Source organism: Leguminivora glycinivorella, chromosome 25, assembly GCF_023078275.1.
Source record: "Leguminivora glycinivorella isolate SPB_JAAS2020 chromosome 25, LegGlyc_1.1, whole genome shotgun sequence".
NCBI lineage: Eukaryota > Metazoa > Arthropoda > Insecta > Lepidoptera > Tortricidae > Leguminivora > Leguminivora glycinivorella.
Window position 1 is genome coordinate 8,913,068 of NC_062995.1, and position 123,898 is coordinate 9,036,965.

General features: G+C 39.2%; 2 protein-coding genes and 1 long non-coding RNA gene across 3 annotated transcripts; 2 read left to right on the top strand and 1 right to left on the bottom strand.

The window, feature by feature from the left end:
* Positions 1-908: 908 nt before the first annotated feature.
* LOC125239530 (S-phase kinase-associated protein 2) lies at positions 909-32,257 on the bottom strand. The gene is made up of 14 exons (XM_048147144.1): positions 32,115-32,257; positions 31,892-31,961; positions 30,726-30,806; positions 29,946-30,110; positions 27,876-27,882; positions 27,089-27,283; positions 24,909-25,047; positions 22,391-22,520; positions 21,172-21,346; positions 20,076-20,166; positions 19,563-19,687; positions 13,747-13,906; positions 2,352-2,471; positions 909-1,199 (listed from the first exon to the last, which is right to left on the bottom strand). Exons 1-14 carry the CDS (start codon positions 32,180-32,182, stop codon positions 1,133-1,135), a joined length of 1,593 nt encoding a protein of 530 aa, XP_048003101.1. The 5' UTR covers positions 32,183-32,257; the 3' UTR covers positions 909-1,132.
* On the top strand, positions 6,028-10,386 carry LOC125239407. The gene is made up of 2 exons (XR_007178526.1): positions 6,028-6,373; positions 9,607-10,386. It is a non-coding gene; the product is annotated as an uncharacterized LOC125239407 (long non-coding RNA).
* Positions 32,258-34,880: 2,623 nt separating the features above from the next.
* Positions 34,881-120,660, top strand: LOC125239406 (BCL2/adenovirus E1B 19 kDa protein-interacting protein 3). Its single transcript, XM_048146977.1, has 7 exons — positions 34,881-35,070; positions 97,130-97,262; positions 114,983-115,064; positions 116,022-116,080; positions 117,765-117,867; positions 118,621-118,733; positions 120,513-120,660. Exons 1-7 carry the CDS (start codon positions 35,031-35,033, stop codon positions 120,565-120,567), a joined length of 585 nt encoding a protein of 194 aa, XP_048002934.1. The 5' UTR covers positions 34,881-35,030; the 3' UTR covers positions 120,568-120,660.
* Positions 120,661-123,898: the final 3,238 nt, after the last annotated feature.

Genomic DNA, 123,898 nt, shown 5'->3' on the forward strand with positions numbered 1-123,898 from the left:
ATAAGCGATATTGCCACGAAATTCTAACGAATTGATTACCGTTAAAATATCTGACAAGTAGTGGCGTTCTTAAGAAAAAGGACCACATTTTGGCTTGAGCTTAAAAATCAGTGTTGAAATAACACTACGAGCAAATTTCGTCCTTATATTGTGCGGTACCTTTTATTAAGAACGTCACATTTTTCACATCACAATTGATTAATGACAGATTTTACCAACAATAACAATTTACTTCAGTTTAAGGATTACGATACAAGTGCGAAAAGAAATTGGCAACAGGAGACGATAATAAAACGTCTGAAAAGTTGAATCGACTCGAGTTGCGAATTGCCAATTCGGACGTGTATATCATACAGTACATATGGCCCTTTATTTTCAACATAGGTATCTGACCTTCCAACCAGAAGGGTAAACTAGGCTTTTATTTGCATTTCTTTAACAATTTTGAAAAATAATAATTTAAAGATATAACTATCCGTCTTTGATAGTAGATGTAGTACAAGACGAGATCCATGGAAGTAACATTTAAAAAAAAGATATGTGAATATATTATCGAATACGATATGTGTAGTTTCCGTAAATGCGACAAAAATACTTATATTATTTCATGAATGGAAGAACTTGAACCTCCTAAGGCTTAGAAAACAGTGAATTTAAAAAAAATATTCAGAAAAAAATAACCTAGCTACATTTATCCCATAGCAAAGAGGATCGAGTATTAAAGAGAGTTACTGTCAAAGTAAAATGTGTAATCACAGTGCATAGACTGCAATCTCTCGACACAGGCTTAAAAATTTTGAACCTCAGTTTTGACAATTTGGCCCATATTCTTAGCTTGATATGTTTTAAAATGTCAAATATTAATATTAGCACCATCTAGCCGAGCGTACCCCAAAGGTGTATCGCCATCTAGCTCACCGTACCTTTTTCTGTATGGTTTTGGGGTACGTTTTTTTCTTAGACTTTATCTGTCTCTACGAAGTTATATAGGTCTTTGTCCCATCGTAAAAGGAGTTAATTATGACCTCAAAATTCACTATGCAAAGATTGGCTAGTACTTACAAAATGATTCCGTATGTAGGACTGTGGGCCCTAGGAGGTTAGTAAAAGATATATTATGTTAATATGTAAGTCAGTCTCTAGTCCGCAGTCCCCATATGGATGTTCTTCTGGCACCAACGGTCGGCCGCGCTATCGCACTGTGGACAAAAACAGTATAACATAAGAAACTGTACTGCTGTAGGAGGTAGGGCATAGCGAATGATATTCCGCTTTGTGTGGTAGGGCACAGCACAGCGGATATCGTCTCGCTCAAATCTAGAGCAGAGCCCAACTGGGGAAGTACCTCCGCCTTACAGAAGACCGCAGACGACGGGAGGACTTACGGAACTAATTTGTTCCGTCTATTGTCCTTTGAGTCGTCGGCAACCCAAACCCTCCTTTGAACTTGTACACTCCTTTTTGCTGTGTACTTAATACTTAACACAGCAAAGGGGAGTGTACAAGTTTCTAATGGGGTGGCAACGCGCATATGACACTTTTTGAGTTGCAGGCGTCCATAGGTTACGGTAACCTCTTTCCATCAGGCGGACCGTATGTTTGTTTGCCACCGACGTAGTATAAAAAAACTGCAGCGGTTTTTAAGGATGCTTTCAAGAAAAACGTCAAAATAATGTAAAATTGATAGTTTTAGTCGGTGAAAACCTAGACTTTCCGTTATCTAATAGATATATTTAATTCAAGTTTCAATTAGAGCATCTTATCGTCTTGATTTTTATCCGACTAGTATTCAACTAAGCATTATTAGCCATTCCACACGCGGACATCGCATATGAACCTTTAAAAAGACTCGCGACGTAAAGTAACAATAGCAAATGTGAACGTGCGCTCCGTGAGAACGCGCGCCACCCCTGAGTAGGCCGCGAACTCGCGGCCGCCGTGTACTTGTAGCGCGGCGATAGAATCGCGGAGTGAGCCGCCCCTGCTAATAGTGACTTTCGTATTATTATCAGAATTTTGTATTTTGTAGCGGTAAGTACGTGCAACTTTCGTTCCGGAGGTCGCAGGTTCGAACCCCGGATCGCACCAATGAGTTTTTCGAAATTTATGTGCGAAATGTCACTTGATATTTGCCAGTCGCTTTCGGCGAAGGAAAACATCGTGAGGAAACCGGACTAATTCCAATAAGGTATAATTTACCCTTCGGGTTGGAAGTTCAGATGGCAGTCGCTTTGTAAACCTAGCGCCCACGCCAATCTTGGGATTAGTTGTCAAATCGGACCCCAGGCTCCCATGAGCCGTGGCAAATGCCGGGATAACGCAAGGAGGAGGATTATGTATTTCGTAGTTACCTGAACATGAACTGGTTGACTTGTATGGCGGGTAAGGCAGCCCGAAGCGCGGTGAGCGAGGCTGTCTGGAGCATCCCCCACACTTCTAGATACTGTAGCGACGGCATACTACTCAGCTTGCTGTAACAAACATACTTAATTGTAAAATTTACGTAAACATGTGACGCTAAACGCGTCAGGTTATGTACTCGAATAGCCGCCTTTACACGGACGCTCTATCAATCGCGTGTGAAAGAATGCGCAAGTAAAGCCGGCGAGAGGGAAAGGGAAAGAACGCGCGATTGCGTCTGCCAGTGCGGGCGCAGTGTTAGTCCAGGAAGTTTGCAATCGTTTTGATTATTATGACCCTAATTTAATTGACGTTTAAAGTAACATTTGCACCGCAAGGCTGTCAGAATCTTTATTAAACTTATTATTATTTGTGCCGTTTGTATATCCGAGGTCTTTATAGAGAGAGTACGTCGTAGACGTCGCATCGGACCGATAGATGGCGCCATCGTTCGTTGTAAGTCGCTCCGGCGTCACACCGCCGCGATGTTGGTAGTCCCGTTTTCCCCACCTGCAACCTAAGGCCCCCCCCCGCGCTCCGACCCGCCACCAGCCACCCTCTTTGTTTCGTCGAACGCCGAAGTGACCGGTTGTCGCGTATTCCGTTCGAACATTTTTACAGCATGGTGTCTCGAAATTAATCTTTTAGTTTCTATTTCCTCGTTACTTCTGGTCAAACCAGAGTTATTCGTGTTTTTATTTAAAAAGTGGCTTATAACATTTCGGAATTATGAAATTTTTCAATTTCATCCGTCAATTTTTTCTTCCCTTTTAATTTACGCTCGTTCGTCTTGAATAATGAGATATATTATGCCTCGCTAGCGATCATTATTCGTCTTTCGGGGTTCTCACGATAGAAATGAACGAGCGGTGCTTTATGATTCTACCCACTTTTTTGTAAGAAAGTTCCATGCTGCAAAAATCGTTACCGTTAATCAGTTTTCTTTTTTAAACTATTCGCATTTCCGAGACTAAAGTAGGAAGTGTTATCCGCGTATTAAAAGTTTCGCGCGAGAATATAAGCGGTAACGTAGGTAAGTTGCTCCGCCGGGGACCACGTGCTCCGGGGACCACGTGCTTCGCGACCGCGGGCTGCGCGACCTGCGGGCTGCGGCGGCGGCGGCGGAGGGCGCGGGGAAGGAATACCGCGCTCCAAGGAGGTTTGAATTTCTCCGACAAATGGGTGAGCAGCTTCATATTATTTTAGAAAGAACATGTTCGGTTTCCGATTCGGTGCGTAGGACACGTGTCGATGCCGAAACTTACTGGTAGCGCTGCGATAGCGCCACTGACGGCAGTGTTGTCCGCAACGTCGGCGCCGCCGAAGTTGCGTAGAAGTTGCTTCCTCGTTAACGACCTCTGCGGTGCCGCCGAACAACATTGTGGCCGCCGCATAGGCGTCGCGTGTGACGCTGTAAGTATGTCTGCTGCTGCCCCGACGCGAGCGCCGCGCCGTTAGTGATCAGTCGTCAATACACAGGCTACCAGCGCGGCCACCTACGCCGCGAGCCTGCTGAAGCTGTCCACCAATATCGCTGGCCGCCACGCTTATGCTGGCGCCTCGATGGTGATGCAGAGCGTTCGTCTGCCGTGACAACGCCGCGATCCCGCTGAAGCTGTCCACCAGTATCGCTGGCCGCCACGCTTATGCCGGCGCCTCGATGGTGATGCAGCGCGCTCATCTGCCGTGACAACGCCGCGATCCTGCTGAAGCTGTCCACCAGTATCGCTGTCCACCAGTATCGCTGGCCGCCACGCTTATGCTGGCGCCTCGATGGTGATGCAGCGCGCTCATCTGCCGTGACAACGCCGCGATCCTGCTGAAGCTGTCCACCAGTATCGCTGTCCACCAGTATCGCTGGCCGCCACGCTTATGCTGGCGCCTCGATGGTGATGCAGCGCGCTCATCTGCCGTGACAACGCCGCGATCCTGCTGAAGCTGTCCACCAGTATCGCTGGCCGCCACGCTTATGCTGGCGCCTCGATGGTGATGCAGCGCGCTCATCTGCCGTGACAACGCCGCGATCCCGCTGAAGCTGTCCACCAGTATCGCTGGCCGCCACGCTTATGCTGGCGCCTCGATGGTGATGCAGCGCGCTCATCTGCCGTGACAACGCCGCGATCCTGCTGAAGCTGTCCACCAGTATTGCTGGCCGCCACGCTTATGCTGGCGCCTCGATGGTGATGTAGAGCGTTCATCTGCCGTGACAACGCCGCGACCCTGCCGAAGCTGTCCACCAGTATTGCTGGCCGCCACGCTTATGCTGGCGCCTCAGTGGTGATGCGGAGCGTAATACTGTTAACCGCTGCACAGGCGTCGCAATCCTTCTGCTGCGTCTGCCGTGACAACGCCGCAAGCTACTTGAAGTTTTCCACCGGTGTCGTCGGCCGCCACGCTGATGCTGGCGCCTTGATGTCGCCTCGATCGCACGAGGTAAGATTGCAGACGCGGCGACCTTCATCGCGCCACCGAGCGCAATACTGCGGCTGCCGCGAAGGCATCGCTAATTTTCCTGCCGCGTTTGCCGTGACGACGCCGCGAACTCTGTTGATGCTGTTCACCGATGTAGCTGACTGCCACGCTGGCGCCGGTGCCTCCCGCGCTGACGGCGGCGACCTCGAGAGGGCCACCGAGCACGATACTGCGTGACGCGACAGGGGCATCGAAGACGCCTTTCGAGCTGACGACGGCCGTCTCAATCTCACCGCCGAACGTAACACCGTCTGCTGCAGTGACAAGCTGGTAAGATTGCTGATGTGCTCCTTTGGTGTCGCTGGCCGCCACGCCGACGTCGGCGGCTGCCGTCGCGCCTGATGTCTCGCTCACCGCGAACACTGTCTTCCGCTACAATGGTGCCACGACCACGACTATCCAGGCTCCGTCTGCTACGGTATCGTTGCAGACTCTGTTGCTGACCAGGCTGATACTACCCTCCAATGTGACGCCGGGCGCCGCTATCAGCTGACATCCCGTACACTATGGTATCCACTCTTCTCTTTCCAGTTCCCGTGAAATACTTTGACAGTATTTACACTCTATTTTGACCAAGGACTCCTCCGTCGCCGAAGTGAGAACAGATAAATTCTAAAGATGCTACGTCCTAACGTGGCTTGGCCACCCATAGTCGAACGAGGTAAGACGTCAATAACCGGACGAGGAGCCGCACTGCTGCGAGGGTGTCCTGACGATGTTCGCGAGCTATCTAATCGGAGAGGCGCCTCGCGAGACGACCCTGTGGTTCCTGTACATCGCTCATTGTGTAGGTCAAACACATCGTAAAGGTTTGCGGAATTAAAAAAAAAAATCTCTCAGAATGTCCAGATCTGAATTCGAGCCAGCGTCCTGCATCCTGAGCGTGCGTCTGTTTACCGGGCGGACACCAAAACCGATCGGTAATCTGGCCGCGGGGTTCCAAGTACACGAAGATTTCCCGGAGGCTTGTGGCGCCCCCTGTCGATTCGAGAGATGAACTTGTTCGCCGAGCCTCTAATAAACAAATTGGGAAAAATAAACCCGCTTCGCCTTAGTGAACTTGAGATTCCAGCTCAAAGCGAAAGGGGCCAGGAACTCAGGAGGACTTCAGTAGTTATCATCTGGCTCGACTATAATGAATTATATTTCCTAGCTTCATTCTTAGCGATTTGTTTACATGTTGTAGCTGGGCTCCACGTCACAGCCTTGCACGGATATTTAAAGTAGGGAGGTTTAAAAATCCCCTACTGGCAACACTCCTCAGTTCCCCGATCCATACCGTGTATCCCGATATTCATTCTGTGCTTCCGTGCTCATAGCCTTCGCACGTCACACGATTTTATTTTAAAAACTGTTAGCTGGTTGTTATCAACCATGTCGAAACGAAAAATGTGTGAAGAAAATGACGACATCAGGAGGAAGATTAAATTACTGGAATTACAATTACTACGAAATTCCAAGCGACAAAGAATCATGATTCATTCTGATCACGAAAATGAAGGTGAGTTTGTCAATAACCTACCCTCAAAAAATATTTTTTTCTTTTTATATGTTATGATACCCTCATAATGGTGATATTTTATTTTTTATATTATACATATCGTATAAAGTAATTTGTAATGATGTTAAGTGTGTAAGTAGCTCGTAAGCTACACAAGCCTGTACATATTGAAATTGCTAGTGTTCACTCGTGATGCGAGACGCCAACTGGGCCATCTCTTTCACGCAAAAATGTCCAATTATGATGCGAGACGCCAACAGGGCTATCTCTGTCATATATTTTAAATGATTAATCCCTACTTTGTATGTGTGATGCGAGACGCCATCAGGGCTATCTCTTTCACAAAATACATACAGAACTGATGTCGCATAACGCGTATTAAGACAGACTAATTGTTTTAGGATCAGATAGCGATGTGTCAGAAAACCTCGATCGAGGTGATTTATGTGCCTTCGCATCCCCGCCGCGCGTCGCGCGGGGCCCGGCGCCCGCGCCCGCGCCCGTGCCCACTCCCGCGCCTCGACCGCCATCGACTCCCGCGCCACCGCCGCCACCCGCGCCCGCGCCCGCGCCGCCAACTGTCACTAATGCGCCTTCGACTTCTGATCCTGTGAACACACAAGACTCTACAGATCTCGATGATGAGATTCTAGAAGTGTTAGGCGACGCACCGAAATCAGAAATAAAAATGGGGAAACCGACACATAAAGATTTAGCATCGAGATGGCAAGAGATTCTAGATAAAGGGTTAGTCAAAGAGACTAAAGATAAATTAACTGAATCCTATCTTATTCCTGAAAACTGTGATTTATTAGTTGCGCCATTGCTGAATCCGGAAGTGAGAACGGCGTTAGCGGAAAATCTGGTAAAACGAGACAACGCCATTATGATGAAACAAAATCAGATCGCCATAGCGATTGCCGCTCTTAATCAAGCGGCCGAGTTAATAATTGCTAAAGAACAACACACCAAGATCTTGAAACCGATTAGCGACGCTTGCAGGCTCCTGTGTGATAGCCACTGTTCGGATACTAAGACGAGGCGCGGATTCGTCATTTCAGCGATTAACCCTGATATGAAAGATGTACTTAGCGAAACCAAGCGCAACAAGTTTTTGTTTGGAGATAATGTATCCGAGAAATTAAAATCTGCAAAAACAATAAAACAGTCCGGAGCCGACCTGAAACAAGCAAAAAATTTTCGTTCCAACAAATTTCACATAAATAACTTCGTGAAAACGGATCGTTACAATGGCAATAATCGTTTAAACTGGAAGACGACGCCTCGGAAAATAAGGCCGAAAGCCGACTACTCGTACAGCGGGAGGAGTCGCCAGTCGCAGCGCAGCGAGCCACGCCACGGCCACGGCTCTCAACGACGGGGGACCGCGGAGCGCCCGGCCTGGAGGAGCAGGAGACGATAGACGCAGAGGTAGCGTACGCCGGCCGGCTTCGATATTACTTGTCACAGTGGGAGCAAATCACGGACGATCAGACAGTTTTATCATGGTTACAAGGATATAAAATTCCATTCACTTGTACACCTTTTCGTCCTGATGCTCCAAGTGTTTATCCGAAATCAGATACTGAGCATACTGAATATTCTAAAGCAATAGGGTCATTGTTAAAAATGCAGGCTATCTCAGAATGTGATCACGTAGATAACGAATTTTTATCAAGCATATTTCTTGTTCCAAAACCAAATGGCGACAAAAGGTTTATTTTAAATTTAAAATGTTTAAATAAATTTATAAAACCTCAACATTTTAAAATGGAGGATTATAGGACAGCGTCAAAACTAATAACCAAAAATTGTTTTATGGCATCTATTGATTTGAAAGACGCATATTTTTTAATCCCTGTACATGAACATCACCAACGGTTTCTTCGGTTTAAATATAACAATAAGTTATATAAATTTAATGTACTTCCTTTTGGTTTATGTACTGCGCCATATGTTTTCACTAAACTGCTTAAACCTGTTATAGAAAACTTGAGATCGAATGGTTACATGTCAGTTATCTATCTAGACGATATACTTTGCTTTGGTAGAACTTACTTAGAATGTCAGGAGAATGTAACTTTTACTAAAAATATGCTTGAAAATCTCGGGTTCATAATTAATGTTGAGAAAAGCTGTTTGGCACCAAAACAGCAATGCAAATTCTTAGGATTTATATTTGATTCAGTGAACATGACACTTAGTCTCCCAGAGAATAAGAAAGCTAAAATACTAGAACAATCAATTAAGTTTAAATCACTTACAAAATGCAAGTTACGCGACTTTGCCGCGTTTATCGGACTCCTGACATCCGCCTGCCCAGCCGTCCAATATGGATGGCTGTACACTAAACAATTTGAAAGACATAAATATCTTTGCCTTTTAGAAAATTCAAATTACAATCAAGTAATCTCGTTGCCTAGTAAATTTAAAGATGATTTTAATTGGTGGATTGACAATGTAGGGTCCAACAATCCCTTTAGATTTAACAAATTTAAATTGGAGATCTTTTCAGACGCTTCTTTAAGCGGATTTGGAGCATTTTGTAATAGTCAGGAAGTTTACGGTTTTTGGAAAGATAATGAAAAAGACATGCATATTAATAGCCTAGAATTAATAGCTGCCTTTTTAGGTTTAAAGACATTTGCAAAACACGTGTCAAATTGTGAATTGTTACTAAGGATTGATAATGTTACTGCCATTTCTTGTATTAATCGCATGGGCAGTATTCAATACCCACATTTAAATAGCATATGTCGCGACATCTGGCAATGGTGTGAAGACAGAAAAATAATATTATTTGCGTCTTATATAAATACTCATGAAAATATAGAGGCAGACCATCTTTCGCGCAAAAAATTTACTGATACAGAATGGGAGTTATGTGATGATGCTTTTCAAGTGATTGTAAATACCTACGGCTATCCTACAATAGATTTGTTCGCTAGCCGAAGCAACGCTAAGTGCCGCCGGTATGTGTCGTGGAAGAACGACCCAGACGCCTGGGCAGTAGACGCATTTACAATCACGTGGAATAATACCTTCTTCTACGCATTTCCACCTTTTTCCATCATATTAAAAACCTTACAGAAAATTATATTAGATAAAGCCGTAGGAATTTTGGTTGTGCCATATTGGCCTACTCAGCCCTGGTTTCCAATTTTGAGAAAAATTGCCACGTCGAGTTTCATACATTTTGAACCAAATCCTAACTTGTTAAAATCTCCTTTCAGATTGTCCCACAACTTGAACAAGACGCTTACATTGGTTGCCGTGAAATTGTCCGGAAATCGTTATCACAGAAATTATTGAACGATACGTCCATAGAAATTATAATGTCATCCCTTTCAGAAAATACTTACAAGCAATATGACAGTTGTTTAAAGAGTTGGTTAATTTACTCTAATAATCATTGTATATATTATTTGAAGCCGTCTGTTACCGATGTTATAAATTTTTTAGCATTTATTTATGAAAATGGTGCTCAATATGGTACAATAAATTCGCATAAGTCTGCGATTTCTTTGTTGTTAGGTCCGGCATATCTAGAAGACGAGCGAATTAAAAGATTCATGAAAGGTGTATTTCGTCTAAGACCGACTGCCCCTAAATATGATTTAACTTGGGACCCTGGTATTGTTCTTCGTTATTTATCAAATAAAGGGCCGAATGATTCACTTGATTTAGAAAATTTATCAAAAAAGTTGTCAACATTATTGGCACTTGTAACCGCACATAGAGTGCAAACTTTGACCTTGATTAAATTAAATAATGTTAGTATTATAGATAATACAGAGGTCTTAATTAGGATACCAGATCTAATAAAAACATCCCGCTTAAATTCAACACAACCATTTTTTGATCAAAATCCAAATATATGTCCAGCGAGATGTTTGATTTCTTACATTAACAAAACCAGGTCTCTGCGGTCAGGTGATCATGACAATTTATTCATTAGTTACAGAAGACCTCACTCGAAATTATCATCCCAGCGACTAAGCCATTGGATTAAGGACACACTAAAACAAGAGTGGTTTAGATACCACCATATTCGGTGCACACAGCACCCGGCACGCGGCTACATCCAGAGCCAACTCGCTCGGCATAAGTAGCTTAGATGTGATTCGAAAAACGGCGGGTTGGACTCCGTCCTCCTCCGTGTTTGCTAAATTCTATAATAGGGAAATTGCAGTCGACCACAAAAAATCAATTTGCTCAATCAGTTCTGTCTTGTACTTCACATACTAATTAAAATTGTTTAATAATGCTAAATATAAATAAGATACCTAGTTTATTTTTTCGTTTCGAATTAAAATGTTGAAATATTTTTTCTTTTTTGTATTAATATTATTTCTCTCAACATCTACAACATGTAAACAAATCGCTAAGAATGAAGCTAGGAAATATAATTAATGATCAAACGAACTTACCTGTACGTGAAGTTCGATCATAATTATATGAGTAGCTTCATTCGACGCGATTATTAATAACCCTCCCAATAAATTCCCACCCCATACAAAAAAAAAAAAAAAAAAAAAGCTTTTAACGAATATGAATATCGGGATACACGGTATGGATCGGGGAACTGAGGAGTGTTGCCAGTAGGGGATTTTTAAACCTCCCTACTTTAAATATCCGTGCAAGGCTGTGACGTGGAGCCCAGCTACAACATGTAAACAAATCGCGTCGAATGAAGCTACTCATATAATTATGATCGAACTTCACGTACAGGTAAGTTCGTTTGATCATTAATTAATAGTGCTTGATTCGATCGTAGAACCTGATTTCATCAATTTCACAACTTTCGTAGTCTACAGAGGAAGGTTGCACCGCTGCAGTTTCCAGCATTACCTCGTACAGCTGCCGATAGCTGTAGGCCAATCGCTCCTGTTTTGCTTGCATCTGCAGCCCGATAAGACCTTCAATAATCGTAACATTGTACGAAGTAAAGCTCTTCCGATGGAAAATAATCTTCTACAGGCGGTGGCGCTGGCGACTGAAGTGACATGCAGCCGGATTAAGGTTCGCATAGCACTATATGCTATGCACAGTTCGGTTGTATGTTATGTTATGCTGTACGATGGCAGGACTACATCTCTTCTGTTACGAGTAACTACGACAGTAACTGCTGACTCCAACAGACTGTCGTACGAGGTCAGTATGCACCCCCTGGGAGCCAAGTAAGTGACCTTCGGTGACCTCGCCTTCTTCTGCTTCGCCCGTCATCGTACCTCTTCGTCTGCGAGAGCCCTGCATTACGCCGTACAACGGTACGTATTAAGCCTCCGCCACACATAAAGCGCATTCCGCTTCGCTAACGCTACGCTATCAGCGCGCTGAATGCGCGCGCATTCCGCTCGCGTCCCGCGCGCGTTGCGCTCGCAATCCGCGCTCGTTAGTTCCCGCTAGCGCCCACTGGGCGCAACGCCAGCGTTTGTGCGGTGCACCGCCATTATTGCGCTCCGCCTACGCTCTCAAAGCGCGCATGTGTGGCGGTGTTTTAATTCATCCCTTGACCTGCTACCACGACGTGTTCAGCAACCACCAGCGATGCGACACGGACGTCACCTCTCAGTCTACGCTGTCGACCTTCATTGCACGAAGTAGAAATCCGTCGCATCGGGTTTTGGATTAGGTAATGGATTACCCTAAGAGTCAATGACTGACTTGAAGAAATCGACTGATACCTCCGTCCAGTGTAGTAGCAATCGACAGCGCTCGTACTTTTCATCTTCTAGGCTAGTTTTACCGAGCGATCAGTATCCTCAATTGCCCTCACTAAAAAGAGTTCAGAGTTCAGGAGTCTCGCTTGCAACCGCGCTCGCTTGACGCGAAATAGTCTGATCGAAAATACCAGTATTGTAACAGATAGCCCTTGGGCGCGTGAGTGATGACCTTTTTCTGTGTTTGATATGGACATAAGACGTTGGACTTTAAATAGTCATATCAAAGCTAATATTGATTTTGATAATTTTTACGAAGGGTTGACAAAAGCAGTATCAATTACGTTACCCTGCTACAGTACAGATAGTTACACTACTTTTACAGTTAATTTACACACTTTGTGTCTGAAATTGGGTTTATAACCTGATAAAATAACGTCTCTGTTAATAATAATAGTGTATCTAAAGTTTTTGTATCTTGTTCAAGTCAACCTCGCCTACATCTTTTTTTTTTGTTTTGATCTGCGATGATGCTGCGATGTATAATAATGTCATTTCTCAAACTATTCGCTGACTAAAGCGTCATCACGAAAATCTCTTTAGGCGTTTCTGGCACCGAGATATTCGCGGATCGAAGGCGATTTCGACTGATACATCTGTCAAATCGGTTCAACAACTGATTCACTTATTCTTCTATGCTATGCCAATAGGGGGCTACCAAAGGCTTGCGCGCCAGCTGACTCGCCACCAGGAGATAATAAACAGGTCTCTATAAAGACCTCGGATATACAAACGGCACAAATAATATAAAAATTTTACCTTCCAATAAAATTGTTATTATTTTGCCTGGTATATCCGAGGTCTGAGTGATGCCTTCCTGGTAGGCTTAATATACCGTCGGCACTTCTCCTCAACAATGAGGGTGGCTGGTGGCGGGACGGGGCGCGAGGAGCCTTATGTTGCAGGTGGGGAAAACGGGACTACCAACATCGCGGCGGTGTGACGCCGGAGCGACTTACAACGAACGATGGCGCCATCTATCGGTCCGATGCGACGTCTACGACGTACTCTCTCTATAAAGACCTCGGATATACCAGGCAAAATAATAATAATTTTATTGGAAGGTAAAATTTTTTTATATTTATTACAACTAGGAAACAAATCAAATTATGTTATTGAATATTTTTTGACTCAAATTTCTTTTTTCAAGTAGTCACACTACTATATATTAATTATAAATTGAAATAGATATCATACACGAAAGAAAAAGCGACCAGGCCCACTGGTGGCCGAGCCGGGAATCGAACCCGGACGCCGGGCGTGTGGTCTAGTGGTAAAGCCGTTAGCCGCGTAAGCTGAAGACCCGGGTTCGATTCCCGGCTCAGCCACCAGTGGGCCTTGTCGTTTTTTCTTTCGCGTATGATATATATTTCAATTTATGGTTTAAGGTAGGTATGTAATGCGGAGGGATGAAAGCGATGGTATAAAACGAGTAGTAAATATGAAGGTGGATGGATACAATGGTAGTGGAAGACCTAAGAAAAGATGGATGGAATGTGTGAACAACGATATGAGAGTGAAAGGTGTTAGTATGGAAATGTCGGCTGATAGAGAGGAATGGAGGAAGATGATCTGCTGCGCCGACCCCAAATAATGGGAAAAGGGCAAGAGAATGATGATGATGATGATGTTTAAGGTAGGTATACTAACGTGAGCACGTGTGGAGGCAGCAGATAGCACCGGCTCAGCGCGAGGTGTTCTAACCGGGGCAGGGAAGCCACTGAGGTCACCGCTTTGGCTCCCAGGCGGGAGCAGTCTGATAAGTCCAGTTCTAGCAGACGGGAACCTCGAGAGCACAGGGTCGCTACCACTGAAAAAATATGAATAATACGTATTTTTAAATTAAAGGAAAAATGGAAAAATTCACACCTGTTAAGATCTATTACGGGTAGGTGTTTGTTATAACGCCACCCTAAGGCTTTTGAGAATTGAGGGAAGGCATGGATAAATTCGCACACATCCAGCAGGGCTCGCTGGCGCAGTTGGAAGCGCGATGGCCCCGGCAAGGCCAGAGGTCGCAGGTTCGAGTCCTGCCGAAGGTGTGATTTTTAATTTTTTCCTTTAATTTAAAAATATGTAATATCGCTCGCAGACGTTTCTGCATTACAAAAAACAAATTTATAAATAATTCGCTTCGACTCGATTAAATACAGAAGTTTCATACAATGTTGCAGGCCTTATGGCCCAGCCACGACATTGGTCTAAGCGCGACAGCGGTGAGCGGCAGACATACGTGTGAATGAAAAGTCCCATCGCTGTGTCTCGCTCTAATATAAGTAAATTACTTGGAATTGTGTTGCCCGTGTAAGGCACTGGTCCCACGGCGAGCTAGCAAACTATGAGCTATCGGCTATTTGTGCGACAAAAGATAGTCGCTCCCGTGTAAATAAAAGTGACAGATGTATTATAGCTGAGCTATTGACTATTTTATAGTTCTTCGCTCAGCTATAATACATCTCTTTCTTTTGTTTACACGGCAACGACTATCTTTTGTCGCATAAATAGCCGATAGCTCATCGCTTTACTAGCTAGTGGTGGGACCAGTGCCTATGAGGGCGGATCCACTTTTTCTTGCCTGTTATTGCCATGGTTACGCTGGTTTTACGCATAACTTATGCTACTGAAATTATGCAAGCATGCATGTAGTCCATGTTTGTAGGTGGCAAATTAAGGAAAGGGCTTGTTAACACCAGAAAAATGCATGTTTTTTTTTTAATTAAATAGGCCGCAAGCGAGCAGACGAGCCGCCTGATGGAAAGCAGTCATCGCCGCCCATGGACATAAGCATCAGGGGAGTCACTTATGCGTTGCCGACCTTTAAGAACCCTAAATACCTGCTTCTCCCCTAAATGCCTGTTTGCATAGTTTGAGTAGCATAATTTTGCATGAAAAAGTTGACTCACCCATGTTGACTTGATGTATTTGGGAGAAAGGGACAAAACTATTTTTCAAACTAATCAGTTCAGGGTTTCACTTTATCTGTCTATATGGAATTATATAAATAAATAAATAAATATTGGGGGACACCTTACACAGATCAACTTAGCCCCAAACTAAGCAAAGCTTGTACTATGGGTGCTAAGCGACGACATACATACTTAAATAGATAAATACATACTTACTTATATACATAGAAAACATCCATGACTCAGGAACAAATATCTGTGCTGTGCTCATCATACAAATGAACGCCCTTACCGGGATTCGAACCCAAGACCGCGGCTCAGCAGGCAGGGTCACTACCGACTGAGCCAGACCGGTCGTCAAATGCTCCTAATGCTAATATGTCTTTGCTAACACTTACTCGCCCAGATTGAGCCGCTGCAGTTTCTGCGGCAATTTAAATACGAGCACCGTCAGCGCCGCTTCGCTCAGATTGCACCAAGATATAGATGTAGTGCGAACAGATTTGCCTTCGTATTGTTACGGAAACGTACGAACGTGTCATGTCATTTCAGTCCGTCTCAGTATAAGATAATAAATAAATAAATAAATATTATAGGACATTCTTACACAGATTGACTGAGGCCCACGGTAAGATCAAGAAGGCTTGTGTTGCGACACAGAGAACCTCCTATAGAGTAGCAATCTTGTATATTTTGTTCGCGATACGAGTCACCAGTGTTTGGGGTGCGAGGAGCGGGCGGGGAATGTGTTAAGCGCGCTGTGATTGGCCGTTTCAAGGACGGCGGGCAGTCGCGCCAGATGAAAAGGGACAGAAGTATGACTGTCCCTGTACTGACGCGTAAGTGGCCAATGTAAGTTGACCTATGCCGGCTCTGAATAAATTATAAATATGACTTATTTGTGGAATGTAATGCCGTCTGTTTTTAAATTTGAGCTTCTTGTTACCTTTCCACACCATTTCACACTACAGGTGGACATCTTTAAGGCATCAAAATACCCTTTTCCAATTTTTTAGTGCGAAAAACACGCGCTGCTTTCGGGTCTGTTACTTGGTCGATACTGATCGGGCACGGCGAGCGCCCGCGCTTATATCAGTGCAAATACTAGGAAGGCTGGCGACCGCGAGTCGTCTTGTAATGGATGTCTATAGGGGTTGGTCTGTGTGTTGCGATTACTCAGACAACGATATATATAATATATAAATACTTATGTTCGAAATTCTACCTACCTAACCATATATATTTAAAAGATATGTTTCCCCTCCCCTCGCGCCTCGCTCCGCCCGCGCGGCCCTCTAATTAGTTGTTGACGCCTGACAGACTGTTATAAGACATGTGCGAAAACGGTTGTGCTCCCTTGGTGAATTGTGGACCCCAGCCAATCCTGCCTGCAGTTCCTGACTCCCGGAGAGAAGGTTAGTGCATGTCTTTGACCACCTGACAGATTTTGGTATTTCTATTTTGCCCCCTTTTGTCCGTTCATAAACAACTTGTATATAGAAAACATCCATGACTCAGGAACAAATATCTATGCTCATCACACAAATAAATGCCCTTACCGGGATTCGAACCCGGGACCGCGGCTTAGCAGGCAGGGTCACTACCGACTGCGCCAGACCGGTCGTTACAAGATGTACTGACATTGACTGAACTAGCATGACAAATACGAACGTTTCCGAAAAAACACGAAGGAAACCCTTTTCGCACTGCATGTGAATGTGCGTATGTGATGTGTATGTGTTTATGCTCTCGAGCTGTGTTGAAACCAACCTGAGTTTGGTTCACATGGGGGCAAGAACCATACCGTTCTACTCTAGAGGTGGTCAGAGGGTGCTACGAGTCCTTGTATAGATTACTCATATGAGGTAATATCGAACTCAGCAACTGTGACCTGGGTGGCCGAGAGAACCAGGCACCTGCCGCGATTGCACGCTGGTTCGATTCCAGCCTCAGGCAGATTGGTAACTTTTTCTTTCATATGTGTAATTTATTTCGGTTTTAATGTAATATATATCCATAATAGGGTCATTCCAGCGAAACCGACACCACAGGCATAAAAATTAAATAGCTTAATTTACATTTAAATCTACATCTAGAGAATAGAACATTATGCCTAATTTTATGAATCAATGAGTTTTTCCTTTTTATGACATTTTTTTGCATTTTATATGGGGCCGTCCATAAATTACGTCATCGATTTTTTCAGATTTTAGACCCCCCCCCCCCCCCCCCTATAATCATCCTATCGTCATATCTTAATGACCCCCCCCCCCTTCTCCCAAAATTGACGTCATTACCAGTTTGACAAAATAAAACATTGCAGATTTGAGAAAAATAGGGTATTATATGATTAAAACACTTGGTTATAGAATCATCTTTTATTATTTTTACTTTGGCAATAATCATTGATATAATATAACTACTTATTTTTTACTTTTCTTTGGATAACTCCCACGGAGTTTTCACCCATTCTTTTAAATTCTGGATCACGGGTAATATCTCCGTATCCTCCCGATATTCGTTTTGGCTCGATTCATCCACGTCTTCAACCCACTCAACGTCAAGTGCCTGTCCCGTTACGCCGTCATGCAACTGTTGAAGGACTTCTGTTCCTCGCCGTCCCAATACTCCAAATACTTGCAAAATATCACAAGAACATTATCTTTCCTTAGTATGAGACATGTATTTAAGTATAAGTATAGTATTTATGTACTTTTATTAATTATGTAATGTTGTAGTTATTATTTAAGTATTGTGTTTATTATCAATACATAGTATAAAACAAAGTCGCTTTCGCTGTCTGTCCCTATGTATGCTTAGATCTTTAAAACTACGCAACGGATTTTGATGCGGTTTTTTTAAATAGATAGACTGATTCTTAAAGAAGGTTTATATGTATAATACATTTAAGTACCACGGGCGAAGCCGGGGCGGGCAGCTAGTATTATATGTAATATTATTGTTAGAGTATTTTATCTGTAGTTATTACTGTATTTGTGTACATCTATGTTGCATTACTTATGTATGTTTATTATGAGTTATTTTAGTATTGTATGCGCCTTAGCCGCCTCTCACATTTGCAGTCTCACTTACTAGGTGTGCTGGAAGAAATTTCTTTTTAGAAATAATCTTTTTGTACGTGAAAAATAAACTATAAATAAATAAATAAGAATGACGTCAATTTCGAAACACCCCCCCCCCCCATCTATCATTTACCGTCATCCGCAGACCAACCCCCCCCCCTAATTTAGAATGACGTAATTTATGGACGGCCCCTATGTGTCCAAACGTACCCCTAGCACCAGTTGTCTAAGGTGGCATATATATACCCTAAGTTGGCAGCGCTATTTCGCGCTTTTAATAAACATTATGGAGAAAGTGATATGTGTAAAAGAAAATATATTTAAAGCTGTTTAAACCAGTGGCAAGTAAATTTAAATTAAGTTTCATGGTTAGGATTTATTGGGCGTCTACACAATGCGTAACTCACGTCCCGCCCGTCACAATAAAACAAAGTTTTTTCTTGTTTACCCTAAAAGTATCTAAACTCTTGATGTCTTACTTTGTGAAAGTAACAATTAGGTTGAGGTTGGTTATTTTAGCTAAAAACGCGTTGCTTTTGTGAATAAAAGTATACTTTTAACGCTTTTCAAAGTAGGTCCCACCCGTCACAGTGACGGGTGAGCAAAATGGGTTATCTGATAAAACTTGAGTTAATGAGTATAAAATCCTTCTTTTAAGTTTAGTTAAACCTAACTGGGTTATATTAAAGCAAATTATATGTCTAATATTGCTTAATTCGGTTGTGGTATTACTTTTTAGAACACAATGAATGCAATGAGGCCTATGAGTCAGGAAGAAGTCTTTTTCATTAAAACTGGTAAAATTTTTGACATTATTTCTGACCCACTGATAAAAGTATGTGGTAATAGACTGTTTGACAAGGTTTGACAATTTTCTGAACCTTTAAAAATTCAAGTTGAAAAAATATTTTTTTTGGTTTAATGCTCTAAGAAAACTACTGAAATTATTACTTGTAACATTAAATAATTAATAAAAGAGTAAAGATTTAAAGTAAATACAAACGAACTGTCTTCATATTTTTCATATATTTGTATACTCAAATGTTACTCGTCCCACCCGTCACAAAGCGCTGTCCCACCCGTCACAAGCATTGAGAAGCAAAATTATTTTTGTTTTACGAGTTATTTGCGTAAATTATACTAATACCTAATCTATATAATATCAGGAATTAAATAAAAAATGGTTGTTTAACAAAAGTTTCGTAGTTTCTTACCAATTGCGAATTGTGTAAGTCAAGTCGGAGAGGAGAGGCACTTTGAAGTCCCACCCGTCACACTTCTTATACCATCAATTTCTCATAATAATAATGACATTTTCATATTTTTTTTGATGGTATAGTACGCATTGATTATTCAAGTAATTGATAATGTCATATTTAATACGCTAATTGTTGCCGTTTGGCAGAAATAAAGCAAAATGTAGGCAAAAAAGAGTATAAATATCCCACCCGTCACAATGGAATGACCCAATACTTACTCTCGTCAGTCATAATCCTGGCTCCGCCCAGATTGAGCCGCTGCAATTTCTGTGGCAATTTTGATACAAGCACCGTCAGCGCCGCTTCGCTTAGGTTGCACCAAGATATGTTCAGTGATTGTAAACTGAAAAAAAAAAAAAACAATATTGTATGTACCACAGAACTAGATAAGTAAGGGAAAAGTTGTAACTTAATACATCAGTAAATGCGAGTTATTTGTATAGGCATAATTAAGTGACATCTAGCGACAATCACGCGTCAAATAGCTAAATTATCAGTACTGCTTGAATTTCCTCCCGCGAACGTTCCAGATGTGGAATGTGCTCCCTGCCGAGGTATTCCAGATGAACTACAGTATGGGGTTCTTCAAAGGAGTGTACAAGTTTCTAATGGGTCGGCAACGCGCATGTGACACCCTTGAGTTCATAGGCAACGCTGACCGCTTTCCAAAACTTCCACATAAATAAAAAAATCGAGTTATAAAATAACACCCTGTATAGTTGAATACTCACCTAACACAGCCTTCTAGTATCGCAGTCACTCCTTCGGCCGTGACTCCTTGCGCCATCGTCAAATTCAACGTTTCTAAATTACTACATTTACCTGAAAATAATTGATAAATAGCATATATTAAATATTTTTTTTCTACTTGTCGTCTGTAATCTGTCAATTAGGACACCACAGACTAAACTATAAGTGCTAACTTTGTCAGTGTTGGATAATCTATGGCAGTTCCAACTTAACTATAATATCTCATTATAGTTGACTTTAGTTAACTGTAATAATTTCAAAAATAGAACTTCATACAATTTCTATACTAATTTGCGATACTTGGCTAATTTTTCTGCATCTGAAACACATTTTGTTATATGTCGCGTTATCGGCCAATCACAGACGACTATTACAAACAATTGGTTGCTAGGTAATTCGATGTTGATACAACGGTGAACGACGCTATTGACATTAATTTTAACTTGAATGATGATATTTCCGTCCATTGATGATGAAGATATGACTCGTAGAAAAAGTATTGTATACAATAGTGATATAATTAAGCTTTTCACTCTCGTACCGTACTATTAGGCCACTCAGCAAGCTTCGTGGCCTAAACATGGTACTCGACTGAAAAGCTGTGTATTATATCACGATTGTATAAAATACTATTAAACAATCATTTGCAACAATCCCGTGGTAAAGGCTAGTACATTATTCATTTTATAGTACTTGTATTTGATAGTAAAATATTGTAAAGAATGGGTAGTAAATAAAACGTAAAGAAGTCGGTTAATAAATCTGATGAATTATGGTTTTTTTTTTTTTATAGGACATTCTTACACAGATTGACTGAGCCCCACGGTAAGCTCAAGAAAGCTTGTGTTGTGGGTACTCAGACAACGATATATATAATATACAAATACTTATATACATAGAAAACATCCATGACTAAGGAACAAATATCTGTGCTCGTCACACAAATAAATGCCCTTACCGGGATTCGAACCCGGAACCGCGGCGTAGCAGGCAGGGTCACTACCGACTGCGCCAGACCGGTCGTCAAAGGTCGTCGAGGTTCAGATTCTTTTAGCACATGTATCTAATAATACGTACCAATAAGTTCACACGTGCTGTCCTGCACCCTAATACTCTCCAGGCTGAGTTTCTTGACCCCTCCACATCGTTCTAGAAGGCAGTCCAGTGTGCGAGGGTCTATGGTACTCATGCTGAGATCTAAGTACTGCACTCGAGACTGCTCTGGTGGTGAGGTTGGGTGCCATTCTGCGACCTAAAAAAAAAAAGGTTAATTTAATAGGCTAGTTTCCAATACTTAAAATAAAATATTTATTTTATGCAGTGTACGAAATAAAGCACCACATAATTAGAAGAAAAATATGGACAGTAGTTATGTTTAAACATAATTCCTATTTAATAAGTCAAACAGAAAGATATAAAGTAAATGAATTGACCGTGACGTCACTCCTCAGTAATTCAGTACACAGCAAAAAGGAGTGTACAAGTTCCAAGGAGGGTTCGGGTTACCGACGACCTCAAAGGACAATAGACAGAACAAATTAGTTCCGTAGGTCCTGTCGTCATCAGCACACCGCACCCTCGTTGAGCTCTGGCAGCCTTACTCACCGGCAGGAACACAACACTATGAGTAGATTTAACTGATTTGAAAACTGACATAAAAAAAATAGAACTTATAACTAAGAGCTACTTAGAGCAATGAAGTTTTGCTTTAAATAATAAGCGTAGTGACTGTTTTCAGTACAAATCCCTTAGCGATAAGGCCGCCAGTTGTTTACCTCTGTAATAATAGTTATTTGTTATACAAGGGGGCAAAGTTGTATTTTAACGCAGAGTGTGGATTTGAAAAACGAGCAAGTGAAAGGATTCTATAGTTGAACCACGAGCGAAGCGAGTGGTTCGAGAATAGAATCCTGAACTTGCGAGTTTTTTAACACACGAGAAGTAAAATACATTTGCACCCGAGTGTAACACAAAACTTTTCCCCTCACTATAGCGAGGAAACAACAACGCAAAAAATATGTTTATCACTGCTTCCAGTAGTTCCACAGGTGGTAAATCATCTTTATTACTAGATTCACCTACTTTTATCAATTTTAAAGCAGTTAATTTGACTTTATTCAAGGTCAAATTACTTTACCCACTAGTGGATAAAATGCGCTTTTACCCGCTGGTATTAAAGGACAAAACACGTGTTTCCGAGCTAGTGAGGGGATTAATTTATTGTAATATGTGTGTTCCTATGTACATTTCTGAGGTTGTGCAATAAAGTGGATTTGTATTGTATTGTATCCCTTACCTCTGAACTGGCGAGCCGAACAATAACAGGTAGTCGTCCTAATATCCTTTCTAAGGCGTTTTTGTTAAGCGTTTTGTTGCCTAAGTCCAGTCTTTGCCATAGCGTCTCGTCGCACGCCACTCGGTGCCATCTATAGAAAAAATATGTAAAATATTACTATACTAGCTTTTACCCGCGGCTTCGCCCGCGTAATAAAAGTATTCATTAAGATTTTCATTTGGATCCTTAAGTTTCTCTGTAGGTATATTTATCTGCGATTATTTCGATTGCACATAATACTTTTGCTTGCAATGATTGTAGAAATATTACACATCGACCACAGCGTAGGTAATTCTATATACGTTGGGGAAACCTTTATAAACATCCCACATAGCCCGTATTTCGACACTATGATCGGTGGGTAAAAAGTACTTTTTTCTATTATCCCTTAAAAAATTTTACACTTTGCTTAAACTTATCGCAAACGTAATCTTCAAGCAAGCAAACAACGATCGTCTTAGAGCACATTGATTGTAAGAGACCGCCGACCGATTATCCGTATCCCTCTAACGATACCCATATTATCCGTATCTGTATCCGTATCGTTATCGCTATCCCTATCCCTATCCGTTATCAAGATGATCAATGATTTCTTATCAAGTGCTAAAATATAAATTTTCATGGTTTTATCTTTTAACATTAAGAAATCCCATACAAACTTTCAACCTCTTTTTCAACCCCTTCATCCCTTTTTTTCGAAATAAAAAGTAGCCTATGTTCTGTCTCAGGGTCTAAAGATTGTCTGTTCCAAATTTCATCAAAATCGGTTGCGTGGTTTAAGCGGGAAAGCGTAACAGACAGACAGACAGACAGACAGAGTTACTTTCGCATTTATAATATTAGTATGCGCTATCGCTATCGCTATCCCTATCTCTATCCCTATCCCTATCCCAATCCCTATCCCTATCCCTATCCGTTATCAAGATGTTCAATGATTTCTTATCAAGTGCTAAAATATAAATTTTCATGGTTTTATCTTTTACAATTAAGAAATCCCATACAAACTTTCAACCTCTTTTTCAACCCCTTCATCCCTTTTTTTCGAAATAAAAAGTAGCCTATGTTCTGTCTCAGGGTCTAAAGATTGTCTGTTCCAAATTTCATCAAAATCGGTAGCGTGGTTTAAGCGGGAAAGCGTAACAGACAGACAGACAGACAGACAGACAGAGTTACTTTCGCATTTATAATATTAGTATGGATTAGTCATAGTCTTTAGAATTGTTTCTTCAGCGTAGGAAAAGTAAATGTAATATGTAAATGATAATGTTTGGACTGACTCCACGAGACAGGCCTAGCCTAGTGTGGTGGTCGAAGGTCATGAAATGAAAGTATGAAAAAGTATTTATTGACTCCACCACAAAGTATACATGTACAATATTTTTCTTATAATTAATGGATAAGTAGTTATAATAAGTGCAAAAAACTTGTGCGGTGGAGACTGGTGCCCAAACTAGGTTGAACCTGTGTGTCAGGTCACCAGGTCCATAATCCTCTGATGTGTATAGCAACGCAGATTACAGTGCAGTCACTTTTATTATACATATATTATTGATAATATGGAGTTTAAATGAGGTAGGTAAATAACATTTTTAAGAGTAAAACTATATAACTTAACTATTTATCTAATCTAATGCCAGTATAAATGTGTGTGTGTGTCAGTGTGTGTTTTCAGTGCCAGCTTAGTCTAAGGTAAGTAGCCAGTTTGTGATACATCTTTTAACCCTTAAATGCATATTGTTGCCATTTGGCTACAATGCATGTATTTTTTAATAAACTAGCCAAAATATAAGCTGGACTTTTTTATTTATTTTTCTTAGATCTGTAGGATCATCATCCAGTTTTTTCACACTTTTCCGCCATTTTTTCTTAAATGGTTGAAAATAATGTTTTTATTTAAGAAAAAATGGCGGAAAAGTGTGAAAAAACTGGATGATGGTGATTTTTAGTACATGATTCAGGCAGATTTTTTCAGAGTTAGTAACTATTTTATGTTTAATCATTTTATCATAGGGGTTTCTCAAATAGTGTATTTTTTTTAGTAGTAGTAAAAGTTTTCTTATAAATTTTACTAGTAATTATATATTTATATAAATAAGATTTAGCCTATTTTACTTCTAACACTGATTTAGTATTAAAATCGATGTTAAATATTTTTTTATTATTTTTCCTAGAGTCAGAAAACCATTGTCTATCACATTATTAATTTCTAGTTAAAAGAAAAAAATCATGCATTTAAGGGTTAAAGAGTACTATCATACAGTATGGCTACTCCCGCTCCCAGCTGAAAGTGCTCACCCCCTCTCGATTACCTCAGTCACAAAGACCTGTCATATCTCACTCATACAAGCATGGTACGCGTTCACCTACACGAGCTTAGTCTGTGAGCTAGGAACGCGCCTCTTTCATATATTTGATTGCCAGTGTCGAGGTGTGCTCGGGGCGTATGATTATTGCAAACTCGAGTATTATACGACCTCACCTTTTGCAGACCAGCATGCAGTGAGCCAGGGTCCGCTTGGGTAGCCACTTGAACACGCTCAGCATCATCTCGTCTGATAACACTGAGAAGGAGTCCACACCGGTCTGGTAGTTGGCCAGTTGAAGCTCCGCTATGGGTGCTGTAAACAAATAAGACTTTAAAAATAATTGATCTAGAGAATCCTTCATTTAAATCAAGGATTATTTATCTAGTTTCCTGTACTTAAAATATTTTATGCAGTGCACGAAATAAAGCACCACATAATTAGAAGAAAAATATGGACAGTAGTTATGTTTAAACATTATTTTCTATTTAAAGAGTCAAAGAGTAAATGAATTGACCGTGACGTCACGCCTCAGTATTTCATAGTAATTCCATATTAGCAAATCGTTTTGACAGTTCTTAAAAATAAGCTGATTTGACTAGTAGGAAACTAGCCTATTATCTTGAGACCTCAGAAGTACGACATAGCTTGTGGGCATAGCCCAAATTTTCTTGCGACTCTAGGATTAAAAAAAAAATGTACCAGTTTTCTAATGGGTTGGCAACCATGTGACACTCCTTGAGTTGCAGGCGTCCATAGCTTACGGTGACCGCTTTCCATCAAGCGGACCGTATGCTTGTTTGTTAACGACGTAATATACAACATGATAGCCGTCTTCTGGTTGAAAATGAAAAATGAATGAAAATGAAATATTTATTTTTCAAGTAGGCATATTACAATGCGCATATGAACGTCAAATAAAGCTTCGACCGCCATCTTAGCGGTCTCGTGTCGTGAATAATTTCTTTTTCTTTTGCTCATTAATGTTGTTTAAAGTGTAATATCGATAGCTCATTCAAAAAAAATAAAAAAAAATCAAAATAATTTATTCAGCAAATAGGCCACAGGGGCACTTTTACACGTCACATGTTACATTGGTATTTAAAAAATATTTAAAATTGAGTTGAAATTACAATTGATACTATTATATACTAATTGTAAGTTCTAACTAAAGTTAACTCTATACAATTAATTAGAGATGTAGAAGGTCTCTAAAGGTCTCAATTACAACCAAGAACTACACTAAATTTTAATATAAAAAGTACAAATACAAAAAAAAAAGTCTAAAATTACTTTAGAGGTGCAAATGACTCTAAATGTCACAACTAAAAATAAAATTTATATCTAATTCTCCTTAGATATGTATATGGTCTCCATGAGTCAAAATCATATATTTAAAATATTCACTAAAAGAAAGGAAACAAACGACAACCGAACAAAGTATCCTAATTTAATAAAAATTTGAATTAAAGTTACTAAGTTATAACAGCCCCAGTAAGCTTAAACAGACCGGTCTTCACAGACGGCACCCGTTCACGAGTATGACGCGTATCTCAGCCATCGCCTCCCTCAACCTTTATTCGGGAAGGTGGCGACCCGATCAACGACGCCACCGCAGCAAAGACTTTTAAGTGTGCATGACATGTTCAAGCTGCCAGGCTAAATTAAATATTCAAATAATAAAACATAGCTGTAAGACACTATATTCTGTGCTCGTATGTTACAAAGGAAGGAAATATAGATTTATACAATAAAATTAAAGTAAGATAAACATTAAACACATAATCTTGGAGATGTATAAGGTCTCGCAAGTGTCCACAACTAAACTTAAATAAAAACAATATAATCAGACGAGAATATGTTCTCATACGTCAATTGAACACTAGTATGCTTAATTACACAATGCAGAGAAAATGAAAAAAAAAAATATATACGACTTCATTCATCTATTGACAAGCAACCACCTTAAAGGCATCCCTATCATCTATAAAATCCTTCACAGTGTAGTACGCCTTACATAACAACAAACGCTTAATGCGTGCCTTAAATTTGTCAAATGGCAAATCCACAATATCGGTTGGTACTTTGTTATGCAGTAAACTAATGTTGTAGTGAGAAACTGATGAAGAATTAATCTCGAAACGCGTTTAGCCTCTTTTTTGTCGTCAACGGCCGGTAGTCCACGTGCTCTTGTAAAATCTAGCTATCAATTTACAAGTGCTAACTCACCGTATACTGTCGTACTTACCGTACCAAAATCACTAATTAGTATTAGCTCATATCACCTTGACACTGGCGAAATAGTCCCAATAATGAACTGAAGCCATTTAATTTTAAGAAACTAACTAATGCTTACAATGACAGTTGTCCTTCTGCATATCCTTATCCTGTCCATCCTTGGTGTCAGTATAGATGGACAATGGTGACTGCCCCGGAGACGCAGGCAGGTATCGAGGAGCAACTGCCACCGACTGACCCATCGGAGTCTCTTCTTCAATTACATAGTCGTGGAGCAATGTTGATTCTAGGTCCGTTGGGTGTAGTGGTTTTACTGCAATGATAAAAAAGTAGCCCCTATAATTAAAATAAAAAAATATTATAAGACATTCTCACACAGATTGACTGAGTCCCACGGTAAGCCCAAAAGGAATGCTTGTGTTGTGGGTACTCAGACAACGATATATAGAATACTAGCTTTTGCTCGTGGCTTCGCTCGCGTTAGAAAGAGACAACAAGTAGCCTATGTCACTCTCCATCCTTTCAACTATCTCCGATTAAAAAATCACGTCAATTCGTCGCTCCGTTTTGCCGTGAAAGACGGACAAACAAACAGACACACACACTTTCCAATTTATAATATTAGTATGGATAATATCTCAAATGGTAGTATATAACTAGTTTTTCAAATATTCGCAAGGGCATCTTTTGTAAAAAATTAGGCACATAAACTGTACAATTGTCAAATTTAATTTGTATTTAATTAGATATTAGTTTATACTAATATTATAATGGGAAAGTATGTGTGTTTGTTTGTCCGTCTTTCACGGCAAGACGGAGCGACGAATTGACGTGATTTTTTAAAATGGAGATAGGTGAAGGGATGGAGAGTGACTTAGGCTACTTTTTGTCTCTTTATAACCAACCACTTCCCTAAAATGGGGGGGAGGACGTTAGTATAGATCATTCGGTAATTTTCGAACTTAACGAAAGCGAAGCCGCGGGCGAAATCCAGTAATTGTACCTATAAAGGTGTCAGCAATAGTGTCGCTTAACTTCAAACTTGGCAAGCTTCAAAATCCATTCCGCTTTAAGGTTGAATATGTCAAAAATGTAATATGATCTGAAAAATAATCAACCTTATAGCAGAATGGACTTACCCAAGTGTGAAGTTAAGCGACACAATTAATTAAGTTCATTATTCAGCAAATATGAACTTATAACAATCGAAAACATTGAATTTAGTCAATTTAAAGTAGTACACAGACTCATCAAAAATAATGGTAGTCGACAAAAGAAAGTAGGTTGGTGTTTCAACATCATCATCATTATTGGTGATATTTTATGTTATGAAAATATTATTTGGGCTTCTCTTGGGTTCCATAAGTAGTTCTCGAGATATTTAGTAATGTGACAGACGGACAGGCGCCATAAGGGTTCCTTTTGTACCTTTTTGGTACGGAACTCTAAAAACACCTGACCATTTGTAGAGGTTAATATATAACATAACTGTTCTAAATTTGAAATTGATAGCATAAAATAGATCTCGAGATATTTAGCGATGTGACAGAAAGAAAGATATTCAGACAGAGTCACACCATAACTACAATACAATAAGGGTTCCTTTTGTACCTTTTTGTTACGGAACCCTAAAGAGGTTTCAGAAATAGGATTCCATGTGATGAGGTTAAGATTTTTACAAGGGGTCACCGCCCGTGTGTAGTAGATGTTGACAGTGGGATATGGGTTCAATTGTGTTGTAGGCTACCAACTTGTCACTGTGTCACTGCAATCCATACTAATATTATAAATGGGAAAGTGTGTTTGTTTGTCCGTCTTTCACGGCAAAACGGAGCGATGAATTGACGAGATTTTTTAAGTGGAGATAGTTAAAGGGATGGAGAGTGACATAGGCTACTTTTTGTCTCCTTCTAACCCCCCCACTTTCCTAAAATGGGGGGGGGGGGAGTTAGTATGGAGAATTCCGCAATATTCGAATTTAACGCGAGCGAAGCCGCGGGCAAAAGCTAGTATCATTATAGTTTTCTGACGCCTTAATTGCTATGAGTGACATTACTCTTTATTTGAGAGTACAGTCACAGTATAATAAAGAGTACTATCGTACCACAGACCAACCCCTATAGACATCCATTACAAGACGACTCGCGGTCGCCAGCCTTCCTAGTATTTGCACTGATATAAGCGCGGGCGCTCGCCGTGCCCGATCCGATCAGTAGCGACCAAGTAACAGACCCGAAAGCAGCGCGTGTTTTTCGCAGTAAAAAAATTGAAAAAGGGTATTTTGATGTCTTAAAGATGTCCACCTGTAGTGTGAAATGGTGTGGAAAGGTAACAAGAAGCTCAAATTTAAAAACAGACGTCATTACATTCCACATAAAAGTCATATTTATAATTTATTCAGAGCCGGCAAAGGTCAACTTACATTGGCCACTTACGCGTCAGTAGAGGGACAGTCCCTTTCATCTGGCGCGACTGCCCGCCGTCCTTGAAACGGCCAATCACAGCGCGCTTAACACATTCCCCGCCCGCTCCTCGCACCCCTGGCACTGGTGACTCGTATCGCGAACAAAATATACAAGAATGCTACTCTATAGGAGGTTCTCTGTGTATCGTACAGTATGGCCACTCCCGCTCCCCGCTGAAAGTGCCGCCCACCCGCTCTGTCACCTCACAGTTACCGCCTATCAACAACGCGAACAGTCGACCTGTCATATGTCACTCATACAAGCGTAGTACGCGTTCACCTACACGAGCTTAGAATGTGTGCTAGGAACGCGCTTTTTTCATATATTTGATCGCCAGTGTCCAGGGGTGTGTTTATGTACTGTCAACCAATTGTTACCCTAGGCCAATGTAGAACTATGTTATAGTGACGTTATAAATCAGATTGTAAGAAATCTCTTACTGCTTGTCATTTTGACATGGTTGTAGTGGCCTAGGGTTCCAATTGGTTGACTGTATGTGTGTATACATACATTTGTCGCAGCCCTCGGGCTCTTGGCTTTAGAAGGCCCCGGACTGGGGCTGCAGATCTTGCCTCGGGGGCTCCGGGGACTGAACTTGGAGCGCGGTGAAGTGATGCTGTTCACATTTGGGTTCACGTTCTCTATGTCATGTTTCCGTTTGAGATTTGGTTTGTGCTGCAAGAAAATAAGTTAATTAGAATTTTTGGTGTTCCTAAACATCTGTCAAGTACAATTTGGATGTCTTTCCAACAATCTTGTGATTGTTGGAAAGATATCAAAAATAACCTTTTCAGTACAGATGGTGTTTTTTATATGCTCTAGTAGCGAGAAGTGGTTCATTATAAGTCAGGTCAAAACTTCGGATGGCCATCTGTACTGAAAAACGTCGTACGATACACGTGCGAAAAGGAAATTCGAAACTCGTGTCGATTTAAATCGTAATGTACTATTTAATTTCAGTACAGATGGTGTTTTTTATACGCACTAGAGCGAGAAGTGGTTCATTATAAGTCAGGTCAAAACTCAGAGTGGCCATCTGTGGCCACTCGTATCGAACTTCCTTTTTTACGCACTTGTATCGTAATGTACTATTGTGTAGCATGAAGTCCCTATGATGGGTCTCAGTTCGGGAGCTACGATGCCACAGACAGACAGACAGACACGTCAAACTTATAAACACTGTCGTTTCTGCGTCGGGGGTTAAAAATTTGCATTGTTAGTGCAGTGTAATCACTTTAAGTTGGTTCCTCAATCACGGCTATGCTAACAAATATCAATATCTTTACTCACTGGACTGCCAACTGGTTCTACCTCACAAGTCTGCTCATTTTCATCTGAATCCAGAAAACTTACTCCCATCTCTTGCAACACCTGTAGAATAAAAAAAAACTTACAATAGAGAACTTGACTGCACTTAAAATAAAATATTTTATACCATTCACGAAATAAAGCATGGGATAAATTATAAGAAAGACAGGGACAGTAGTTATTTTTAACTCCAATTTATATTTTATAAATCAGTTGACCGTGACGTCACTCAATTCGATTTCATATTAAATCCACTCTTAAAAAGAATCTGATTTGACTCTACCTCTTCCCTGTCTCACGTATGGATGCCAAACTTGGGCCCTAACGGACAAGGAAAGGCGAGCTCTCCAAGTTTGCCAAAATAGCATAGAAAGAAGCATGTTGCATATAAAACTTAAAGATAGAATAAAGTTGGATACCATTAGAAAAAGAACAAAGATAACTGACGTAAATCAGACAATGAAGCAACTAAAATGGAAATGGTCTGGCCACATGCTCCGAGATAAAAGAGAAAAATGGTCTAAGGACATAACATCATGGTACCCAAGGGATGGCAAAAGGAAGGATGGCGGACAAAAAATGAGATGGGAAAATGAATTCAGAAAGGTAGCTGGAGCCTTGTGGAGAAGACAAGCTCTAGACAGAGAAACATGGAGAAATATGGGAGAGGCCTATGCCAAAGGCAACCAGACTAAACGTCTGCGGAGAAAGGCTAGCAGTAAGCAGTAAGTAAATTTGGAATTATTTCAGTACATTCATAAAACCAGGAAGACGTTAAACAAGTCTTGAATAAATCATGATGTGAGGTTCATACGATATATGATGTAGGTAATTTATAAACTTAGACATGTAGCATGAATGTGATATTTCGGGAAAACGATTTTTTGCCACATGTACCCATAATTGTATGCATCATTCTGCATCTGGGCGTTATATTAGATGTCAAAATGCATTTAGACATTTTGAATGTTTTGTTATATATTACATACTAAATTTTACAGTTGACGTGTTATTAATAAAGATAGAATCTTCCAGAAACGTGTAATTTAGAATAGTAGGCGAAAAAAATGCCTAGGTCTGAAATTGAGGCTAGAAAAAATAGCGGGAAGTAACCGGTACTTGTCAAAATTAGAGCGTTAGATACTTACCTCCTGATCAGTTTTCCTGTCCGTCAAGCTCCAACTTTTACGAGCCGGGCTTTCAATATGCAAACGTTTCCTAAAAATGCACAATTAGTAAGTAAATTTTTGATTAATAAGCTAAAATAATCCATGACACGTTTCGCGCCTTTTGACTTTTAGCGCCGAAAAATCAGCTGTCACAGGTACAGGTGGAATTTTAAAGGGTTTATGAGAGGAACAGCGGGCTTACCGAGGACTATCCACTTCGTCCAAGCTACTGGATAAAGGATGCACATCGTCGAATTTGTTAACGCTCATTACGTTATGAAAATTAGAATATTTCACGCAAAATAAGCGGTCAACGATCTCACATCACATCACAGTCACACAGTGAAAAATAGACATAGACAAGTGAAATGGAAATGGTTCAGTTAATAATGTTGCCATGTAAAAACGGAGGAAAATATTAAAAAAGCAAATTGTATTTGTTTGTAACCATAGATTTAGAATTATTAAACTAGATTGTTTAGTTAGGTCAAAAAGTGTGTCCACATGAGAGATAATTGTTTGGGCTGGTGTCCCTCTCGCACTCAGTGTTGCCAGACGGAATCTGAAGTATACAGTAGAAAAATGAATAAAAAACCAGTAGATCGGGAGAAAAAGCAGTAGATTACAAATATTGATACCAAGTGCAGAAGAATAAAAGAAAAATTATGCTGTTACACGAAACCGGTCCTAGAACACTTAAAAAACTTCTCGCGATTTCAAATTCATGAAGATTGGCGTTTCTAGGTTTTGGAAAAAACAAGTAAGTACAAAGGTCATTTTTGACAAACTTTATTTTCTTCTTACCCATCATCAAATGTTTGTATAAAAAAAAACCGACACGAAAAGTCACAGTCAAGAAAAACTTACTTATCCCATATAATTTTTACAAAGAGATAAGGTGCATTAAGGCAATTTAATTCCCAAAGTCGACTAATTTCAAAAGTCACACAAATATCACCATTATTTCCATCAAGATTCCCCTTTCGGAATTACCAGAGAATTTCTGTCATTCGGAATTACCCTAATGTACCTTACACTATTTCGCCATAGGTCGCCATAGCTCTCTGATATAGCTCAAACGGTTTGGGCAGCGTTTTCGATTAAGGCTCTCAGCCAGCGGGATTTTGTCCGACTTGTTTACCAAATATCGTCATATTTCAAACAAGGTCTCAACAAATTATATGCCTTAACCTTCCCCAAGAATCACTAATTTACTGGTGAAAACCGCATGAAAATCCGTTCAGTCGTTTTTGAGTTTATCGCGAACACACAGACAGACGCGAAGGGGGACTTTGTTTTATAAGGTGTAGGATGCATTCAATTGATTCCATTCCTATTCAGTATCGATGGGGTAGCTGCACAAATAAGAACTTTTTCTCAAACTTGCAATGAAATGTTGTCGGCAACTACTACGTATCCGGTGAGCTGAGTGAAAATGATATGTAAAGGAATTTCACACCAAAGCCTGTAATGCACCCTTCATTTGTTTCTAAACATCAAAATTCAAAATGCTTACACTACACCATGACATTTATTATCAGAAAAAAATATTATAGTACCTACTAATGCACCTGAATGTCACCGTTTAATAGGTTACCTCAAACATAGTTAAAACATTTTTTGGTGCGGAATTAGAAAAGTTTTCTTTCTTTGCCCAATTTTATCAAAACTATCAAGATATTTTTTTTTTCATTTCACTGCATGTTTGAGAAAAGCACTATACATGCCTCGCCGTGAAAAGGGCTTACAGGCTTCGTATCACTATCCTACTCAGCTGGATATACCTAAACAGCATGTAAGCCCTTCTTTCCCGGCATCTGACGTAATGTACTATTATTTGACATGAACACATATAAAACCAGTTAGAATAGAAACATCAGACTTCTTGCGCCCCCCTATATCGCTATTGCTAATACCAAGCTACTGCTACACCACGAACAATCACAGATATAAAGTCAGTCTAGCGATAGCTGTCACTAGAAAAAAGCAGCAACTTCAAAAAATTAAGGGATTAATGTTTTGGCCCATAGAAAATTTTAATTTATCGCCTTGACAAAGTTGTTGGTCCGTCTATAGTAAAAATTTGAAGCCAATCCAATCGTTTATACTGAAAAATATCGATTTGGGAAAAAGCAGGTAGATTTCTTGAAAATTTTCAAAAAAAGCAGTAGATCAGTAGATTTTTTCAAAATCAGGTAGATCTACTGCTAAATCAGTAGATCTGGCAACACTGCTCGCACTTACTGACAATGTCAACATTATTCAGTGACGTCATCACTGTCATAAATTGGGGATACCAGTCAATTTCTCAAAGTTACTACTAAATCTACTAACACCCAATTGAAAGTATGTTTTAATTATACAAATCTTTGATTTACTGGCATCAAAATAATTACATTATAATTATTTTCAAATTTTTTGAAATATATCGAAACCCTAGTTTGAATATAACATTAAAATAAAATAAGAAATTATAAAGTCAGGTAATATACAGATAAAAATTCTGATACGATCGACTTTCTGCTTCAGTAATAAGGTTTAATTTCGTATGGCAAAAAATGTGATTGAGCTGTCCCCTGTAAAGGTCTTTGTTTGTAACAGATATAGTCATACAAAAATGCTTTTTAAATTGTATCTTTGTCCTATAAAAAAATAATTATTCATGGTATTTACTTTCAAGATAAATAAAAATCCGGATCCAAAAATTAATGTACGAAATTCATAAGACTTCAGAAACCATATTTTATTAAAAGCTCATAGAATAGAACTAGAAAAATATACTGTTAAGATTTATTTACTGTGAAGAAATTTAAATTACAAATATTTTTTTAAAATAATAATTTTTATTTTTTGCGCTGGTAGCATTGATTGTTGTTTACAATATGTTGACCAATCGCAGCGTGCCGCCGTCACCAAAAGTACTCCTATTGGTCCAATTTCCCGCACCATATTTTGGTTTTGCATCTCCATCCTGTCAAAACAGAAAACAAAGGCGCACGATCACGTACGCCTGGCTTGTTGTATTTAATACGCAAAAAGTTCGCGAAACATTGATTTAAAGTGAAGGTCTATATTTATATACGAATTTTCAAGTGCTGTGCTCACGTTTATCGTTGAAATGGCGACGCGGAAACTGAATACCATCGAAGATTTGAGCGGTAAGTACACCGTAAATAAACAATGATGCTCCGAACTGTGACGGAATTTATTCTATTTGCACTTAGATTTCCGACATCTGTGCGGTTCGTTAGCTCGTTATGCGCCTGATTAATTGCGATTTCGCGCCTGTTTGACTAATTACGCAGTTAATTTAGTACAATTTTGCAACAGCTGTCTTTGTTTACTTGAGCGATGAGAGCGCTCAAATATGGCGTCATTACTCATTAGGGTCATTACAATGCTTTTGCGTCATGCAATTTATGTTAGAGATTGCGTATGTGATTAAGTTTACTTCTAATATAAACCGTCTATGTAATAATTGCGTATATATCATTGTACTGAGTAGGAAGTGTGGTCTTCCTAATTTGGTAGTGTATTATTCTGTAGTAAATGCCTCTTGGTGAATGCTGATTTCCTGGTACCTGTACCTATTGATCGGTAGACATTTTGTTTACAATTTTTGTTTGTAAACAAAGATTCTGCTTACCTGTCTCCTAAGAAACATTAGCAATCACATTACAGAGATAAAAATATAAAATTCTCTGAAAATTATAACTATGGGAAATATTTCCAATAGTAAATAATCAATCAGTTGGGTGATGCTTTTTCCCATTCACCAGCATTATCACTTTAAACTGGATACACAGTTTTCAGCTTTGATCAATAATAACTACAATAAGTTTATTCATCAAAATAAACTTTATGGGTTTACTTTATAGTCTTTAAACTAACTTTTGCCTGTTTTGACAATGAAATTTTATTATCTTTCACCTGCCTATCTTCATAACAAATTAAATAAAAATGAAGGCTCTTTCCTCTTGCCTTGGGGCAGCACAAAAGTAAACTAATAAAAATTACATGGCAACATTGCATGTACAAAGCTAAAAAGGAACTACACATCTTCCAATTTCACAACATCAATCTACAGTTGCAACCAATTTAGCCAATTTGTTACCAATTTGAGTCCGTAGACCCGTCTATATTTGGAACAGAGCGTTTACTCAATCTAGAGTGCTATTCTTGAATGATTGCCGGATCTCATTTGACTGGGGTCATACTAATGTAAGCCATATTCATTTCTTTGACCTTTTGAGGTCCACTGGCTCCCTGAGAAGGCGGTTTAATAATTTAAATGATACCTGATAAATAATAATAATAGGGATGATGACTACATAAAAAAATGGCATTCTGTTTTGTCCATCAGTTAGATCGTCCAAAAATACTGAACACATATTTTTCGCTTTTTCTAATTAATGAAAAAATACAAAGACATAGAGCATCAAAGTTCCGGAGTGGGGGCTTGTGACGTCACTTCTAATTAAAAATTGTACCTAGGCCCTAGGCGTGACGTCACGCGAAACACTGTACCGTCATTTTAGTTAATAATAATATAAAATGTAAGGAAAGAAAAGACATTGTAAAATTGTCAATAGAACGAATAATGGAAGTGTCATGTGTAGAACTAGAAAACTTTATAATAATATGTGTATATAGACCGCCATCGGCAAATTACTGTCTGTTTGAGGTAGGATTGGATAATGTATTGAATATTGCTACGAAAGACCAAAAGCGTCTCATCGTATGTGGAGATTTTAATATCAATTTACTCGAGGACTCAATGCAAACTACTAGGTTTTTAAATCTCTTTCAGTCTTATAACTTAAAAAACTTATTTCTTGAACCAACTAGGATTGGGGAAACTAGTGCTACCTGCTTGGATAATATTTTTTGTAATTGTCCTAGTTTAGATAAGAATGTATTTAATTGCTTTAGTTCAGATCATTTTGGCCTAGCCGCCACTTTTCAAGGTCATTGTAAGAATATACCACAGACTACAACATACAGGCCAATGACTGAAAATCGAATAAATGAATTTCAAGCTGGCATCAAATTACAGTTATCTCTGTCTTCTTTTCGTCCCAATGACCCTAATTCGTTTTATAATGAATTATTTGATATCATTAATTCGCAGTTCAATTCGACATTTAAAACGCAAACTATTTCGAATAACAGAAATCAGAAATTTAGTGTTTGGGCGACACCCGGAATCTACAAGAGCAGGGACCGTCTTTATGAATTGTATAGCATGAAAGAACACGATAAATCTGAGGTATTTGTAGATTATGTTAAAAATTATTCCAAAATATTTAAGAAAGTTTGTATTGCCGCCAAATCACAGCATATTAGTACAAAGGTCAAGGCATCTGAAAATAAAATAAAGACTGTCTGGAACATTATAAAACAGGAAAGTTCTAGTCAAAAGCCTAGTGATTGTCAATTTGAGTTGAACTGTCAAGACAAGTTAGTTAACTCTGACATGGAGGTGGCTGCCGTATTCCAGGAATATTTTTCGAATATGGCTTATAAAACTACTAAGGAGATAAAATCATCTGCAATGCAAGCTGACCTTTTACTCCGTTCCTCTTTGGAGAAATGTGAAAGTAATTTTGAATTTAGCTATGTAACTCCAAGAATTATATACAAAACATTTAAGTCTCTTAACAATAAAAATACAGAAGATTTATGGGGCATGTCAGTGAAAGCTGTAGGCTATATTATCGAAATAATCTCACCATACTTATGCGTTATTTTCAACTCATGTGTTGACAGTGGTATATTTCCTGACCTTATGAAATACAGTAAGGTTTTACCTTTATTTAAGTCTGGAGACAAAACTAACATGGAAAATTTTCGTCCAATATCTATTTTGCGGTGCTTAGTAAGATTTTTGAAAAAATCATGTTACATCAATTACAAACTCATTTCACTAGACACAAAATTCTTCATAATCGTCAATTTGGATTCACAAAAGGTCGTTCTACCACTGATGCTGCCTCTACGCTCATCAAGCATATTTATAACATATGGGAAGAGTCTTGCGATGCGGTAGGAATTTTTTGTGATTTGTCAAAAGCTTTTGACTGTGTTGATCACTCGACTTTAAAACTGAAACTTAAACATTATGGATTATCTGACGCCGCTATTAACTTAGTCTCAAGCTATCTCAGTGAAAGAACACAAACAGTTGTGATTAATAAAACTCAATCGGAGTCTTCTACTATTAGGTTAGGTGTGCCGCAGGGTTCTATATTGGGTCCATTTCTATTTTTAGTCTATATAAATGACCTACCAAGCATAATACAAAATCTTTGCGAAATTGTGTTATTCGCAGATGACACATCATTAATTTTTAAAGTTAGTCGGAATTCTGAAGATTATACAGATATAAATAATACCATGAAGATAGTCTCAAACTGGTTTACAAGTAACAATTTACTGTTAAATTCCAATAAGACTAAATGTATTAAATTCACATTACCTAATGTAAAACCGAGTAGTGGTAACATATATATAAATGATGAATGTATACAAATGGTTGAAAAAACTCTTTTCCTAGGTGTGACCATAGATAAAAACTTGCAGTGGGGTCCACATATTACTTCTCTAGCAAAGCGTTTGAGTTCGGCAGCTTATGCAGTGAGAAGGATTAGACAACTCACAAATGTTGAAACAGCCCGAATGGTATACTACAGCTACTTTCACAGCATAATGTCATACGCAATCTTAGTCTGGGGTAAAGCTGCCGACATACAAACCATTTTTGTATTGCAAAAAAGAGCAGTGCGGTATATATATGAACTGCCAACGCGTTCTTCATTAAGAGAACGTTTTAGAGATATAAATATTCTAACAATGGCATCACAATACATCTATGACTGCATATTATATGCTCTAAAAAATATAGAAACGTTTAAAAAATGTAACAGTGCTAGAAATAATCACAAAATAGTTATAATTAGGTCCCGTGTAAAGCGATTAAAGAAATCTTTTCTAGGACAATGTGTAGCATTTTACAATAAATTACCAAGGGAAGCATTGGACTTACCAATACATTCACTTAAGAAATATGTAAAGTCCGGTCTGTTACGTAAAGCATACTACACTGTTCAAGAATATATCAATGACAAAAATGCATGGCCTTCTATAACTAAAACTTAATGAATGAATAATGAATGATAATATTTATAATATGTTAGAAGCAAATTTCATAGGTTTGTTGTTAAGTTATATTGTTTCTGTAAATTTGTTATTTATTTTTTAATTTATTTTAATGTAATTTTGACGATTCGAAAGAGGTTGTAAAATCCTACTTGAATAAACGATATTTTATCTTTTATCTTTATCTGTCGTCATTTTTCGTTTACAAGAAAAAATACGTGTCTAAATTTTTTTGATAATCTAACTGACGGACTAATTAGTTTTTTTTAGTCGTCTCGCGTATTTAGCCAAGAAGATTTTTTGTTGGATTTTACAATTCACTGATAGTACAATTTTATACTTACTTTGACCTCAGATTAACTACTTAGTAAGGTTAAAACCAACCTTCAAATCAAGAGTGAACAGGCATCTTCTGGGCGAGCTCACTCCATCGTAGGCCACGGCTTTGCCTTTGGCTAGTCTGTGGTCAAGAGTGAGCCCATTTATAATTTAAAAAAAAATGGTAACAGGTTTGCAATTTATTCATTGCCTCTGTAATGTACTGTAAATAATACAGAAGTTGCAACCTGACCACAACAGGTATATCAGGTTCTATTGCTACATACCCTTGATTCAAGGTCTAATATACACCGTGTTTTTTTTGTTTTCCGTTAAATTCGACACATAGCTAGGTTCTATCAGGAACCACCCTGTATATCACTTTTAAATTCGCCAAAAAATTTTTTTCATTGTTTTCACACATAATAAATGAATTAATTAGTGTGAGAGACCCATAAGAATAATATTCAAGTTAGTGTCAAGGGATTGACGGCACATGTCAAAACAAATAACATTAGGAAGTGGTAAAGGCTGTCACACACGTGTTCAGTAATTATTTTTATTTTTTGAATAACTCAATAACCGTAAAAGTTAAGACGCCAGTTTCTTAGAGAAATTAATTGTATTTGATCTGAAGCACCTTCCCTTAAAGTTAATGGAATTCAATAAAAACAGGGTGTGTATATGTACATGGTGAAATAAAAAGGAGTGTTCAAACTTTGCATAGTGACCTTTGAGGTCATAATGAACTAGATTTATTATGAGCATACATCGGGGTTTTGGGAGCGGGAATGAATTCGTGTATTTGTAACTCTGTTTATAGTCATTTGAATTACTGAAATATATATTTAACTATGTAACTGGCTCCAAATGTACCTAGAAATGTTAAAGTAATGTTTATCTTTTTCACCATTTTTGGGCTAGTGTAAATCATTCCCGCTCCCAAAACCCCGATGTATGATTATGAGATCAATGCTGAAATCTCGAGTTCGTACATACAGACCACGTAGACGATAATAGCGAGATAACCTGGACTCATTTTTGAGTGGTTGGCCAGACATAGCACTTAACAGAGACAAATGGAAAAAGAGGGGGGAGGCCTTTCCTCAGCAGTGGGACACAGCAGGCCCCTAATAAATAAATATAAAAATATACCTATACATACATTATAAGTTATGATAACAAAAAGGTTCCTCCTTTTATTGGTTATACCTACATATTTTATTTTAATATTTTCTGCTTTGTATTATTTTGTTGATGACCAAAATAAAATAAAGTCTCTTCAAGCTGTACACTTCAAAGTCCCACAAAAAAATTGAGATATACTCTGTCAAACAAGTCTGCCAGTAAATAAGAACAAAGAAAACTATATGCATCCTTTTCTTTAGAGTGCTAGAGAAAAGGATACCTATAGTTTTCTTTGTTCTTATTTACTGACAGACTTGTTTGACAGAGTATAATATGTGACCTCACAGAGGAGACTACATAATGTATGAACGGCGGTCATTGAACGCTTTTTTGCCCAAACTGAAACAAATATTTAATGCTAATAAGTATAATAATGCTAATGATCGGACATAAGCCTCAGGTAAACGGCAAGCCTCATTCAGGCCTACATGCCTATAACTCCGTATACACCGTGTTTTTTACTTTTCCGTTAAATTCGACATGTAACGCTCATCATCAGGAACCACCCTGTATATCACTTTTAGTTAAATTCGCAAAAATCATTTTTTCATCATTTTCATACATAATAAAATAAATTACTTTATTAGTGTGAGAGACCCTTAAGAATATCATGGTCCAAGAGCTGGCAGGATTTTGGAGTAGGTCCTTGAGGCAACCTGGAAAGGTGCTCAGATGCTTCTCTGATCATAGCCAACATCAGGTCTGCAAGTCTGGCAGCTGGGGAGCGGGGCTTTATCGAGCTATGAATTTTTAAAGATTTAATTTTTTGAGGCCCAAAAAAGGTGTTTGAGGCAACCTGGAATTATTAAAAAGTGAAAATAGAGTTCCTCAGAAGTCGCATAGTATTTATGCCAGATCATTTGGCCGGGTCCTTCACCGTGCCAGAACGGTACAAAGTGGTAAAAAAAAAATTCCAAAAAAGGTTCTTGAGGCAGTCTGTCATTTTTACCAGTGAAAGATGAGGGTCTAAATAGCCATGGAAAAATAATGCCATGACATGAGGTGGGGTCCGTACCCTGCCATTCGATCTTGAAAGTCAATTTTTTAGTTTTTCGTAAATAACTCGTAAACGGTGGCCCACAGCAAAAAAATATGTTAAACAGAAAATATCTACATAAAATTTCCTACAAGAAAGGTTATGTACGTTTTTTCGATAGGATCAATATATAAATGGATAATTTAGTAAGAAAGTTTTTTTTAATCGATTACATGCTCCGTTTTTCATCAATACCTCGTAAACGGTGGCCCACAGCAAAAAATTATGTTAAACAGAAAATATCTACATAAAATTTCCTATAAGAAGGTTATATAACTTTTTTCGCTAGGATCAATTTTTTAGTTGGAAAGTATTTTTAAATAGATATTTGGGCCTTTTTTTGTTGATAACTCAAAAACGGTGGCTCACAGCCAAAAATAATGTTAGACAGAATTAATCTACATAATATTTCCTACAAGAAAGGTTCTATACGTTTTTTCGCTAGAATCAATATTTTAGTTGAAAAGTATTTTTAAATACATTTCATGGGCAGTTTTTTGTTAATACCTCGAAATCGGTGGCCCACAGCCAAAAATAATGTTATACAGAATTAATCTACATAATATTTCCCACAAGAAACGTTCTATAACATTTTTTGGCTAGAATCAATATTTTAGTTGGAAAGTATTTTTAAATAGATTTCATGGGCCGTTTTTTGTAAATACCTCGTAAAAGGTGGCCTACAGCTAAATAAAATGTTCACGAGAAAAAAATCTACATAAGATTTCCTACAAGAAAGGTTCTAAGTATACGTTTTTTCGCTAGAATCAATATTTTAGTTGGAAAGTATTTTAAAATGGGCCGCTTTTTGTTGATAACTCAAAAACGGTGGCTCACAGCAAAAAATAACGATATACATAATTAATCGTCATAATATTTCCTACAAGAAAGGTTCTATAAGATTTTTCGCTAGGATCAATATTTTAGTTGGAAAATATTTTTAAATAGATTTCGTTAGCCGTTTTTTGTAAATACCTCGTAAACGGTGGCCCACAGCTAAATAAAATGTTCACGAGAATAAAATCTACATAAAATTTCCTTTAAGAAAGGTTCTATACGTTTTTTCGCTAGGATCAATATTTTAGTTGGAAAGTACATATTTTGAAATAGATTACATGGGCCGCTTTTTGTTAATAACATCAAAAACGGTGCCCCATTACCAGAAATAATATTAAACAGAAATAATCTATATAATATTTGCTACAAGAAACGTTATGTAAGATTTTTCGTTAGGATCAATATTTTAGTAGGACAGTATTTTAAATAGATTACACGAGCCGTTTTTTGCAAATTACTCGAAAACGGTGGTCCACAGCTAAATCAATCTTCAACGGGAATAACAAACGTAAAATTTGCTACAATAAAAGTTTTGTACGTTTTTTCGCTAGGATCAATAATATTTAAACAGATTTATTTATTTACACAAAGAAAATTACACAGTATGACAGTATACAAAACTAAAGCACCGTGAATTTTAAATAAACATTACAACAAGTAACACAAAATTAAATATTAAATAAACAGCAAAATCAAAACATGACGCTCGTATAGCCCGGTCTACTGCCACGAACCATATCTGTTTTTTTGATTACATGTTGGAAAAGATGGACTCGCACCACCAAGTAGATGCGATATACTTCGATTTCAAAAAGGCATTCGACTTGGTCGACAATGACGTACTACTGCAGAAATTTGCAGCACTCGGTTTCACCCCAAAGCTCTTGTCGTTTTTTGCTAATTACTTGAAAGATCGTAGCCAATACGTGCAAATGTCGAACTTCCGGTCTAGAGAATATTATACGCGTTCGGGAGTTAGCCAGGGCAGCAACTTGGGTCCGACACAGTTTCTTATTATGGTAAACGACCTTTGCAGTAGTATTGTTGGGGCGCATTTTCTCCTCTTTGCTGACGATCTCAAGTTAATGTTGCCAATAGATAGTTCCTTGGACTGCGACTTTCTCCAGCAGATGGTGGATACAGTGTCACGGTGGAGTAATAAGAACAAGCTGGAGCTTAACGCTAAGAAATGTAAAGCCATCACATTTACTAGGTCAAAAAACCCGATCACAGCGAGCTACCATCTTTCTGGCGTTCCGCTGGAGCACGTTTCCGCCATCCAAGATCTTGGTATTGGGTTGGATACTAAGCTCAACATGCACGATCACATCATAAGCATTTGCAAGAAGGCTAACAAGACGTTAGATTTTATCATGAGAACAGCCGCACAATTCAGTGACGTGAAAATTGCCTTACTATTGTATAATGCGTATGTCAGAAGCAAATTAGAGTATAATGCGATATAAACGCGTATAAACGCCCATCTGCTCGCAAGAATATCAACATTAGGTGCCACGTCTAAAAACTCATTCACTATTTGCAGTGCACGAACTAGCGGTTACTTGCGGCAAAACACGGTTCGAGCGGCCGGCACCGCCAGTAGGGGGTGCCTACATTCACGAAAAGCATATTTCGTCACAGAGAGAACAAATAGACGGACCAGCTGGGATACTAAAACCGGGCAATCTGACTCCCCTTCAAAATACCACATGCAACAGACATCAGCACGACATTACGCCTAACTTCTAACGAGAAGAAACCCAACGTCCCCAAAAGGAATTTTGTTGGGTACAAGAATCGGTAATACCCGTACATTTTTTATAAAAGAAACGCAAAAATGTTTTTTGGACCTTTTCGAGCAGCAGGATGTAGGGCGCTTCATGGGGATTCCAAACGGCTGAGGCTGTCTCAAGCTTACTTCTCACCAGGGTAGTATAAAGAAGCTTTATGTCCCTGGGATTGTCAAATTCTTTGGCGTTGCGGACAACAAACCCAAGCCTGCGGTAACAGTCTGCAGCAAGCATTGTCATGTGCTCATGAAAGTTAAGGTGGGAATCTAAAACATAACCGCACAGTTGTCAACATTGAACTGAAGTTTCAGAAGTTTGTTTACAAGACTCAATTCATAAACCCGATCAATATCACTTTGTAAAGATTGTAAGTCAGAATCTTCCTGGACCCTGTAAATTAGTTTCAGGTCGTCAGCATAGAGTAGGCATTGCGCATGCTTAGGCACCAAGGCAAGACCATTGACCATAACACCAAAGAGCAGAGGACCCAGAATAGAGCCCTGACTGACCCCGGAACGGGTGGGGTAGGCACTCGACACAAAGCATCTGTGCTGCACATATTGCCGTCTATCACGTAGATAACTAGCAAAAAGGCAAAGCAGTTTAGGCGAGAAACCAATGCTGCATAATTTGCTTAAGAGTACGTCGTTATCTACGCGATCAAAGGCTTTTTTTAAATCAAAGTACAGCACGTCCACCTGCATCCCTCTATCTAAGTAGCGCGAAACGGAATCAACCAAGGTTAAGAGGCCTTATTCCTAAAGAAGAGCGTTTTTTGCAAAATGTAACATTTTTCATTCAAAACTATAATGAAACTATCCTTAAGTGATTATTAAAAAACTGATAATGTTTCTAAAAGAACATATCTTAAGCTAGTTAATCATAATATAATATTTTAAAATATGTTTTTTTATACTTAAAACAAATCAGTTTTTTCGGTAGACGTTTTCAAATTTCGTAGTGGGATCACTCGTTTAGAATCGTGATTGTGCTGTTAAATATGTTATTTGGGGTAATAAATGATCACAAATCACAATCCTATTTGTTATATCCAGCACGGGAAGCATGGTCGCGCGATAGACGAAAAAATATCAGGCCGTCCGGATATCGCACTTACAAATAGTGCGATGGACGTCCTGCTATTTTATCGTCTATCGCGCGACCATGCTCCCCGTGCTGTACGAGGTAATCATAGTTTGACATTTTAAGATTTATTTGAAATGGTGGATAAATAACCTTCCGTATCTTCCCCATTTTTTCGATAAAAAGTGGTTTACATTATGTATTTTTCCTGCGATTCCTGCATTTATTGTAACTCATAAATAATATTATCCTAAACTAGAACTTCTTGTTGACATATCAGAAAAAAATTATACATATAGGACATACCTTTCTGTCGACAGACATTTTTTTAAAGCACCTAAAATTCGAATAAAATACACTGTTGATACGGGCCCGCTCAGTCTGCGCCGAGCGCTCGTAGACAACGGACTTGCGTTCGATCGTCCGGCGCTCCTTGCTTTCGTAAGTAGCTAGATAGTTCCGAGAAATGCTGTATACTGCGACTTAACAAATCTTGATCCCGTGGGTGGCAAACAGGCATACGGTCTTATATATAGCTGCAACCCCACTGATTTCTAACCTCTCCCTATATCTGGAGAACGGCTAAACCGATTTCGACGGTCGAAGTGTCTTTGTATAGAGGGAGCGGGGAGACGTGTGGGAAAAATATGGAATTTGGTCTGCGACTCTTGGGTCAAAAAATGTTGGACGGCCTGGCTAAACGGGGGAGATATTGGGGGGGGGGGGTGCTCGACCAAATGTCATAGAAGACCCTGGGTAGTTTTTGAAGCCGCCATTTTTTTTTCAAAATGGCCGACTTTTTTTTTGTCGATTTTTCAAGTTTATCCTAGAGTGCTCAGATTTTGGTCATAGAATCTCTCTAGGGTCTAGAATAAAATGATATAATTTTTTTTTGAAAAATGCTACAAATGTGAAAAAAATTTCCACTTTTTTTGTATGGCAACTTTTAAACCGTAAGAGATAGCCGGGGGGTGCTCGATCAAATGTCATACAGGAGCCCGAGTAGAAAAAAGTTGCATCAAAAAAATTCAAAATGGCCGACTTTTTTTTCAAGTTGGTCCGAGCGCGCTGAAATTTTGCATGCGGAGAGGTATGGGCCCCTAGAATACAAATGTCAAAAAATTTTTATCGAAAATCCAAGATGGCCGCCGTTATGGCAAAATAAATTTTTCTAGTATTTTCGCGAGCCCGAAGGGCGAGATTCAGGGTGGGAGGCCGAAGGCCGACCCGCGGAGGGCCGCAGGAACGGAGCTCACCTTTAGGCTCCCACCCGGGCCAAATCCAAGTAATTTCACTGCGGGCATAAAGTGCTCCCATACAATTTCCTTACAAAAGTGTCTTAAACAAGCGTAACCGGCGGGCCGAAGGCCCGACGGTGGAGCTTCGGAGCCGAGCGAAGGCCGAAGGCCGAGCTCCGCGTAGGGCCTAAGGCCCGGAGCGTCCCTGATCGACTCGCCGGCGGTCCGGGAAGTTGGAAAAATACTTTCCAACTAAAATATTGATCCTAGCGAAAAATATTATAGAATCTTTCTTGTAGGAAATATTATGAAGATTAATTCTGTGAAACATTAGTTTTGGCTGTAAGCCACCGATTTCGAGTTATTAACAAAAAACGGCCCATGAAATCTATTCAAAAATACTTTCCAACTAAAATATTGATCCTAGTGAAAAATCTTATAGAACCTTTCTTGTAGAAAATATTATGTAGATTAATTCTGTCTAACATTATTTTTGCCTGTGAGCCACCGTTTTTGAGTTATCAACAAAAAACGGCTCAAATATTTATTTAAAAATACTTTCCAACTAAAAAATTGATCCTAGCGAAAAAAGTTATATAACCTTTCTTATAGGAAATTTTATGTAGATATTTTCTGTTTAACATAATTTTTTGCTGTGGGCCACCGTTTACGAGGTATTGACGAAAAACGGAGCATGTAATCGATTAAAAAAATCTTTCTTACTAAATTATCCGTTTATATATTGATCCTATCGAAAAAACGTACATAACCTTTCTTGTAGGAAATTTTATGTAGATATTTTCTGTTTAACATATTTTTTTGCTGTGGGCCACCGTTTACGAGTTATTTACGAAAAACTAAAAAAATGACTTTCAAGATCGAATGGCAGGGTACGGACCCCACCTCATGTCATGGCATTATTTTTCCATGGCTATTTAGACCCTCATCTTTCACTGGTAAAAATGACAGACTGCCTCAAGAACCTTTTTTGGAATTTTTTTTTTTACCACTTTGTACCGTTCTGGCACGGTGAAGGACCCGGCCAAATGATCTGGCATAAATACTATGCGACTTCTGAGGAACTCTATTTTCACTTTTTAATAATTCCAGGTTGCCTCAAACACCTTTTTTGGGCCTCAAAAAATTAAATCTTTAAAAATTCATAGCTCGATAAAGCCCCGCTCCCCAGCTGCCAGACTTGCAGACCTGATGTTGGCTATGATCAGAGAAGCATCTGAGCACCTTTCCAGGTTGCCTCAAGGACCTACTCCAAAATCCTGCCAGCTCTCCGTCTATCATTCAAGTTAGTGTCAAGTGATTGACGGCACATGTCAAAACAAATAACATTAGGAATTAGTAAAGGTTGTCACACACGTGTTCAGTAATTATCTTTATTTTTTTAATAACTCGATAACCGTAAGAGTTAAGAGGGCTTTCGTGTTAAAAATAGTGAAATCGCAGCCGAGCGCTCGATCATACCGTGTGTGGTATCAAATTAAAGGGCTTTGCGAGTAGTTTATAAATATATATCACATTATAGGACTTTTTCTACTTGGTCTAACAAAATATGAGAAAATGTCCAAAAGTGGTAATAATTGTACCGGTGAAGGCTCGTTTTCAAAAAATTGGCAAAAATCAATAATAGCAATTTATAATCACTAAGGCATAACAGCAATTTAAGTAAACGTTGCAGATTAATTTAGTATAAAACTTACTTCGATGTGATGTAGATTTTCAAAGAAATTGTCACTTAATTTTAGGTAATTTCTGAAAAAATTGAATTCGCCTTAGGCTAGTTTACTCTTTTTCAAAAACTTAAAATAAAAATCTAGTCTGAAATGATTGTGGTACAGGATATACAAATTATAAATTTACCCGTTTTAATATTCAAAATTGTCCAAATTTTACAAATAAGATCGACTGATTCAGCTCTATACGTGCGTTTTTCTAAACGTCCATTAGAGAAAAATTCATTTTTAATTTAGTGAGTTAGTTTTCAAAAATCCAGTCTTATAAAAATCAAGATAATAAGATGCTCTAACTGGAACTTGAATTAAATAAATCTATTGGATAACGGAAAGTGTAGTATTTCACCGACTAAAACTATCAATTTTACATTATTTTGACGTTTTTTTTTAAAGCAGCCTTAAGACGCTAGTTTCTTAAAGAAATTAATGGTATTTGATCTGAAGAACCTTCCCTTAAAGTTAACGGAATTCAATAAAAGCAGGTTGTATGATAAGAAAAATTTGCACCACACGGCACTGATCTAATATAGATACAGGTCCTAGTACATAAAACAAAGTTCAAAATTTCCATACTTCAGGACCTTCAGGTCTACCAAGGTTAACACAAGCAGGTCATGTTAATCAATTGCACGCATTCGTCTAAACAATATAATGAGACTACGATGTCATTCGTCGTTATTCCCAATTAATATGTCGTTGGCTTAAGTACTTAAGTACTTAAATCGATTTAATTGACTTGATAAGATAAAATTAAATACGCCTTATTTTTTTATTATTTTCTATTTTTAACCCCCGACGAAAAAACGACGGGGTGTTATAAGTTTGACGTGTCTGTCTGTCTGTCTGTCCGTCTGTCTGTCTGTCTGTCTGTCTGTCTGTCTGTTTGTCTGTCTGTGTGTGTCTGCCTGTGGCATCGTAGCTCCTGAATGGATGAACCGATTTCGATTTAGTTTTTTTTATTTGAAAGCTGTGTTAGTCGGGAGTGTTCTTAGCGTTCTCATGTTTCATGAAAATCGGTCCACAAAGTCGCGGTCGGGGGTTTTTTCAAAATTTTAATTTTGTGGTTAGGTTAGTTAGCTTGGAACATTCAGGGAGTCGGTTTTTAAAAGCTTACCCATCTGTCATAAATAACCACGATACAAAATTCAAATTTTGAAAAAAAAATCCCGACATAGTGGACCGTTCGACTAAGACAGCCTTAAAAGAAACGAACGCTAAATTTATTATTTATTATTTATTTATTAACTTAAGTGTATATAGCTTATACAAGTACAGTGTCCCACAAAACAGTTTCCACGGTTTGACTGTGGGATCGTGCAGTCTCTACTCTCTTATAAAACAATCTATATCATTAAATACTTATGATAAACTATTTTTATACACAGTTTATGAGGTAACTACGCAGCTTTTTTACCAAATTTAACTTTGTTGGCTTCCTGTCTGGTGTCAGTGGGCAGGCTGTTGAGTATGTAGGGAAGGCGTTTGTGAAGACATCTATCGCCGTAGTAGTTAGTGACCCTGGGCACAACAAACTTGCCCGCAGACACCGACCTGGTTCCACAAATCGGTTTATCCGTTTGACGATTCCATAGACAGACACATACACAGACAGACAGCCACGTCAAAGTTATAACATGATAATATCCCGTCGTTTTTGCGTCGGGGGTTAAAAATGCCAAGGGTAAATGTATGGATTGGTGTTTTTCTGACATGGGCTGTTTGTACGTTTCGTATAAATAGCCATACTTTTGACTTGACTTTTTGGAAAGAAAATGACAGACTGTTTTCATACTATCGAGCGATTTCTCATTTACACAAGTGGCAGTATGAACGTCTGTAAAGCCCCTTTTAGTTTAATTTTAAATTGCCAAATACTTTGTTGCGTTGTTTGTGGAAATTAAAAAAGATGACTTTGCCGGCCTACGCCTGCGAGAAATATGAAATTCCATTATCAACCTCTTGCTTGTCTTAGCGGCACCTGAAACGTCATACTTCGCGGTCAATTGTAAGGCACGTAACATCAACATTGCATACCATGTTTGAGAAAAAGTATTTCCTAGTTAAGTAAGCCACACTATCGGTTAATCCTGGCTTTTGAAACGCGTAGCCTCGCTGATAAGCTATCAGTCAACGATAAGTATTAGTTCGTTACACTATACCTATAGGTAAAGAGCTACGTAACATTTTAGAAAATGAGGGCGCCACTTTCTACGCGAGTTACATTTTTGACGTAAAATGGCAATAACTTTATATGGAAAAATTTTAGTTTAATTTCATTTTATTTGGCTTCTAAACGGGATACATTTTCACCGAAATATGTGGTCGGCAACTATTGGTATCTTTCTCTAACACGTGAGTAAGAGAGGGATACCAACAGACGCGTACTTATGTTGATTTGTGTAGTAAAGAATACTAAATAAAAAATACTAAATAAAGCGGACCTAACACACTGCCTTGAACCACTCCTGTGCAGTTGTCTTTTTTCCTAGGCTATGAAGTCCCCAAGTACAAACTTATGTACATTCCTAAGTCTATTTTGAACTTTTATTGTGTTAAGGGTTGTAAATTCAATACCAAAACACCTTTAAAATCAAAAGTATTTCATCTGTGACTCGGAAAGCTAAAACGATATTTAAGATTACAATATTTTTGTCATTTAACCTATTTCTTTCTACCCACTGTTTTCGGCCATGATAACTTTGAAGTTATGCTACGTATAATCATCATAGTCAGTGTATGTTCAGATATTTTTGACCACATCCGGTGCTCCAATAGCATCGACAGTACATTAAACGCATGATCCACCCACGGAGGACCAGAGATCGTTGCCCTATTTATAAATAGACATAATTGCGCAAGGTATTCGTATGGCAGTCATCCGTGGGGACTCGCTCTGATTTACTTGATATATTGATATTGCTTTGATAGGAAATAAATTGTTTTATAGCCTGTTGCATACGATCCTAATGATAAGTGGCCAACGGCAGTGGGCTTAGAAACCTGCACTCATTAAAGAAAGTTAACGCAATTAAAAAGTTGTCTAAGGGACTGAGAATCCGTCAGAAGTAAAAAGTGACAGAACCCATGATTAAGATGAATTTACAGTGTCAGGCCATTATCGGCCGGTAGACTGAGGGGCTGTTGGCCGCCGTGATTGTAAAGGGACTAAGAGTTTTGAATGATTCACGGTTATTTTCATTAGACTAAAATTCATCGGGATATAGACCGTGATTACCTGTTTGATTTTTGACGAGCTCCCGATGTTTCGATGCAGTTGTATGCGTGATCACGGAAAATCTACATCCGTGATCATGATGCATGCCACTGCGTCGAAATATAAGGTTTAAGGTTTAAAGACATTTATTCCCATTTAAGATATACATCACTTCCATGAGAACATTGTTGTTACATAAATACATCATGCATTTAACTAGGTTATTGTCACCGTAATTGTTAAGTAGGTAGGTAGTAGTAGACAACACATACCTGCATTAAGACAAGAAAAAAATACTTATGATAAACAATAATTTTCAATAACATGCGTCTAATTAGCAATTTTTTGACATTTAGAATTTGTTCTAGAAGTTTCGGAAGCATGAAATATCGGGAGCTCGACAAAAATCAAAAAGGTAATCAATCCCGGTCAATATAACTCTGTAAAGGGACTGACTATTAGTTCATCTGGGCACCTTTTAATTCTTGTTTTCTTAGCGCATATTCTTTCCTTTATCAACATCAACAACGTTTTCGTGTATGGCTGTTTTCCAAAACAACACACAACAACTGTTACCACTTTTAGTCCTAAATCAAAATGCAAGATTTCTGAAACATAGTTTAAAGAAAAGCAACATAATGGTATTCTTTCTAGGTACCATTCGCTCTGCAACAAATTATTGCAAACGCATACAATTTTAATCGCAAATAGCACTGTTAATGCCATTATGTTTACAATAACACAAGTGTGTACGAATGTTGACTATTTTAGAACTGCATTGATGTTAAAATTAGGTATATATTCCCATATGTTTGCATTTTTATAAGCTGTTTTGGTTCTCGCGTGAATTTTGCTCTCGAAAGCGTATCAGTGTGTTTTAAATTAGCATACTTATCAATGTTGCTGGTATTTAACACGTATAGTTGTGTAGGCGTTTACTCTAAATATACATCCCACCAAAAACATTCTGTAAAAAACTAGCCAAGTCTCGATGGAGCTGCTTGTTTATCTCCAAAGAGTAATGAAATCTAAGGTTCCTTACTGCGATTTCTTTATTATTATAGTTAATGTTGTGTGACTTGACTTGGCTGTTGAAGGCTAGCGTTTCTGGCAACTGATTGGTGTGTCATGGAGCACCTGGATTTGTACCCTTGTGTACCCTTCAATGGCCAACGGTCTTATCCAAAGGTTCTCAAATAGGGGCGAAATGGTTCCAGTAAAGGATGGTATGGCAGTGTTTGTTCGCGCTCTCTTTGTACCGATATCTTGTTCTTAAACCTAGTTCAAAGACAAAATCTACCGGGAGTTGAAGTTTATCTTCTAAATATGAAATAAATTATTCTAAATTAAAATGTTTTCGCTTATGACGCTACACTTGCACGTTTTTGGCAACTGTCCACTTCATTTCACCATCGATTCTAATAAGGCTATTGATATCACCTGTGGCGTCAATCGACTTTCCGTATTCATAGTTATTTTTAACGTTCTACACAAATTATACACCCTGTTTTTATTGAATTCCGTTAACTTTAAGGGAAGGTTCTTTAGATCAAATACAATTAGTATCTCTAAGAAACTAGCGTCTCAACTCTTACGGTTATCGAGTTATTAAAAAAATAAGGATAATTACTGAACACGTGTGTGGCAGCCTTTACCAATTCCTAATGATATTTGTTTTGACATGTGCCGTCAATCACTTGACACTAACTTGAATGTTATTCTTAATGTTCTCTCACACTAATAAATTCCTTTATTATGTATAAAAACCGGTCAAGTGCGAGTCGGACTCGCTCACCGAGGGTTCCGTACAAACTTTCAATAGTTGAATCATCAAAATGTTATTCATAGAACTCTACAGATTTGACTAAATCCCTCAAGACTCAATTTCCCACATAACAAGTAATATTTTAATATACAATTTTATTGTTAGACAACGTCCAAATAAAATCAAGACTATTCGACTTCAATAGTTTACGACTTACGACATGTCGCAAGGACGCTCCTGAACCAACCTCATTATATCAGGAAAAACGCGATGTAGGAAATGAGCGTTCAACGTACAGCGACATCTATCGGCAAATTAAGTAAACTAATGCGCGCGAGCTAGTATGGAAGATGATTTTTATAGAATAATTGTTTATTGCGTAAACCGATTTTAACCATTTTGCCTCTATTTGAAAGCAGGTAATTTCATTGTTATTTTGTTAAAAAATACAGGTACAATAAACACCTGCAAGGGTGTTGAAATAGAAAATGTAAATCTGAAAGGTTTTTTATAAATAAAAAAAAAAGTTTTCAAGATACGTGTACGATTTTATTTTTCCTGTAATGTTCATTATAATAGCCATGTTTGGTGAAAATTTCATAAATTTATGTTGGTAAACTTCGGAGATAAGGGGGGGAACGGTATTTTTTTTTTACATTTTCCTTCAAAAAACATTTTTTTTCCACAACCAAAAAATTATAAAAAATAGTTTTGATATGTACAGTTTGAGCTCTTTCTAACGATACCCCACTTGACCTAGTTACTTGAAATTTTCAGTTTGACCCCCTTTCATTTTGGCCATTTTCTATCATTTATATTAATTAATTTAAAAAAAAATTCTTTCAACTTGTAGAGGTTCACAATGTTTATAACTATTCCAAATTTCATATCGATAGCATAAGTAGTTCTCGAGATATTTAACAATGTGACAGACGGACAGACAGACGGACAGAGTCGCACCATAAGGGTTCCTGTTGTACCTTTTTGGTACGGAACCCTAAAAATGATGAATTTTTTTTGCGAATTTAACTAAAAGTGACATACAGGGTGGTTCCTGATAATCCTGATAATGAACCTAACGACGTGTCGAATTTTACGGAAAACAAAAAAACACGACGTATGTTTTGTATATTTATAAAATCTGGCTCTGCGTCCTACTCATACGCCTCTTCTCGTAGATTTATATGTTTTACGTCCTACGTCCCTATTGTAATTTGTTCACCTAATATAAGTTGAATAGCGCTAAAGCGCATGTCTTACGAAGGCCAAACAACCACCTGTCCAAGCAAGGGTTGACTTGGAATATTCCCGGATCAAGGGGGAGAGGTCGCCCGCGAACTACCTGGAGGCGCACGGTGGAAAAGGAGGCTGGCTCAGTGGGCCTCGGCTGGGCGCACCTGGAGCAGGCCGGGTCGGACCGGGAACAGTGGAAATCCTTCCTAAGAGCCCTATGCCCCTGATGAGGGACATCATCTTTTACATTACATTTTTAGGGTTCCGTAGTCAACTAGGAACCCTTATAATTTCGCCATGTCTGTCTGTCCGTCCGCGGATAATCTCAGTAACCGTTAGCACTATTTAGATTCTATAGAAAGCTGAAATTTGGTACCAATATGTACATCAATCACGCCAACAAAGTGCAAAAATAAAAAATGGAAAAAATGTTTTATTAGGGTACCCCCCCTACATGTAAAGTGGGGACTGATATTTTTTTTCATTCCAACCCCAACGTGTGATATATTATTGGATAGGCATTTAAAAATGAATAAGGGTTTAAAACTAAAATCGTTTTTTGATAATATTAATATTTTCGGAAATAATCGCTCCTAAAGGAAAAAAAAGTGTGTCCCCCCCCTCTAACTTTTGAACCATATGTTTTATAAATATGAAAAAAATCACAAAAGTAGAACTTTACAAAGACTTTCTAGGAAAATTGTTTTGAACTTGATAGGTTTAGTAGTTTTTGAGAAAAATACGGAAAACTACGGAACCCTACACTGAGCGTGGCCCGACACGCTCTTGGCCGGTTTTATTCTATCATTTTCTGTTTATGCTTAACTACAACCTGTCAATAAAGATAGGCGTCTCCCACAGCCAAACAATATCTATCAGAAGTCTTGAAGGTCAAGCTGCTACTGCATCGTAAACAAAGATGGCGGCGAGCATTGAACTTCAAATACAACTTTACGCTTACAGTCCAACTTGGCTCTGTACCCCGAATATTTACTCGCAAAATTCAAACTTCGCAATTTAGCCACCGGTAGAGTTAACTTTGTATTTAACTTGAAAATATAAAATTATATTTGCGGTTAATCTTTGTGCTGCGGCTAAGGATTTGAAAGGAAAAGTGTGTTGGCCGTCGGTAAATATAAGTTTGTATTGATAAGCGCGGGAAACGACGTTCGATTTTCGAATTTATTTAAACGGCGCTGCATGATAGGATGCATTTATTGCAGGTTAGAAATTTAGTACCTATTTTACTAAGTAGGCACGCCTTTTTTGTCGATTTTTATCTACACAGTAATAAAAATAACAATATTATAAAGATTGAATTCCAAATATGTACTTACCTGATTAAAATGCAAGGTTACCAAAGGCTGCTAAAGGCTTGTGCATATTTGTACGTTTTTGAGCCTTTAGGTACTAATCAAGACGAGATTTTGTAGGAGCCTACAAGATCAAGTGGGACTGACTGAGCCTTTATTACTACATTTTCTAAATTTATGGCAGCTTTTGGCTGTGAATGATATAATTTTTGATACGATACAATACTACAAGCACTTATTTGTTTGAAGCGATCAGAGCAATCTTATTGAGATTTGAACTCTCGTTGGAAAGATTTTCGTAGGTGTGGCGTCTAGACTTTTGGCCGCTACTGAAGGTTATCTCAATATCTGTATAAAGAAGTATATCTACATTTCATTGAAGCCACATAAAGAAAGAGATAGCCACATATATATTATTTCACATTCGGTACCAGGCGGTCGATCGATCGGCCAGGACTCCAAGGTCAAAAACCTAGACGTCTCGTGTAAGGTCAGTGACCTTGCGTGTTTTGAAAATTCGCCCCCAGCTTCTGCGTCTGATGGTCGCCTAGTACTTCAGACAGAATGGTGCCTGCGAAATTGGCACTAAAAGCTGAGATCTAGACTTCAAGTTAGGTTTAGGAAAGCTAGATCTTTTTTTTATAGGTTTTTGTTGATAAAAATGTTTAAGAAATTGAGGAATATCAATTTTGCAATGTTTGTTTGTTAGAATGCCTAAATGTAGACTTGAATAATATTTTTTTTAAAGGACTCCGGTTCCCGACCCTTCTACTTAGAAATTCTAACTTAGAATTGACATTGCTTTGTTAAGTTCTTATTGCTTACAACCTACTATCATACTATGTATAATGATTATTTGTGATATGCTAATAGCTTGTTTTATGACAATCGGCCTGGCCTAGCGGGTAGTGACCTAGTGACCTACCTGATGTCCCTGGGTTCGAATCCCGGTAAGGGAATTAGTCATTGTGTTATAATATAATTATAAGCACAAATATTTTTAAGTACCTGAGTCATTGGCGTTTTCCATTTATGTAAGTAGGTACTAGCTTTTGCTCGCTGCTTCGCTCGCGATAAAAGTCGAAAATTGCTCCATTCAAACTTCCACCCCCACCCTATCCCCCATTTTAGGGAAGTGGGGTGTTAGAAAGAGACAAAAAGTCCTTCAACTATCTCCACTTAAAAAATCACGTCAATTCGTCGCTCTGTTTTGTCGTGAAAGACGGACAAACAGACACACACTTTCCCATTTATAACGTTAGTATGGACTTATATCAATATCAATAATATCAACAAAAATCTTAAGTATTACATTTAGTATTGCCTTCGGTTACCGCGATAGTTACTCATGAAATAAAACTATGGAAACGGATTATCTTATCTTAAATCTGCGGGGGCCCTTACGGATACACTTCGACCCATCGGGATCTTTTGTGCAATTACCCCCTACGATCCTAAGATCCTTCAGCTATTCAGGAGCTTCTCGACCATCTCCACGTATCGGATGATGAGGCTCATGGGTAGCTCTCTGAAGTCCTTCGGTGCCAGGTAGCCTGCTCCAAAGTTCTTCATTCTTTGTCTGGCGAGGGCGTGACATTCACACATTAAATGTCTGACGGTCTCTTCCTCTTCGCCACACATGCGACAATCAGTGTTGTCGGCGTGTCCCATCTTGGCCAAAATTCCTTTGACCCCGTAATGGCCTGTGAACACCCCCGTTATAATTTGGAGTTGTCTTTTGCCTAGCTTCCCTAGCTTTTTGCTCCATCCAGAGTCTACCCTCTGCATAAAGAGCTTTGAATGCTTCAGACCAACCAGGGCATCCCACTCTTTTTGGTGACTAGCCTTTGTTTGGTCTTTCATAGCCATTCTGATGGTTCCTTGTGAAAGGCCCACATAAGGTTCCGGACCTATGAAGTTGTCTTCAGATCCGGCCTTGGCAAGTTCATCAGCGTTTTCATTGCCAATGAAGCCTTCGTGCCCCGGTATCCATACCAGTTGCACCTTGTTTTGCCTTCCAAGCTTGTTAAGAGCTTGGATGCCGTTTAATACCAGTCTAGAGGTAACTCTGGGCGATGTGAAGGCTTTGAGTGCCGCTTGACTGTCGCTGAGTATATAGATAGTCTTACCTTGGATTTGTCTAACTATATTCTCATGTACACAGGCAATTATTGCATATGTCTCGGCTTGGAAGACCGTGGCATAATTGCCCATGCTGATACTACCACTGTAGTCATTTGCATAAATGCCTGCGCCCGTACCAGATGCCATCTTGGACCCGTCTGTATACCAGATGATGGTGTTGTCATCAGGGGTGGGTGTCTCCAGCCCCTCCTTCCATTCGGCTCTAGTATGGACTTTGGTTTTGAAGTTTTTGTGGAAGATGAATTTCGGTTGCATTTTGTCGCAGCCCATACTCATCAGCCTTCCCATAGAATTGTTGTATTCCATGCTTGTGTGTTTAGTCTTCGGCATGCTATCGCTCCAGAGGCCTGTTAAAGCCAGCCGGTGTAGCGATTTCAGTGCCTCAGACTGTATCACTAGATGTAGCGGCGGGAGATCCAATAGTACCTCCAATGCTGCTGTTGGCGTCGTTCTGAACGCACCCGTTATAGCCATGCATGCTGTCCTTTGTACCTTCATGAGGACATCCTTGCATGTGCTCAGTAATGTCCTTGGCCACCAGGCCAGGCTTCCGTACAGGATTATAGGTCTCACCATCATGGTGTAGATCCACCTTAGTACCTTTGGGTTTAAACCCCATGTTTTGCCGTAAGCTGACCTACACATTCCAAACACTCTAAGTGCCTTGGCTGTGGTCAGTTCGACGTGTCTTTTCCAGTTCAGTTCTTTGTCTAGTGTTACCCCTAGATATTTCACTTCATTGGAAAGTTCAAGTACCCTTCCATAGAGCCTTAGTTGCTCCATGCCAGTAAGGGCCCTTTTCCTGGTAAACGGTACTACCACTGTTTTGCCTGGATTGATGGAGAGTTGTTGGTGGTTACACCACCTCTCCACTTGCCTCAGTGCTGTATTCATGATTTCTGACACCGTTCCCGGGAATTTCCCGTTTATGAGTATCACTAAATCATCTGCATAACCCACTGTACATACTGGGCCCTTATTTAGTTCTTCCAAAAGTGAGTTCACTACCAGGCTCCATAGAGTCGGAGAGAGAACCCCACCTTGTGGACAACCTTTTGTTGCTGTGGCTAGTAATTCTTCCCCCATGAGGGAGGACTTAATTAGCCGGCTGTTCAACATATTACCTATCCAGCGGCAGATGGTAGGTTCTATGCCATGTTTGAGTGCAGCATTATTGATTGCACCATATGTGGTGCGATCAAAGGCACCTTCGACATCCAGAAATGCAGCAAGACATAGTTCTTTGTTTTCTATGGCCTGCTCCGCTCTAGTTGTCACCAGGTGTAGTGCTGTCTCCGTGGACTTGCCCGGCTGGTATGCACATTGCAAGCGGTGTAGTGGATGTCTCTTGAGCGGACCATCCCTGATGTGTCTGTCCACCAGTTTCTCCAAAGTTTTAAGGAGAAATGATGATAGACTTATGGGCCTATATGATTTGGCTTCTGTGTAATCCTCTTTGCCTGGTTTGGGCAAGTATGTTACCTTTACTAACCTCCATGCACGTGGTACATGTCCGAAGGCAATACACGCTTTGTACAGTCTACTCAAGTGGGGTATAAGTACGTTAGCGCCTTCTCGTAGTAGTATGGGGTAGATTCCATCTGGCCCCGGGGCTTTATATGGCTGAAATGTCGATAATGCCCATTGTATTTTGTTGTGGTCTACTACCTTTTTCGACGTGTCCCAATTATGCCTGGTCGTGCGAGTGCACTGTTCCGTAACACTAATTGGTTCATCGTCTGGTACACTCTGATTTATTATCGAGCCTGGAAAGTGTGTGGCACACATCACCTTGAGGGTCTCTAGCCCCGTTTCAGTCATTCCACCATCACTCCTTCTAATAGAGGTGAGTGGGACTGACTTCGTTGTGGCTAGTGCCTTCGTGAGTCTCATGCCTTCCGGAATGGAACCGATTTGATCGCAGTGGTTTTTCCACGCTTTCCTTTTCGCTTTTCTCACTGCCTTGCTATACTCTGTGAGTTTTCGCGCGTAGAGCTCAAAATCATTACTTCTTTTGGCATCGTTAAAGACAGCCCTAGTTTCTTTCCTGAGTTTTGCTATCTCCGGATTCCACCAGGGTACCTTCTTCGCCAGGATTTTCTTTTCCGGGCAGTTATTTGTCCAAGCCGTATGGACGGCTTGCCCTATTTTGTCAGCTTCAAGTTCTATGTCAATAATAGAGTTTAGCTTACCATTGGGGTTTCCCAGGTCCGCCTTAAGGTCATCCTTGAACGATAACCAGTTGGTATTCCTGGGATTCCGTTTTAGTATAACTTCTACTTTGATCTTAGTGGTATACCTAAAGCATATATATCTATGGTCCGATAAAGAAATCTCCCCAGAGACATGCCATGAACTAACTTTATTACTTGCGTTGTTGGACGCTAGCGTTATATCAATGACCTCACCTCGCCTAGCATTGACGAATGTCGGCTCATTGCCTTTATTCAAGAGTTGTAGTGAAGAGCTTACCAGGAATTCCAGTACCTTCTCTCCTCTTCTGTTGACATCCGAGCTTCCCCAGATGACGTGGTGTGCATTCGCATCGCAGCCGATGATCAGGTCAGTGTTCGCCCGGCTGCCGTAGTCGACGAGATCCCGCAGTTGTGTGGTGATGGGATCCGCCGCCTCGTAAGGAAGGTAGGCTGATGAGATGACTAGTGCCTTACCCCCCCCTTTATTCTGGATCTTGACCGTGGTCAGATCCCTGGAACAGAAAGCATTTAGAAGCATAGCATCAATGCCGGTTTTAACATAAATACATGTCCTCATATTACTTTCGGAGCAGATATACAGTATCGTCCCGCCAGTACCATTTAAGCCTCTTATCTCTCCCTTGTAAATATATGGTTCCTGAATAAGGGCAATGTCGAACTTGTCGCTTTTTAGCTGCCTGGCCAGAAGGGCAGTGGCGGCCTTATTGTGTTGTAAATTTATTTGTACACACCTTAGCCCCTCCATTACGGCGGTTAGTGTTTGGTGGTGCTGAGATCAGCGGCCACCTCCTGGACCGTGTTGTCGCAGGACATGGGCGAAGTGGTGCCCTCCAGGTAGAGTTCTTCCAGACCGCGCAGGTCCTCCGAGCCCGCCATCGACGAGATCGGTGACGACTCTCGGGCCCAGCGCAGCCCAGCGAGACTCTCCCCGACTAGCACCACTTCCCCCGCCTCCGACCGGTCCCCAGCCACCTCCGCAGGAGCGCCAGGCGGCGCGTCCCGCTCCGGGGCCTCCCCGTCGCCGCCCCCGCGGCGCCCGCAGCCTTGTCGGCCGCCGAGTCCCCCTCCCCCCGTCCGTACCGGGCTCCACCCCAGCCTCTTCATGCTCACGCTCCTTCCCCGTCTCCAGGAGCTTGAAGTGGCTGGTGTCGAGCCCCGAGTGCAGAACGTAGCCGGCCTCCCTGATGACGTCAGCTGACACCTGGTCCATCAGGACGATGCGCCTGGTGTTCAGCTCCGACATCACGGTGTCGACCACCTTCCACTCGTCGGTGCGGAGTTTGGGGTTGCGCCTCTGCATCACCCGCAGAGCCAGCGCCACGTCCTGACTGCCATCAATCGCCGTACGCCAGGCCATCTTGACCGGTTTCGGCAGATCTTTGGCAGCCACGACTTTCAGGCGCCGCCCGCCGATCTCTCCTCTTCCGATCACCGAGCGGAGCCATCCCACTGCGTCGCTTCCTCCGCAGGTGATGTGAAGCGCACCCCCCGTGACAGCACCTAACGTGATGTCAGGCATAGGATCGGCCGCCTCGTCTAACGCCACGAGCAGGACGCTCACTATGGCCGACCTATGCTCCAACAACACCTTCTCCTCTGGAAAGGTCACTGGGACGATGGCCATCTTCTCGCTCGCCGCTACCTCAGCGAACGTCCCCCCCACCCTTGTTCGCTTGTGGTCGCCAGCGAGCAGAGAAGAGTCGCCACTGGCCCCCAGTGACCTCTTATTTGCCTGCCTCCCCGCCCCACTAGTGGAGGGTCCGGCCCCCTCTTGCGCGTCTCGGTTCGCCCGCGCCTTCGCACGCCTCTTCTGCCTCCTGGTTGGGGCTACTCCTCCACCCGACTGCGCATCCACACCCTGGGGTGCAGTAGCGTCGTCAATGGCGCCCGGAGCCGCCCCACCAGAATTTGGAAGCGGCACGTCCCTCCCGCAGTTGGCCGTTGCTCCGCGGCCCATCCCCCAGCACCAGCGCTAGTCGGCTCCCCGAGGGGTGCTTGCTTTGCGCCCCCACTCTTCAACCCTAAGGGAAGAGACGGGTTGGTGCTGTTGGGATGGCCAGCTCCGCCGTGGCCCCTACGCTTGGCCCCCGTCCTAGCGGACGTCCACGTGTTGCCGCTGCCAACGCTCGTGGATCTGTCACAGACAGCCCCACTAATCGCTGGTGCAGCAACCTTTGCGCTATGCGCCTTCGCCTCATCCCGTACGGGTACGGCGTCCCCTCCCCCGTCGTTACAGGTACTTTTGTATCCATAAAAAGACAATGAAAAATTTCAGCAAACTGGTTCCCCACCCACCACGGAGCCACACATTTGGAATGCATTGAAGCATTAGGGCTACCAAGTCTGCTATAGTAATCCAGGATGCGTTGTCTGTGAATCCGCACGGTGCCAAAACCCTGGTCAGCTCCTCAGCCGACGCAGTGAATCGTGCTCCGCCGATTACAGACCCCTACACCCCAGAGAACTAACCTTGTGGCCATCTGACTGGACACGGCAGCCGATTGATCCTAGCTGGCTAGACTAAGACCGCCCGTGTGAGATGAATATGGAGCCAAAGGAGCTTCGCCTAACAGGGATAACGACCGCAGACCCCTGCTTCGCCTAGACTCCCAGGATCTCCTTCTCCACCCGTACGGGTCCCCGCGCACGGCACAAACACGCGGGTGGCATTCTACCGCCTCCCATCCTTCTTTGTGGATGGGAAGCCCGCTGCGACATGCCACGTCATCGCCTACGGCTGATTATACGGGATACGGATCGTTGTTTGCCATCACCATCCCACCCCTACAGACTCGTCCTCATAAAGAAGTCAAGCCTACAGCGGCGTCATCATGATGGCAAACATTGCGACCCATCTGAGGGATATGGATAGGTTGGGATTACACTAAGGGTGTTTTACAATGGTTCACTCACTTGGCCCAGTTGGAGGTGCAGTCATCCGGATGACAACACCTACTTCCGGTCCTTGTGTCTGCTCCCTTGCAAAACTTGCCCTACGAAGGTTCAACTGGTTGTTTCCGTTCTTACCTGTTTCTACGGTAGAACCAGGCAGTTAACAGGCGGTAACCTCGGGAAGGAGCACAACCAGTTTTGCCTCGGGGATCTCTGCAACCTGTGCTACTCCCGAGACCATTCACCATGCCAGCTACCGGACAGGTATCTGACATAGAGACAGACCCACCGCAAGGAGCGACCGGTCGCAAATTATCACTTGCACATGGACCCGCCTCCGCCCATGGAAACGGATTAAATCGCGTATAATGAATTTACAATTCATCCCGATTCACCCGATTTGATATTTGCCAGTCGCTTTTCGGTGAAGGAAAACATTGTGAGGAAACCGGACTAATTCCAATAAGGCCTAGTTACCCGTCGGGTTGGAAGGTCAGATGGCAGACGATGGCAGTCGCTTTCGTAAAAACTAGTGCCTACGCCAAATCTTGAGATTAGTTGTCAAAGCGGACCCCAGGCTCCCATGAGCTGTGGCAAATGCCGGGATAACGCAAGGAGGATGATGTATGTCCCGATTAGGGTATGCAAACCGGTTAACCGGTTAACCGAAAAACCGGTTAACCGAGACTTTTTGGCCTCGGTTAAAAACCGGTTTTCAAAGTCTCTAACCGGTTAATAACCGAAACTATATTTATTTCCCAAAATGACCAAATTAGGCATAAAAAAGGGTCAAAAGTATGTAATTCTTCAATGTTTTGTAACAATAAAGATTTATTTATTACTTTTCATTGACAACATTACGCACCTGCACTGAATTTCTTAAAGAAGTCATATAAAATCATGATTTTATAATCTAATTAAACGTGAAGATTAAACAATAGTCCCGAGTCCACTCAAATATACATTTTATACAGTAGAGTCCGGTTAGTATTACGACTCCGCATATACCTAACGTCCAACCGCTTACAATAACCGAATAACGGAAGCACAGGTATTTGTTTGGTTTTCATATGTGATATTATGAATGTACATCCGTTTATTACGACTCCGGTTTTAACGACCAACCGCTTTTTACGACGTAATTTTACACAAAATCCGTTCGTCAAGTCCGGTTACAACGACGAGCGACAACGTTTTACTAGTAAATTGAGAAAACAAAGCTATTTCTGCCCCAAGCACGGTCCCCTGTCTTGCCTACAATGTGACTTTTAGGAGCATTGGTTTTAATAATTTTAACAATTGGTTCGCCTCGGGTCTAATCTTATGAGCTAAATAGAACCAGGGGCGGCTCACTCCGCGATTCTATCGCCGCGCTACATGTACGTGCAGGCGGCCGCGAGTTCGCGGCCTAATCAGGGGTGGCGCGCGTTCTCACGAAACACACGTTCGCACTTTCTAATGGTACTTTACGTCGCGAGTTTTTTTATGGTTCATATGCGTTGTCCGCATGTGGAATGGCTAATAATGCTTAGTTAAATAGATACATGAATAAAATAAATACCGTTATAGGACATTTTTAAACAGATCTACTATTGATTAAGTCCCCCGAAAAGATTCAATAAGGCTTGTCATGTTAGAACTTAAACAAAAATATCTGTGGGTCTAGTGAAAAAGGGTATAACTCAAATTGACTCGGTGAAAAAGATCACAAGTCCCACCTCGGACACCACACTAGACCCACAGATATATAAATACTATATATATACCTAGAAAGTACCCAAAAATTGAATATAATAGTATAACATTTTATTTGAGTATTAATTAGTTTTAATCCATAGCCTCCATAGGCAACCCTATCGCCGGACGCCGCGCACGTGCGGCTCGTTTCTTTGTTAGAATTTTGTAGGCATTTAAAAAGGCGGCATGTCGTGAACATCAAAGCAGTGGGCCTTCTGTACTTGTACTATTATATATTCTGTGATAGAACCCACTTTTTATTTTTCGATTGCGTATAAACTAGTTTTACTTAATAAAAAAATCGATTGTCATATTAATTACGTAAATCGAGGTTCAAGGAATGGGACTATTTATTATTACGACATACGACAGTAATTTGCCGGTGATGAGCAAGCACGCATACTAAAAAATGACATATCTTTAAACCGAAATGAAATTCGTTTTGTACGACGTCCAGTTAGTACGACGTAATATCAGCGGTCCCTTGGGCGTCGTTATACCCGGACTCTACTGCATATTTCAAATTATATTTTTAAAATAAAGGGAAAATGTAAATCTTGGTTTTCTTACGTTAATTCCTTGTACTACTAGTGTCTCTGGGAGCTGTAGACCTCCGCGACATGCTTAGAAAACGCGCAACTGACAAATATTTAGTTCATAACGTGATTATCACAGTAAAGTCACGACAGTTTTAAGCGCCATATACGCTATGGGGACTCAAGTCCTTTATGGCAACTTCTGCATTTTACAAAATTTCCAAAAACTGGATAAAAAATATCTTCATCGTGCAAGTAATACCTGCTACGATATCATAAACAACAGAATTCTTGAAGGTAATGGTAATATTATTGCGTAGTACGGTAATTTACTAAAAATCCGCAAAACCGGTTAAAAACCGGTTAACCGGTTTTGAAGATATAGGTTCGGTTATTAACCGGTTTTTAAAGTTAACCGGTTTTTGCAAACCCTAGTCCCGATGTCTGACGTATGTTGTATGTGGGTAGCTTTTGCACATAGTAATTTTTCCTGTCACCCGTTGACCACGAACGCTGTAAAGTGTTCGAAACGTCGGGATGAATTGCAAATTCATTATACGCGATTTAATCCGTTTCCATAGTTTTATTTATATATTACATTAGTACAAATGTAAAGAAGCAGTTCTTCATTGAAAGTGTCTTATTATTATTAGTAAATAAACATTTCGTAGCTCAAAAATAAGCGATGCATCATTGCGAAAATATAAACAAGTACGCGAACTTCTCGATAACATGTTTTGCACAATGACGTGTTGTTTTTATCCGAGTTGAGACGCAAAATCGGGGAAGCTACTTATCTTAAATATGTCAATGACATTGACATTTAGGCTTGGGTTTTCCAGATCTAGATTTATTATTTGTTAATATAACCGTGTTAAGTTTGTTTGACCCTGCTCTAAAAGTATTTCTGTGCAATTCCCGAAAAGTTTGTACATTTGGATCACGTCTCAGATTTTGATAAAAATTGGTAGGCTGATAGAGTCCGTGATGCTGAGGAAGATCCACTAGGTTTCCCAAGATGTCCTATGTAGTTTGTATGAAACTTTTTTGTTACCAGATTTCTATACATTTTCGGTAACAAAAACCGGCCAAGAGCGTGTCGGGCCACGCTCAGTGTAGGGTTCCGTAGTTTTCCGTATTTTTCTCAAAAACTACTGAACCTATCAAGTTCAAAACAATTTTCCTAGAAAGTCTTTATAAAGTTCTACTTTTGTGATTTTTTCATATTTTTTAAACATATGGTTCAAAAGTTAGAGGGGGGGGGGGCGCACATTTTTTTCCTTTAGGAGCGATTATTTCCGAAAATATTAATATTATCAAAAAACGATCTTAGTAAACCCTTATTCATTTTTAAATACCTATCCAACAATATATCACACGTTGGGGTTGGAATGAAAAAAAAATATCAGCCCCCACTTTACATGTAGGGGGGGTACCCTAATAAAACATTTTTTCAATTTTTTATTTTTGCACTTTGTTGGCGTGATTGATATACATATTGGTACCAAATTTCAACTTTCTAGTGCTAACGGTTACTGAGATTATCCGGACGGACGGACGGACGGACAGACAGACATGGCGAAACTATAAGGGTTCCTAGTTGACTACGGAACCCTAAAAAAGAAAGTTTCATACAATCAACCTAGGACATTTTGGGAAACCTAGTGGATCTTGCACAGCATCATGAACTTTGATCCAAATATACAAACTTATCGGGAATTGATGTTGAACAGTTTGTTCCTTCGAACAGTTCAAGTAACGACGTACTTATGTAACTCCATATAGATAAACAGATAAAGTCTCAAATAAAAAGAAACGTGCCTGGGAACCTTAATAATATAAGTAGTAGTAGATATATCAATACTAATATTATAAATGGGAAAGTTTGTTTGTCCGTCTTTCACGGCAAAACGGAGCGATGAATTGACGTGATTTTTAAATGGAGATAGTTGAAGAGATGGAGAGTTACATAAGTTACTTTTTGTCTCTTTCTAACCCCCCCCCCCCACTTCCCTAGAATGGGGGGTGGAAGTTTGTAAAATCGCCGTCAATAGAAATTGTCAACAATGTAAACAAACCATTCTATAAAATATCAATATTCTAGCACAATTTTATTATTTCTAAGGTTGAGGATCATAATGTGATATGAATTGATTCAATAACACATGGATTTAGCCAGTATCTGATGAGTTAGAATGGAAATTAAAGACATTTGGACTACAAGGTTTGTTTACATTGTTCACAAATTCTATTGACGGTAACTTTATGGAGCATTCGGAGCATTCCCGCAATTATCGAGCGAAGCCGCGGGCAAAAGCTAGTTCTCTATATACGGTCCTCTTTAGTAGAACGTGTACAGGCTCAATATTTATTTATTATATTATAAAGAATATATGAAATCGAGTATTGAACCAGATCAACTTGGGTTGAATAAACAATGTCATGTGGGCCGAACTGTGGGTGTGTCAAGGTCGACGTGTCTTGCGATGCTGCGTGTTCTGTAGGCATTTCATTCATGGCGGTTTTTTTGTAAATAACCGTAGTTTTTTTAGAATAGGGTATATGTGTACTAGATTGAACCTATTTTTTTTTTCTTTCCACAATCCACATGCCTTTTTTTCGATTAGATTTCAAATGTCTGTAAACAAAATTTCTGTAATAGTTACAAATAACACCTATGTATTGTAAATTGTAATGTATCTGATTATGCAAATAAATGAAAGTGATACTGAACTGAATAGTGTTTGGGGGTCGCTATGATTTGACGATTTTCAGTTTTCGTGTAAGTTGCATTTTGGTGGACAATAGTATAAAATGGTTATTGATTACGTATTTTGAGGCTTATTTTTTGTGACTAGCAAAGAAGGTTGAACCTGTTGCCTTAAATATTGAACAATAAGCTGCATTGAGCCAATTTTCGTGCATTTGGATGTAAACACAATGTGCCTTGGCACAAACAGAGACCGCAGTACAAACTCCTAAATGAGTCTTGTTTGGTAGAACGGTCATATAAGCTGATTCTATACATACACACACACATACACACAATCACGCCTGTATCCCATAAAGGGGTAGGCAGAGCACATGAAACTACTAAAGCTTCAGTGCCACTCTTGGCAAATAAGGGGTTGAAAGAAAACGAAACTGATTCTATAATTAGAAAATTTTTGACCACTTCATATTCATATTCGTTTATTCCATTGTAAATCATGTTCATTTGTACAGTTTGGTCTTATATTTGATCAGGTAGGTACAGTCGACTACAAAGAGATGTATACACTTTTTCACCTTATTGCATTGTAATAAGGTGAAAAAATGTATACATCTCTTTGTAGTCGACTGTACATGATTACCCTGCTAGGATGTACAATATTGGATTTTAAAGTTAATCTTCACATTAATAAATATGGACAATTCATACATAAAATATACACATCTAAAAATAAAAATAAATATTAATAAATGTCAATCATACCGCATTAAAATTTTACAGTAAAAATACCAATAATAATCTTACTAATCATAAATTAAATTAATTTGTATTTCCCAAGACGATTATAAGCCTGTTAGTTATTCGCCACTGTTAGGTACTTTTACTATGATGATGACGATGAGGATGATAGTTATGCTCCAACGAATTGATTATCTATGAGCACATTTACTACAAGCAAACTCTATCGTACAATACAAATAGATAAAAAAAAACTCAATTGATAACAATCTTTAAATACACGTAACTTTCTACGCAGTAGTTTCTACGTATCGGGAGAACATTCTAAATAAACTTCGTCATAGTAGGCGTGTCAAGGACTCACGAATCACGATGTGCCGATCGGCCCAATTAGCATTAATGGGTTTATTGAGATAGAATTTTACTCGCCACGGGAATTCAAGTCCAAAAAATCTACTACGATGTTGACACTGCAAGAAAATGTTTGTAGAATAGTATAATACTTTTTTATAAAAGCACAAAGTTTTCCCAGAATGGCTAGATTGAAATAATATTATTCCTAGTTTGATTTTGACGATAAATAGGTGTTAACTTGTTAGAAATAATATTATCCATATTAAGAAATTGGTTTCAGTGATGAAATATATTACAAAATGATGTTTATAGAAATTATCTGTTTATCCGGATATTTTCAGTTGGATTATTCGAATACTTTGACGACCGGTCTGGCTCAGTCGGTAGTGACCCTGCCTGCTAAGCTGCGGTCCTGGGTTCGAATCCCGGTAAGGGCATTTATTTGTGTGATGAACACAGATATTTGTTCCTGAGTCATGGATGTTTTCTATATATGTATTTATCTATTTAAATATGTATATCGTCGCTTAGCACTCATAGTACAAGCTTTGCTTAGTTTGGGGCTAAGTTGATCTCTGTAAGGTGTCCCCAATATTCATTTATTAATTTTCCCCTCACTAGCTCGGAAACACGTGTTTTGTCCTTTAATACCAGCGGGTAAAAACGCATTTTATCGACTAGTGGGTAAAGTAATTTGACCTTGAATATAGTCAAATTAACTGCTTTAAAATTGATAAAAGCAGATGAATCTAATAATAAAGATAATTTACCACCTGTGAACTACTGGAAGCAGTGATAAACGCATTTTTTGCGTTATAGTTTCCTCGCTGTAGTGAGGAGAAAAGTTTTGTGTTACACTCGGGTGCAAATGTATTTTACTTCTCGTGTGTTAAAAAACTCGCAAGTTCAGGATTCTATTCTCGAACCACTCGCTTCGCTCGTGGTTCAACTAAAGAATCCTTTCACTTGCTCGTTTTTCAATTCCACACTCGGCGTTAAAATACAACTTGTTGACTAACTCAGCTTTCAAACAAAGCTTGGCTTCCAAGCTTCGAAATCGGTTCATCCGTTCGGGAGCTACGATGCCACAGACAGACACATACACAGACAGACACATACACAGCCAGACAGACAGACACACACAGACAGACACGTCAAACTTATAACACACCGTCGTTTTTGCGTTGATGTTTATATAAATTATCCGTTTATCCGGATATTTTCAGTTGGATTATTCGAATATTTTGAAAATATTGGCGGATACTCGCTCACTTTTGATCCTCACCGTTTTCTTATAGTCACAGACTTATTTCTATTAGTTTAAACCACTCGCTCGAAGTAAATTGGGTACCAACCAACCATAATTGACAGGTCACCCCATTCAAAGAATACAAGCCCGCATGGCAGGAAACTTCTGATCAATCCATCATCTGTCGAGTTAAACCGCATACAAACTGTAATACGAAGCTGCAAGTAGCTATATCAATATTAATATTATAAATGGGAAAGTGTGTGTGTCTGATTGTTTGTCCGTCTTTCACGGCAAAACGGAGCGACGAATTGACGTGATTTTTTAAGTAGAGATAGTTGAAGGGATGGAGAGTGACATAGGCTACTTTTTGTCTCTTTCTAACGGGACCGAAGCCGCGGACAAAAGCTAGTTATGTAATATGTACAGTCAGCAGCAGAAGACGCTAAAACGGCTATTTATTAATAGTATTTTATGCAACTGGTGGTTAAAAGAGGTCAAAAAAGGCGAGTGGCGTGGGTAACAATTTGAGGCGAAGCCGAAAATTGTTAATAAAGACGCCACGAGCATTTTTTGACTCAGTTAAACACCGTTGCATACAATACTTTTTCTACGACCAAGCACTTACTTTGAAAGAAAATTATAAATTCAACAAATACCTACTTTCAGTCATCTTAGTTATCTAGTCATCTAGTGGACCACCTACCATTTCGAATATGCAGTTTGAGTGCAAACATGAAAATAAAACTGTCTATGGTATGGTTCTTTGAAGCCTGGCCACTAAGACGAATCGAGCCGAGTTGAATCGAGTTCTCATACATTTGAATGCGATTCGACGCGTCGCCAATGATCGCAGCAGAAAACGAACGAGTCTCGACTCTGCGAATGCCAGGCTTTATCTGACATTCTAAGGTTGGCAACAATGTACCTATTTCATACAATATTTTAATTTTCTACGATGAAGTGATTGGTTTGTTAAGTTGGTAGTAATGTATTTACTGAACTTTAACAGCTATATCGTGCTACTGCTACTAAATGTTTTCAGGGTATAGACTAAATAGACTTGTCCTGACATCTTTTATGTAGGGTTTTAAAGTTCTATGCATGACCTTGTAAGTCACGAATAACAGTACGGGAGTAGAAAAAAATGATTTTGACGCGACATTTTAAGAGAAGCGTGCCAAAGTAATTTTGAACACCTCGCCCCCTTAGCGATATCTGCTGCTGACTGTATAATCTGTACATAATTACATATGGTTTTTTTTTTAATTTATTGAAAACAAAGATTACAGTTATACAGTTTCTAGTTTTTTCGCCAAACCATAAATTAAATATAACAAGATCATTCCATCCCATGGCATCCCATACATTAAAATGCGACCGCCTACGAACGCGCTTACACTCCACCACACATAGATGGCGCCACAAAAAAATGCCTTGTTGCCACCGATTATTTGTAGATTGGCATTAAGTGTCAATTCCGAGCCGTAAATCTATGTCAAAAGTGACACTTAACGCCATCTACAAGTATAATCGAAAGCTACAAGACATTTTTTTGTGGCGCCATCTATGTGTGGTGGAGTGTAAGCGCGGTATTAGGCGGTCGCATTTTAATGTATGGGATGGTATGATCTTGTTATATTTAATTTATGGCCAAACTTACGTTTAACGGCGAAATGAAGCACTCATTTTCAAAGTTAGTACCTTAAATTATATTAAAAGACTTATTCTAGTGTTAATAGATAATAATATCTTATCAATTATTAATTTTAATGTGGCAGTCATTATTTTCATCATGCGTAAAAGATACTATTATTATTTCTAATGAACACAAGTTAAATTATAATCTATTGAAAATATTTCAACTTGTGCTGTCTTAAAGTAGTCACACTACTATGTATATAAATTAAAACCGAAATAAATTACACATATGAAAGAAAAAGTGACCAAGTCCTCTGGTGCCTGAGGCTGGAATCGAACCAGCGTACTTTCCAATCGCGGGAAATGCCTCTTTATCCGCTCGGCCACCCAGGTCACAGCTGTCGAGGTCGAAATTATCTCTCATATCTTATCTTATACTTTTAAACGAGCAATTCTTGTATATTTATTTATTTATTTATATATATATTTATTTACACTGACGATCTCGGAAACCGCTCTAACGATTTCGCAGAAATTTGTTATGTGGGGGTTTTTGGGGGTGAAAAATCGGTCTAACTTATCCTTAGGTCCCGGAAAACGCGAATTTTCGAGTTTTCATGCGTTTTTCTTCGCGCGCCATCTCGTGTGCAGTAGTTGTACTGTTAAGACAGAATTCTTTCGGTTGATGTAAGTACTATTTATTGCAAACACTAGATGGCGACACAGGTCAAGGCTAAAACGAATAGAAAAATACACTATTTGAGTTTTTGTGGCGAAATGCGCGCCATCTCGTGTGGAGTAGTTGTATTGTTAAGGCTGAGAATTCTTTCGCTCGATGTAGGTACTATTCATTTTTGAACTAGATGGCGACACATGCCAAGGATACGAAACAGAACCGAGCGAAGCTCGGTTGCCCAGATATTGAGTAATCTATACAAGGACTCGTAGCGCCCTCTGTCCATCCCTAGGACAGAACGGTATGGTTCTTGCCCCCCGTGTGAACCAAACTCAGGTTGGTTTCGACACAGCTCGAGAGATGACCATGATGCTCGATTCCATCCTCAGGCACCAGAGGACTTGGTCACTTTTTCTTTCATATGTGTAATTTATTTCGGTTTTAATACTATAATTATATTGCAAAGTATGAAAAAATAGACAGAGCATATACTGGATGAGTCCAGCTTCTGTCGAGATAGCTGTTAAACTGATAATGCTCATGACCTTGCCGATAAGAATTGTAATTACCTACTAATTACTATTTAGATTATACGATTAAACAAAGAGGTATTCATTTGGCTATACCTAATCTTTGTTTGCTAATTTACAAATGGGATCAGCAGGGTTAGCACATGATTGCCGCGAGATAGACTACTAAGCGTAGATAGGGACAGACAGACAGTTTGTACTCGTAGCGAGTTTGTTTTATACTGTTAACCTTTCTCTTTAATCGCTTTAAAAAAAACGCATAAAAATTAGTTGCGAACAGTCGACCTGTGTGCGTAGCCGAATGCACACACGCTCACGATAATGTCTGTTTCTCTTGCGTATTAGCACAAAATACATATTAGTACAAGTAGTATTGGCGCGACAGAGCCAGACTACATTTCTGCGGCGTTTCGGTGACTTTTCGTGACGCAGAAATGCCATTTTGCTACGGGGCCTGTCATATCTCACTCATACAAGCATGGTACGCGTTCATCTACACGAGCTCAGACTGTGTGTGTAGGAACGCGTCTCTTTCATATATTTGATAGCCATTGTCTGAGCTGAGTGTGCTATTTGAGCTATTTCTATTTAGTACGGAAAAATCTTTAACGTTAAAATAATGTTGGAGATGAATGTTGAGGGATGAAGCGGGAGTGGTAATCCCAACAAAACGATGGATGGATAGTGTGAAAGAGGATATGAGGAAGAAAGAGGTGACCGATGAAATCACGAAAGACAGAAAAGAATGGAAAAAGAAGACAAGTTGAACCGAGCCCGCATAAGGCCTGATTTAGACGGCGTGCGAACTCGCATGCGATTTTAGTTACATTGCGGGCTGTTGAGGTCACAGATGTCATAATATATACCATAGATCAAGCAAACGTATCTACTTAGCGTGTCAAATGAACTCAGTGAAATCCACTGAGTTGTCCGTCTTTAATCGCAGCTTGCAGCCTTCGGGCGTCAAGTTTAGTAAGTTGAAGTCAATCAAAACATAAAAAATGCCTCGTTACGTGATATTCAATTGCAACAACACAAAAATTATGAACAATCAAGAGCCTGAGACATATTTAAAATTACAGGCAAGAAACAACTTCAGTACAAAATTTGACACGCTCGGCCCCTATACAAATATATGAATTTGTTTCTTCTATCTAAATTAAGTTCTGTGGTTGAGGTAACTTACAATTTTGCACAGCCATCAAATACCGCAATGTAATAAAACTCGTATGCGAGTTCTCGTACCGTCTAAATGGGCACTAACGTGGGATAAGGGTAGGAAGAAGATTTAGCAATGTGACGGAGAGTGTCAGAAGGTGTCCTCAACACAATTTACTATGTCATACCAAGGGTGCCGTGTCAAAAACATTAATATTGGGGACACCTTACACAGATCAACCTAGCCCGAAACTAAGCAAAGCTTGTACTATGGGTGCTAGGCGACGATATACTTATATAGATAAATACATACTTATATGTATACATAGAAAACATCCATGACTCAGGAACAAATATTTGTGCTCATCACACGAATAAATGCCCTTACCGGGATTCGAACCCGGGACTGCAGCTTAGCAGGCAGGGTCACTACGCGCTAGGCCAGACCGGTCGTCAAATTTGAAATTATTTTAAAGAAAATAAGACTATTAGGCATTGACGTTAGACTAATTTTCTCTCATTAATCTCTGTCATGCATATGTGACCGATAATCGAGAACATTTAAATGTCAGTGCGTTCCATGCCTCACAAGTTCCTTGCCCTTTATGCACGGGATGCTTGCCAAATTCAGCGTCACTCGAATGTTCTGAACAACTGGACGAAGTCAGTGCAAACTTGTGGCGTCTTCTTAGGGTTGCAAAAAAACGGTTTTTTTTCTGCCTTGAAAAAAAAACATGAAAAAAAATAGTTTTTTTTCTGGAGTATGTTTTTTTTCTAAAGTACGAAATCTCAAAATTTGAAAGTAGTTAATACTTTTATACGGTTTTTAAGACTTAACGTTAACTATTAAACGAATTTAATCAAATAACTTTAATTTCTAGTCTTATAAAAGTAACATTTACGAAATCTGTAGTTGGTAGTTATCACTTTTTGTTACTGTTGGCAACACCACTGCCTCTCCACGCTACACGCAGCATCGGGGATTCCCCAATAAACGTTTGTATACTGAACGTTAATTGAATTAAAATTTACGTTATTGTTATTGAAACACGTTACAACTCACGAAAAACCGTTATTGTCGTATTATTTGTTCATCTGAAAAAAAACCATATTTAGAAAAAAACCAAGGTGCTCGGTTTTTTTCATGTTTTTTTTTCACAATTCTGAAAAAAAAACATTTGGTTTTTTTTCTATTTACAACCCTACGTCTTCTATGACCAAGCGTCCAAAACACAACTTTAAATGCATCCTCACTTTCTCAACACGTGGCAAATCAAGTAGTATCATAGGAGGTAGGGCATAGCGAATGATATTTCGCTTCGTGTCGTAGGGCACAGCACAGCGGATATCATCTCGCTCGAATCTAGAGCAGAGCCCAACTGGGGAAGTGCCTCCGCCTTACAGAAGGCCGCAGCCAAATAGCACTAGACCCTACTAATAGTGTTGTGTTCCTGCCGGTGGCTGGTGGTAAGGCTGCCAGAGCTCAACGAGGGTGCGGTGTGCTGGTGACGGAAGGATCTACGGAACTAATTGTTCCGTCTATTGTCCTTTGTGTCGTCGGCATCCCGAACCCCCATTAGATCTTGTGCACTCCTTTTTGCTATGTACTTAACACAAGCGAAGCCGCGGGAAAAAGCTAGTTTAGTCTAATTATCGTACTTTAATAACAACTCATCACCTGTAAGACCTTCACTCTGCAGACTGCAACGGGTCACACTGAAAGTTTTTACAATTTTTTAGGGTTCCGTAGTCAACTAGGAACCCTTATAGTTTCGCCATGTCTGTCTGTCCGTCCGTCCGTCCGTCCGTCCGTCCGTCCGTCCGTCCGCGGATAATCTCAGTAACCGTTAGCACTAGAAAGCTGAAATTTGGTACCAATATGTATATCAATCACGTCAACAAAGTGCAAAAATAAAAAATGGAAAAAAATGTTTTATTAGGGTACCCCCCCTACATGTAAAGTGGGGGCTGATATTTTTTTTCATTCCAACCCCAACGTGTGATATATTGTTGGATAGGTATTTAAAAATGAATAAGGGTTTACTAAAATCGTTTTTTGATAATATTTATATTTTCGGAAATAATCGCTCCTAAAAGAAAAAAAAGTGCGTCCCCCCCCTCTAACTTTTGAACCATATGTTTAAAAAATATGAAAAAAATCACAAAAGTAGAACTTTCCAGGAAAATTGTTTTGAACTTGATAGGTTCAGTAGTTTTTGAGAAAAATACGGAAAACTACGGAACCCTACACTGAGCGTGGCCCGACACGCTCTTGGCCGGTTTTATTTGTTTATTGTTTTGCCGCTGGCTAGATGCACTTGATTGTATGTGTACCAATGTCCTTATATTTTTAAACTTGACTGCACTCAAGGTCGGCTGACTCACCCAACCATCTTACACATCTTCCCTCTCTTTCGCACACCTTCCCTCTCTCTCGCACACTGCGCACGCGCAGTCAGTCACGCATCCTCGACCTTCAACTCTCCAACGGTCTTTTGTTGATTCTTTAACAGTTTCGCCTTCGAAATATTCAAATTAGGAAGCTGTGTTCTTTATTTGGTTTAGGATAACGGTTAAACCGGAGTGGGGCTTATGTTATAAAAAGGGGAGGGTGGGAAAGTTGTTTCTAGGGGAGACTTGATGGCCTACATTTTAAAGTAAATTTAAAATACATTCAAACCACTAAGGGGCGGTTGCATTAAACCGTCTGTCGGCGTTAAAGCGTTCGTAAAATGTTATTGTATGATAGGAAGTTCCATAGACGTCGGCTGCGTGACGAAGATGTGTCTGTCAAATGTGGTTGATGCAACTGGCCCTAAGCCTACCATATTGTCAAAAGCACCACATTATGACATGTAAAGTATTCTTTATTTACATGAACATATTTACATAATTATATGGGTGATTCTAAGTTAAGAGGTAATACGTTGTATGGAGAGACGGCGCGAACTTTTTTGTTGTTTTTTACCTATTTGTTTATTTGTATTAGTTAAAACTGCCAATTTGAAGTGTTTACAAAGAGGACCAGTCAATTTATTTGTTTTATCGTGTTTTATCAGCGACCAGGGGAAATACTCAGTCCAGGGGAGATACTGTTGCACAGGGGAGGATACTTTGTGACCAGGGAAGAGACAGTTGTATGAAAAATTTAGTTTTATTTTTTAAGAATTAACTATATTTATTGTTTTTATTATAATTATTGATTATTTATACTCAGACTTTACATTTCATAACATTCTTACAGCAAGAAAAGTGATAATTCCTTAATGAGTTGTCTTATTTTTCACTTCTCCATATTATCCATTAAAACAAAAATAATTTTAATGTACAATCAATAGGCAACAAGTAAACAAAAACCTATCCTATTAATATCAGTATTAAACCTTTTTATTAAACAGCTTCACGAAAATTTCATATGAAGTTGAATGTGAATGTGTCCTCTTTTTTCTTAATAGTTGCGTTTTTCTGGAAAGAAAACCTTCTATCGTAAAGCTAAAATAAAAATAGGCACAACGCTAAACAAAGGTTAAGAGAAAACGGAAATAAAAATAATCAAAACTAGTACAAAAGTATCTCCCCTGGCTTTTTTGATAAGCCAGGGGAGATACATTTTCGATGAAAATCAAAAATAGCTGTAAAAGTGTTTCTCGTACGCAATTCATAAATAAACGTAACAATATATTCGACATTTACAGTGGATATTGTTATATATATTAGTATTTAAACAAATGATTGTGAAATAAAAGTGACCAGAGGAAAGACTGCATTCACTCAACATTTCTGTACCCAGCGAGTGCCGTGGCCGAAATAATCAACAAAACGGATGCATAGTTGCCTTACGCGCCTCTTGACGGTAACTTCACATAACACCCTCTGTATTAGAGGACAGAACCTCCACAGATTAACAAATTAAACCGACTTTTGAACGAAAATTAAAAAGCCAGGGGACGAGACACGAAACACGTAGGACAAAGTTTGGAGTTCATAATTGTTGTTAAATACAGTAATATAAGAAATTCCACTCATAAAATACTTTTCCTTAGTTATTTGTGTTTGTAAAATTAAGGCTATTAAAATAATAAGTGAATTTTAACAAAGTCATAATTACTTGTTGACAAATAAATTCGGTTGGGGGACAGGCCAGGGGAGAGACATTTTTCCTACATTAGAGCTGATTGTGACTAATTTACATGAATTTCTGTAATAATTTTGAGTGCCCAGGTAGAAAACATTTAGTTTTATAAAATAAATATGTTATTATGAAGTATTATCTTGAAAAAATATTTTTTTTTGTCAGTGCCGTCGAAAGTACCTCTTAACTTAGAATCACCCATATAAGAAACTAAGACTAAACTTAAAAGCTAGCTAATGTCTAAAATAGGCCCTTGAGGCATTGAACCAAGGATACTGGCGACATTTCCTCGCTGTATCGCAATGCTGATACGTTGAGCGAGGAAGTCGCCAGCTCTTCGGTCACCAGTTACCTCAACCAGACGCTTCGCGATTTCTGTGAACAACTTGTTCGCGCTGGGGCCCCATGGACCTAGAGTTTCTACACCAAAGGGTACAAAAAGGTATTCTTTGCCAAGACTTTTGTATGACATTTTTTTTTTTTTTTTTTTTTTATATTGGGGGACATCTTTACACAGATCAACTTAGCCCCAAACTAAGCAAAGCTTGTACTATGGGTGCTAAGCGACGATATACATACTTAAATAGATAAATACATACTTATATACATAGAAAACATCCATGACTCAGGAACAAATATCTGTGCTCATCACACAAATAAATGCCCTTACCGGGATTCGAACCTGGGACCGCGGCTCAGCAGGCAGGGTCACTACCGACTGAGCCAGACCGGTCGTCAATTTGTTTCTATTTTGGCTATGTACGCCACATGACACAAGGTACCTACTCCTTACATTTTAAAGTTAATGGCAAATGGGATCCACGTGTCGGCTTCGGCCTCGCACGCCTACATAATGTCAAGAATACTATTAAGCCATGTGTAACGACTGATTTTATTTCTAAACACACCCAAATCCATACCTACTAATATTATAAATTGGGAAAGTGTGTGTGTCTGTTTGTTTGTCCGCCTTTCACGGCAAAAGGGAGCGACAAATTGACGTGATTTTTTTTAAGTGGAGATAGTTGAACGGATGGAGATGGAGAGTGGCTACTTTTTGTGTCTTTCTAACCCCCCATTAGGCTACTTGACCCTTTTTAGGGTTCCGTAGTCAACTAGGAACCCTTATACTTTCGCCATGTCTGTCTGTCCGTCCGTCCGTCCGTCCGTCCGTCCGTCCGTCCGTCCGCGGATAATCTCAGTAACCGTTAGCACTAGAAAGCTGAAATTTGGTACCAATATGTATATCAATCACGCCAACAAAGTGCAAAAATAAAAAATGGAAAAAAATGTTTTATTAGGGTACCCCCCCTACATGTAAACTGGGGGCTGATATTTTTTTTCATTCCAACCCCAACGTGTGATATATTGTTGGATAGGTATTGAAAAATGAATAAGGGTTTGCTAAGATTGTTTTTTGATAATAATAATATTTTCGGAAATAATCGCTCCGAAAGGAAAAAAAAGTGCGTCCCCCCCCCTCTAACTTTTGAATCATATGTTTAAAAAATATGAAAAAAATCACAAAAGTAGAACTTTATAAGGACTTTCCAGGAAAATTGTTTTGAACTTGATAGGTTCAGTAGTTTTTGAGAAAAATACGGAAAACTACGGAACCCTACACTGAGCGTGGCCCGACACGCTCTTGGCCGGTTTTTTGAAGTTTGTCTTATATTATTGTGTATAGTCATATGTATATTATTATCTGTGTGTAAGTATGTTTATTTTTTTATATATTACATATAGGTTAGCTTAATAATATTGTGCAAATAACTTAACTATTTTGTTCTTAATATAATTTTGACTATAAAACTCCCGTGAGACTCATACATATTTAAAAATATTTTAAGCGGGTTACTCACGTATTAAGTCGATATAGCGTTCAACATCTTTCGGTTCAATTTCGAGAACCTTTCTCAAGAGTAGCGACCCCGCCTTTACATGTCGAGAGCGCAACGCATACTGCGGGCGCTTGCTCGGTGCGCGCGGCGGCTGAGGACGAGCGCAGGGGGGGTCGGCGGCGCGGGCGACGTCACCGTGGCGAGATCGGAGCTACCCACTATGTTACTTTTGTCAAAAGCAGGATTGCACACAACACTTATTACGTCACTTGTTAAGGGTGCGTTTACACTGGGGACCGACGTAGTGCCTAGAACTGTTTTCCAACTAGGTGGCACCGACCAACCACTGTCACGATTGAAATTGGGATGACGACTAATTTCTATAGCTTCCCGTATTTTCCGCTGAACGAAGAACTTTTCTCGCGCCAGTACCTATCATAGGGTAACCTATCAAATCTTACATAGTGCGTCGTGTCCGAATCCAATACGTGTTCTGTCACAGCAGAGCTGTGGCTGTCCCGGCCCTTCATACTACGTATGTGTTCAGAAAGCCTTGTCGAGATGTTCCGGCCGGTCTCTCCAATGTATGACTTCCCACAGGAACACGGGATCCTGTACACCCCGGGAACATTTAAGGGACACCCTTAACAAGTGACGTAATAAGTGTTGTGTGCAATCCTGCTTTTGACAAAAGTAACATAGTGGGTAGCTCCGATCTCGCCACGGTGACGTCGCCCGCGCCGCCGACCCCCCCCTGCGCCCGTCCTCAGCAGCCGCGCGCACCGAGCAAGCGCCCGCCCCGCAGTATGCGTCGCGCTCTCGACATGTAAAGGCGGGGTCGCTATTCTTGAGAAAGGTTCTCGAAATTGAACCGAAACACGTCGAACGCTATATCGACTTAATACGTGAGTAACCCGCTTAAAATATTTTTAAATATTAATATAATTTAATGTTGCACCGCCTACAATTTCTCTGTTTTGCCCGAAGGTTGACTGGTAGATAATGCCTTATAGCATTAAATCCGCCTTGTGTACAATTGTATTTTCTTTGTGCAATAAAGATTAAATAAATAAATAAATATTGCTTACTGTCCAATTAACCGAAAAAAAATATCACTATATTTTATTGTGACTTATAAAAATATTTTTAACAAACACTCGTAACCAGACAAAAACAACATCAGCCATGTCATCTATAGATTTTCTGTGAATGAAGTCATTCAGTACGAAAACAACACTTTCTAATACTTCAAGTACGAGGCATAAAGGTCATTATGTCAGTGATTGATTCGACATGAATTCTATGACGTCACTACACGGAGTACACGGCCGGCCTACAGCGTTTTCGGTGGCCAAAAAAAGTATTTTTAAGTTAAAAATACTTAGTCATAATAGTACACATCTAATACCCAAAATCATTAAATATTGGATTCTTATGTCAAATATTACAGAAGACAATCATTTCTTGTCCCAAATTAGATATGAGTCTTAGCCCTTTCCATAAAATGGGGGGTGGAAGTTTGTATCCATCCATCCTCCATTTTGTATCCATGTATGTAAATTATCCCTATGTCTTAGGTCTCAACCCAACTGCTCAAAGTACTAAAATAATCGGTTTATTATTTGCAGACCCCGACACCAAATATTGACATATCATTTGGAGGTCGTGAGATTAGTAGCACTTTACATAGACTATTTAGTATTTACTCAGGTTCGTCCCTGAACCGAGCTCGCAACGTCGCATTTTAATCTTGTTCCTTTAAGGAATTTTAATTGATTGGTAAGGTATTACTTAAGACGATACAGGAGGGGTCAATTCTCCATACAAACACTCTTGGCTATTTCCTCCCTGGTTTTTGAAGATCAATGATTTTTTCAACACAGATTATTATCGCCTGTGTGGTGACGGGTTAAGAATTTCCCCACCCCCTTTCTTCCCGTGGGTGTCGTAGAAGGCGACTATGGGATATGGGTTAAATTGCGGCGTAGGCGAGAGGCTGGCAACCTGTCACTGCAATGTCACAGTTTCGTTTTATTTCAACCCCTTATTTGCCAAGAGTGGCACTGAAGCTTTAGTAGTTTCATGTGTTCTGCCTACCCCTTTATGGGATACCCCTTTATGGGGTTTTGATTTTTTTGATATTCTTATTTTTAAAGACGCCAGAGGCCATCAAAAATCACCATGATTGATGGCAGCAAGGCATTTTTGTCTATGGTAGATCAATGAGGGCATTTTCATATTTTGGGACCCCCCAATTAGCGTAAGTTGTTAACAAAAATTAACTCACTGTCAGTTTTGTGACGATATTTAAGCATAAAATTTCAATAAAAAAAAATATTGTTTTTGCGTTAATTACACAAACTTTTAGCGATAATCTACATTGAGAATGTAAAAAAAGTAAATTTTTATACAGATTTTATGCGTAATTGTTGTCACAAAACTGACAGTGAGTTCCCAAATTCTGAAATTGCCCATGAACCTGATAGGTGGTTAACAAAAACATCCACGTAGCGCATCTATGCTGGAAAGGCACCCTTAGATTCGTGTTTCCGTGAAAATATGAAGGAAAATCATTTCCCACCACATCTGTAGCCTATTTCACTAAGCTACATTTAAATTCATCACGCCACCGGCCTAATCTGCGACCCGATACAATACAAATACTCTTTATTGCACACCTCAATACACGAAACAACATAGCAAGTATAAACAACAACTTAAGAGGTAAAACAAGAGGCGGTCTTATCGCTAAAGAGCGATCTCTTCCAGACAACCTAGGTAGTGGAGAATAATAAATTTAACCTTGTAAGTAGGTGTACTAAATGTAGACTTAGTGGAAATCTAGCACAAACTATACTACGCAAATATACTACACACATAAAATAAAATACAATACATAAACATACAAATACATATATATAACAAATTACATGCCAGCTATAGGGGACATAAGTCTATCAAGGTATCATTGATCAATGATCAGATAAAAAGTGAAGCTTGAGAAGTATCTTAAAAGAAGTATATTATCCGATATTATCTTCACTGTCATTGATATTTTATCTGTGGCCCTATTTGACTACAATGACTGATAAAAGGCCTTGTCGTACGAGGAAGTACATTTACTTATGATAATGATATCAGCTCCGAAATGCGCATGTTGTATTATTAAAATATTAACAATTAAAGGTCTCAACAGATAAGCTTTTAATAATAAAGTAAATCAACACTCAAACAAAAATTTTCAGACAGGCTTCACAAAATACTTAATACTCATCTAAACTCGCGACACACAATCAAGGCAATAAACGCATATGCAATCCCGGTACTTACTTATTCCTTTGGTATAATACAATGGTCGCAGACAGACCTAACCAACCTTCAAAGAACTATTAATACATTAATGACTAAGTACCGTAAACATCACCCACGAAGCTGTATCCAGAGACTAATTCTGCCAAGAGCGGAAGGAGGAAGAGGGTTGATTGATATTAAGAACCTTCACAATAAGCAGGTGAGTTCTCTTAGAAAGTATTTCCACGGACAGGTCCCACACTCTCAATTACACCAAGCCATTGTTAAAATAGACCAAAAATTTACTCCACTGAACCTGAATAACGACACTAAACAAAAAAATGAAGAAATAGCTGAACCGCAGCAACACCTTCAAGCATGGGTACAAAAATCACTGCACGGTAGGCACCGACTTGACCTTATAAATCCTAACCACGACAAGATGGCATCTAACATGTGGCTTAAGAGAGGTGAGCTATTTACTGAGACAGAAGGATTTATGACAGCCATTCAAGATCAAATAATTGACACTAGGAACTATAGAAAGCATATTATTCGCGACCAAAGTCTATCTACCGATTTATGCCGACGCTGCCATGCCGCTTCAGAAACCATTCAGCATATAACCGGAGCATGCCGGTCCATCACGCAAACTGACTACAAACACCGACACGATCAAGTAGCAGCCATCATCCATCAGTACCTTGCAGTTAAGTACCAACTCATAAAAAACAAGACACCTTACTACAAATATACTCCGCAAACAGTAATAGAAACGAGTGAATACAAAATGTACTGGGACAGAACTATTATAACAGACAAAACAGTTCAACTAAATACAAATAATAATAATAATAACCCCGCGGGGGCAGCTTGTGGCGAGCTGACGGTGAGTGGCGACACCGCGGACCCCTATTCCAGAGGGCACTTCCATCTAGCCCTCGCCTCTGTGCTTGCCTTAACCGGCCGGCCAGAGTGGATTCGCAAGAGCGGGACCTATGCTCCAGGTTGGAAGTGTAAAATGTCATAACGCCGGCGGCCTGCTGAACGGATCACCGGGATCTGGCTACCGCAGTCTCACCTCTCGACAACCTTTCAGCCACTCTTCAAGTGTTGCTCTGTTGTCGCACCGTGCGTGCGGCCGTTTTGCAGGGCCCACTCAATGAGTTGGCGAGTCACCGCCTGTCTTTTACAATCCTGAGACTAGTTGTCATGGCAGGTGTCCGATAGTCTCCCCCCATAGACCATTATCCAGTCCATCCAACTTGCACAACAATAGCCTATGACCTTAGTTCCCATCGCAGCACAAAAGTGCTGCACTGAAATAGTCTTTACACCTGGCGGGGACCATCTCCGGATGTATCATATTGTGCGCTCGGGGATGGTATCCGCCACGTGTATCCCTTGCCTTTAGATTAAAGTGTCTAAAAGGGCCTCTGTGATGTTGGCTTCGGCCCCACACATGCCTCCCAAAAGTCCGGGACCCCATGGTCCCGAGATATGGTAAGACATACAAATAATAATAATAATAAGGACTATTGTAGCCAATAAAATAATAATAATAATATAATTTCTTTATTCAGACACAAGTCCATGATTATTGTTAGTTAAGTTCTTAAAAACTATGTTATTTTAACTAATTACAATTAATAATTCTTACCTAATTAATTTAAGTAATAAATATCCCCACTATGGGGGTTTATTAGTGCCGACATCCAATGTCTTTGCAAAAGACTATCTGGCCTGTCCGCAAGCATGCTTAGAATGCTGTTGGGACTACCCTGTATTCTGCTCCTGATGGACAAGGCTTTTTTACGCATTACGGCATGGAAGTCGTCTACGTGAGCGTCGGCGAACATTCCAGATGCGCTGCAGAATCTAGGGAGTCCCATCAGAACCCTAAACATGTTATTATAGAGAACACGTAAGGCGTTGAGTGCTCTCTGGGTATAACTAAACCACAGGCCACTGGTGTAAAACGATTGACAGAAGGATTTGAACAAGGTTCGCTTTACTTCTCCCGAACAATGAGCGAACCTGCGAGCCAGCATATTCCCCCGAACAGCCAAAGCCCTACGTTCCCTCTCAATATCACTATCGTCCTTTAAATCACTCCTGATAATGTGACCTAGATACTTGAACTTGTCAACCCTCTCCAGCTCCTTATCGTACAGTTTGATGGGCGGCATATATCCTAGAGACCTGCCTCGCACCGCGAAAGCCATGACCTGGGTTTTAAGACAATTGTACTTCAAACCATGTGAGTCGGCATAGGATTCGCACTTGCGCAGCAGGTCCCTAAGTCCACAGACAGACGGACTCAGCAACACCATATCATCCGCGTAACTGATATTATTGACCATATGGCCATCTATGGAACATCCCGCATACGTGCTGCTGAGTCCGGCAATCAGTTCATCGACATACAGACAGAAAAGCTTAGGCGAGGTTAGCCCCCCCTGCCTCACCCCGCATTCCAGCCTGTATGTGTCAGAGACTTCTCCTGCCCACCTTACACAGTTCTCCTGCCGCTCATACCAGTGACTGAACAGGTCAACAAGTTCTCTGGGCATGCCAGTGGCCCTTAACTTCGCCCACAGCATCCGATAGGAAACCATATCGAAGGCTTTAGATAAGTCCATAAAGCATCCATAAACTGGTGTCTTTCTTTGTGTATAGTATTTGACGGTCTCCTTTAAGGTAAAGATGGCGCTCTCTGTCGAGAGACCCGCTCGAAAACCAAATTGAGCATCATTAAATTTTAAATATTTATCGAGCTGCTTATTAAGGAGACCATCCAGCACCTTAGCTGTCACTGTAGCCAGCGATATGGGCCTATAGTTATTACTATCGGATACGTCACCGGTTTTATTTTTCACAATAGGTACCACCAGCGTACGCATGAGACCTGCCGGTAGATAACTATGCCGGATGCAGAGGTTGAATAACATACTAAGAACTCGTGGGAGATGTACGCCAGCATGTTGGAGGTGCTCGATGCTAAGCCCGTCATGTCCTGGTGATTTCCCGCGCTTCATATTTTTTATTACGTCAGCAACTTCACGCGTTGAGAAATAGACCAGCGACGAGTCACTCTGCGCCTGCTCAGCATCGAGCAACCCCACCCCCTGCCCCCCGCATTGCCCACACGAGCTCTCAGTGGCATGCGCAGCCTGTATCCTAAACTGACGCATGAAAAGGTTGGCTATGTCACCAGGATCACTTACTCCATCAACACTCGTTGGCAGACAAGGCTTTGAATTTAGGCTTTGAGTACTCTTCCAGAACGATTTAAAATCTTTTGTATCGTGCTGCTTAGCAATGATATCCATTTTAATTTGATTCTGGTTTTTTAAGCACCACCTTAATTTATTTTTAAATATTGAGCGCGTTTTACGCATTTGATCAAAATGGTACCCCCCTGCTTGTTTACCATACAAAACCCACAACTCAAAACATCGCCTAGCTTCCCTATGCGCTTCACTAACATGGAGGTTCCAGCCTGTCACTACCTTTTTCCTCTTTTTGTTTACCCCACCTCTGTAGGTCAAGGTCGCGGCACGTATCATTACTTGAGTTATGTTTAGATACAATTCGTTTATTACCTGCCTATGCGAGTCTGAATCACACATTTGATCCGCACATTGACTCAATTCGGAAGGAAAATCAATTTCCCGCAATTGATCATGACACAATTTAGTGTATAATTCTATTTGTTGTAATTCCCTATTACCCCATATAGCTGTATTATTAGTTAAATCTCGGGGTTGTAATTTGGACTTTATTACATTTATGTTACATTCCACAATTAACGGAAAATGATCGGACGAATAAACATTGTAATCAATATAAACATTTGTTATTGTTTGCCACGCGGAGCACGTGACAAGGCAGTGGTCAAGCCACCTCCGACTGTTATGAGCGTCACTTATAAAAGTAAAATGTTGAGAGTTAACACCTAAATACTCGTAGTCTGCACACTTCCACATCTGTTCAACTGAGAATGATAACATTTCCTTACCAAAAGTCTCCGCGTAGTGGGCATTATAGTCCCCAAACGTGTACACACATTCAGCATTACAACTTTCCACTATAGCACTCAACGCACCTAAACACTGCGTGAATAAAGGCAAGTTATCATCACAACTTGTAGGCATATAAACATTTATAACTACAAAAACACTATCCGCCGTTTGCACTTTTATTGCTAGTATACGGTTGTTATCCGACGAAATTACGGAGACGCGCGGGAATACAGATTTGCGCCATAAGATAGCTACACCTCCATACGGCCGCCCGCGCAGCACTCCCGTTGAGATGTCAACAGCTGATGATCCCGTGTAGGCAAAATCTGTGTGTATGCTCCCTAAGTAAGGAATTTCCGTCGGTAAAAGCCAATGTTCTTGAAGACATATCACATCTACGGTGTCACAAAGCCTCCTAATTTCATTTACAGACGTTTTCACATTTTTACAGTTGTATGTAGCTAACTTACACTTAGAGACCTTAATTTCCATTATTTATTATATTTGTTTGCTGAGTCACCGATCGCAGCGTTTTTACTGAAATATTCGAAACGTCTAAAACAAATATCCTCAGGCCACAACTGTGCGTTCAGAAACAGGTGTACCTTATCTCTTGGTACCCATAACTTAAACGAATTATAGCCTTTATCCCTTTTCATATTTATTTTGATCAAAGACCTTTACAGGGGACAGCTCAATCACATTTTTTGCCATACGAAATTAAACCTTATTACTGAAACAGAAAGTCGATCGTATCAGACTAGCGAAAACGGTCCACATGAGAGGGCATTGTTTGGGCTGGTGTCCCTCTCGCACGTGTTGCCAGTGTTAATGAGGTTCCCATATTAGTAGTATTTTTATCTGTATATTACCTGACTTTATAACTTCTTATTTTATTTTAATGTTATATTCAAACTAGGGTTTCGATATATTTCAAAAAATTTGAAAATAATTATAATGTAATTATTTTGATGCCAGTAAATCAAAGATTTGTATAATTAAAAAATACTTTCAATTGGGTGTCAGTAGATTTTGTAGTACTTTGAAAATTGACTGGTATCCCCAATTTATGACAGTGATGACGTCACTGAATAATGTTGACATTGTCAGCAAGTGCGAGAGGGACACCAGCCCAAACAATTACCTCTCATGTGGACACACTTTTTGACCTAACTAAACAATCTAGTTTAATAATTCTAAATCTATGATTTTGATCAAATTAACTTTTACCTGGGTATTTTCTAAAATATATTCTAGAATATCATTTTCAGTGGTATCCTTGTGAACGTTGTAAATAAACAAAGGGACTTTCGTTTCCGCAGCTCTGAATTTACTTATGTTCAGGTTTTGGGCCCGTCCTGTACACACTTCCAACCTTTTCCTACGTGTATGGTTACGTTTGCTTCCATTTGCGATTATCCATCCTTCATCCTCTCGCTCTTTCCGCTCAAGCCCCGATTTAAGCACCTCTGCCATGGTTTTTGGTTCCTCATTTCTCGGACTTTGGGATGATCTATCCCGTGGTGCATCTAATACCTGCTCCGTTGGTACATTGTTTCCATCTTGACGGCAAGGTGACACCAGGTTTACGTTGTTTTAAGTTGTATCTGTTCATAGATTATCCTTTAGACCAAATTTAATCCTGTCCACTTTGACAATGACAAATAATCCCAAGATTTGGCGTAGGTACTAGTTTTACGAATATGGTTTTCTATGCCATAGAAAATGAATCATGACAAGATCATTGCAGGTTCACCGCACGCTTCAAGTCACTTGTTGCGTATTATAAATATTATGTGACTTAGTTCAATGTTCATTGTTTAGAACGTGATAAGTGATACTGATAATACGTCGTATGATTTGCAGAATTATAGGTACATAATATAAATATGTATATAAATAAAAAAGTAGGACTTCTTTAAAAGCGGAATACAACAAGAAAGGGGCATCAACAAAGGAACCAAAACAAAGTAATGAGTCATAGTCTAAAACAAGTCCATACAATGAGTATGCTTTAGTATGAAAACGCCATTTTACTGTTTCTCGTAATACTCATAAGGTAACAATAGCTTTTGTATTATTTGTATAAATTCTCTGACAATACATACTAGTAGGTGTTAGGAATGTCCTATAATCTGGTACGCAATAATATTGTATGTAATTTTTTTATAAATATTATAGGACATTCGTACACAGATTGGCCGAGTCCCACGGCACAGTATAATAAAGAGTACTATCGTACAGTATGGCCACTCCCGCTCCCCGCTGAAAGTGCCGCCTACCCCCTCTCGGTTACCTCACAGTTACCGCCTGTCAAAAACGCGAACTGTCGACCTGTCATATCTCACTCATACAAGCATGGTACGCGTTCACCTACACGAGCTTAGAATGTGTGCTAAGAACGCGCCTCTTTCATATATTTGATCGCCAGTGTCCGAGGTGTGCCCACGGTAAGCTCGCGAAGGCGAGTTGGGGGTGCTCAGACCACCATGTTATGTAATATACAAATACTTATATAGAGGTACATAAAAAACATCCATGACTTAGGAAAATTTTTATGACATAAGATTCATAAACTTTATACGAGTTTAGATCCTAATAAAACGAGGCGGACAAACACTATTTCGGATAAGTATAAATGCTTTTCCGAGAAAAATTGTCGTGAAAACATGTTAGTGATAAGTCACATTTATAAACTAACTTTTTCTAGAAGTGCATGGTTTCTTATACCAGGCATCTTCTGGGCGAGCTCACTCCATCGTAGGCCAGGCCACGTCTTTGCCTTTGGCTAAGAGTAAGCCCATTCATAATTTAAAAAAAACGTAACACCTTAACTGGATTTTTAATTGGTTCCAATTAAGTAATATGGTAAAAAGTGAAATCAAGGTCATTTTCGCTTGTGTTCACTTTTATTTCCTGTGCTTTTTGCTGAGAAGACCTCTAAACATTTGTAGAATCATTAGAAACAAATAATTTATGTTCTTTATTTTTACATTTTACCCTTTTTTCGGGGTGTTACACGTTTGACGTGTCTGTCTGTGGCATCGTAGCTCCCGAACGGATGAACCGATTTAGGTTTAGTTTTTTTTGTTTGAAAGCGGAGTTAGGCGGGAGTGTTCTTAGCCATGTTTCATGAAAATAAGTCCACTATGTCGCAGTCGGGGGTTTTTTTCAAAATTTTAATTTTGTGGTTAGGTTATTATGTCATGCGTCGGTGTAGCTACTGTAGTTTGTATTTCCTCCAGTTCTTATTTCGCCTGTGAGCTCAGGACCAATAGACAGAGGCCAAAAACGTCGTTTTATGTAAATAGCAGATGACAGGACGATGTTCAATGCTCCTTTACGCTTTTGCTTTCCAATTATAAATGTGAATTAATATTTACACATCACGGTTGTACTTGCTCCTTTATTTGCCAAGGATACGTCTTAAATAAACATACTACTGTCTTATATTCTTGTCTTTTGGCCTGGGCCTTGCTTGGAAGTTACAATTTTAGTCAAATTCAGTAATTCCAAAGAGGATCGAGTATTATAGAGACTTAGATAGTTACTGTCGAAGTAAAATGTGTAATCACAGTGCATAGACTGCCATCTCTTGACAAAGGCTTAAAACTTTTGAACCTCAGTTTTGACAATTTGGCCGATATAATTTGGTAATTCGAAGGTCATTAATGTCATTATGCCTTTGGTTCCTAATCAGTAATCACCCGTCACCGTACCCTAACTGAGCCTTGCTTTTTACTTTCATGTAAGATTTCTTTGGGGGCGCTCTTCACTTTCTCCATACAATGACTATTTTCCGCAACACCTACGGTATAAAATATAAAGCAGCTGCACTGTTGATTAACCTGTCAGACGTAAACACGTGTCGTAATCGTAACAGTGCAACAACGGCCATCCTTTGTTTACACCGCAAACCTTAGCGATGTTCACTACGCTTCACTGTGACAGTGTCACCTTCACCAGTATAAGAGTTCCTTTATAACATGTCCTAATCAAATTTGTCAACATCGTCATTCCTAGGGTTGCAAATAGAAAAAAAACATTCAGTATGCAAACGTTTCTTGAGGAATCCACGATGCGACGTGGAGCGTGGAGAGGCGGTGGTGTTGCCAACACTAAATAGCGACAACTACTAACTACATATTGTGTAAATGTTAGTTTTATAAAACCAGAAATTAAATTTATGAAATTAAATTCGCTTAATAGTTAACATTAAGTCTAAAATACCGTATAAAAGTATTAACTGTTTTGCAAAATTTTGAGATTTCGTCCTTTAAAAAAATCAAATTCCAGAACAAAAAAACAGTTTTTTTTTAAATGTTTTTTTTTTTCAAGCCAGGAAAAAGAACCGTTTTTTTGCAATCCTAATCATTCCCTTGCCCTTTTCCCATTACTTGGGGTCGGCGCAGCAGATCATCTTCCTCCATTCCTCTCTATCAGCCGTCATTTCCATACCTTTCACTCTCATATCATTGTTCACACATTCCATCCATCTTTATGCACATCGATTGCTGTGCATTTACTCAGTTCAACATCCAAGCCCTGATTTTGTAGTAAAATATGTCACTGTATTTTAAGACCAAAGACACGGCATACTGCAACACAGTACCATTGTCTATCCATCCTGCGATTTATCGCGTAAGATTCTCTTAAGAACAACACTGTAGTCTGTACCTAATTTAAGGAGAAACTATACCAGAATAATAGAATATACGAAACACAATTATTCAGAATCAATCAAGTAGATTAGCTAAATTCCTCGTGTCTGTCCGTTATTTGAGCATAGCACACACTTAATCACATAGGTACAATAGGTACATCCATACTAATATTATAAATGGGAAAGTGCTATAAGTACTAATATTATAATGGGGGATGGGTTGTTTGTCCGTCTTTCACGGCAAAACGGAGCGACGAATTGACGTATTTTTAACCCCCGACGCAAAAACGACGGGGTGTTATAAGTTTGACGTGTCTGTCTGCCTGTCTATTTGTCTATCTGTCTGTGTGTGAGTCTGTCTGTGGCGTCGTAGCTCCCGAACGGATGAACCGATTTAGTTTTCTTTGTCTGAAAGCTGAGTTAGTCGGGAGTGTTCTTAGCCATGTTTCATGAAAATCGGTCTACTATGTCGCGGTCGGGGTTTTTTTTAAGTGGAGAGTTGAAGAGATGGAGTGACATAGGCTAATTTTTTCTCTGCCTAACGCGAGCGAAGCTGCGGGAAAAGATAGTAATTAAATACGTGTGTATTTGATTATGTATGTAATCTAGTAATCATATTCAATTGAAGATACGTTCAGACTGTTCAGAGTAAATGCCTCCACAGTACCTCAAGCCAGTCTCGCGTCGTCGCTCAAACCGAGCGCACGCGTTCCAAAATCGAACGCCGTAAAAATTGAGTGGAATCAACTGTAATTTTGTGCAAGTGACTGAAGTGATTCAAGTCTCAGTCTCTCATCGTCGCTCAAAGTGAGCGCACGCGAAAAGTGAAAAGTGAGACGCATTAAGTGAACACAATCTATTTTTACTACCATGCTCGAGCCAAAGACCTGTACTGACGACCTCGGTTTGTTTATTGTTGTTTACTTACTACACGTGATGTTTGTTTACATTGATGTCTTTGTCTGGTTTTGTATGGAGCGGTGCATTGTAAGTTGTAAGTGTTGTATGATATGCGTTGGAATGCGCTGCGGAATAACTGTATGTATTGATATGTTAATATAACTATATTTCTCTACGTTAACATACAAAGATCACTTAATTAATTAATTAGGATTTTCAAAGACATTTTAACAGATATTTTTGCTTACGTTAGTGTTAATGTGTCAATTTGTTTAGTGAATTTTAAAAAATAAAATTGCCCTTTAATTCATTCATTTGATAATTTCTTCAGGATAGCTAATTAATTTTTGATGATCATGATGAAATTTTTGGACTGGAGTGGAAATTAATAATAATAAAACACTGTTATGTCGTAAAAAGCAGCCTTTATGGTATACTAGCTTCTGCCCGCGGCTTCGCTCGCGTTAGAAAGACACAAAAAGTAGCCTATGTCACTCTCCATCCCTTCAACTATCTCCATTTAAAAAAATCACGTCAATTCGTCGCTCCGTTTTGACGTGAAAGACGGACAAACAAACAGACACACACACTTTCCCATTTGTAATATTAGTATGGATTGCGTTTTTGGAGTGACCTACACAATCAGCCTGTACCTATTTTAGTCTTCAATATAATTTTTCTAGTTTGGTTTGAGATCAATGTGAATGCGTGATGTGTGTGTTAAATATGTGTACAAAGCGCGAGAACTTAAAGTGTTATAATGTGATTTGGGTTAAAAATGTCGAGGATATAAAAGTCCTAAAAATAAGAGCAAGTATTTCACACAATTCTACCCAGTGGCATATTAGTTAAACCTTCGTGTCTACAATCCCTCGTCACGTTCAAGATTCCACTTTTCGAATCACTATCCTACGCTCGTGCGTATTTTTTTAACTTCGCTTACTCTGGTATCAATTACCACGAGCGTCTAAAGTTGTAAACTATTTTTCCCCTCACTAGCTCGGGAAACACGTGTTTTGTCCTTTAATACCAGCGGGTAAAAAAGCATTTTATCCACTAGTGGGTAAAGTGATTTGACCTTGAATAAAGTCAAATTAACTGCTTTGTGTTAAAAAACTCGCAAGTTCAGGATTCTATTCTCGAACCACTCGCTTCGCTCGTGGTTCAACTATGGAATCCTTTCACTTGCTCGTTTTTCAATTCCACACTCGTCGTTAAAATACAACTTTGCTCCCTTGTATAACAAATAACTATTATCCTTTTGAAAAACAAACAACGTTTGTTAGGCACTCTATTTTTAAGTACAACGTGAAAAGATAACATATCTACTAGCATTTATGATAAATCAGTTATTAATGCAATTACCACTGTGTATGCGAGCAATCAAAGATGGCCGCTTCCGGTGCGCGCGAGTCGATTATCCGGCATCCGGTTCACCATTTGTAGCGATTATAATCTAGCCTGCAAATAAGCCTTTTATTTTTCTCACCATTTTACATGCATTATTAAAATTACTTAATGTACATGCGACAATTTTTAAAAGATAATTAATAATTTTAGCCTGCAATATACTAAAATGTAATTATTATAAAAACGTGTGAGTGTAATACTAAAGACGTAACTCCGTATAGACAGATAAAGTGTAAGAAAAAAATAGTGTGTGGAATCCCTCCGGGAGGAAGAAATGAAACTTCGTAGTGTGGAAATAATAACCTAGACTTATATCATGATCATGTTTTCCGTGATCATGATGCATGCAACTGCGTCGAAATATCGGGAGCTCGACAAAAATCAAAAAGGTAATCACGGTCTATATCCCAGTCAATATAAGACTAATGAAAATAACCGTGAATCATTCAAAACTCTTAATAATAACCTAACCACAAAATTAAAATTTTGAAAAAAAATCCCCGTCTGCGACATAGTAGACCGATTTTCATGAAACATGGCTAAGAACACTCCCGACTAACTCAGCTTTCAGACAAAAAAAAACTAAAGTTAAATCGGTTCATCCGTTCGGTAGCTACGATGACACAGACAGACACACACACAGACAGACAGACAAACAAACAGACAGACAGACAGACAGACCGACAAACACACAGACAGACACGTCAAACTTATAATACCCCTTCGTTTTTGCGTCGGGGGTTAAAAAGTAGCTAGAAAATTACAAACCATAAAACGGACCAGGAAATAATAACTTGTCAAGAGGGCGGTGATATTCTTATGCTGTGACAGTTCAGTATAGCATGAAAATAGTTCTAATGAAATTCCGCAACATGGCGCGTAGTCACATATTTATGATCTTTTTTAATTTTTTCGTTATAAGAAAAGAAAACTTACAATAAAGTTTTGTACTTATCTGCCAAATTGATCAGGCTTTATATTCATACAAGACATACACAGCAAATTAGGCGATTAAACGAATGGAGAACTATAGTTACAGTTGCAGTCATAATTATCAGAGTTGAACTTCAAAAGGTCACAGCAATTTCAAACCTCCTAGTCCAAAGTGCTTAACGAAAATCATGCACACACTTTGTCCCTCGCAGTCCTCGCAGATATCGCCTGATAACCCATGCTGCCCTGGTACTGCTTTGTCGATAAAATGTCTGCGATATCTGTAATTTAGAAACTATGCGTGCTGAGCACAGATCATATAAATGCTGAGTGCTGACTGACTATGTGGTTTGATCATAATTTTATACAAAACACGAAATACAAAATAGTCAAAATACAAACGTTTATTCAGCAAGTACAACCATCACAAGGGCTTTTTCCCCTCACTAGCTCGGAAACACGTTTTGTCCTTTAATACCAGCGGGTAAAAACGCATTTTATCCACTAGTGGGTAAAGTAATTTGACCTTGAATAAAGCCAAATTAACTGCTTTAAAGTTGATAAAAGTAGGTGAATCTAGTAATAAAGATGATTTGACTGTGCTTCCAGTAGGAAGCAGTGATAAACGCATTTTTTGCGTTGTAGTTTCCTCGCTATAGTGAGGGGAAAAGTTTTGTGTTACACTCGGGTGCAAATGTTTTTTACTTCTCGTGTGTTAAAAAACTCGCAGGTTCAGGATTCTATTCTCGAACCACTCGCTTCGCTCGTGATTCAACTATAGAATCCTTTCACTAGCTCGTTTTTCAATTCCACACTCGGCGTTAAAATACAACTTTGCCCCCTTGTATAACAAATAACTATTACACGCTCGTCAATAGAGAAAATATATGAAATGTACGTACATATTGTTCCCGATAAAGCCATTGCTACAGCGACTTTGTAGACCAATTGGGACAGTAATCAATATTTTGAATAACAATAAGTGTCCTATGGATCTGAGATCCGAATAGCCAGTTGTAGTTTTGAGTATCTCGCCGTCTCCTCACATTAGAACCTTCTAAAGCAACTGCAATTTTGACATGTCAAAATGAATGTACACAATGTTATGAAATAAGCAGAACTTTTTATAGGTCTCTGGGTGGTTATAGGATAGAGTTTGGAGACTTAACCTCCTCAGTCCTCGTGTAATTTTTTTTGTAAATATCTATTTTGAAATTTTGCTGAGTAACAAAAGGTTTCATTTCAAATTCAAAATCAGGCTCGGGAAGACTGTCTAAATATCCTAAAGGAACCACAAAGCCAGTTTGTATAGAGTTTGGTTAACTCTTAGTACCCGTAGGGCATGCGGTGTGCATGTCAAACAATTGATGCTCATACAAGTGTACTGAGTTCATGCAAGACTGAACACTCCTAGCGTCCACTCAGACACCGTAGACCTAGACTATTTATGACTTGACACTTTTCAACCAAAAGTAGCTTTACAGTGCATATATTGACACCATCTCTCTCTTTACAGAATCATGGGTGGAACTCAACAGCGGTGGCGGTCTGGCCGCCGAGAACGAGTACATAAGACTGCTTCGGGAAGCTCAGAGAGAGAGCCGGGACTCGTCAGTGAGGCACTCCAGGGCTTCCAGTGTCAAAGGAAGGTGGGTACAAGAAACACATTACTGCACATCAGTGGCCTTTGCCACAACAGCCATGGATCGTCGATGTGGCTTATTTCGATTTTAAAAAGGCGTTCGATCTGGTTGACATCGACATTCTACTAGAAAAGTTAGCTAAGCTAGGTTTCACGCCTTAGCTTTTGCACTTTTTTGCTAACTTCTTGAGTCGTCGTTGTCAATACGTAACCATAGCTGGATATAAATCTCAATTGTCCTATACTCGTTCGGGGGTGAGTAGAGTTTGCATTATCCGACGGATTTTTAATATTCGAATAATTCGGATAATACAATTTTTATTATTCGAATATTCGAATAATTCGGATAATTTCGGATAATTTATTAAATGGAACAAAATTAATGTTACAGGTGCGTATAAGCGTGGAATTGATAACGGCTGAGATAGATGAGCGCCATAATGCAAAATTTACCTACATTTTTATTTATTTTTTGCGTAAATCAGCAAACTGTAGAAATTAAAACACACCTAGCTCTCTATCTTTAGTTCTATGACTAGAATCTTGCAATCAGATAGTGAGCTGTCGATATAAGACAGTTAGTAGTAGTGATTAGTTAGGTGTTAGGTATAACGAGAAGTTTTTCTGACAACACCTTTACCTTGGAAATGGATGGTAGAGAGGATGGCTTGTGTAGAGTGGAACGTGAGACAACATCATTGGATATGATGATGGTTATAGGCGATACAGCGTTGTCATATTATCCGTTCCGATATCGGATATAGGAAGGATGTCAAAGGCAAAAATCAAAGATGGCGCCTTGAATGATTTCGAGAATGTATAGGAGTCGGTCCTTCGCTCGATCGGATCGGATACTCATCTTATCTTAAATCTGCGGGGCCCTTTTGTGTATGAATGTAACTAAGGACTTAAAAGGAAAATGCCTTATATTTCTTAGTGAAGTGGAGGGAATTCTGGCGTACTAAATTGCCATGGAACTGATAACAGCTAAATTCGGAGTGAGGCGCTAAATTTCAATTTCAAAAAAACAAGGGACCAGGAAATCTAGGTATAAATCTCCCTTATTAAGTACGGTTTTACAGATAACTTCACGTTAGCTATTAGCAGTAATGTAAGTAGGTTGGGGTAACGTTTTCATATTAAAAAATAATACTTGAACGTTTTTCTGTTTTTTTAAATCATCCAATTAATCGAATATTTGATAAGAACTGAGTGCGTGGGGTGAGGCATTCTGCTTACTTCTTGTCCACGAATGCTTTCTTTGTTTTGTAAATATTAGTTTGATTTTGAAGATAAATAGGTGTTGACTTGTTAGCAATAACATTGTCCGTATTAAGAATTGATCGAAATTGGTTTCAGTGACGTCTATCTATTAAATATATTACTTATAAATAAAAAATAATGTTTATAGAAATTATCCGTTTATCCGGATAATTTCACTTGGATTATTCGAATATTTTCGGATAAAAATATTGGCGGATATTCGAATAATTCGGGTATTCGAATATCCGGATTGCAAACCCTAGGGGTGAGTTAGGGGAGTACGCTCGGACCTACTTTGTTCCTGCTGATGATAAATGATTTCACGAATCATGGGTGGAGATGAACAGCGGTGGCGGTCTGGCCGCCGAGAACGAGTACGTAGGACTGCTTCGGGAAGCTCAGAGGGACTGAGGTATTTCAGGGCTTCTATTTTCAAAGGAAGGTGGGTACAAGACAAGTTGGACAACAGTTTCCAATTACTTTAGCTATTACGACTCAGCCACGACATTGGCCTAAGCGCGACAGCGGTGAGCGGCGGCCATACATTGGAGCGAGACACAGCGATGGGACTTTTCATTCGCACGTATGGCTGCCGCTCACCGCTGTCGCGCTTAGACCAATGTCGTGGCCGGGCCGTTAAGGGGACAGATTGTAACGTGTAGAAAGATTTCATATTGATTAGGAATATTGCTCGGTTTGGCAAAAAAAAACATGTCTATGGTTCACATGTCTTTTTTCTGTTATTCATTTGGTACACGTTGATAGCAATGTAACGCAGTGAGTTAAAACCCAAAAACATACTGCTAGAAAACTTACAAATGCGTTTTTGGGACTTATCTTGCTTGACATCTTTTATGTAGAAACTGTAGGGTTTTAAAGACGACCCTAAAATAATAAACGTTCACAAAAGTTAGATAGAAGTTGATAAAGTTCTTTTGGCCCTTTCTATCACACCAATACGTCAGAAAGGGACAAACTATCTTTACTAACTTTATTCCACGAATCCGCACGAAGCGCTTTGCTTCTTCTTTTCTTATGCGCACTGCCAAGGAGTGGAAATCCTTGCCGGCGGCTATATTTCCGAGCTCATATAACCCGGCAACCTTCAAATCAAGAGTGAACAGGCATCTTCTGGGCGAGCTTACTCCATCGTAGGCCACGTCTTTGCCTTTGGCTAGTCTGTGGTCAAGAGTAAGCCCATTTATAATAATAAAAAAAAAACTAACTTTATCGACTTGATAACTTTAGTAAACGTTTATGAATAAGGGGTATACGGTTTTAAAAAATCCAACGTTGTTCGCACGGCTTGAAAACATAGTCTTACTCATTCTATTGTGTGTTTTCTGCTGGCACGCTAATTACCCGAACAGAAGCCTCATTAGTGCACGCTGGTGCACTGTTATGCAATTTTAATTACTGCGACGATGTGAGAACGGGCTAACTGGCTAGATAGGCTCTAAAAACTTTCTTATTATAGACGGCCAACCAAATGGCATTGGCACTAATGACCTAACGACAAAATTTTAATTTTGAAAAAAACCGCCGACCGCGACATAGTGGACCGATTTTCATGAAACATGGCTAAGAACACTCCCGACTAATTCAGCTTTCAAATCCGTCCGGGAGCTACATGCCACAGACACCTACACACACAGACACGTCAAACTTATAACACCCCGTCGTTTTTGCGGGTTAAAAAATGGCAAGAAATTAACATTTTCAATGGGAATTAAACCTTTTTAGTGCCAAGATTCGGCTGACCATCTAAAAGCTAGGTAAGGAGAGGAGAGGAGGTAAGGAGCTAAGCATATATTTATCAATTATCATAGAGCGGTGTCATAGTTATTATTTATTTATAGAAACAAATGTACCTATCAAAACACCATTTTGAGAAAGATATGTTTTTCATTGACTGGCTCTTTCTGATAACAGGCCATTGACTTTTCACTGACATTGGTTCATATCAAATTTTCAAGATTAAAACCGGCCAAGTGCGAGTCGGGCTCGCGCACAAAGGGTTCCGTAGCAGCAAATATAATAAACCAATAACTTAACCAAAATTACAGTTAAATCAACCTATCTCAAAAACTATAAGAGATACTTTGATCAAACCAAAAATCGTTGAAAGAGTTAATTAGCATGCATCACCTCTATTTTTTTTAGAATTTTATACCCCGTAGTTATAAAAATAGAGGGGGGGGGACATACTTTTTACGACTTTGAGAGCTGATATCTCAAAAACCGTTCACTTTAAGAAAAATGTTTTTTAGAAAACTTTATATCATTTTAAAAGACCTTTCCATTGATACCCCACACGGGTATGTACATCGAAAAAAAAATTTTCATCCCTCAGTTACATGTATGGGGGCCCCACCCCAATTCTTTTTTTACTATTTAGTGTCATAATTTTGTAGCGGTTCATACAACACATATTCCCATCAAATTTCATCACTGTAGTACTTATAGTTTCCGAGTAAATCGGCTGTGACAGACGGACAGACGGACAGACGGACAGACGGACAGACGGACATGACGAAACTATAAGGGTTCCGTTTTTGCCATTTTGGCTACGGAACCCTAATAAAAACCGCCTTTTAGTCATAGGGCTTACGGAAAAAAACTGCATTTTATGCAGAAAGCAAGCCACTTTGCACAGTGATACTAGGGACTAATACAAATGATTTCATCCGAGGAAACACGATTTTCATTCACTAGAATTCAAGATGGCGGACATTTTCCAAAATGGCGGCCGCATATTTTTAAAAATTTGTAGAATCGTAACGGCTGCACCGATTTTAATGGTTGGGATGTCTATCGCATCGTATTGAAGAGTTCATTAATATAAAAAAATAAAGTCATAAAAAAAATTAAGATGGCGGCCGAATAATAAGAAAAATATGAAAATTTCAAACTATTTTTTTCATTCTCGTGCAATTTACCAATAAATTTTCTATGATATGGCCACATTTTTATGTATTTAAATTAAACCTGATAATATTATCTACATAATAAAATAAAAATCATATCCGTTGAGTAGTTTTTGAACTATACTGATTTGAAATGGAGCGCGCGGATTTGAAAGACGTTTTCGCACGTGATGTAAACAATTTTGGAATCATAACGGCTGCACCGATTTTAATGGGTGGGGTAACTATCAGTTTGTATTAAAACATTTATTTATATAAATATTAAAATCATTTAAAAAATAAAGATGGCGGCCGAATAATAAAAAAAAAATGAAATTTTCATTTTTTTTTTATTCTCACTAAATTTACAAATAGTTTTTCTACCATATAGTCACATTTTTATTTTTTTTTAATAAAATCTGATATTACACATACATACAACATACAATCACGCCTGTATCCCATAAAGGGGTAGGCAGAGCACATGAACTACTAAGTTTCAGTGCCACTCTTGATATTAACATCTGCAAAATAAAACAAAAAACATTAAAATCCGTTCAGTAGTTTTTGAACTATGTATACGCATTGAAAATGAAGCGCGCGGGTTTGAAAGACGTCTTTGCACTTGATATGTGATGCATCGTATCGTTTGGTACCGCTATAGACGCAAGACTGATTATTTATTTTAGTCACAACTTACTATATTACTATTCAGAATCAATGTTTTTAGTATTCATATACATTATTAGTTTTTTATTCCGAGTTTAGGTATATTTAGATAACCCCTGTAAACTTGACCATCACATAATTTGTATTTTAATACGTAAAAGAACTTAAATGCACATAACATAACATTTGTATTAATAGCAATTGTCCTTTCCGAGGACTCCAGAGATAATTTTCGACAACTTCTGTAGGGGGCTTCAGAAATATCTATGTATAAAATAACTTGTTTTCTGTGACAAGGAGCGTATGTTTTTGTAGTGCTGGCAATGTTGGTGGGATGCTGGTTATTAATTTTGGTTGGAAACAGTTCCTTGCGCACCAAGTTAACCTATAAATGTTGAGTCTGCGGATCAAGTTTTCAAGCTTGGCCATTATTCCTCCAGGAATACACTGTTCAGCATGACAACCAACAAGACTTTTTCGAGAAACTATAGCCTGTTGATGTTATAAATGTGGTGATTTTTTTTTCTAAACAATTTACTTCCTCAGAGAACATTTGCTCTGCTATTTCAGGGTAAACCATAGAAACGTAACCGGAAGAAGCTGATAGCCTCATTGTACCTCGCGCAAAAGATATGGCGGAACAGGGACTCACGCGTATCCTCACATCTTCCGATACAGATGTCTTGGTATTTAAATAAAAACCACTGAAGTCTTCGGGTGAAGGATAGACGTAAAGTCAGGCCAGATTCGGGTTTGGACCTAGCTTAGAGCCTCGAAAGGTCTTTGCCTCATGTGAGACCTCGAGTGAGTTCAGGGTGGTAACGGATGCTAGAGTGTCCAATGCCCTTCGTTGAGTTTATCTCGCAGTTTGTAGCCGTGGAGGCTTTCAGGGCGTTACGTGCGAGATCGGACGTGATGTAAATGGAGGCAGGAATGACGGCAAAATGACACTTTACGAGTGCCTCAGCCGCCAAACCATACCGGTAAACAGGCCTGAGTCCATGCTTGCTCACTAAAATATGTGTTAAGAACGGTCCCAATTTGGCATTTAAGAATGTGATCTGTGGAGCTAATTATATTGGGAAATTTCCAATTCTTATCTAGTATATTTTCTTAAGACTTCAAATGAGAATAACCTACCGGAGTATAAGGTACTACTGCTATTCGTGGTTTTTACGCTTTTACGTCTGATACCACTTCTTTTTTCAATACAAAAGGAAAAAATCATGTTCTAAAACATTGTTTGCACACACACTGAAGTTATACCAGCTTTGATAGAAACATCGCAGTAACTACAAAGTCTTCCGGGAGGAATAATCGCCATGCTTGAAAAGTTCACTCCAGTTCAACTTGGTGAGCATGAAACTGTTTACCACCGAAAATAAATTAGTACCTAACCAACATCGGCAGCACTCCGTGTCGTATAACAACGCCCCATATTCTGGATATTACTTCCATCATCCTGGGGTTGGAAGACGTACAACGATAGTTGGGTACTGCAGTGGTCTGAAAACAGGGAGATATGGTATGAATATGTATACTTGGACAATTGCGGTTGTGAAAAAGGCTGCGAAACAATACGCTGTACGTGTTGTGGGTCTACCCTGCGCGGCGCAATGCAAATAATGCAATGTATTAATAATGTTTTATTTGCAAAGGGATCTGCCAAAATAAAAAGTATTTTGCAAAAATGATATTATAAAAAAAATGAAAAAATGAAAATGAAATATTTATTTTTCAAGTAGGCATATTACAATGCGCATATGAATGTCAAATAAAGCTACGCCGGCTCTAACCCTACGCCTCAGCCTCGAGAAGATTTCAGTCCCCCCTCAGTTGGGAGGGGGGTATCCACTATGCTATTACTATAAATTATTATGTTATCATTATTTCCTTGTTTGATATTATTTTGTATCTCTTTTATCTTTCAGTATAACCTAGACGAGAAGTAAAAAATATGTTTTGTATTAATATATGTTTCCGTAGCCCCCTACAGAAGTTGTCGAAAATTATCTCTGGAGTCCTCGGAAAGGACAATTGCTATTAATACAAATGTTATGTTATGTGCATTTAAGTTCTTTTACGTATTAAAATAAAAATTATGTGATGGTCAAGTTTACGGGGGTTGTCTAAATATACCTAAACTCGGAATAAAAAACTAATAATATATATAAATACTAAAACCATTGATTCTGAATAGTAATATAGTAAGTTGAGACCAAAATAAATAATCAGTCTTGCGTGTATAGCGGTACCAAACGATACGATGCATCACATATCAAGTGCAAAGACGTCTTTCAAACCCGCGCGCTTTATTTTCAATGCGTACAGTTCAAAAACTACTGAACGGATTTTAATGTTTCTTGTTTCATTTTGTAGACGTTAATATCAGATTTTATTTAAATAAATAAAAATGTGACCATATGGTGGAAAAACTATTTGTAAATTTCGTGAGAATAAAAGAAAAATTTAAAATTTCATATTTTTTTTATTATTCGGCCGCCATCTTTATTTTTTTAAATGATTTTAATTTTTATATAAATAAATGTTTTAATACAAACTGATAGCTACCCCAACCATTAAAATCGGTGCAGCCGTTATGATTCCAAAATTGTTTACATCACGTGCGAAAACGTCTTTCAAATCCGCGCGCTCCATTTCAAATGAGTATAGTTCAAAAACTACTCAACAGATTTTCATGATTTTTATTTTATTATATAGATAATATTATCAGGTTTAATTTAAATACATAAAAATGTGACCATATCATAGAAAATTTATTGGTAAATTGCACGAGAATGAAAAAAAAAAGTTTGAAATTTTCATATTTTTCTTATTATTCGGCCGCCATTAGGGGATGCAAAAACCGGTTAACTTTAAAAACCGGTTAATAACCGAACCTATACCTTCAAAACCGGTTAACCGGTTTTTAACCGGTTTTGCGGATTTTTAGTAAATTACCATACTACGCAATAATATTACCATTACCTTCAATAATTATGTTGTTTATGATATCGTAGCAGGTTTTACTTGCACGATGAAGATCATTTTTATCCAGTTTTTGGAAATTTTGTAAAATTCAGAAGTTGTCATAAAGGACTTGAGTGCCCATAGCGTATATGGCGCTTAAAACTGTCGTGAGTTTACTTTGATAATCAATTAATCACTATAAAAACTAAATATTTGTCAGTTCAGTTGTGCGCTTTCTAAGCATGTCGCGGAGGTCTACAGCTCCCAGAGGCACTAGTAATACAAGGAAGTAACGTATAAAAACCAAGATCTTCATTTTCCCTTTATTTAAAAATAATAATTTGATATATACAGTAGAGTCAGGTTATAACGACGCCCAAGGGACCGCTGATATTACGTCGTATACTAACTGGACGTCGTACAAAACGAATAATATTACGATTTAAAGATATGTCATTTTTTAGCATGCGTGCTTGCTCATCACCGGCAAATTACTGTGGTAATTCGTAATAATAAATAATCGCATTCCTTGAACCTCGATTTACGTAATTAGTATGACAATCGATTTTTTATTAAGTAAAACTAGTTTACCTATAGGTACGCAATAGAAAAATAAAAAGTTGGTTATATTTAGCTTATAACATTAGACCCGAGGCGAACTAATTGTTAAAATTATTAAAACTAATGATCCAAAAAGTCACATGGCCACAATCTCATCTTGCTACTTGTAGGCAAGACAGGGGCCGTGCTTCGGGCGGAAATAGTTTGTTTCCTTAATTTACTAGTAAAAGCGTTGTCGCTCGTCGTTGTAACCGGACTTGACGGACGGATTTTGTAGAAAATTACGTCGTAAAAAACGGTTGGTCGTTGAAACCGGAGTCGTAATAAACGGATGTACTTTCATAATATTACATATGAAAACCAAACAAATACCTGTGATACCGTTATTCGGTTATTGTAAGCGGTTGGACTTTAGGTATATGCGGAGTCGTAATACTAACCGGACTCTACTGTATAAAATGTATATTTGAGTGGACTCGGGAATTTTGTTTAATGTTCACGTTTAGTTAGATTATAAAATTTAATCATTATTATACTATGACTTCTTTAAGAAATTCAATGTAGGTGCGTAATATTGTCAATGAAAGTAATAAATAAATCTTTATTGTTACAAAACATTGAAGAATTACGTACTTTTGGCCCTTTTTTATGCCTAATTTGGTCATTTTGGGAAAAAATATAGTTTCGGTTATTAACCGGTTAGAGACTATGAAAACCGGTTTTTAAACGAGGCCAAAAAGTCTCGGTTAACCGGTTTTTCGGTTAACCGGTTAACCGGTTTGCATACCCTAGCCGCCATCTTACCTTTTTTATGACTTTATTTTTTTATATTAATGAACTCTTCAATACGATGCGATAGACACCCCAACCATCAAAATCGGTGCAGCCGCCATTTTGGAAAATGTCCGCCATCTTGAATTCTAGTGGATAAAAATCGTGTTTCCTCGGATGAAAACGTTTGTATTGGTCCCTAGTATCACTGTGCAAAGTGGCTTGCTTTCTGCATAAAGTGCAGCTTTTGACCATAATTTCGCCGTAAGCCCTATGACTATTTGAGACATTAAACACTGAGAAAAATATAAACATTACATACACAAGTGTCGGTACGATTCGAACTACATTACAAGATAAGGTTAAGTAAGATACGTCCAAGAGTTAGCTCTAGCTCAGAATATATAATAGGACAAGTACAGAAGGCTCACTGCTTTGATATCCAAAAATGCCACCTTTCATAATTTTACATCACACATACATCATCATACATTTCGGCCTGGCTCAGTCGGTAGTGACCCTGCCTGCTGAGCCGCGGTCCTGGGTTCGAGTCCCGGTAAGGGCATTAATTTGTGTGATGAGCACAGATATTTGTTCCCGAGTCATGGATGTTTTCTATGTATATAAGTATGTATTTATCTATTTAAGTATATATATCGTCGGTTAGCACCCATAGTACAAGCTTTGCTTAGTTTGGGGCTAAGTTGATCTGTGTAAGGTGTCCCCAATATTGATTTATTATTATTTACTATTTAGTTATTGTCGTATCATGACTTCGAATCAGGCCGTCTATCGCTTAATAACTAGTTAGGTTATTTTTAGTCAACTTATCTTCTATGCGTATACAATATATATCTTATTTCAATGGCATTGGATACAAAATTGCCTGAATAGTGTGCAGACTATCTCAGTAGAGACAGGACCAGAACAACTGGTCCATTTAACTAGTCGGTACTAGGCTATCATGAAATTAAATGATTTGAGCATACCTTACGTACTGTAAATTCCTAGATATAACCACAGACACATCGGACACTTGCGATCAAATATATGAAAGAGGCGCGTTCCTAGCACACAGTCTAAGCTCGTGTAGGTGAACGCGTACTATGCCTGTATGAGTGAGATATGACAGATCGACTGTTCGCGTTTTTGACAGGCGGTAACTGTGACGTAACCGAGAGGGGGTGGGCGGCACTTTTAGCGGGGAGCGGAAGTGGCCATACTGTACGATAGTACTCTTTATTATACTGTGATATAACTAAACCAAGCAATGTTAATAATGATAATTTACGCTATTTGACGCGTGATTGTCGCTAATAGATGTCACTACAAATAACTCGCATTTACTGATGTATGGAGTTACAACTCTTCCTTACTTAAGTCTATCATCGACTATATTTGAGACATTTTCTTAGCTATATCCCATCATCCTCTTTGCGTTATCCCGGCATTTGCCACGGCACGGCTCATGGGAGCCTGGGATCCGCTTTGACAACTAATCCCAAGATTTGGCGTGGGCATTTTACGAAAGCGCGACTGCAATCTGACCTTCCAACCCGAAGGGTCACTAGGCCTTATTGGAATTAGTCCGGTTTCCTCGCGATGTTTTCCTTCACCTAAAAGCGACTGGCAAATATCAATTCTTAGTTACAGTTCGTCCTCACTAGGGCTGCCATCCGTCCGGGTTTCCCCGGATTTGTCCTAGTTTGGAGGCCGTCCGGGGACCGTCCGGGCGGGGAGTCAAGAAGTGTCCGGGGAAAACCCGGACACTTTTCACGTAAGGAAGCACCCCATTTGGCCTAGTAACTTAGTAACCTAGAGACTTTTTTTTTCTAAGAAAAATTACACATTACACTAATTAAATTAAAAAAATAAATGCATGAAAATTAAAGGTCATGTTTTTTAAAAATAAATTCTGACTCGTCCGGGGAAAAAATGCGATTTACGCCAATGTCCGGGTTTTTTGTATCATTGTCCGGGTTTGGCGAAATTCGAGATGGCAGCCCTAGTCCTCACAAATGTCTGAACACACAGTCAAGCCCCAGACAAGAATGTTTGCCACACAACCAAAACATCTCACGTATGCCAGACCCGCCGAACCGGTCGCGAGTACCAGGCGCCCAGACATCGCAGGCGGTGGCGTGTTTGTAAATAAAGAGAAATCCTCGTACTACGACCGTACCATTCTAAAATGACTTAAGTAACTAGCTGGGCACGTCAACCTTGGAGCTATGTGTGAAAGTCTAAATCTGGGTGAGGGTATTATATGCGGACAATGTGCCAATAATATGTATACATGACTTTATTGTTATTGTGGATACATACATTTGGCACTTTATACTATACTAGCTTTTGCCCGCGGCTTCGCTCGCGTTAGAAAGAGATAAAAAGTAGAAAGTAGCCTATGTCACTCTCCATCCCTTCAACTATCTCCACATAAAAATCACGTCAATTCGTCGCTCCGTTTTGCCGCGAAAGACGGACAACAGACACGCATAGGGTTGCCAACCGTACTATATAATATAGTACTGTACTATATTTTGGCCCAGCGTACTATATTCTATATGAAGCATATATAGTACGCAAAAGTACTATATTTTTGGGGTCCATGCCAGTGGCGAATTTACACTAGGGTCAAACCTTCAGGAGCGGCGTTTTGATAATGAAAAAAATTTCGCGCTCGCTCCGCTCGCGCTTTTATTCATATTTAACCTTCGCTGTACATTTCATTACTTCATTCTGTCCTGCAAATATTGCAGTTACGTATAAAGCCACCGTTGTTTGCAAACATTTGTATTTTTTCCATGATATATTAAATAACGACATTTCTTAAAGGGATTCTCTACTCCGATGAGCTTCGATTTAAATCCATTGCTATTATGAATATTACGATAGTTTCGGAAGCATAATTATCATATTAACAGAATCGTCTTTAAACAAACTAGCTTCCCATAATTAGGTACCTACTTCACAGCTCATTGATTCTGTGATATTTAGCATCAAAGTTGAACTATTTTAGGACCGAAACTGGTTCTTTGGTCAAAATTTTTGCCTTAATTAGTTTAAAATTAAAATCGCTTTTGCATTTTTATAAAAGTCTAGATTTCATTGAAGTAAAAATGTTTTTAAAACAATGTCAAATTTCATAAAAAATATAAGTACTTATAATATGGGTATTTTTTTTAATATGGGTCTTGTAAAAAAAGTAAGTAGGTACCTATTGAAATTAAAAGAATATTAATAGGTACGTAAGTAAAAATTGCACACCTGTCAATACATTTAGAAAGTGATAGAAGACTCAATATTGCATATTTTTCGAAATACGCCATATATATTGTTGGTGTTCAATAAAACATTTGGTACATTACATACAATAAATAAACTAGTTATATATTACGCTAAGCAAAACATTCGGCAACATGAAAGTTTGCTTTTTTAAAAAAGGTCAAATGTTAAGTTGGTAAATGTGAGCTTGGCAAATAAAACAATAAGTTGGGAAATGAACATTCGGCGGAATAAAATTGCGCGAAACTTGAGTTGGGAAGTGATATTCGGCCATACAACTTTCGACGATACTTAAATAAGAGAACCCATGCAACACAAAACTTGTCAAATATCGATGAAAACCGAATGGATCCCCTTAGAGTGGACAGAAAGAACGATCTGTACGACTTGGTTATCGATTATGTGTACCGTACTATATTTTATTTCGGTGTACTATATTTTTTAGATGGAATTTTCTAAAATACTATATTTCCCTAAAAAAAAGTTGGCAACCCTAGACACGCACGCACACTTTCTCATTTAATAAATAACCGACTAGATATTCGAAATTCGAATTAAAACTACGCGCCAACGCTTACTAATACAAAAGGTCTCAAGTCTTCGGGCATGTCTAATCAAATAGAACTTAATAGTCAGTGATAAATGTTGAGTTTCCATCGAACGGATTTTAAAAACACTGATTTAAACTTTCACGATTATTACACATAATTATTTTTAAAATCGGGACTTAATCGCGTAAACACGCGATTAAATCCCGATTTTAAAAATAATTATGAACGGATTTTAGGTTAGTTTTATAATCATAACTCTTGTAAGTTATGGTGCCTTGGTGCTTCAGTCGGGGAAAATTGTGTACGCGGATTTTTTTCTTTTGTAAACAGGCTTATAAACATAACAATAGTGTATTTCTATATTGTGTAGGTACACATTTGTTTTATCTTTGTTTTCCAAGTAATCATGGCTGGGTATTTTTTAAAGGTTAAACAACAAAACAGAATATACGCAGTTTTTACAGAAAATAGAATAACACAAAGCTATCGGGTGAGTAAGGTTGCCAGTGCTCAATGAGTGTTAGGCAACGCACATGTGACACCTTCGGAGCAGGCTACGATCAGGCGGGCCGCATGCTTGTTTGTCATCGACGTGGTAAATGGTAATACTCACGCACAGAAAGAACACTTCCTACAAAATCAATGTCTGACTGCGATTCAAGGTCGAATCGTGTCACCCCTTTGGTAATGCAGGGCGCTATCCCTTCAGGGTTGTCAAAACGGATATAATCTGTGGTAGCGCTCGCAAAGGTACGTCAAGTTGTATCCACTTTATTTACTATCAATCATAATAATTGCTACGTAGCAATAACAACCGAACGGAGCCGGAATCGCCCGATCGGTATAGTGTCCAACCTGACGACCGACCGGTCTGGCTTAGCGGGCAGTGGCAATGCCTGCTATGACGCGGTCCTAGGTTCGAATCCCGGTAAGGGTATTTATTTGTGCGATGAACACAGACATTTTTTTATGTATTTGTGTAAAAATATAATATATGTGTGTTAACAACAAAATGAAATGTTACAAAACGTCTGAAATAAAGGCTATTTTATTTTATATTATTATTATTTTATTATATCACATACATCGTTGTCAGAGTACCCGCAACACAAGCCTTCTTGAGCTGACCATGGGACTCCATCACTCTGTATTAGAGATGGGCCGAATATGGACTTTGCCGAATACGAATATTCGGCCGAACATTCGGTTCAGCTCTTACCGAACCGAACATTCGGCCGAATATTCACGCCATATTTAGAAAGCGGATGTTAAGAAAAAACTATTAAATGATTGATAATGGTTACATATGTTACTAGAACTACATATTATGTTATTACGATTTAGTGAATGTAACTAAAACTTAGTTAAAACAACTCTAAACTCTTCTCAACTCTTAAACTACGGTTTTTCCAACTTTGTATTTGTATTTTGACGCATAGGCAATTATCTCTTTCTAGTAGTTCCTTAGAAAGCTACTAAAATAGGAGCTTATTATCCAAAGGAATACGTAAGATCTTCATTATTTTTTTACTTTGTTTATTCGGTAAATATTCGGCAAAGCAACCGAATTATTCAGCCTAATACGAACATTTAAAAACTTGCCGAATACCGAATATTTACCGAATATTCGGCCCATCTCTACTCTGTATTTTAAGGATGTGAAGGATGTCCTATAATATTTATTTACTAATATTAAAAAAAACCTCACGTATGTTCCCAAAGGATTCTGTCCTTGTAACGCGGAAGTTACAGATATTGCAACACAATACAATACACTCTGGCCGTCTAAACTGACCAGTTCTATACCTTATTACAATGATATAAAACTATTATAGACGCGGTAGTAATTCAGCATATTATGTTGCATGTGCACAAAGACACCTTTCAACCGCCACCGACCGCGACGCATGAAATGCGATATCTTAGTAAAAAATCTACATGAAAAAGTTTAGTATGTCGTCCCACTTTGTCGGTTACCATTAAGGCGAGATTTACTTGTATATTTATGTGAAAAACTGATAAAGCGGCTTTATAGCAATCGACAAAGTGGGACGTTTTCCCGTGCACACTCACATTTCAGGAGTTGTCAACTTGAATACTTATTCCGTATTATTTGGGTTCCGTAGTCAACTAGGAACCCTTATAGTTTCGCCATGTCTGTCTGTCCGTCCGTCCGTCCGTCCGTCCGTCCGTCAGTCCGCGGATAATCTCAGTAACCGTAAGCACTAGAAAGCTGAAATTTAGTACCAATATGTATATCAATCACGCCAACAAAATGCAAAAATAAAAAATGAAAAAAAATGTTTTATTAGGGTACCCCCCCTACATGTAAAGTGGGGGCTGATATTTTTTTCATTCTAACCCCAACGTGTGATACATCGTTGGATAGGTATTTAAAAATGAATAAGGGTTTACTAAGATCGTTTTTTGATAATATTAATATTTTCGGAAATAATCGCTCCTAAAGGAAAAAAAAGTGCGTCCCCCCCCCTCTAACTTTTGAACACTATGTTTAAAAAATATGAAAAAAATCACAAAAGTAGAACTTTATAAAGACTTTCTAGGAAAATTGTTTTGAACTTGATAGGTTCAGTAGTTTTTGAGAAAAATACGAAAAACTACGGAACCCTACACTGAGCGTGGCCCGACACGCTCTTGGCCGGTTTTATTATATACCTTTTGTGTTGTTTACCCTTCGTGCTTTGAAACGCAACGCTCATGATTCCACTTCTCGAACCACTCGCTACGCTCGCGGTTCAAAATTGCAATCTTTTGCTTGCTCGGGTATCAGTATTGGCACGTGGGGTTAAATACTACTTTGCCGCTTTTTAATAGTATTTTTCAGTACAGATGGTGTTTTTTTTTACGCACTAGTGCGAGAAGTGGTTCATTATATGCTAGGTCGAAACTTTGGAGGCTCATCTGTACTGAAAAACGTCGTACGATACACGTGCGAAAAGGAAATTCGAAACTCGTGTCGATTTAAAACACTCCCTTCGGTCGTGTTTTAATTTATCGCCACTCGTTTCGAACTTCCTTTTTTACGCACTTGTATCGTAATGTACTATTATGCAACAGGCGTTTAAAGGAGGTCAAAAAAGACGAGTGGCGTGGGTAACAATTTGAGGTGAAGCCGAAAATTGTTATTAAGGCGCCACGAGTATTTTTTGACTCAGTTAAACACCGTTGCATACAATACTTTTTCTACGACCATGCACTTGGTTTTTAATAGTTTTCTTGAATAACTTTCGTGAAATTCACACTGTTTCCTGTATTTTGAGTATTTTGACGCAAAGGTTTGCACTGCCAGCTCAGCTCCCCAAAGCCTTCCCGCAGTTCCCGCGCACGCGCGCAGTATCGTTATCACAATACGTTGCCATGGTTACAGGGCCAAACAATGCGTTTTCAGTTTTTTCGATACTGCGCGCATGCGCGGAAAGCCGGCGGACGTTGGCTTTGGGGAATAGACTTTTATGTAGGGTTTTAAATCGTGATGATCGGGTGATCGACCCTGTAAATGACGAATAACAGTTCGGGAGTAGAAAAAATAAATAACTATTGATGAAGTGCATTTTCGCTAAATAGATATTGAGCGAAAAATATCGAGCAATCTTCGATTATAATCTCGATATTTTTATTTTTAGCAAGTCTGTATGTAGATAGTATCTAGGTAGGTATTGTATTTGTAAGTAATAGCAAAGAGGATCGCAGTGCATAGACTGCCATCTATTGACACAGGCTTAAAACTTTTGAACATCAGTTTTGACAATTTGGCACATATTGTTAGCTTGATAATTGTGTTAAAATGTCAAATATTAATATTAGCGCCATCTAGCTGAGCGTACCCCAAAGGTGTAATGCCATCTAGGCCACCGTACCTTTTTCTGTATGGTACTGAGGTACGTTTTTTTCTTAGACTTTATCTGTCTATACGGAGTTATATATGTCTTTGGTAATAGGAAGCAAGAAATATCAACATTGATGATAGTATTTTTTAACTCCCGACGCAAAAACGACGGGGTGTTATAAGTTTGACGTGTCTGTCTCTGTGTGTGTCTGTCTGTGGCATCGTAGCTCCCGAACGGATGAACCGATTTGGATTCAGTTTTTTTTGTCTGAAAGCTGAGTTAGTCGGGAGTGTTCTTAGCCATGTTTCATAAAAATCGGTCTACTATGTCGCGGTCGGGGGTTTTTTCAAAATTTTAATTTTATGGTTAGGTTATTATTTATATACTTAATACTTAATCATACCCATGCGTCAGTATATCGGAAAGGGCCCCTCCGATACACGTAGACATAAATGTCTATTGGGTGAATCAACTTTTCTTTGCCAGCAAAATTTCGCATACTTCGACTACATGTGGTCAGAAAATTTAATTGGGATTTAGTCTAATTAATGTATACTTATTATATTAAAGACAAATATACTAGCTACGCAATACAACATGTAATTATCGGATTTCCTATTTTATAACTTTGCTTCGAGCAGTGACCCAGTGGACATAGCTGTCCCTCACTTTTGTATGAAAAAAGTGTCTCTTCCACTGGGTCACATATTGTTTTAATTAAAAATGAATAGTTTTTAAATTTTTCCCTAATCGGTATACGTGAAATAAGGATCTTTATTCACGATGGTAAGGTTAAAAATCACAAAAGTAGACCTAATAATAAGTAAGGGTAATTCTTGCAAAAAGCAAGAAAAAGTTGATTCACCCTATTGCAAAATATTAATGAAATAATGTTTGTTGCAGTCCGAAGTCGCCGCCAAACAGTCCCAACTTGGAACCGTCCACTGAAGACGAGCTCAGAGGAGTATACATCAACTGCTGGAGGGTGAGTTACAGTTTACCTTTTATTTGAACATATCTATCCTCTTCAGTCCTCGTCTACCTATACCTACCCATTTTTGTACATATTAAAAAAAAATTAACTTTATAGAGTACCTAAAGCACAGTATAATAAAGAGTACTATCGTACAGTATGGCCACTCCCGCTCCCCGCTGAAAGTGCCGCCCACCCCCTCTCGGTTACCTCACAGTTACCGCCTGTCAAAAACGCGAACAGTCGACCTGTCATATTTCACTCATACAAGCATAGTACGCGTTCACCTACACGAGCTTAGACTGTGTGCTAGGAACGGGCCTCTTTCATATATTTGATCGGCAGTGTCCGAGGTGTGCCTAAAGTCATTTTTTTCAAGGTTGTCCAACCCACTTTTTGCAACATGGGTATTTTTTACGTGATTAATACTCAGAATCCCGAGGTGTTTCGATCCTGATAGGAGAAAAAAAATGTCCCAAGATTTCCATACATTTTTTCGAACCTTCCATTCCGTTACCGCCATACAAAATGTATGAAAAAATGGTAACGGGATGGGAAAAAAAACCTTGGGACACTTTTTGGAATTGGAATTGTAAGAGCTAACGATTCTGAGTGGAAGGAAACCACATAAAATTTTCCAAATTCAAAAAAAAGTGGGGTGGACAACTTTGAAAAAAAAATGGCCCAACTAGCTTTTGCCCGCGGCTTCTCCCGCGTTAAATTCGAATACTGCTGTATGCTTCATCTTCATACAAACTTCCACCCCCCATTTTAAAGAAGTGGGGGGTTTGAAAGAGACAAAAAGTAGCCTATGTCACTTTCCATCCCTTCAACTATCTCCACTTAAAAAATCACGACAATTCGTCGCTTTGTTTTGCCGTGAAAGACGGACAAACAAACAGACACACACACTTTCCCATTTATAATATTAATATGGATTATATTAATCGGTCTATGTGAACGTTTCAGGATGAGTCCAACGACTGGGTGTGGGAGTGGAGCAGTCGGCCCGACCAGATGCCCCCCAAGTAAGTTTTTGTCCCAGACCTGGGGCCCGTTTCTCGAAAGGTACAAGCCTTGTATTACAAGTGCGCGAACTGTCAAATCGTATGGGTTGTCATGGAAACACACTTGTAATACAAGGCTTGTATTACCTTTCGAAAAACGGGCCCCTGGGGCCCATTTCTCAAAACTGAAAATTACAAGTCACAACCGGGGGCCTATTGCATAACAATTTACAACTCATATTACAAGCGGTAGTCCCCCTCCAATTCATTTTATAAGAAAGAGAGTTCCACTTGTAATACAAGTTGTAAATTGTTATGCAATAGGCCCCGGAAGTCTCTTTCCAACTTGTCATATTAGACATTGACAAACACTTGTAAATTGTAACTTGTAGCTTCGAGAAACGGGCCCCTATAAGAACCTTTTTTTGACACATGACAGCGTCCAGAAAAACTCGCGCAACCTAATGAAATTTTAAATAAAATCTTGTCATCATCATTCTCTTGCCCTTATCCCAGTCACTTGGGGTCGGCGCAGCATGTCTTTCTCTTCCATACATCTCTGTCACTCGTCATCTCATCATTAACTTGTTTTAGTTCCATATCATGTCTCACACAGTCCATCCACCTCTTCTTCGATTTTCCCCTTCCGTTACTTCCACCACCTTCCACATTCATTCGTAATACCTTTCTCGTCAAATGCCTTTCATCCCTCCGCATTACATGTCCATACCATGCTAGTCGATTCGCTCTTACTTTTTCAACAATCGGTGCTACTTTCAGGCTTCCTCTGATATACTCATTCTTTATCTTATCCATTCTTGTCACGCCACACATCCATCTTAACATTCTCATCTCTGCTACGTGCAATCTCTTTTCATCCGTCACCTTTAGGGCCCAATACTCTGATCCATACATGACGACAGGTCTGATGACTGTAAAATCTTGTAATAATATTTTAAAAAATCAAGTACTTAAAAACAATAGGTATTTCTTTTGCGTTAAACATAATCTTAGTGAGTAGGTATTTACTTATCATGTCATTTATCATTCTTTTTTTTTTAAACTAGTGCTGTGGCAGAGTCCAGTGATATATCGCTCGACTTTATTGGTCAATAGGCCTTTGCCGTCTTTTTTTAGTCAACATGGTGGTTGAACATTTTCTTTCGTTCGACCAAGTTGCATTATATATAGTGCACAGTGCACACAAAGTGGACCTACTTGTTCAGTGCGCGGCAAAGCTTTTAGACCATGTGGCCTTAAACTTATATTGACCGGGATATAGACCGTGATTACCTTTTTGATTCTTATCGAGCTCCCGATATTTCGACGCAGTTGCATGCATCATGATCACGGAAAACGACAAAAATCTAAAAGGTAATTGCGGTCTATATCCCGGTCAATATAAGTCTAATGAAAATAGCCGTGAATCATTCAAAACCACCAAATCGCGTAAAATACATTTTTGAAAAAACCCCCTACCGCGACATAGTAGACCGATTTTCATGAAACATGGCTGAGAACACTCCCGACTTACTAGCTTTCAGACAAAAAAACTAAATCCAAATCGGTTTATCCCTTCGGGAGCTACGATGCCACAGGCACACACACACACACAGACAGACACGTCAAACTTATAACACCCCGTCGTTTTTGCGTCGGGGGTTAAAAACGCCAAGCATTTCAAATGTCCTACTTCGTTTTGCAGGGACTGGCGGTTCAAGCACCCCGTGTCGGCGCGCGGGCCCCCCTCCGCCACCTCCTCCATCGAGGTGCTGGAGCAGCAGCTCTGCCCCCCCACCAGCCAGCAGGTACGTACAGAGGTACTAGGGTGGTTCATTTATTTCAGTTTATAGTTAAAATAGTAGTGTGTCTACTAAAATATAAATTAAATTATTTTCTATGAGGATAATTTAATTTGTTCTAAGAATTAGCATGGCAGCGCCATCTCTCTTCGCTAACTCGTAATCACATGAGTTGATTCAGTTAGGAGATCGAACTAGTTTCGGTTCTATCTCAGAGATGGCCGGGGGCGCCTTAGCCTTCGATAATTGTGTCATATACTTGAAAATTTCGACCCTTGCCACCGTGACCGAATGGCCGAGTGGTTTGAGGCATCCGTTGCGATAACGGAGGACGCTGGTTCGAATCCATTGGACACTTGGAGGCCTTGATCATTTTTTCTTTGTATATGATATTTATTTCAGTTTGTGGACTTTGTGGTTCACGAATGTATGGAGGAAAAAAAAGGTTTTTTATTTTCGCTCCACAGGTTTTTTTCTTGTTTCATTATGATCAAAAATTGATATGTACCAAAAATTAGCTTCTTATTGGCTCATTTAGAGGTTGCGATGATTTGCAAGTAGCAGCCCATTAGTATGGAAGTCGAAAATTTTCAAATTGTAAAATCAGCAAATATGTCCGGCGCAATGCAAGCAAGACTCATTTTGGAATTCGTATTCCGGTGTCTGTTCGTACTAAGTCACATTTGGTGTTTTTAGACATCAAAATGCTATGCTAAAAACTGTTTATTGTTGACTTTTAGGGCTACAGGTTCAACCTAGTCCATCAACATCGCACAAAAAATAAAACGGCGCAGCTGCCTGTTCAGCCGCGGCGCCCTCGCGGCCGTGCTCGTCACCAACCTGGTCTCGCTGCTGCTGGGCGCGGGCATCGGGTGAGTCCACACTCTACAGCTACATCACCCACACACTAACGGCTCAGCCAAGACATTGCTCCAAGCGCGGCAGCGGTGAGCCGCGGACATTTTTTTATATACTACGTCGGTGGCAAACAAGCATACGGCCCGCCTGATGTAAAGCGGTCACCGTAACCTACGGACGCCTGCAACTCAAACAGTGTCACATGCGCGTTGCCACCCCATTAGAAACTCGTACGTTCCCTTTTGCTGCGTTAAGTACACAGCAAAAAGGAGTGTACGAGTTCTAAGGAGGGTTCGGGTTGCCGACGACTCAAAGGACAATAGACGGAACAAATTAGTTCCGTAAGTCCTCCCGTCATCAGCACACCGCACCCTCGTTGAGCTCTGGCAGCCTTACTCACCGACAGGAACACGACACTATGAGTAGGGTCTAATGCTATTTGGCTGCGGTCTTCTGTAAGGCGGAGGTACTACCCCAGTACCATCAATACCAGTGTAGGTCATACATTGGAGCGAGACACAGCGATGGGACTTTTCATTCGCACGTATGGCTGCCGCTCACCGCTGTCGCGCTTAGACCAATGTCGTGGCCGGGCCGTAATACTACTACATTACAATAGTACATTGTGCAGCAAGGGGAAGTTGAATATTACTAACGAGAGTAAGTTAAAAAGACTCGAGTTGATAATATTCATACTCCCCGAGTTCCTCACAATGTTTTTCATCACACTTTCATTACAATTAAAAATATGCAAAAATGTAAAAAAAAGAGCTCAATACAATACCATAGAAAATGTTCATATAGGTACCAGTTGTAAGCCACTATTGATACATTTTTATTGAATAAATAAGCAAATAAAGTAAATAATAAATACAATACTAGAAACACTAAATGTGCAAGCAGGCGGAGCGTGAATTATAAAAAAATCGTTCTCCCAAGGGAATAATGAAATTTCTTGTACCGTACTTAACTTCTTTACATCTATTTACATATTTTTTACAGTACGAGCGTGATGAAAAACATTGTGTGTAACTCGGGGAGTATGAATATTACTAACTCGAGTCTTTTAATTTACTCTCGTTAGTAATATTCAACTTCCTCCCCTTGTTGCACAACGTACTTAGGCATTGTAGATTATCGCTTATACTTTATGTAATGAACACAAAAACAATATTTTTATTGAAATCTCATGTTTAATTATCGTCATTTTTGTGAATAACTTACGCTAATTGGGGGGGGGGGGGTCCTAAATTTTAAAAATGCCCCTACACGGTCCTCTGTGACTGACGACTAAACCAGTGAAATGCAACAGTACAATCTAGGTATGCTATGCTTACTTTATGACTATACCTAGACATTTTTCAAGTTCTTAGTGCTTGACTAAATAAAAATATCGACAATCCATTTATCGATAAATACCCTGACATAAGGTTATTAATGGCGCCTAATAATAATCTCTAAAATCTTGAATAATCATGTAAGAAATTATGTAAACCATTAAAATGTGGTTCGTTTTATTATTATTGTATTTATTTTCAAATGTGTGACATTTGTATAAAACATAAATGTTACATACACATAAATTCAGCCCTATATTCCCTAAACACATGAAACTATTCTATAATCAGTGCCACGGCAATAATTAATGACATAATTATAATAATTAATAGCATATTATAATATAAGTTATCGATGAACTAAATATCTGATGGAAGTCACTAGTGTCACGTTCGTGCCAGAAAAATATGGCTAAGGTGATCTAAAAAATCTAACTTGTGTATTTTCTGTTCCAGCGTTTGGCTGAGCAAACGCGGCATGCTGCCCCCCAGACTGATCGTGCTGAACTAGACAAGACTGACTCCGACCAGGCAGCCACACACAACACCCTGTATACCATCGCGGTCCACCCTGTATATTGTCTGCATAATCCTCAAAATCTTATACATAAGAGTGATAATACCCTGTATATTTCTTAGTGCCGGATCTAGACTTTTCGAGAGGGCCAAAAAACTAAAAATGACAAATATGGCGCCCCTTGGACGAAGTTGGAATTTGGCGACCCCTTAGGACTTAAGTCCCAGCTTGCTCCCCCTATATCCGGGCCTGACATTTCTGTAAGCCATCACCGTGCCATCTTATACCGGGTGTCTCTAAAACCGACGCCTTTAGCTTTATTTGACGTTCATAATTCATATGCGCATTATAATATGCCTACATGAAAAATAAATATTACATTTTCATATAACCACAAAATACAAAACTTTGAAAAAACCCCCGACCGCGACATAGTGGACCGATTTTCATGAAACATGGCTAAGTATAATCCTGACTAACAGCTTTCACACAAAAAAAAACTAAATCTAAGTCGGTTCATCCGTTCGGGAGCTACGATGCCACCGACAGACACACACACAGACAGACACGTCAAACTTATAAAACCCCTTCGTTTTTGCGTCGGGGTTTTTGGCCTTAATTAAAATGTCATGTTTTTGAGATAGCGGCCGTTTAATTTATGAAACGTAAAAAAAGGGCCAATATCTCGAAAACCATGAGATTTCTATCGCCCCTTTTCGATAGGCGTTGGTTTTAGCACACCTCGGACACTGGCGATCAAATATATGAAAGAGGCGCGTTCCTACGCACACAGTCTAAGCTCGTGTAGGTGAACGCGTACCATGCTTGTATGAGTGAAATATGACAGGTCGACTGTTCGCGGTGACAGGCGGTAACTGTGAGGTAACCGAGAGGGGGTGGCCGACGCTTTCAGCGGGAGTGGCCATACTGTACGATAGTACTCTTTAATATACTGTGGTTTTAGTGACACCCGGTATGATCTGATAATCTTCAAAATTCGAAAAAAAATCTGACAACCTGAATACAGGGTTAAAATAACCTGTATGTTTCCTAAACAGCCCAAAAAAAGTGCTTACTAAACGAACCGTTCTGAAACCTCGGTTTTTATGTCCCATTGGAAATATGGTCGTATCTTTGTACGAAAACATGGTCCTTTTGCTAGAAAACTGCACATGTTGTGGTGTAACCAAGGTGTGTGGCTGCCTTTAGTTGGCGTGTGTAGGGTACTTTATGTAATGAGTGTTATGTGTGATGTAGTGATTGCACTGTTATATGGTTACTGTTGTATGTTTATATAAAAAAACTAACATTTATATAACAGTGTTTAAACAGCATAATAAAGTCTCAGAACACATGTTTGTTAACCTCTGCTTCGCCTCGACCGTCAATTTCATGTGTACCGGCGAAGCTGTCAGAATCATTGCTAACTTACCTTGGACCATAGAGAAATAAGTAAGGAAAGAGTTGTAATTCCATACATCAGTTATTTGTAGTGACATCTAGCGTCAATCTCGCGTCAAATAGCGTAAATTATAAGTACCGCTACTCGACTCGACATTAGGTGGGTGAATCAACTTTGTCTTGCCTGTTATTGCCATGGTTACGGTCCCCTGAGTCACGCTGGTTTTATGCAAAATTATGCTACTGAAATTATGCAAGCATGCATGTAGTCCATGTTTGTAGGTGGGTATTAAGGAAAGGGCTTGTTAACACCAGAAACATTCATGTGCAACATAATTTTGCATGTGACTCAGGGGACCGTCATGGCAATAACAGGCAAGAAAAAGGTGATTTACCCAGGTGTCAAAGTGTCTCGTCTGCCAAAAAATTAATATTAATACTATTTACAACAGAAAATTGATTAATAGCATTGTAATATTTGCTAAAAATTGTTGAGCATTAGACTTTTCGTTCGTCGCGACATCTATTGATAAGTAGCAGTACTGATAATTTACGCTAGTTGACGCGTGATTGACGCATTATCCGAGATGTCGGAAGGTACAAATAACTCGATTTACTGCTGTATGGAGTTACAACTCTGCTTACATATTCCTTTATGCTTGGACTGACTACCTTAAAAAACAATATGGCTGCCATCACTACATTGACATGAGTGTACGTGAAATGAGTAAAAAACAAAAAGCTCTTGAAAACTGTATTTGTTAGAATTAGGACCACTTTTGTATTTTTCTTACTCTCGCTCATTCTTTTTCCACTTAATACGTTATGTTTTAATTTTTTCATACATACATATATATAGACGGTCAAGCAATCTTGTCACAAAAAAAAACCTTCAATTGCCATTAAAACACCTTCGACAAATAGTAGGGTGACCGATTTCCATCAATCATAAGGAGGCTAGAGTTAAGAACACTCCCTTGACTAATTCAGCGATTTTTCAAACTAAAAAGAACTAATCCTAAATCGGTTCGTCCGTTCGGGAGCTATGATGCCACAGACAGACACGTCAAACTTTTTGCGTGGAGGGTTAAAAAGGCGCGAAATTCAAATTGTCTATGGGATAAAACTTCACCCCTACATTTTTTAAATTTGCCGCCTTTTTTACTGTCAATATTTGCTTGCCCTTACAGATATAGTGCGAAAAAAATTGCCTTCGTATTGTTACAGAAACGTACGAACGTGTCATGCTATTTCAGTCAATGTCAGTACAAGATGTACTGACATTGACTGAACTAGCATGACAAATGCGAACGTTTCCGGAATAATACGAAGGAAACCCTTTTCGCACTACTACTGTACATACTATTATTATGTACTAGCTTTTGCCCGCGGCTTCTCGCGTTAGAAAGAGACAAAAAGTAGCCTATGTCACTCTCCATCCCTTCAACTATTTCCACCTAAAAATCACGTCAATTCGTCGCTTTGTTTTGCCGTGAAAGACGGACATACAAACAGACACACACACTTTCCCATTTATAATATTAGTATGGATTATATGAAAAATTAAAACATGTGTAACTATGGAAACAATTTTCGACTCTCATAAGATTTTAACTACCTAGTCTAATAAGTATATTAATGATATTGATGGCTTATATTTTAAAATATTGTTACTATATTCTTTTCTAATATTGTTATGCATTTCTTTTTTTTTCTTTTAGCCTTTTTTCGGAGATTCTTATAATACATATTTTGTTATGCAAAATACACTTATATATTGAAGATATTTTACTTTTTAGGTAATAATATTTTAAAATATAACCCATTTAAGTTAAAATGCCATGTTATGTTTCATTTACTATAAGACCATCCGAAATTCAGTCATATCAATGATATTTAAGGAAAAAATACTTTTTTGCAGTTT

Bases quoted from the DNA above. Each gene is read 5' to 3' on its own strand.
- LOC125239530 (XM_048147144.1), bottom strand. From the start codon at position 32,182: ATGAGCGTTAACAAATTCGACGATGTGCATCCTTTATCCAGTAGCTTG. The intron at 22,521-24,908 runs GTGAGGTCGTAT...TTTTTTCTATAG, and splicing joins TGCATGCTGGTCTGCAAAAG to ATGGCACCGAGTGGCGTGCG. The intron at 13,907-19,562 runs GTAAGTATTGGG...ATATTTTTTCAG, and splicing joins CAGGATTATGACTGACGAGA to TGGTAGCGACCCTGTGCTCT.
- LOC125239406 (XM_048146977.1), top strand. From the start codon at position 35,031: ATGGCGACGCGGAAACTGAATACCATCGAAGATTTGAGCG. The intron at 35,071-97,129 runs GTAAGTACACCG...CTCTCTTTACAG, and splicing joins TACCATCGAAGATTTGAGCG to AATCATGGGTGGAACTCAAC. The intron at 116,081-117,764 runs GTAAGTTTTTGT...TTCGTTTTGCAG, and splicing joins CCCGACCAGATGCCCCCCAA to GGACTGGCGGTTCAAGCACC.